This window comes from Phyllostomus hastatus, unplaced genomic scaffold (assembly GCF_019186645.2).
Source record: "Phyllostomus hastatus isolate PE091 unplaced genomic scaffold, TTU_PhHast_1.1 phas_contig_159, whole genome shotgun sequence".
In the NCBI taxonomy this organism is placed as follows: domain Eukaryota; kingdom Metazoa; phylum Chordata; class Mammalia; order Chiroptera; family Phyllostomidae; genus Phyllostomus; species Phyllostomus hastatus.
Genome location: NW_025333640.1, coordinates 385,652 through 509,610, shown reverse-complemented (window position 1 = coordinate 509,610; position 123,959 = coordinate 385,652). Strand labels below are relative to the sequence as shown.

The 123,959-nt window shown below is 51.8% G+C and overlaps 1 protein-coding gene and 1 non-coding gene across 2 annotated transcripts; one reads left to right on the top strand and one right to left on the bottom strand.

The window, feature by feature from the left end:
• Positions 1–2,303: 2,303 nt before the first annotated feature.
• Positions 2,304–62,615, bottom strand: MUC16 (mucin 16, cell surface associated). The gene is made up of 62 exons (XM_045831007.1): positions 61,789–62,615; positions 60,419–60,543; positions 60,272–60,339; positions 57,909–58,081; positions 56,024–56,059; positions 55,734–55,799; positions 54,981–55,111; positions 54,830–54,897; positions 52,738–52,910; positions 50,683–50,718; positions 48,003–48,038; positions 47,723–47,803; positions 45,641–45,765; positions 45,388–45,455; positions 43,684–43,856; positions 43,340–43,375; positions 43,045–43,110; positions 40,999–41,123; positions 40,838–40,905; positions 40,056–40,228; positions 39,583–39,618; positions 39,263–39,322; positions 37,998–38,122; positions 37,658–37,725; positions 36,882–37,054; positions 36,737–36,772; positions 36,447–36,503; positions 34,420–34,541; positions 34,018–34,085; positions 32,209–32,381; positions 31,817–31,852; positions 31,531–31,593; positions 29,843–29,967; positions 29,577–29,644; positions 26,470–26,642; positions 26,314–26,349; positions 26,067–26,191; positions 25,741–25,808; positions 24,896–25,068; positions 24,751–24,786; positions 24,181–24,216; positions 22,586–22,710; positions 22,427–22,494; positions 21,796–21,968; positions 21,470–21,505; positions 18,239–18,363; positions 18,076–18,143; positions 17,089–17,261; positions 15,669–15,704; positions 14,499–14,564; positions 13,441–13,562; positions 13,284–13,351; positions 12,937–13,109; positions 11,516–11,646; positions 11,109–11,176; positions 10,175–10,323; positions 8,991–9,154; positions 8,603–8,670; positions 6,363–6,529; positions 4,899–4,940; positions 4,625–4,704; positions 2,304–3,011 (listed from the first exon to the last, which is right to left on the bottom strand). The coding sequence occupies exons 1-62, from the start codon at positions 62,597–62,599 to the stop codon at positions 2,919–2,921; spliced, it is 6,690 nt and encodes a 2,229-aa protein (XP_045686963.1). The 5' UTR covers positions 62,600–62,615; the 3' UTR covers positions 2,304–2,918.
• Positions 7,454–7,580, top strand: LOC123814248. Its single transcript, XR_006784871.1, has one exon. It is a non-coding gene; the product is annotated as a small nucleolar RNA SNORA25 (small nucleolar RNA).
• Positions 62,616–123,959: the final 61,344 nt, after the last annotated feature.

Below are 123,959 nucleotides of genomic sequence, written 5' to 3'. Positions count from 1 at the left end.
CAAACATCACATCCTCACATGGATAATGTCCAAAAACAGGAAGAAAGGGCATTTCCTTTCCTGGGCTTCTTTTCATAAGGGATAAAAATCTGTTCCAGAGGCTCCCCAGAAGATTTTGCCTTTGATCCTATTGAATAAATTGGGTCCCCTACCTGCAAATGGGGCTGGGAACATGAGTGTCCATCAAAGGAGGCTGACTTTGCCATGCTAGCCCTTGTGTAGGGAGCCAGCAGGGTCAGCCACAGCCAATCTGGGGTCTTCCTCAGAAACAACAGAGATAGTTTACTTGTGCAGAATAAGGAGTGAAAGAGGGTGGGCCCACATCCCACACTCCTGCAGGAAGTTAGCTGAAGCCCCTCGTCTCCCACAGGTCAGAGGGCACCCAGCTCCCAACTTCACTAGGAGCCACCTGAGAGCCAGAAGCCGAGAGCCGTAAACCTGAGGATGGTGGAACCAGAGGACCAGACCCCCAGTCCAGAGCGGGCCTGGCAGTCAGACAGCAGCTCTGGGAGCAGAGCCCTGGATGAAAGGTTGTTTCCACACACTCAGGCCTGTTGCCAGGCTCACCGTCAGCGGGCAGTGACCTCAGCCTTGCTCCCAGGGCCTTGACTGCCCTGATGCTGCCACCTGGTCTTCAAATAGAACTCACTCCCTCACCTGCTGATGCTGGGCTTCCTGAGCTCACAGGTGTCTTTTCCCCAGGCCTGAGAGCACAGATGCCCAGTGGGGGTGTGGTGGGGGGAGGGCCCTGGGACACAGGTCCTGGCTCAGGACACTGGATCTCAGCCGAGTCATGTGCCCCCTTCACAGATGAGTAAACCAAGATTTGGAAAGGAGATGTGATTTCTTTTGATTTAGATTTAATGGAGAGTATTTTGGTTTTAAGTGAAAGGATCTAACTCAGGTTATCTGGAGTGAAAAACAGGAATTAATTAGAACATGGAGCTGCGAAGAACAGTTTCAGAAAAACAGCTAATGTGAGCTTCAGGCTCAGCTTGATCCAGGGCAGGGGAGAGGGGCAGAAATCTGTCTCCCATTAGTTCCATGCAATGACGGGTTAGGGCCCAGTGAGCTGGGGTGGAGTAAGCCCCTCATTGTCAGAGGTGTATGAACAAGAGCTGGGTGGGCACCCCTAAAGAAGATCATAAAGAGGACTTGACCTCCATGACTGAGATGCCAGGTCCTAAGTGGTAATAATGCCCATCTCTGAGGACACAGACAGGCCTTGGCTTGTCTGTGTCCTCTTAGAAAGCAGAGAAGAGAAAGAGGGCTTCCATTCCCCAGGGTCCCTATGGAGAACCCAAGAAGGGGCTCTGATTGGCTAACTCCACTCCTGGGCCAAGAAAGGGAAAAGAAGCCCCCTGGCCTTAGTGTTCCATTCCTGGGAATGGGGTGGGGGAGGCTTTGTGGGGGAGGGCAAAATGGTACCAGGAACTAAAGTTAGTTATTTTAATGGAATCTTTTCTTCTCTATTCTCCCATGTATTTATCTTGAATTGTAGTAGAATGTGTTTGTAATGTCTTATGTTTTTAAAACTAACTTTCACGCTAATTATTTTTTCTTTTCCTTGTAACCCCTGGTATGATTTTCTGGGTTCACATTTCTTCTTCCTGATGTACATTCTTTACTGGTTTTCTTGACAAAGCCCTAGGGGCGGTCCGCTTTGAGACCATCTGTATGTATGTAAAAATGTCTTTATATCTTTCTTCGATATAAATTGCAAGGCTAGGTGTTTAGTTTCTTAGTAATTATTTTTCCCTCATTATTTAATATTTCTTAACGTCCACATCTTTATGGGAATAAAGTGGGAATCCACCCTAAGGTTGGTGAGCATAACTCACCAACCTTAGGGTGGATTCAATGCATTCCCATAAAGATGTGGAGGTTGCAGAATGCAGAATGCATTGTCTCCACCCTACAATGCATTGTAGGGTGGAGACAATGCATTCTGAGCTTGTCAGTCATGTCGCTTAGCAGATGTGAAGTTGTCACAGTGATAGTTCTTATAATCTCCAGAAAGTATGTTCTCAGAGAATGACTGCTTAAGACTGACAGCAGAAGTTCACACCAAAAAAAAATGGAATGGTTGGCGTCACAGGGACTTTAATTTTTAGCCCGCGGGTGTCTTCAGCTGTGGACATCTGCAAGACGTGTTGAGGTCATGCAGTCTGTTTCTGCAAACCCAACGCGGGACTGCACCGTGGGCCTCGTGCCTGCAATGTTTTCAGCTGCTTATTGGGGAGTTTCTGCGATAGTGGTCCGGTTGCATTCTGTGCAGAGAAACATTAAAAAAGACTCTCTCATATTTCCCTCCTGAGTTTTATTCCTTTGTACACCCAAAGCAGACACGACCTTTCTAGAGCCGGGATTCTAGGCATTTCAGCTCCCAAGTCGCAGGGCTGAATGCAGAGTCATGTCTAATCCATTCCCTCCATCCCGGCCTATTTTCTGTCTGGGAGAACCCTGAGCAAAGAGGTGTCACTGAGGCAGGTTGGTCTGGAAGTCCTGGCGAATGTGAACTTCAGGGAAGGAAGTACTGCCAGGGGAGCCTGAGGCTGCCAGGGTTTTGGGGGTGGGGAAGGCAGAGGAACCGAGGTAGGTCTGGTGGCTGACACATGTCAGGGGAGGTGTTTTCCAGTTTCCTGAGAAGGGGAACCTCGCAGTGCAGAGCCTTCGATATCAGGCCATGGCGGTTTCTGCTCCAGTGTTCTCGGGGGGCGGGGGGGTCCAGTGATGTGAAAACACTCGACAGAATTTGCAGTTGCCTTTAGGACTTGAGGAGGAGGAAGGATTTTATCTTAGCATATTGTGACTCAGACGGGGGCCGGTTGCGAAGGGCCCAGAGACTGTGATGGGCCAGCGTGGCTGACTTCTGTCCAGCCATGCTCCTCCGGACCCTGGGCCTCAGGCAGATCTCATCACTGCAGCATCCTTGGGCCTGGGTGTGGCAGGTTCCAGGCATCCTTGCCGAGTCTCACGATCTCCCTCCTTCTTTGCCGGCACATGGTGACCTGTGAAGGTGAGGAGGGGACCTCAGAATGGACTGCTCACCTGCCCAAGTATGGGAGGCTGGCCAAAACCACAGGGACCAGATCCATCCCTCTCCTTTTTAAATTTAATTTTCTCCCTCAGTTCTCTTTTCCCCTTTCCCTTTTCCCCTCTTTTATTATTTTCTTTCTCTCCCCCTTCTCACTCTCATTTGTTCTACCATTTCTCCTCTACTAACCATTTATATTCCTCCCTCCCTGCTGCCTCCCTTCCTCATTTCTTCCTTCCCTGTCCCCATGCTGTAGCTTAATTGGGGTATAACTGACTTACAATAAACTGCATATATTTAAAGTGAATGATTTATTGTCTCCCAAAGTGTTTTCACGCCCCTCTGTAATTCCTCCTCACCTGCCATTTGCAGACACGTTCTTATTCCCAGGCAACCGCTGCACTGGCTTCTGTCCCTACAGATTCGCTAGTATTTTTTAAAATTAGGTTATAGATGGGATCATACAGTCTCTTCTTTACCTAGCTTCTTTCACTCAGCATAATTATTGTGAAATATATACATGCCATTGTGCATATTAATAATTCTTTCTTTTTATTGCTGGAAAACACTGCATTGTGGGGATATGTCATGGCTTGTGCATCTATCCACCTGTTGGTGGGCATCTGGGCTGTTTTCCTTCTGGGGCTGGTACAAACAAACCTCGTCTGGACATTGGTGTGTAAGCATCTACAGATGTGCATTTTTATTTCCCTTGGATTAATTCCTAGGGGTGAAATGGCATGGTAGGTGTATGTAACTTTTTAAAAAAACAACCAAGCTACTTTTCGCTTGTACTCTATGAGAGTTACAGCTGTTTCACGTACTCACCAAAATCTGTCATATTCATTCTTTATAATATTTTAGCCATTCTCCTATGTGGTGGTAACTCTACCCTAAGATGGACTTGTGACTTCAGTTCCTGTTCCCTAATGACTGATGCTGTTAGGAAAAGAAACAGGCAAGCCACACACAGACCAGGAAAAACATTTGCAAACATGTGTCCATCAGGGGACTTGTATTTATAACACAGCCACCCGCCCCACAACAGCAAGGGTGTGTTCCGAGAAATGTGTCGTTGGGGGATTGCCTGTAGAGCATGTCACTGCATAAAACAACACACGATGAAATCAAGCACAAGAGAAAATAATGCTATCAGGTGACCTAATAAGTCAGCACGAGGTGTATGAGGCTGCTGCCAACATAACATGAGATACTGTTCTACAGCACACTGTTTTTTATAACCACAACGAGTGCACTCTAAAATGATACGAAGAGTGGTATAGTAAATGCCTGACCAGTAATATAGTCCTTTATTTTCATTGTTAAGTATTATGTACTATATACAATTCATACTTTTATACAAGTGGAAATGCAGTAGGTTTGTTTGTACCAGCATCAGCACAAACACTTCAGTAATCTGTTTTGCCACTAGGTGGTAGGAAGTTTTCAGCTCCATCATAATCTTATCTGACCACCATCATGCATGTGGCCCATCATTGACACAAATATTGTTATGTGATACAGGACTGTATATAAAAAATGCTTACTACCCAATGGCAAGAAGACAAGCATTACTTCCTTGCTTACCAGGAAACAGCAGATCAGGCACGTGATGAGCACCAAGAGTCCCACCAGGCAGGTGAGGATGATGGCCCAGAAGGGGAGGTCTGGGGAGACAGTGCTGGGCTGAGCCACCTTCGCTCATTCCCACAGGGATCTTGCTCCCCCACCGTGCCTCAACAGTCCTTGACTTGGGCTGGCCAACTGTTGTTATCATGCAAATTCTCGAGTGCAAAGTTCTCTTGGATGAGGCACAGCATCAAGATACTTCCTCCCACCTCGGGGCTGTTGGGAGGCTTACCTGAATTCCCAGTCAGGGCGTCATGTCTGCTTGGAGCATACCCTGGCAGGAAATCAAGTGGAGCATGCATGTGAGTGTGTTTCACTCTTTTTAATAAAACCCTTCAAACACGGAGAAAAATAGAACAATATCATAAGCATCCATCACCCAGTTTTAGCAATGTATATTTCATACAATTAAAACAGTATTTCATCCAGTGCATAAATTAGTAACACTTGCCACTCTTGTCTCATCTCATGTTTTTACTGAAATAACAAAGCGGACATCATGATGTTTCACTCCATTTCAGTTTGTATCTCTAAAAAATGAGGACACTTTGCTGCATAACCCAAGGCAATTAGCACACTACAAGAGTGTGTTAAGTTAAATCAGATCCCTACCTCTGGGCAGGAGAACTTAAATTCAGCTGGACTTTCTTAGGATCATCAGGGAAGGATGGCTCATCCCAGGCAGCAAGGGGGCAAGCACGTGGGATCTCTCTAAATATGTAAATCCCCACTCACAATCTCTCTTCTCTGCCTAGAAACACATTCACCCCATTCTCCTTTATCGAGTTGTTTTATGCTCTTTTTCCAGGATTCACCTACAATATAATTTCCTCCAGGTAGCATTCTCTGATTACCACTCCCAGATGTGGACTGGTTTACATCATTGACAATTGCCTATTCTTGTTATTTTCAGCTACACCATAAACTCCATGAGGGTAGGGACACATTGCACCCCGTGGCCATGGGGGGAGGGTTGCAGGTTCCCTATTTCTACAGCTTCTCCCCAGCCAACTTCTTAAGATGTGTGGTCCAATACGGAGCTGTCACAAAGGGCTACTTAAATTACAATTAACTTTAATTAAATAAAATAAAAAATATGGTACCTCATAACATTACAAATCAGTAACAATAAAAACCAGTTGTGTTAGCCACATGTCAGACACTCAATAGCTCTATGTGGCTAATGTCCTGGGCAGCACATGTAGAGAACATTTCCATCACTGCAAGAAGTTCTATTAAGTGGTGATGAGCTACAGCAGTGCTAGGCAAACTGCAGCCTGTGGGCAAAGTGAGGCCCACTGCCTGTTTTTTTTTTTTTTTTTTATACAGCCCGTGAACCAGAAAACAGGTCCATCCCATCATACCTGTCAAGGCTAGTTCACACACAGTTTGCTGCTGAAAGCCCTCACTCACCATTGGTCAACTGGCTTTCAGTGCACAGATAAGGAAACGGAAGCCCAGAGTGGGAAAAGGGCTAGGCTGGGGCACGGGGCTGTCTAGATGAAGGCAAATGCCTCCCATGTCCCACTGGGTGTCCTTTCCTCTCCCTCAACAGTGGGCAAAGCCAGGGGGACTGTGCCTGCCAGACTGAGAGAGTTTGATGCTGACTCATCCCCAGGGCTCCAGATTCCCAGGAATGTACCCAGATGTGGAAGTTAGACCCCCCACTCCCATCCCAATAACCAGGAAGTCTTACCATCCACTAGGACACTGTTCCTGTCCAGGGTGAAGTTCTGCAGCTGGGTACCATTCTGGGTCAACTGCAGAAATTCCTCATAGATGGCAACTCTGTCCACCACCTGTGCCGACGGTGAGACGTGACACAGGGAGTCCACCCCAGTGTGGTTGCTGCTCGGGACAGACCTGGAAGTGCAGAAGGGATAAATGGGGAATCTGGAATCCTAGGTCCCCTGTCCTATGAGAACTTCCTGCAGTGATGTAAACATTTGTGCCTGTCTGTCCAGTATAGTTGTTATTAGCCACAAGTTGTTATTGTGCACTCAGAACTCGGCTGGTGTGTGTGAGCGAAGAACTCAATATTTCATGCCATGTAATTTATAAATAAGGAGCCTCAGGGAGAACATGTTTGAAATGTTGGAGTAAGGTCTTCTGAAAACCAATGAAAACAATAAAAACACAGTAAGGATGGTTGAAAGCAACTTTTCAAAAGTCCAGAAATGACCCAAAGGCTTGTAACTATTTGAGGAGCGTTTAGTTAAGGAAAACAGCTGAATCGTGATAGAGGGAGGAAGCACTGTGGCATCCTAACTTGCATTCTTCCCCTTCTGCTCTCACAGCGTGCTCAGTAACTTGAAATCCATCTGTCTTAGAACCATGGTAACTGTGAAACCAGCAGCCGGGGACCATAGTGGGTCTGAAGTTTTCCCAAAAGATGCATCCCAGTTTGTTTTCATTTGACTTGTCTGGCAACTCTTGGAGATATCCCCATTTTAATGGCTTGTCTTTATTTGACTTGGAGCTGGCTCAGCAAGGAAAGCCTATCCCCAGGGAACTTGCTGAAAACAATCAGTGATGGCTGTTTTTGCATTGTAGCTTCATGAGGGAGCAATATTAGCTGAGGCAGGCAGAAGGTGAACCAAAAACTGAAAAGACATGTTGGAGGGATGAGATGTTCATAGCAGGCTTTGAAAGTCTCCAGGGCATCTGAGAATGCCCAGAGGGCCTTGAGAGTGCAGGTCTGTGTGTACGTCCAGGAAAGACCTGAAAATGTCTCAATCACTCCTCTCTACCTGAAAAGTTGGCTTTATATATTTAAAAAATTGTTATAGGTCATTTCAAAGAGAGCATATGGGACCAAAACCAGGAGCTCTTAATGCTGTGACCTAAGATTGAAGTTCTCCATGGGATGTAATAGGCACTTAACAGTGCTATGTTATCTTGTGGAGATATAAAATAAAAAAATTTGGTTAATGTAATCCACCATAGTAGTAGAATAAAATACAAATACCACATTATCTTAATTCATACACACAAAAGAATTTCACAAAATAGGTCTCTTATGATTAAAAAAACCTGCTGAACAACTTGGAGATTTTAAAAAGAAACCTTCTCAACCTGATAAACAGTATTCAAGAAAACCCCACAGCTAATGTTGCAGTCAATGGTAAAAAACAGAAAGATTTTCCCCAAGACCAGGGACAAGACAATGCTGTCTGCCCTCATCTCATATGTTAATCACACTGTACCAGACATTTTAATGAGAACAATTAGGCAAAAAAAAGAAATTATAAAAAGCATCCAGATTGGAAAAGAAGATGTAAAACTGCTGACTTTTGCAGATGACATGATACTGTATGTGGAAAATTCTGAGAAAAAACACTTGCACACAATATGTGGGTGATATCTCAACAGGTGTATAAAAATTTAAAGTGCCACATGGGGTTAGTGACCACACCGCTGGACAACGTGATTAGACTGCTGGATTTTAAGTAATTTCATGATAGCTACCATCTTCTAAGGATTATAGATTCAGGAGCTGATCTCTCTCTTTTTAAAATACTTTATTTATTTATTCTGAGACAGAGGGGAAGGGTGGGAGAAAGAGAAGGAGAGAAACATCAATGTGTGGTTGCCTGTCACACACCCCCTACAGGGGACTTGGCCCACAACCCAGCCATGTGCCTTGACTGGGAATCAAACCAGTGACTCTTTGGTTCATAGGCCGGCACTCAATCCACTGACCTACACCAGCCAGGGCTCAGGAGGTGTTCACTTAAGACATGTATTCTACAATCCATGTCTCATGGACCCCAAAACCAGGCACCTCCATCTCTGCTGAGGTTTTTATATTCCTAGGGCGTTCTTGTGTAATAGCTAGGGGATACAGCATAGGGGTGCTCTTACCTAGAAACGACAGTGTATCCTTTATGTAAAAGAGAAGTTTATGGAGTCATTAGGTCCTGATCTGGAACTCACCTGAATGCTAGAACTTGACAGTCAGAAAAATAACTCTTGATGCTGCTGTTTTGGAAGAGATGGTTGAGCTGAAAGACAGGATAATGTTTCTTTCATCAGAATCCTAACCTGGGTGGCCTCAGAGAGTGTTCAGCCACTGAGCAAACTTTTTTCTTGGCTTGACAAAGACTAGTGCAGGTATGTGTACAAAAAAAAAAGCCTTGTCCCAGGGTATGACCCTGGTATGACCCTGGGACAGCTAGTGAACCTCTCTGTGCCTCTTTCTTCATTTGTAAAAAAGGAGTAAGAACCTGTATTCATGAAGTGTTATGAAAGTTACCAACTGACTACCTAGCATCCACAGGTCTGTCCCTACTTGGGAACAGAGTAGACACAACTCCATTCTCACCGCAGTCTCCATACTTCTCTTGTTCCGCTGGTGTTTGGTGGTGCCTGGCTGGGCTATATCCTGGACATACGGAAGGTTGGTGACAGTGAAATTCAGCTGGAAGTGCTGAGAGCTGGGACTGCTTATTGGTTTGTCTGTTGGCAGATGAACTGATGTCTCCACTTCTAGAATAAAAAGAAAGTATAAAATTCCCATATTTGGTAAAGGTTTTAACAAGAAGCCAGTCTACTTATTTTTGGTAACATGTCCTGAAGTGGGTGTTTATAGGTGGGCTATAGAAGACCCTCCACCCCCCCTGTCCACCTTGAATCTAATCATTTGTCTACCTCTCTGACCACCTTTCCATCAAGGATGGTGAGAGTTTACTAGGATGTCTGGGGGAGGAGACTGGGCCCCTCTGAGGCAGAGTTGGCAAGCGCAGGTGCTGACCACCCCATTAGGCATGTCGCACACCTTTGCTGACCTAGGTCCCTAATGTGTCTTACTGCCTCTGGTCCTCTTCCCCCTCCCAATCCATTCTCCATGCAGCACCCAGAGACAAGCTTTTCAAAGCAGAGCTCAGAGTGTGTTGTGCTCTTCCATAAACCATTCCAGTGCCCAAGAAAGTCCCCGACCGCCTCTTTAGCCTCAGCTGTCACCTCTCCCATGTCAAAGTGCATGCACCAGCCATGACAAACTTCTTACAGTTTCTGCAAATATACCATGCTCTTTATATCTTCTAGGTTAAAGAGACATGCAGCCCAATTATCTATCTCTTTCTGTAGGTTAGGTCCTGTTCTCCATCACATCTTAGTTTCTTCATCACTTCCTGATGAAAACATTCTAAGACAAGGATGTGTGTCCCTCCTTGAGGTTCCCACAGACTCTTGAAATCCCCTTATAGGAATTTTCACAGTGTATCATTAGTACCTATTTACTTGTATTAAATATTAGTTGAATGAATGAGTGAATGACTCACAAATAGAGGGCTTAAGAAGGCAACTCAGCATCCTCCACATTGGGAGGTGGAAAAACAAGCATTCCTTTGAAGGCAGTTGCTGCATGTTCTCTTCCTGTCTCCTGTCAGATGACCCACTGCCATGAACACTCACCCACCAGAGCCTACTTCCATTCCGCTGCTGCTGAAAAGAATCATCCGTCCTCCCAGCCCTATCTCCATGTGAAATCAGTCCCCCATCTTGCACCTGTCACTTGAATATCTGTCAGATGATAGGTGGCGCCCAGCCAGTGGGATGAAGCATTGAGGGTCCTGTCCAGAAAGACTTGCTTCACCATGCTGGGGTCTACACTGGAGGAGAACAGTTCCTGGATGGTGACGGACATGGAGCTCAACCTAGAGTCAGAGATCACGGGGACTCAGCCAGCATCCGACACTGGCAGTGTCCCTGAGTTCCTGCTTCACAGAGTCAAAGACTTAAGGGCAAACAGTGGAGATCATCTGCCTACTTCTTCCCTCAGGATAGAGAAGAGACCTTGACCAAAGACGGAAGGTTTTTAGGAGTTGAGGAAGTAATAATGATGAACATCTACTGAGCACCCCTAAGCAGTAACTTATACATTCCCTCACCATCGCTGTGGTAGAAGGTATTATCACAACTATCCCCATGTGAAACACCAAGAAACTGAAGTTTGGAAATATTCAAAGTTCAATATTCAGCTTCAGTACTCAAAACAATGTGTCCCATGATCCTCCTCTCCAGTGTAGATGTCCTAGTTCCTCGACCCATCCCCCACAGACCTGGGGGAAACCCAGCTTGGACAGTTGTTCACTTTGCTGAGCCTCAGTTTTCCCATCTGAACAATGGGGGCAATCATTGTATCCACCCATGGATGGAGGATTAAATGAGTTGATCGTGCATGACAGTGCTCAGCAGGGAGCCAGGCCATGGTAAATCTTATTATTGGGCTGATAGTGGTTGAAAGTGTACTGAAGAGGAGAAGGTGGTAGATGCTGAAGGTTGGTGGCCTCATGAAGCTAATCCTTTTCCCACCTATGGAAGGGGATGGTAGGATTAGCTGACAGGGATGTGGGGAGAATGGCACCATGTCAGTACTTTCAGATCAAAGATATGTCACAGACCACCAGCTCAGCCAATGCTTCCAATCTTCACAACTTACTTCAAGTCGGTAACCAAGCAGGAATGGAATGCACCTTGTAACTGGCTGCCTCTGTAAAGTTTGGTGACCTAGAATAAAGGGGAAGGAGAGTGGGTGAGACTGGGTGGAGGCAGCTGCTGGAGCCAGTGAAAGAACACAGGCTTTAGAGTGCAGGAGACCTGAGTTCAAATCCTGACTTTGCTCCCAACTCAGTGTGACTTTAGGCACACAACTCCCCTTTATGAGCCTCACTCTTCCCATCTGGGAAATGGGGAAGGCAGCCACGGCTCTGCCTATGGAAACTAAGAGAACTCAGAATCTAACTTGGGTAAAGTGAAGCATTGAAACAATCACTTAGTAGATGTAAGTTAGAGGAATGAGAGGGGCACCTGGGGAAAGGAGAGATGAAAGGGTGAGAGAGACCACACCTTGTCTTGGATGTCCCTCAGTAGGGCAGTGTACTTGGAGGACGTGGGGTCTGGGCTGCTGAGGTTCCAGTTGATGATGCGGAAATTTAGCTGGTACTCAGTCTGGGTAACTACACTCTGGGGTGCATAGCCTGGGCCATGAAAAAGAAGAGACAGGTGGAGATGCTCAGCTTTTAGCACAGAGGCATGGTATCCCTGAGGGCCCTGACTGGGTTCAGAATCAGCCAATGTCAGGCCCACACCCTAGGCACTGTGGGCGTTCCTAAATGGAAAGTCACCCAAGGAGGGGGGAGAATGGGAATTTTATAGGGATTCTCCTGAGCTGAGCTTCTATGCTTGAACTTATGCAGTGATTACTTTGTGGAATGCTTTTTCTACCCTCTTCTCTCCCTGGAAAATTTCTATTCATGCTCCAGAAGCCCAAAGATGGGGAGTTCCAGAAGAGCAGGGAGCCACCCATCTATCTTGTTCTTGTCATGCCCCAATGCCTAGCACAGGTCTGGGCACAAAATATTTTTCAGGAAGCTCTCGATTTGCTCCCCATCTCTGATCCCAGAGCAACCGGTTACATAGTGTTGCTGCAATTTTTGTGTCCCTAAGGAACCATTAGTTTACTTGACTGTGAGTTTTCAGTGACAGAAGTTGTGACTTTTACCCCCATATCCATCCAGGACATGGTTTGGGAAAGAATTCTCACACATATGCGTTTGCTCTGAATGAACCAGAACTGCAGCAGATGATGACAGATGAGGGGCTGAGACTCTCATATTTTAATTTGTTCCCTCATTCATTCACCCGTTGAGTACCACGGTGCACCAACATGTGAAGAACTGAGGATCCGGTACCTCAGTAGACAAAACCTAATTTTGTAGAGTTGGATAATGAAGCAAGTAATGGCAGTCAAGTGTGGTGAGCACTCGTGTGGAGCCTCTCTAGGGACTCTGGACCATGTACAACAGGGTTCCTCATCTTCAGAACTACTGCCTTTTGGAACTACATAATTCTTGGTGGTGGGGTTCTCCTGTATATTGAAGGATATTAGTGACATCCCAGCCTCTGTCCACTAGATGCCAGTAGCACCGTCTCCCAGGAGTGACAGTTAAAAGTGTCTTCAACATTGCCCAGTACCTCTGGGGCGGGGGGCAGAACTGCCCCTGGGTGAGAACAACTGCAACAGAGGAGCCTCACTTCAAAGAAGCCACGGCCCAAGAGTAATGTGTCTGTAATTCTGGTTTTGAATTAAAATTCATTACATTCATTTGGTTAAAAAATTCATGTTATTTACCTGGAATAATAGGAAAGACCCTCCCCATGGATGTTGGGGAGGTATCTCCCAGACAGAACTTGGACTGATTTCTTAAAGGAATAAAGCAAAGATATGTAACAATCACTGTAAATCCAAGTTCAGCATAAACACTCACCATTGATGAAGAGGCTGCCCGGGACCAGGGTGTAGGGGCCCAGCTGGGTGACTCCGTGGGTCAGCTGGCTGAGCTCCCAGTAAAGTTGATCTCTGTCAAGCTCATGGTCCAAGGGGTTAGGGCGGTAGGTACAAACAGCATCCATGCTGGTGGCTGCCCCACCCTTCTCAGGCCTGGGGAGAGAGGGATGTGGGGACTCTAGAGAGATTCTGAGAACTCTGAGTGTGGGGGCTCCAGATGGCTAGTAGCGGCATCTGGAGAAGCAAATGTGAGGTCAGTGGGAAGACGGAAAAGGGGGTGGTCACCAAAAGTGGCCATTACTGGCAAATGCTAGGAAAGAGTCTTGCCTGAGGGAGATCAGTCTGCAATCCACGCAGTAAGGGCCCAGACTGCTCTTCTTGAACAAGGATCTGAGCTGGAGAGGAAGGAAGAGGAAGATGAGCACGAGGGTGAGGGGCTGGGTGGGATTTATCCCACCAGGAGCTGCTGGGACTAGGGTCTCACCAGGTGCTGCAGGACCCTCTCAGTGGAGTTGAACATGGATGAACCGTTGCTCATGTCTGCTGAGTACTGGAGGTTGGAGATGGTGAAGTTGAGTGTGAGGGTCTCCAGGTTGTGCAACAGAGCTGTAAGAAGGGGAGGGGAGAGATGGCAGCCACTGAGACCTGGCCTGAGTCCCCAGTGAGTTCTGCAATCTGATAATCTGTTGTCATTTCTTCCAGGGCACCACCCACCCCACATCAATGTGGTCAAGTCCAAACTATTATATCCACTCAGTAATATGAGTATTGCTCCCCCCCCTCCAGGTCACACTGATTCCATATGCAGGATGATCCTCAATACATCACCTTTCTCCATCCCTGCCCTGGCCCCATTCTTACCTCTTCTCACCCAGACCAATACCCCAGCAGGCTCAGTGAACACCCTGTCTCAAAGACGTTCTTTACACTGAATACTAGAAAAAATTTTCTGAAATGGAAGTCTCACCATCATCACCACTTCTCCATATCATCCCTGATTCTCTGTGGCCTTCAACATTAGGTTCAGGCTTGTTGACCTTGCACTCAGGTTCCTTCCCAGTCTTGTTCTTGTCAGTCTTTCAGTTTCATTTATCCACCTACTCCATATTAAGCTTTATGCTTCAAGCAAACCAAATCCCTCCCAGTTCTCTACACTGTGCTGCTTGTGCCCATTGACCCTTTGCTCATGGAATCCCACCTGCCAGGGGATCCCTTCTCTGTGCCCTGTTTGCCTAGAGCTCTCCTGCTCTTCTTAAAGTTTCTGGGTAAAACTTTCACCAGAAAGCTCTTCCCACTCAAATTATGCAGAAGCCTCTTCCCCAAACACCCCCATTGTGTTATAATGGTCTGTTAATCCCCCAAACCTGGGGGCAGGAAGGCAGGCATTAAACTAAATTGTTGGTATAATCTTTGAGATCAGGATAATCCCCCTAAAACTATAAGTTTCACACCCTGGCTTTTCAGTTCCTGTGTGACAGTTGGCTGGTGGAGGATTGGAGCTGGCAAGCTTCTCTTAGAGAGGAAAAGGGGCCCCACAAATACCTGTGGTTGTTTCTGGTTGCACAGGGGATGACGAGGTGGGCAGGAATGTGGTGGCTGGCTCAGGAGCTGTGAAAATGGCTGTCATCAGGGAGGAATAGACCCGCCCCCCCCCAAAAAAGTGGATGAAGTCCCATCACACTCTCATGGGCTCCAGCAGAGGTCGTCCCAGGAAAACCACTCATGGGTGTATCATAAATGAGGATGAGCAAAGGAGTGATTGTATGAGTAGAGGAGTGAGCAAACCTGTGAATAAAATGAAGTCAAGAAAGTAAGAATGGGAGAATGAGAGAGAGATTGAACAAAGAAGACAGATAGATGGGTGGGCAGAAAATGGACAGACAAATGGGATACCTGGATGGACAGAGGAAGGATGAATAAATAAAGGGCCAAAGAGCAAGCAGGGAAAATGAAGACAAGTTGGAAAGATGGAAGGAAAAAAGGAGAGGGAAGGACAGACAGGTAAATGGCTAGAAGAATGGGTGGAGAGATGGCCAAAAAGGAGAGAAAATAAACACACAGAAGAAAAGTTGGAGAGTTGAATAGAAGGACAGCTAGAAGGCAAGCAGGTGAATAAGCAGAAGGATGGTTGTCTGGGTGGATGGATGGAGGGAAGGAGAGAAAGAGAGGAGAACGGATGGATGGAAGGGATGAAGGGAGGGGTAGGGAGAGAGGAGAGAAGAGAGGGAGGAAAAATGTGTTTGTGAGAAAGGTGCTGGGATAATGGAAGACTACATGGGTTAAAGGTTAAATGAAAGGACCACTGAGTGAGTGTGTGGGCGGTGGTGGTCTAACCACTGAGTAGCCACCGGAGTTCGCAGCTTGACGCTGAGGCCCCATGTGGGGCCCCTGTAAGGGATTTTGTTGTCGAGAAGCATGAACTCCAAGTGACTATCTGACCTCAACCCCTATCCCTGTGGGGAATGCTTGTTCAAATTTCTTCTCTGGGTTGGGTTCTTCCAACCCAAAAGGATGTGGGGAATTTAGAAAGCCAATATTGTGGATGCAGGTCTAAAAGAGGCCAAGGACTCAGCATTCTTCCTCCCACTCAGACCTTGGCCCCACTCAGAAGACCAGCCTGAGTTTGGGGCAAGCTCCGTTTGTCAGTGAGGAAAAAGCTGGGCTCAAAGACCCATGGAGGCTGAAATGGGCACTGGATGCAAAGATACGTACTTGTAGGAGGCTCATCTGGACCACGTTCATTATAACCTGGAAATAAACAAGTCCCGGGTAAGGGGAGGTGGCAGAACAATCCCAGATGTTCCATGCATCTGACCACGTGGGGCTCCTGCCTGGATTTCTTTCCCTACATGTACCAGGTGAGCTTCTAAGATGAGACTAAAATGTCATATCCACTCTAAAGCCTTTCCTGATCTTTCCATTAAAAAATGACCCTTTTCTACCCACCTATCCAGCATGCCCCCAACAAGAGACTCTCACACATTTGTGTTCATACATTTATCCCCCCACATATCCATATACTCAATCGCCTTCCCTCCCTCTCTCCCTCCCTCCCTCCCTATTCATTCTATCCCTCCAACCAGTGAATATTTATTGAGGCTTATTATGGCCCAAGTTCCATGACATTTGGGGAATACACACTGAACAAAACAGTCTCTGTCTCACTGGAGCTTACATGAGGACAGGTTGTGCTGGTAGCCTCTCTGTCCCTGGTGCCAGGTGCAAGGCCTGGCTTACAGTAGATGATTGGTAAGTGCTGAGTGAGTGAATAAAATGAAGCATATAAGTTGTTCAGTTTGCCGATGGGGGTGGGATTCCTAAAGTGGCCCCTGCAATGGCCAAGATAAAGGGAACAGATGTGAACTCAGAACATGAAGACCCTGACTGGCCACAGACCTACTGTGGGTGCATGCAGGTCCCCTCCTCCCTCTGTACCTGTTTCTCTCCTCGTTAAGGTGGGAGTCATAGAAGACCAGATGGTCTCCCTGACCACCTGATGGGGCCATGGGGACAAGAAAGTGTGGGTTGCTGAGTACCATCTCTGGGTTTTAGATGGAGAGGAGGGAAGCTGAGTTATTCCAATCAACCAACCACAGCCATACTCTGTTTCTCAGAACCCCAGATGAGGGTCACCCTTTAAATGCTGTTGCTTCCTGAATCCTAGGCTGACAGCCAGTATGTACGAAGCTTGGACTCCCTGGATGTTCAGAGGCCTGCTTTCCTTCCTGGCATAGGGTCTCACCCAGCAGAGAAGTCTATCCTTGGTCAAGGGTGGGAAGAAAGCAGGGAGGGGAGAGGGCTGCGGGATTTTCTTTCCCCAAGTGTCCCCTAGAAAGACCGGCACTAGATGTTGACAAATTGGGGATCGTGACCGGGTCGAGTGGCTCCACCCACTCTCACGCTACAACCACTTGCACAAATTACTTAACCTTTCTAGGCCTCAGCTTATCTGTAAAATAGCTTTAATCAAGGATCAGCTCTATAGGGTATGTGGTGGCGGGAGGAAGAAGAGTCCATGTGGAGTAGAGATTCACACCTGAGTTTGTCTCAACTTTTCCCCTGGAGGACTGCTAAATGGGAGCCCTCTGGAGTCAGGGGGTGGCCCCAGTGGAGGGGGCTGAGAGCTGCTAACCATTGAGGTAGAGGCTGTCCTTATCCAGAGAGTAGGGGCCCAGCCGAGTGATGCCGTGGGTCTGCCAGCTCAGCTCATGGAACACCTGCTCAGCAGGCAGACCTGGGCCGCTGGGGAACTGGCGGTAGGTGCAGAGAAAGTCCACCCTTGTCTTGGCGCCATTCTCCACAGACCTGGGGGAGAAGAGGTTGACCTTTGGGGGATGCAGTTCACTGGGCACCTCTCCACCTGTGGGCACTGCCCACCTCAGACCCTGTGTTTCAGCCTTGGAGAGCCTTTCGCAGTTTCTCCACCAGGCCTCGCTCTGCCACCCCAGGACTTTGCACCTGCAGTGACTTCTGTCTCGAAGTCTCTTCCCCTCTCTCCTTCCCTGGGACACAGCTCAGAAGTCACCTGCACAGAGAGGCCACCCTGTCCCCCTGGGTAAACCTCCTTCCCCACCACTCTCTACTTTTGCTTTGCATCACTTATCCCATTTGAGAGCACTTTACTTCAGTGTTTACTCCCCTGAGTCCTGTCTGCTCCTCCACTAGACGAGGGCAGCGGCAGTGCCTGTCTCGTCACTGTGCTATTTGCCCCCGGCCTCAGAGATGCTGCCCCATCGTGCCAATTGGATGAAAATATGAATTGAGAAGTTCTTTGTTAATACCAACAGAACAAAATCTGACCAAGAGACATGAGAATAATTGCCCAATGGATGCAGACTTTTTGCTTGGGGTGATGAAAAGTTTTGGAACTAGATGGTGATGATGGGTGTACAACATTGTGCATGTAACTGATGTCACTGAATTGTGTACTTAAAAATTGTGTACTTAAAAGGATAATTTTGTGTCTATATGTGTTTTATCACAGTATTAAAAAAATAATAATGTTACTTTTATAAATGGAGGCAGAAAAGGACTGTCCAAGAACAGCCTGCCGCAACCAGGGGCGTCCCCCACAGTCAGAAGTTCTCTGGTGGTGGGCTACGGGGGTGTGCACTCTCACCTTAGCGAGGTGACCCTGCAACCTGCATATCGGGAACCAAGGCTGCTTCTCCAGAACAACCGGCTGAGCTGGAGAGGAAGGAGAGGGCCAGTGTGGGTCAGAGGCAGGCACCAGACTCTGGGACAGGTCATGGAGAGGTGGGAGGGGTAAGCAGGCCTCTCACCAGATGCTGCATGAGGGTGTTTGTGATGTTGAACTTGAGGGAGCCTGGATGGCCCATGTCTGCTGAGTAGTGCAGGTTGTTGATGGTGAAATTCAGCGTGAAAGGCTCCTCATTGATCTCTGTAGCTACGGTGGGTGCAGAGAGAGCCAGTGCTCACAGGGAGGTTGGGGGGCCCAATGTCTATTTCAGAGTGGGAACTCATAGGGCCCATGTGCTCCTCTTGGTAAGCCTGCAGGTCACTTGTCAGTGGGGACAACTCTAGCAGTGAGTAAGAGCAGGCTTAATGATTTGGGGGCATTGAGAGGGGCTATTTCCACCCAGAAGCAGGAGGGGAGGGACTTGTGAAAACACGGTGGCTTTGTGCAATAGTTTCCTAGGAGAGAAGTCTTTAACTTGTTGTGCAGATGAGGAACTGATGACCCCTGATATTTTTATTCATATTTTCTCTGTTCCCCATCTTTATCTTTGTCTCTCTGTGCCTCAATCTCTCTTCCTTTTGATACAGGTAGATATATAGATATCTAAATCTATATATGTCTCTATAGGAATTGTTGGCTTCTTAAATCACTGCATAGAAGATTGGCATACCTGGTTGTAAGGGCAGAAGACTGATTTATTTATCTCTTTCTATATATCTGTATCTATATCTATATCTCTCTATCTCTCTATCTTCCCTCCTGCCATTACAACCAGGTATGTGAACCTTCTGTACATTGATTTTAAAAGGTTAAAAATCCTAGCAGCTATAACCAACCTTTCTGCATTTCAATCTACTAATCTGTAAGATGAGATAAAAATGATTCCTACTTCAAAGGTTGTTATAAGGTTTTAACAAGTTAATTTTTGTAATGTACTTAAACACAGTGCTGAGCACAGAATGAACACTATGTGAGCATTCATTACATAAAATTAATAAGCAAATACTTTCTTACTATGTTGGAGCTTTTTACATGGATAAATATAAGCTGGGTACTAGAGTTACCCACATTAAATAAAGGAGGAAACCAAACTACGGAAATGGTCGTCTGCCCAGGGTCACATGGCTAGGAGGAGGGAGAGTTTGGTTTGGACCCCAGTCCTTGCTTGTGACCACCCCTGTTGTGCTGTTGCTCAGACTCGTGCAGCTGGTACAATGTTCAATAGTTAGGATGACCTGTGTAGACCCCGATAGAAGTAGAATAAATGAATGTATGATGCAGGTGAGACCAGCAGGCCCATGGCTTGACTCTTGAACAGTAAGTGATACAGGGCAGAATGTTTATTTAAGACAAAACTCTGGCGGGGGGAGCTTACTTCCCCTCTCCTCCCTCCCTCTACTCTGTCCATCACTCCTTCCAAGGCTCCTTCTGTCCATACTTCCTTCTACCTTTCAATCCATCTTCCTTTCTATCCACCTATAGATCCTCCCTTCCTTCTCTCCTTCCTTCCCTCTTTTTATTCCTTCCTTGCTTCCTCCTTTCCCTCCTTCCTTTCTTCCATCTTTACTTTCATCCATCCATCTTCTTCCTCCTTCCATTTCTTCCCTTCTTCTACCATCTAAACCATCTATCCATCCATCCATCCTTCCTTCCTACCTCACTGCTTCTCTTTATTAGTTCTTCCCATTTACACCTTCTTTTGTGTACCCTTCTGTCCACCCTTCCTCCTACCCCCTTCCTTCCATCTACTCATCTTTCCTTGCAGCCTCCCTCCATCTTCTCCTTTATTCCTTCTATGAATCCCCCTTTCATTCCTCCCATCCCTGTTTTCTCCCTCCCGTCTATTTTATACATCTTTCCTCCCTCATTCCTCTTTTTTCTTCCAGCCATCTTTTCTTCCTTCCATCTGCACATCCATCTTCTCTCCTTCCCTTCTTGCATTCTTCACCTCTTCCTTCCTTCCATCCATCCATTTTGCGTTCCCTCCACGTGCATTGAATTGTTCCTATAATGCTCCAGGAACTACTCCACGGACTGGATAGTGAGGAACAAAACACAGTCAATGGAGCTGACTTTAACTTATTTTTCATAATATAATTTAGGAAGAGATGGTTGTTACTGGACCTCAGAAGTCCAGAGCCCTGTCATGGTTTGGAAAAAGTGGAGGAGGCCAGTGATGGACCCAAGGACAGTTTGACAAAACACACCCCTAATGAGAGGGCAATTAATTCTCAAAAACCTACAGTCTTTTTATTGTAGTGCTTCAGAAGCAAAGGGAGTTTGGCTGGTAAACTGAAACACTGTACACGTGCACCCAAAGTGAGCATGCTTTGGGGAATAAGTTCACTCATGGTAGAGAGCTAGAGTATAAGTTTTGGAGCTACAGGAACTCTGGGTTCTATTATTTATTTGCTGTGTGGGCTGGCAGCCTCTCTTAGCCTGACTTTTCTCATCTGTAAATGGAGCTCAGTCACATGGTTGTAATGAGAATTAAAGGAGAGTGTATATGTTTTGGAGTGAATTGTGTCTTCTGCTGAAATTCATAGGTTGTAACCCTAACTACTGCCTCTGTAGGTGACTGGACTGTAACTGAAATAGGGCGTTTAAAGAGGTAATTAAGTTAAAATGAGGCCACTGGTGGAGGGGGGTGATTATCCAATCTAACTGATGTCCTTATAAGGAGAGGAAATTAGGACACACAGTAAGATACCAGGAAGGTGTGTACAGAGGGACGATCAGTTGAAAAGGTGGCAAGAGGGAAGCCATGGGCAAATCAAGGAGACAGGTCTCTGAAGCAACCAACCCTGCCCGCAATTTGATCTTGGATGTCCAGCCTCCAGGACTGTGAAATATAATTTCTGTTGTTTGAGCCACCCAGTCTATAGTATTTTGTTATAGCAGCCTGAGATGACTAATACAGTATGTAACTTAGATGGTGCCTGGAAGATAGTATGTTGAAATAAATGTTTACTGAAAATTAAAAAAAATGGGTGTAACACTAAAGTCAAGAAACTCTAATAACGATAAAGAAAGATATGAATAAAAGGATAAGAAAACAGTACCAAAGGCAGGGTTTTAGAAAAATTTAAATGAAAAACCGCATGAGGGTCAGAACGCAGTGGGGAAACATATCAGTGTCTGAGATGTCCTCACCCTGGACTGGAACTCTCCACCAGAACCCCGAGAGAAGAAGGGATGAGTTAGGGGCCCTTCCAGGTGTCTCCCTCACCAAGGACAGAAGGTGAAGAAGAGCAACTGCTCCCAATATTAAATGGGGAATGAGACCCAGGAATTCGGGGCCAGGGATACTCACTGGTGGGAGTCAAGGCTGTGGCTCCAAAGGTGTAACCTGCAGAGAGAAGGCAAGAGGAGCTGGGCGAGAGTTCAGGTGAACATAAAAGATTAAGGGGAAGGGGTTTTTGTGATAAAAGCAGAGGGAGGAGGCGGTGGAGAAATATCCAAGGAGGGGGCAACCTGGCAATGAGACTGCAGGTGGCTGGACCCCGTGATCACTTCATCCCAAGGAAGGCTGACCCAGGCCAGAGGAGAAACGGATGGACCAAAGCTTGCTTTAGAGAAACAGAGGCAACACAAAACCCCAACTGGGAAAGAGATCAGAGCTGCAGCTAAGCCCCTCACCATTCACGTGAAGGCTGTCCTTGTCCAGCATGAAGGAGCCCAGCCGGGTGACACCATGGGTCTGGTGGCTCAGCTCCCAATACAACTGCTCTCTGTCCAGCCTGGGGCCCGCAAGATCAGAGTGGTAGGTGCAGACGATGTCCACTCCAGTGGCTGCTCCATGTTTCTCAAGCCTGGGGAAAGCAGGATATGGGGATGTGGGATACTGAAGGGGGTCGTTCTGGGTGTGGAAAACAAGAAAGTGGAAGGGAGTACCCTGAGAGAATGCTCCAGGGGCAGCTCTGAAGCCGTGTGGGGGCTCTCCTAAATGTCTCTTGCCTGAGACAACCCAGTCACAATTAGGGACAGAAAACATCTTAATTAGAATTTGCAGACAGGATACAATAGTCCTTCCAATAGGAGAGCCTTCGCTTAAAACATAATGTTCTCTAAATTACATAAACTATAAACATGATGCCTCTTTTCTAAGCCTTGAGTGTTCTCAACACCTTTGGGAATGAAGATGGTGTAAAGGCGTCATGGAGGGTGCTGGGCGCCAGCGGTACCAGGGATGTACCTGAGAACTGAGCCCTGCTGGCCAGTGCATGAGGGTCCATCTGACCTGATAAGTCACTCTATCTGGAGGTCTCACCTGAGCGAGGCCAGTCTGCAGTGAGAGTAGAGGGGGCCAACACGGGTGTTACGGAATAAGAGCCGCAGCTGGAACAAAGAAAGGAGTGGTGAGCAAAAGGGCTAAGGGGCTGTGGGTGGGCACTAGGTGGGGATGACACCAGGCATGGGGGGCACTCACCTGGTGCTGCAGGATCCTCTCAGTGGAATTGAACTTCAAGGAAGCTGGGTGCCCCATGTCCTCTGTGTAGTGCATATTGGTGATGGTGAAGTTTAGGGTGAAGAACAGCAGGGTGGGGCCAGTGGCTACCATGGGGGAGAAAGAGAAATTGGTTCAGCTGGGAACAGAGTAAAGACTGAGTGTCTGGGGCTCTAGCTGTGGGGTGCCAGTACAGCTATGGGCTGCAGGAGCTGAAAGAGAGAACATTATGGAACTCTCAAGACATTGGGAGCCATCACTCATTCATTCAGCAAGCATCTATTGAGGGTTTACTGTGTGAGCGGCTTTGTGCTGGACTCTGTGGCTCAAAGACAAATAGGCCATGGTTTCCACTGTTGTGACCAGAGCATTATGATGTAGGGAAGCAGAGGAGGTGCAATTCAATGAGAGTCAGCCCATCCATGACCAGGGAGAGCTTCCCAAAGGAAACATCGTTTCTTGTGTCACCAAAAACACAAGTAATAGGTGACAGGAGCTCCACAGGAAGACAGAGCAGCTGTACTCAAGAACCTTGAAGTGCTTGCACTACAGCCTTGGGGAAGTATAGATGTGAGACTGGAGGGAGCCTCTGAGCCCAGGAAGGGGGGCTGTGACTATGCAGCTCAGGAGTATGGGTGCAATTTGCAGAGCAGGTGGTCATCCAAAGATGGTCAGCAAGACGGGAATTATCTGGACAGAGGTGCATCGGGAGACACATTGCGGCCACTGTATGGAGCTCAGAGTAGAGGCACCTGCAGTCGTCCTGGCAAAACTCTCCAGTGGCCTGAATGAAGGCTGAGTGGTGCTCATGCAGAGAAAAGAAGGACTTGTGGGCCATTCCAAAAGGAGAGGAGGTGATCTGGGGATGGGTGGAGGTGAGCGAGAGGGTAGGTCAAAGTCAGTGCCTGTGCCCCTGCCTTTGGTGATGAGGAGCAAGAGTAAGTTTGGGAAAAGATGATGATTTTAGGGTCAGAGACCAAGGGGTCAGATGATGTCTAGGAGGTGGGTAGACCCAGGGCCAGGAGAGGCTGTGTGGTGTGGGCTGGGCTCAGGATTTGGATTCTGAGCAGCTGGGCCCTGAGTAGCTAGGGGGTCCCTGAAACTCATGGAAATGAATGTGTTCCCCTTGGGAAGGTGAGTGAGAAATGAGAGAAGTGATCTAGTATGAGTGATTTTGTAGAGATGACTTTGGTGCCAGTAGGAGCCCTCCTACCTGGGGGCCTGCTGGAGGGGGACAGAGCCAGGGAAATGAGGTGTATGGACATCACAGGAACTGAGGGGGAAAAGCAGGAATAACATCCAAAGTGCATTGTAACCTTAGGGGAATGGTGGCGTTAGTGGTGTTTCTAGTTATAAAAACGTGCCCCTGTCTCTATGCAGCATTAATCCTGGAGTCGGTTGTGTGGGGAATGAGGAGGACGGGTGATGTTTAACCACATTTCTATGCATGACCTCCGAACTCATTCTGACCAGATGGGGGGCATGTGTAACAGGTGGGAAGGGTTGGCTGGTGGAGCAGCTCCTGTTTTTAGGGACAGGGCAGTGGCCACAAGTACACAGAAATCTGAAATACTCACTTTTGGGGGTGGTAGCTGAGACCAAATGGGTGAGACCTGTAAGGAGGGGGAGAGATGGTGAGAAAGAAAGACAGGAGAATTCTTCAGTAAAAAGGCAAACTGGCTATTGGAGAGATGGCGGCTGGACTCAGAGCTAGGACTCATCAAAAGAAAGAGAGCTCATCTGGAAGACACAAAGACCCTCCCCACCCCAGAGAGGCAAAAGCGTCCTCAGGTCTCTCTGAAATGTGAGGCTCCAATGAGAGCCTGAACTTAGGCTGGAAACCTGCTGTCCCAGAGCCACTCAGTGGGGAGGAGGCTGGCTCCCACACAGCCCCTCACGGCTGCTGCAGACACGTGCACCACAGAACTGGGGAGTAAACACCCCAAGTGCTTGGGTGGGAACCTCATCGTTCTGGAGATGAGGCACGGAGCAGGCGCCCACTTCCGGGCTCTGTGGATACTGGTCCCGTTTACCCCAGACTGGAGGTGAGGTGGGGGTGAAGGGTGGAGGCAGTGGGCTCCTGGTCTCTGTTCCTAAGGGCTGGGACTTACAGGCTTGAGGAGACTCTTGAACCTCAGAATACTCACTCCTGGGGGTGCTGGTCTGGGTCTGGTGGGTGTAACCTGCAAAGGTGGAGAAACACTGTGAGGGGGAGGAGGGATTAGGGAAAAGGGCAATGGAAAGGGAGAATGTCAGACAAGCTGAGGTTCAACAAAGATGGCAGCCCTTCACCATTGACATAGAAACTGTCCTGGTCCAGGGTGTAGGGGCCCAGCTGGGTGAAACCACGAGTCAGCCGGCTCAGCTCCCCATAGAGGCGCTCATCGTCCAGCCTGGAACCCCCAGGGCCAGGGCGGTGTGTGCAGACGACATCCACTCCAGTGGCTGTCCCATCCTTCCTGGGCCTGGGGAGGGAGGTTAAGAGGGATGACAAAAAATGAAGTGAGTGTCTAGGAGGGATCCTGAATTCCTGGGGGCAGGACAGGAAGAGGCCGTAGAAACGAAGAGGCTGTCAGAGAGCTGAGAAGCCAGACTCAGTGTTTCTGAGCTCACCGACTCTGGCCATCCTCACACTGTGAGCAGAATCAATGGGTGGGGAAATTATGAAATGGCAAGGCAGAAACTGTCAGTGGGTGAGAGGATTATTAGTAAATTGCAAGGCAGAAACCTGCATCTATCAGGCATGGAGATGGGAAAGCTCATACTTGAGACCTGTAGGGAGATGGAATCTGGGATTAGAGCAAGGGGAAAGGACACAACTATCTTGAGAAAAATGCTGGAAACAGAATTAAAAACCTAAAGGAAGTGCCCTCGCTGATCAAATGGATGGAGGAGGAAATTCAGAAAGGTGGCCAGGCTGGGGGCTCAGTCTTGCTGATGGGTTCTGCAGAATCTGGGGACCATTGTGGGGATGAGGGGAGGGAGGTACAGTCAGAAGAGGCATTGGTCCAGAGCAAACACCTCCCGAATTCCACCTCTCCAAAGGACATGGGCAGGGAGGGCAGGAAGGAAACGGAACAAACTCCTCAGATCTGGAAGCTCCTGAGGCTGCTCTGGTTGGCTATTCAAGGTCTCACCTGAGGAGGGTCAGCCTGCAGCCTGAGAAGAGTGTGCCCACACTAGTATTCTTGAACAAGTGCTTGAGCTGTGGGTGAGGACAAGGGAAGTAAATAGATGGGCTGAGGGGCAGGGGCAAGATGGTCATGTATGGTTGGGACAAGAGGGACCTGGGCAGGGCTAGCACTGACGGACAGGGCAGGAGAGGGAGGTGGTCATTGGTGGGCAGGAGGGAGTGCAGGTAGGTGGCTTCAATGAGCAGGACAGGGTGGGGTGGGTGGGGCTGGCATCAGTACTCTGGGCAGAGGGTAGGTGGGCAGGTCCGGCATCATGGCATGGCTCTCACCAGACGCTGCAGGAACTTCTCCGTGGTGTTGAATTTCAAGGAGCCTGGAGGCCACATGTCCTCCACATAGTGCAGGTTGGTGATGGTGAAGTTGAGGGTGAATGGCACAGGGGGTGGTCCTGTGGCTGCAGTTGGAGAGGGAGAGGAGTGCCCACCCTGAGTCAGGCCTGGGATGGATACGGGGACAGGGCCTGTTGCTCTCACCTCTGGTGTATTAGGGGGCTTCCGAAAGCCACTCAGTACTCACCACTGGGGGTGGTTTCTGAAGTCTTGTGCGTGTAGCCTGCAGAGAGAGAGAGAGCAAGAGAGAGAGAAGGTGCTGGCTGTTTGGGAGGAATTAAAGAGGCATCCAGGGGGAGAATGAGGGCTCAGCAGCACAGCAAAGGAGGGTACCACTGCTCACCATTGACACAGAGACTGTCCTGGTCCAGGGTGTAGGGACCCAACTTGGTGACACTTTGGGTCAGCTGGCTTAGCTCCCAGTACAGCCGCTCTCTGTCTAGTCCAGGGCCTGAGGGGTCAGGGCGGTGGTTGCAAGCGATGTCCACGCTGGTGGCTGCTCCATCTCGCTCAGGCCTGTGGAGGATGAGACATGGGCAGAGACAACAAGGATCCATCTGCGAAAGGTCTTTGAGAGTGCTGTGCAGCTCTTGTCAACAGGACCTGGGATGCTGGGTCACCCACCATTGAGTGAATTTGATCCAAATTGCAAAAACATTTCCATAAGAGCCCATCCCCTGAGTCCGGGACTCCCCTCACTGGCCTCCCTGCCCTCTATGATCCACTCTATGCACAGAATCCAATTCTCACTCCAAATGGCAGTCTGTCCTTGCTAGACATTTGCTGAATACTTTCCACTCCCTACTGCCTGCGCGTGACTCCCCAGTGTCCCAGCACCCAGGCCTGCCTTGCTACTTCTCTGCCTTCCTCCTTGCAGGTGAGCATTTCTGCTCTGCACATCCTCCCCCCCCTTAGACTCTGCTTTCCCCACACGATAGCGCTTCTCCCTGCAACACGCTTCTGGGCCCAGAGCTGTGGCTCCTGCCATCACTCACTGCTCTCCAAGGATGAGGTTCCACCTCAGGTTTTTGACCTCCTATACTTCCCTCATCTCTCAGCACTTCAGTGGTGTCACTGGGCCTCCGTTTCTCATTTATGAAATGGTCTAACCATGGTATCCAGGTATATCATGTGAGGACTAAACATGTTGATATTACTCTGTGCTTAGAATAATGTAATTAATATATATACACATGTTTGCATACGTATATAATGCATGCTTCTTGATGGCAGAATCAATGCCTTGGCCCCCATCAAGTTTTTGGAGCAGAGCACTGAGCCTGGTACACATGAGGGGCTAAGAAATGTTGTGGATGAAAAGAAAATTTGTGGAACTGCAGGTCAGAGAAGTGGAGAGGACGTGTTCACTGTGGGTGCATCAGCAACCCAGGCTGGGCTCCAAGGAAGATGACTTCACTCCTTCCCTATCTGTTGGCCCCTTCAGGGAGAAAATCCTTTCTTGAATTCTATTTTTGAAAGTCTGGAGAGTTATTTTGGGGATATGGCCACTGAGACTAACCCCTCCAAAAGATGTCAAAATGGAGAGGGCCACTTAAGCTCTAAAACCCCCATCGCTGGATGACCTCGGGCCAAGTCCCACCCCTCCGCACTGGAAGGGAGCTGGGGATCAAAGGCAGAGATGATGTGAATGAGGCTGAATGGCTGGTTCTTCACAAAGAAATCAGGCAAAGCAAGCTTAGCGAGAAAAGGCCTGGGCTCTCAGGAGACTGGGCTTGAATCCCGTCCCACTGTTTGGCCTCTCTGGGCTCCCAGGAGAGTTCCTGAAGTCTCTGATGTTTCATCTGTAAAATGGTGATATTACTAATGATGTTCAAAGGGTTCTGGGAGATGATGTATGGAAATCATTTAAATGTAGCCCTCGATTTGCACTCCCAGGGGACATTTGGCAACGTCTGCAGATTTTCGGGGGTTGGGATACTACAGGCATCTAGTGGGTAGAGGCCAAGATGCTACTGAGCATCCTGCAAGGCAGAGGACAGCCACTTAGGACAAGAACTACTTGACTCAAAATGTCAATAGTGACCACACATGAAGAACCCCAGTATCTGATGCATACTAAGTGCTTGCTCTGTGTTAGCTTTCAGAAATATTTATATTTAGGGGTGACATCAGCAGCATGGCAGCATAAGTAGACCCCCAGGTTTCTCCCCTTGAAGTTACAAGTTGGGTTGTTATAATTCAACAAAAGATTCCCTGCTCAAAGCACACACACGTCTGGAACATGGCACACTACAACGACGGAAGGTGGGCATATCTGAGCAAACAGTGGAGATAGGGCGGGGAGGGGAGAGAACAGAGACAGAAGCCACACACAGTCTGGTGCTCCCCGAGGCTTCAGCAGACACAAAAGCTGGTAGGGGTCGGGGTGTAACCGACAGGGGCAAATCAGAGGGGCAGAGACAACAACTGGGTCTGGGTGGCTGACACACACTGAAGCTGGGCCCAGGGCCAGGGGCACAGAAGCTGTGTAAAAAGTCACAGTGTGCCCTGAGTGGTGTGGCTATGTTGATTGGGCATTATCTGGTGAAGTGAGGGGTCTCTGGTTTGATTCCTGGTGAGAACACATGCTTGGGTTGCAGGTTCAGTCCCCAGCTGGGGCACACAGGAGAGGCAGCTGATTGATGTTTCACTCTCATATTGATGTTTCGCTCCCTCTCTTTCTCCCTCCCCTCCCCTCTCTCTAAAAATAAATCAATGAAATATTTTTTTAAAGTTGCAGTGTGCCACAGACCACCAGAAGGAAACAAAGGACTCTCATATGTGGGAATCACCCACCCCACTCCCTGTGGCCCACAGGCAGTAAAATCCTCCCTCAGCAGGTCACAGAGAACTGAAAAATCTAAATAGACCAATCAACAGTAAGGAAACTGAAACAGTCCTAGACACAGACAACAGAATGGTGGTCACCAGAAGTGAAGGGGGTCGAGAGGCGAGGTTGAAGAGGGCAAAGGGGTCAAATATGCAGTGATGGAAGGCAACTAGACTTCGGGTGGTGAGCACTCGATGCAGTATACAGATGATACATGACAGACTTGTATACTTGAAACAGGTAAGTTTGATTATTAACCCATGTCACCTCAATGAATTAAATTAAAAAAAATAAATAAATGCAGTGTGTGTTGAGGGCATGTAGGCTGTAGGTTTATTCTTTGTGAAGGATCAGGGATACATCTTTTATGACAGCTTTGGTGCATACTTTCAGGTTATTATGTTTTATCATTTTGTTCCTATCAAGTATTACATGTGCAATTTGAGGCTCTTGAGGATGGGAAGGTCCAGAGTAGGGACCAGGGGCCAGAATGGAAGGGATCGTGGCTGCTGCATGTGGGGAGCTGGAAAGGGCTGAGGCTGAAGGGAGAGCCCAGCTCTAGAGGACTGTAGATAAGAAAGCCTCCATGTGCCTCACTGGGACATCTCAGGTGGTCTTACCTGAGCAAGGTAAGTCTGCAGCTGGAGTAGAGCAGGCTGACACTGGTGTTCTTAAACAAGGCTCTGAGCTGTTGAAGGAGGAAGTGGAGGTGAGTAGAAGGACCAGTAGGGAAGGGCAGGGGCAGGGCTGGGATGAGGTGGGGGGCTGGTATCAACTGGGAGGCAGAAACACATGCATGGGGCATACGGGAGGCGGGCTGACCGATAGAAGTGGGCATGAAGGGCATCGGTGGGCAGTGCAGGAGTGAGGTGGGCAGGAGTCTCACCAGGTACTGCAGGATCTTCTCTATTTTGTTGAACTTCACTGAGCCCGGAAACTCCATGTCCTTCATGTAGTGCAGGTTGGTGATGGTGAAGTTAAGGGTGAGTGGCACCAGGGCAGGGCCAGAGACTGCAATGAGGTTGAGAGAGAGAACGTCACACCCTGAATCCCTGTCTGAGCTAAATTTAGGGGTCAGGGGCAGTAGGGTGTGGGCGTGAGTCTGGTACTCACATCTACTGCAAGAGCTCAGAATGACTCTTCCCAGAATAGGAAGCTTTATGCTGAATGACACCAATAATAGTAATAGTAACAACAACAACAACAGCAGCAGCAATAAAAACAGCAGCAATAATAACAGCTGGTTTGGTAAGAGCTTACTCTATGCCATCCTGTGCTAAACACGTTCCATCCAGTGTCTTATACGATCCTGACACACCCTTGGGGTACATCCTGCTACTTACCCCCCAAACTGACAGACAATTAAGGTGCTCTCCCAAGGCCACACAGCTATTTTAGGGCAGCAGCTCAGGCTCTAGAGTTTGAAAACCTTAAAATTGAGTCCTGAGTATGTGCTGGCTATGTGGCCTCAGAAAAACACTGATTCCTTGAAGAACCAGTCCATGCCTCTCTGAAATGGACAAATGGCAGTGTCCAGCTGCAAGAGTTGAAGACCATATACATGAGGGTCCCCTTTATGTGGCAATCGGTGAATGCTGCTCTTTTACTTTGTTGTTGTTATTATTATTTATGCCTCCTTTCTCTGTTGACCCCTTTAGTCTCTGCCCTTTGGGAACTAGTCCTGGATTTGCTCTGGACTTTTTCTATTTGATTCTAGCAGAGGGTGGAGTTTCAGGAATTGTTACAGAATGCACTGCTGGATCTGATCTCACCAACTGATGCCCCACCCCCAATCCTCACACTCTGGGTCTCCTGGCAGGTCACTTGGGGTAGACAATAAAAATGACCAGCAACTCTTCACCTCCTGACACCCACGTGCTTGCCATGTGGTGCCGCAGCCCCTTCCGCCAAGAGATGGGAGCCTATTGCTCCAGCTCCTGACTCTGGCTTGGCCATGACTTGCTTTGACAATGAGATGAGAGAAATGTGATGCAAGCAGAGGCCTGAAAGGCACTCGTGTGCTGAGGCTTGCCCTCTCCTGCTGCTGGGAACCCTAGGGCCCCCTGTGAACCCGACAGAGCTAGTCTGTTGGATGATGTGAGGCCACATGAAAGAGAACGAGGGCACACCACCCATCAGCCAGGCATGCTCCAGAGTCACCTAGCTAACCTGCAGGTGGCTGCAGTCACACGAGGAAGCCTAGTGCAGACCACTCACACTGCAGAGCTGATCTATATACTCCTGAGCAGCAGTAAATGATTGCTTTAATACAGTGGATTTGGTGCTCATTTGTTATATAGTAGAAGCTAACTGATACAAAACCTTAACGAAAGCAAAGGGTGTATTAACAGGAGCCACACCTTCAATCTGGAATTGAAAACCTGAAGTCACAGAGCTCTCCAAACACAGGGATGGAGGTGCACTGGTCTGTGATGAGGGTGTGGCTCCCCAAATTTATCCTCCCCATACTGTCCCCTAGCCTTGACCTGCCCAAGCATAGTGTCTTGGCTTCTCATTGAGAAGTGTACCAGCTTACACGTGGGAAGGTAGTAGACATGGAGAGAAGGCTCTTACCTGTAGAACTGGAGGACATTAGAGCTGATGAGTTTCCCAGGGAGGGTGTGGAAATCACAGAAACTGAGGAGGGAGCATCAGAAATGAGAATGATGCAGCTTCACCTCAGAGGTACCAGAGATATTTTGACCTTGATGCCCAAACTGAGTTGCAGAAGTTGGGGGGCTGTAACAAGGGCCCTAAGGCTTCCTTCTTCCCATTGAGGCTTTAGCCATAGGGAGGAGGGACGAGCTGCCCCCACCTATCACTGTGGGGCCATGGGACCACCTAAGGCTTGAACACTTACCACTGGGAATGGAGGTCGGAGCTGGTCTGGTGTAACCTGCAGAGTGGATACAAGTGAAGAGAAGATTTTAAAGGTTGTTAAGAATGGGATGAAGGGGGCAGGCCACTGGTGGGAGAGCAGAGGTCATCAAGAATTTGTGTCCCTACAGACAGAGATTTGTGATAACCTTTCTCCGCCCTTCTGCCCCTCTCTGTGTGTGATGTGTGCACACAGTGGTGCACACATCACACACAGTGGTGGAGAATGTAGGAATGTAGACCTCACAGGAGAGGAAGAGTGAGGACGGAGAGATCTAGAAGCAGACACGGGTGTATCCTCTGGCCGGAGCTCAGAGCATCAATAGAAGAATCCACCTGCTGCTGCAGAGGGCCACGTCACCAGGAGATGCTCACCATTGACGTAGAGATGATCCCTGTCCAGGACGTAGGGACCAAGCCGGGTGACACCGTGGGTCTGGTGGCTCAGCTCCCAGTAGAGCTGTTCCCTGTCCAGGGCGAGGCCTGCAGGGTCAGGACGGTGGGTACAAATGGCGTCAACTCCAGTGGCTGCTCCACCCTTTTCAGGCCTGGAGAGAGGACATGGATATGGGGACAGGGCTGAGACATCTGGTAGCACATTCTTTTCTCAGCCCTCTTATATGTGAATGCCGGCTTCTCTGCTCTCCTGGTCCAGGCTGAGCCACTCACAAGACGAGGGGCATCTCTGAGCCACAAAGGACCAGAGTGGATGAGTCAGATGACCATCAGTTCAACTGTAGCTCTTTCAAATAATGCACATGGCTTCTCTCACCAGTCCTCACATCTCTGCAGCGTGGAGGATGCTGTGATGACTTGGCTGGAATGCCATGGGATTTGGAAATGATTGATATAAAACATGCAGCCCTCCTGTCCCGTACATTAGAAGTGCTCATTATTAATTAATTGTTTAATTAAACAAATATTTACAAAGCACCCACAGTCCTTAGGGAAACTGGATAGCAAGCAGCTCTGGACAGAAACTCATCAGCTCACAGAAGGCTGCTCCAATCCAAGTTTTTTTTCTTTTCTTTTATTGATTCCAGAGAAAGGGAAAGGGAAGGAGAAAGAGAGGGAAAGAAGTATCAATGTGAGAGAGAAACATCAATCAGTTGCCTCTTGCACACACTTCGACTGGGACTGAACCCGCAACCTGGGTATGTGCCCTGACCAGGAATTGAACCCATGACCTTTTGGCTTGTGGGACAATGTCCAACCCACTGAGCCACACAGGCCAGGGCCCAACACAAGTTTTGCACCTAACATCTGATCATAAGACATTGCATAGCAGAGATGCCCACCCACTGCCCACCTTTTTGTGTTACCATTTCTCTGAGCATCAGGAAAAACTAGGCCTGAAGGGGTAACCTGGGAGGTCTAGCAGGTTGCACTGCCAGAGAGCATTATCAGGGAGAAACAGGGTCCCCTTGCACCTCAGCAGGATCGAGGTGACCTGGAGGTGAGACGCTTTCATCTCTGGTTTCCTAGAAACTTGACAAAGGTGCAATGTCGGCTGCACTGCCTGGCGATGCTGCTGGTAGTGAAAATGACTGCTGATAGATGACCTGCATCTTTTCTGGGGGGATCTTAAATGGACAGACATCAGTACCCAGCAGGAAGTTGTAGTTTTGGGCTCCCGTAGGTGTGGGGTGACACTGTTAACTGGGCAGAACTATTACAAGGTTTACTGGCCCCCCTGTGGCACATGGGACATCTAAGCCAGGGTGACTCCAGGGCCTGTCCATTGGTGTTTCGTTTCTTTGCACGTGGGCTGTCACCTGGAATGCCAAAAGAATAGCCCTTCAACTGCCAAGAGCTTTCATGCAAAAAAGAAATGCCCACTGCTGCCCTGCTGGCATGCTGTTTGCTGTCCATGCTCTTCTAAGCAGAAGGGCAGTCGTGTATGTCGTGTTCAGATCTTGCAGATCTGGCTGTCTGCTTGGATGATCTCGAGTGGGCAGGGCCCAGCACCAGCACTAGGGCTGGGAGGGGCTGGAGGCAAGCACGGTGCCCAGCTGTGCTAACTCTCAGCATTGTGCAAGCATAGGGTTAGCACCTGAAGGGGAGCATCTCTTTAAATTGTGTGCTCTAGGCACCTGGCTCTCCTTAGCTCAGTCTAGGCCCTGGCCAGACCAACCAGCCAACACCCACTATACCTCCAAAGGCAAGACAAAGAGGAGGTCTCACCGTAGTGTGGCCAGTCTGCAGCCAGTGTAGAGTGACCCGATGCTGCTGTTGGTGAACAAGGGCTTGAGCTGAGGAGGAAAGAGTGGGTGGATACAAAATAAGTATAAAATGAATCATCATACAAAACACAATATTTTAAAAGAAAACAATAGCTCTCTAACCTCCTCATACCACATTTATTTCTCAAAAGGACCTTGTGGGATAAGCAGTTTCATTGTCTCAGTTTTACAATATGAGACAATATGAGGAAACAGTATCACAAGACTAATCACTACTCCAAATTCACATCGCTTGTACTTGAAGCTCAAACTGCCTACCTCCCTAGCCCTCATAGTCTCCAAAACTGTAGCAACGAGAGGTGGGTCGGAGTTTGGGAAGACAAATGGGTAGCAGGGCTCTCACCAGATATTGTAGAAGTGACTCGGTGGAGTTGAACTTCGCAGAGCCTGGCTGCATGTCTTCTGTGTGGTGCAGGTTGGTGATGGTGAAGTTGAGGGTGAAGGGCACCAGGGCAGGGCCAGGAGCTGCAGTGGGGAGAGGGAGGAGAGGCCACACCCTGTGTCAGTGTTGGGCCAGATGTGGGGCAAAGGGTCATTGGAACAACCTCTGCCTGCTCCAGAGACCCCATCAGCCTGATGTGAGAGGGAGGGTCCCATGCCCAGAGCTTTATATGGGTATCATTTCCTGTTTGTCTCTGAGGCTGGAGATGGATGGGGTGGGGGTGCAGGCAGCAGTGCATTCTATTTTAATGGGTCCCAACTTTGGCCACATAGAGAAAGTGGAGATGATGGGGCCAGTATGCTCCGTTACTGACCCAAAAGTGGTGCCTGTATATCAGCCTCTAGGTCATGTATTTTCTCAGAGCAGGCTGGGATCCATTAGCTCCAATGTTTACATGTCCAGTTGTTTTAAGCGTAGCCCAGACAAGCACATTTAAGCCATTTCGAGCCTGCCTGCTTGGCAGATCCTGCGAAACTGCACCCAGCACCTGATGACCATGAACATGATAAGCCCGGTGCCTGTAACCCTCCTAAGCTGCTGCTGCCCTTCAGAGTTGGTGAACCCAGGGATTCCCCGCTGGGCAGCCAAGTGACATCCCCTCGGCTCAGAGCCTCCTCCCCAATCCCCCCGTCCCCTGTGTGCTCCCTGGCCTTTCTCTCCTCAGGAGTGATCCCCATGCCATAACCTTGTTCAAGGTAAAGAGCTATAGTTTTGGTAGTATTTATATATTTCTGAACCACTCAACATATGTAAAAACTTCTGTTTTATTAGATTCCTATTTTTTTATGCCGCTGACAAGGTTTTTGAGTGTTGAGCCCCGGCCCCAGTTTTTGCATCAGCCCCGTGATTTCCACGGTGTGACTTGGCAGAGCACAGGCTGGGGACACCTGCGTCAGGTTAGAGCCGAATGATGTGCAGCAAACAGAACGCCAACAGCTGGGCCAGAGGCACAGGGGCTTCTGGAACCACTGTTTCAGTTTGTCAGTTCTCGCTGTAAAAAGTTGGGGGATGGGACACACACACACAAAACACTCATGAAACTCTGGAGAAACAACCTCATGGTCCCCAGACTTCAATAAACTACACATTCCTCAATGTGCTGCTAAAATGAAACAACTGTATGCGTTGGCTATAGCCAGAGAGACTACACAGTTCACTATAAGTGAACAATGCGGGGTTTAGGGGTGCTGACCCCCTGCACTCAAAAACTGCATGTAACTTTTGAACCCCCCAAAACTGAAGTTGGCCCTTGGTATCTGGAGGGATTGGTCCCAGGACCCCGTGAGGCCACCCAAACCCACGGATGCACAGGTCCCCGCATGAAACAGTGTAGGTCAGCTGACACACGGAGTTGGCCCCCCACATCTGTGGGCTCTCAGCCGCGGAGGAAAAACAGTGCAGGTACTTCCTGAAAAAAGTTCACGGGTAAGTGGACTTGTGCAGTTCAAACTCGTGTTGCTCGAGGGTCAACCATATATGTTTGCAAGGAAAAGATTCAAAAAGGCATTATAAGAAGAATAAAGTCATATCTATTCAATGTATTCAGAAAAGACATTACTCAAAACAAGCTGTTGGTTAATTAGGTAAACTGAGGAATGGGTCTTTACTGATCCGGCTTTGGTGAAGTGGCCACTGGGCAACTCTATTCTCAGTGGGAGGTTCTGCTTTCCATTCTTCCAAGGTTTGTGGGGTGATTTAGAATTAGGGGTTTACCTACAGTTTCAGAAACAGGTTACAGGGAGTGGCTTAGGACTGGGGGTGGGGCTGGTGTTCAAGAAATCTGCAGGGGCCTGGGTAGCCCTGCCACACTCTCAGAGTCAGCCTTGGTCTCTCTGGAGTGACACCACCTCCTCCGCCCCTCCTCCATGTCCTGTGACTAGAGCCCAATGGGAGTGACTGGGAGCGTCTTCAGAGAAGAGAAGGCCTACCTGTGGGCCTGGGGGAAGGCGTCGGGATCCCTGCGGACACTGTGGCCACCATGGACGCTGGAGAGAAAAAAAGCCACAAGCTTGGGGTGGGGAACCATCCCATCACCTTGGAGATTCCAGAGAGGAGGTGGCCATGCCTGGGAATTTCTTGGGTGCTGGTCCCTGTTCACTGGAGGCTGGGGATGGAGTAGGGGTGAGGAGGCGTGGAGGCAGTGGGCTCCTGGTCTCTCCCATCCCTAAAGGCTGAGACTCATAGGGTTGTAGAGACTTCTAAACCTCAGAATACTCACTGCTGGGGGTGGTTGTCCGAGTCTGGTGGGTGTAACCTGCACGGGTGAAGAATGATAAGGTGAGGAGGGGAAAGATGAAGGAGAAGGAAAAATGAAGGAGAATGTGAGCCCTGCTGAGATGCAAGGAAACACGGTGGCCCCTCACCATTGACGTAGAGGCTGTCCTGGTCCAGGGTGTAGGGACCCAACTTGGTGGCACTTTGGGTCAGCCGGCTCAGCTCCCAGTACAGCCGCTCGCTGTCCAGCCTGGGGCCCCCAGGGTCAGAGCGGTGTGTGCAGACGACATCCACTCCAGTGGCTGTCCCATCCCTCCTGGGCCTGGGGGGGATGGTTAAGGGGGATGACAAAAAAAATGAAGTGAGTTCCTAGGAAGAGGTCCTAATATCCCTGGGGGCAGGACAGGAAGGGCCATGAAAATGAGGAGACTGTCAGAGAGCTGAGGAGTCAGACAGATTCTCTGAGCTCACCGACTTCTGGCCAGCCTGGGCCTTTGAGCAGGCTCAGTGGGTGAGAGAATTAGTATTAAACTGCAAGGCAGAAACCTACATCTTCAAGGCATAGGGGCAAGAGAGCTCATACTTGAGATGTGTAGATTGGGATTTGGGATTAAAGCAAGTGAAACAGACATATTTGGCTTGAGAAAATCCTGGGGACAGAACGGAAAACCTAAAGGAAATGCTGCGATGGTCAAAGGGAGGGAGGAGGGAATTAGGAAGGATGATTAGGTTAGGGGTCCAATCCTGCTGACGGGATCTGCAGAATCTGGGGACAGCTGATGGGGAGGTGCCATCAGAAGAGGCACTGATCCTGAAATCCATCTCTGGTGGGGACCTGGACAAGGAGGGCAGGAAGCAATGGGACCAATCTCTTCAGGCCTAGGAGCACATGAGGCTGCCCTGACTAGCTATTCCAAGGTCTTACCTTAGCATGGTCAGTCTGCAGCCCATATAGAGGGGGCCCACACTGCTTTTCTTGAATAAGGTTCTGAGCTGTAGAGGAAAGAGAGGGAAGTGAGTGGATGGGGCAGGGCAGAAGTGTGACGAATACGGCTGGCATCAGTGGGTGGGGCTTGTAGCTATGGAGACAAAGGTGAGGTGGGTGGAATCTTCTTCCCCAGGTGTGACTCCGGTAGGTGGGCAGGACTTGCATTGGTGGTTGGGGCAAGAGTGGGGTGAACCAGGGTCAGCTTCCACAGGTGTGGCAGGGATTAGGTGAGCCAGCCTCAGGGCTGGGGCAGGTGTGAAATGGGCGAAGCTCTCACCAGGCCCTGCAGAACTCTCTCCGTGGTGTTGAACTTCCAGGAACCAAGGCGACCCATGTCCTCCTCATAGTGCAAGTTAGTGACAGTGAAGTTGAGAGTGAATGGCACCAGGGCAGGGACAGTGGCTGCAGTGGAGGAGGGAGAGATGCCCAATGAGCCCACCCCAAGCTCAGTGAGCAGTGGGGAGGGGTATCCTGTCCCGACACCAGACGCTTGACAGGGAGGAGATCCCGACAGCAGCAGGAGCTGAGGGGCACTGAGGACAAGCAGGACTAGCTGCACTTGGAAGTGAGCTCACCCTAAAGCAGAAAGCAAACACCAGGCACCCTCCACTTCGCTAACATTCCAGGCAGATAGCTTCTTTTCCTGAGGGCTTTTCTTTTTTCTTTTTTTTAAAAATTTCACCCAAGTTGCTTCTATGAGATCTACTTACTTATTGATTTGAAATTTTATTTGAAAAAGCACATTGTGTTTTTATAGGTAAGGGCCTGTTTCAAGTGCTTTACTTACATTTTAACTCATTTAAGCCTTGAGCCAGGAAGATAGTAATCTTCATTTTACAGAGGTAAAAACTAAGCCCAAGGGAGGTTGAATAACTTGCCCCACGTCACACAATCTCTAAATGGCAGGCGCTGAGGTCCCAGAGCCTGTGCTCCTAACGCCCCCACCGGGGACCACAGGCAGATCCCACCTACAGTGGCCGCTTTTCTGGCCTGAGAGACCCGGGGTCTGAATGCCTTCAGGAGGTCCTAACTGTCGAGTACAATAGTTCTGAGTAACACAGAGGTAAGGACAGCTCATCTAGGACCCGCACTAGGGGCCGTGGGTCTTATCAAAGCCTACCATGAACCAGTGGGAACCCAGGAGTAGAAAGTCAGCCCTCACTGCAACCAGAATCTGCCCAAATCCCTGACTAGGACCTGTAAGAGAGCACTTCTAGGCACACACAGAGCTCAGGCGGTTCCCTGGTTTCCTGGGAATGAGAACTAAAGAGCCTAGAGAATGAAGCCCCCGCCCCCACACGCACCTGCAGAATTCACCCAAGGCCATTCTGATCTTAATTCAATACCCATTTATACCCTCAAGTCCTCATTGTCTGTCTTTGGTGCTTTTGAAAGCCAATCAAAGACTAGGCCCCTTCCCATTCCGTTTGCTTCTGCATTACCAGGGCCTTCTGTGCAGTGAGTGCTAAATGAATACTTATTGAGTGAATGAAGAAATGGGCATGGCTCTTCACTGGGAAGTTACACAGAGGAAGCCCCTACCGATGGAGACGGGAACTGGGGTCCCTGAAGTTGCTGGGAGGATGGTGGAGGTCACAGCAGCTGGAAGGAAAACACAGTGAGTCAAATATGGTGGGTGAGGGCTTCTCCTGCCAAACAGGGCCCATCATGGCACCATCAGACCTTCCCCCTGTTTGTGCTCAAGCCTGTGCCTGGCTTCTCTTTTCTGAGCAGGACAGTGAAGGTGTGGAAAATCTGAAGTTTTCTGACTTCTTCTTTCCCTAGAGAAGTGTGGCAAGGACAGCAGAGAGGAGGGATGGGCCCTCAGGCAAAGCAACAATGGGACCCAAATGACTACTCACCGCTGGGGGTGGAGGTCAGGGCCTGGTGGGTGTAACCTGCAGAGAGAGAGGGAGAGAAGGTGAGGAGTTGTAGGGATGGGGGTTGGGAGAAAATGTCAAGAACCTGAGACCCATTGAGTTCTATGAGTCTATTTAAGCAGTAGTTTTGGAGCACCCTCAAAATGAAGGTCCTATAGACAAACCCCCAAGAATGTCACTAGAGCTCAGGGAAGAATTTCTCTATCAGGACATCTGTCACCTTCATCCCTCTGCCATCTGTACCCAAGCCCCTCCTCTGAGTGTCTGGTCTCTCAACACATCCCTGGAAAATCTGTGAATGTGTGTCTCTTCCTGAGGGAAACAACTGAAGCTGTAGGCCGGTTTGGGACGAGCTGATACCCTCCCCACACCCCAGAGGACAAGAGGTCCAGAATGTGCGCCATGAGCCCGGGGCACACAGCCTGCAAGGGGCCCCCACGGCGGCACAGCCTCACCATTGACGTGAAGGCTGTCCCTGTCCAGCGTGAAGGGGCCCAGCCGGGTGACACCGTGGGTCTCATGGCTCAGCTCCCTGTACAGCTGCTCTCTCTCCAGCCCTGTGCTCGTGAGCTCAGAGTGGTAGGTGCAGACGGCGTCCACTCTGGTGGCTGACCCGTCCTTCACAGGCCTGGGGACGGGGGAGGAACACAGGCATGAGAACATGTGTGGGACTGATGATGGGGGAGACTGCAAGGATGAAATGTCTAGAAAAGCCACAAAGCTGAAATAATTTCCCTAGAAGGCAAAAAACAAAAAGGCAAAATATCTAGAATTTATGAATAATCAACATAAGAAGATGGATTAAAACTCAAGTTGGCACAAAGTTTGTTCATCTTCCACGTGCCAGCCTCCTGCCACCCTACTCTCAGATTAGGGTGAAGAATATTCAGGTGAGGGTAGCCCCCAGATCTTGCATCGCCTTTGAGCCCCTTAAATGTGGTTTAAGAAATGGGCATGCCACAAGGACTGTTCATTTTTGCTTTTTAAGTATCCCTCAGTACAGTATAATTTTGGAAATCACGAAGCTCGAACTGCTGGGAGATGTCCTACACCTTGGTTAGGACCTGTCGGAAGACAAAACAGAAGCCTGAGAAACAGGAACTGGGAGGAGGCCCAGTAGACGCAGCATCACAGGTAGCCAGAGCTGCCATGTTGGGCAGGCGAGGAACATAGGGTGGAGCACAGAAACGGAATCTGGGAAGCATGAGATGTGAGCATCCAGTCCTGAGCCTCTCACCTGAGTGAGGTCAGTCTGCAGCTGGAATACAGTGGGCCGATGCTGGTGTTCTTGAACAAAGAACCAAGCTAGGGAGAAATAAGAGGGAGGTGAGCAGGAGAAGGGGAGGTGGCAAGGCAGTGGTGAGGAGTGGTGGGCAGCAGGCAGCTTGGGGCTCTTACAATGGGCTTCAGGACCTCTTCCGTCATGTTTAACTTTGCAGATCCTGGACGCCCCATGTCTGGCACGTACGGCAGGTTTGTGATGGTAAAGTTGAGGGTAAATGGCACCAGGGTAGGGCTTGTTGCTGCAACAGGAAGGCAGATGAGAGGACCCATCCTGAACCTGCTAGGACTGTCCAGCTCAGCCTGCAGACTCTGGGCCCTCACACATAGGGGCTCTGGTTTCTCCACCAGAGGGCTCCACCCAGCTTGGTTCTTAATCCAAAGCAGGCAGAGTACACCACGTAAGTCACACCCAGTGCTCTTGGTATTTGGAATTGGTTCTTCTCCTGGGAGCTCTGATTTGGAGCTTGCTAATGTGACGCCAAAACTTTATTGGCCTGGTTATGTGACCAGACTCATACCACTGGTTCCTAGTTATAATTTTAGTTCATTCCATTCATTCACTGAACATGTATTTATTGAGCACCAGCTATGCAGGAGGCATCACATCACATATATGTGCCATCCCCATGGGGCACACGTGTTTCTAGTTAGGAAAATAGAATTTATCTCAGGTATTTCAATAGAGGGAATCTAATACAAAAATACAGAGAGAGATGAACAAAATCAAGAATCCCTCAGCCCCATAGGGCTGTCTGGGAAAGGGGACGAGAGAGTGGCGTACCAGAGATTGCTGAGGCCACGAGGGGACGCAGCCCCTGATGGAGATGCTGCATGAAGCAGAGAGAGGGAGGAAGAGAGGCACCTTGGCTCTTCTCCGGCCCTGCCCACCACTGTTCTACTGATGCCCCCCATTGGCCGAACCTCAGGGGCAGCGAGTTAGCAAGTGTGAGCAGGCCTGGATCAGACAGGCATTCTCAGTTGTGACCCAGCTGAGCCTGAGCTGAGAACTTCCAGCTCACCGATGCCTCCCAGAAAAACCAAAGCCACTCACACCTCATCTAAGGACCTAATTTCCTCGAATTCTGCCCCAGAACCCTGTGACGATGCTGCTGACAGAGTAGTGACTGCTTGGGGTGTTTTGTCGATAAGCATTCTGAAGCGGCCTTGGGTTCAGGAAGAATGGGCGCTATCATCATTTAGTGATGTTGGCCACGGACGGGGGGCGGGGGCACGGGCACTGACGCCACACGTTCGTACTGGGTGGGAACTTTCAGGGCCTGGGTAGAGTCCCTGGAAATTAGAGCCAGGGAAGGAAAGGAGTGTGTGCACACATCACAGGGAATCATACTTCATGCCTTCCCTTCCTGGGAAAATCCACACATCGCCTGTAGACCTACTATGTGCACGCCACTGCAGTAGACACTAAGGAGCACAAAGGAGTAAGACAGAGTTGCTTCATACAGCAGGTTTACTTAATGCTGAGGTCAACAGAAATAAACATAATGTTCAAATACAGAGAAAATGCAAGCGTGTGCAATATACTTATTTTTAAAAATAAGCAACAGGATTTAAAGTGAGTGATAAATAGAAGGTTTCTATGTCTTCCTTGCCTATAATGGTAGAAAGTTTTTAAAGGCATATTAAATAACACTAGGAAGGTGCTGAGCATAGCACCTGGCCCATATTCAGCAGTCAATAACGTCACATGTCATCCATCACCTTTCGGTCACCACGTCATCACTGCCACCATCACCATCTCTACCATCCCCACCATTATACCATTATCACCATCATCATCAGTGCCTTTGTCACCATCGCTAACATTGCCATAATTACCACTGCCTCATCATCACCATCAGTGTCACCATCAGCCTTACCACCATCCCCACCACCACCATCATCATTATCATCATCACCATCATCACAATATACACTTTATATCACAGAATATAAGCTCTATGAAGGCAGGGATTTTTAAAAAATTTCCTGTTCCCTGATGTATCCCCAGGACCCAGCATGGAGTAGCTGCTCAATAAAGTTTGTTGACTGACTCATTATTAGATTCACTCTGACTTTCTGTCTTTATTTGAGTGGATAATGTCAGAGACGGTAACACCCACCAGGCATTCTCTAGCAGACGTGTCATGCACCGGCACTTACCTGGGGGTCTGGAGAATGAAGATGGGGTCCCCAAGGTCCCTAGGTCGACCATGGAGGTCCCAGGAGCTGCAGAAAAGCCCTTGTCAGTGAAAGCAGAAAGGCACCCCCATGGGAGAAACGCAGCAGGAGGTATTATTATTATTATTATTATTATTATTATTACTGGACTCGCTGCACTTGGACGAGCGAGGATTCCCTCTGCAGCTGGGGAAGAGGGGAAGTAGGTAACCTGTGCCCTCCCAGGAGCTCCCTCCCTGTGGAGCAGGGGGGCACTGGGACATTGGTGTGTACTCACTGCTGGTGAAGAGTGTGGGGCTCCAAGGAGTGAAACCTGTAGCAAGAGTGAGGGAGGCTCGTGGGTAAGGGTTAAGGGAGAGGTGGGGGACCCAATATGGTTAGGGCCACCCTGGTTCAAGGAGGATGGTTCATGGAGCAGGCAGAGGTTGTTGGGGACTCTCCATCAGCACCCTCAGACCAGGAGAGGAGGCCCTCGGGGAGAAGTGAGTCCAAGATGAAGAACAAGCCATGAGGTCCATGTAGTGCACATGGCCGAGCCCCGAAGGGCCAGAAGAGAAAATATCAAGTCAGAGGGCACAGGCTGCCCAGTGAGCAGGAAGAGAACACACGGCAGCTGCTCACCATTGACCCAGAGACTGTCCCTGTCCAGCACGTAGGGTCCCAGCGCAGTGATGCCACGGGTCAGCTGTCTCAGCTCCCAGTACAGTCGCTCTCTGTCTAGCCCAGGGCCTTCGGGGTCGTGACGGTGAGTGCAGATGACGTCCACTCTGGTGGCTGTCTCTTCCTTCTCGGGGCTGGGTGAAGAGCTCCACATGGTTGGTCCAACTATCTCTGCACCATTCATCCTTCCCTCCCTCTTTCTGCCAGCCCCTGAGGCAGGAGCCGGGGGCACTCTGGCTAGCAAGGAATCTGCTGCCTCAGGAAGATGACCTCCACAAACAAATAACTGGGAAGCCACCGGACTCCGGGCCCCTGCGGGCCCAGGAGAGAGGCTCCTGAGAGCACTCGGTGTGTGACGGACAGAGAGGGCGAACTCTCCGGGGAGAAGCCAAATGAAGCAGGATGGCCAAGTCCTGACACAGGTCCTGGCGGACACAAGGTGCTTCGAGCCAGGCTGTGGTGGGTGGCAGTGGCCCCAGGACAGATGACCATTGCAAGGCCAGTGAGTACCACTTTCCTTCAGGGAGCTGGGGTTTTCAAATGGTGGGATCAGAAAGCTGGAGTCACCCTCTCTAGATCGTAAGGACCAGCAGGGCTGGGACAGTTTGAAAGCAACTCAAGGTACTAGAGGGCTGGAGATAGATCTGAAAGCGTGCCTTGTCCAGCCTAAGGCCTTCCTGCATCAGCCCGAGTCTCCAGAGAGAAAGGGGCTGCCCTGCCCCAGGGCCACAGGCGGAGTGCCTCCCACAGTAACCACCGCCACCTTCTGAAGACTAAGTGTGCTCTGTATCATCGCGTGCTTGAATCCTCAAAGCTTTCCTGTGGGCTGTGTGGCTCGATTCCCACAGTTTCTATTATACCCATTAGAGTATATGTTATATATTATGCAACACAACTGTATATAATATAGGTATAATAAACATTTGCATTTAATTACATGGTAATATATATTTACTTATAGTTTATTTATTATTATATGTCATACATATATAATTATATAGTTTATCTGTTATACCTATATCTAATGTATATACATTATATATACTAAGTAATATAAATTATAATTTTGATCATGTATATCAGGTATTACACCAGTGTTAACCTATTTCCAGCCCAGGCCCGAGTGTCCAGATGCCCTTTCTAACCCCTCCCAGGGGACAGTGTCCCCCTGAAGTCCCAGCTGTCCCTGGGCAGAGCAGGCTCCCTTCCGCTGAGCCTGACCCACTTAGCAAAGGGCTTTCTCTCGGGAACACTAGCTTTCCTCCCCCTCTTAGGTTCCCTGGGCGATTTCCTTCAGGGAGGTTGTCAGATTGGTGTTTTCCACACCCTGCAAGGTCAGGATGTGGGCAGAGGAGACAGTGCTACTTCAGGGCTACGTGTTTGGATCTGCAGCCCAAAACGCTGGGATTTCTCTGTGAGACAGGCACAAGCTACTTCACCCCTCTGAGCCTCTGTTTCACCTTCCGCTCCTGCTGCACACAGCTGTTGCAATGACTGAGGAGATTAAATACAAAGTAACAGCACAGTGCCCTGGGTCTTAGTAATTTCTAGATGCTGTTGTTGTATTTTCAATGCTTAGTATCTGTGGGCAGTTGTTCAAAGTCATGGAACCCAAAGGTTGGGGTCCATCCCCCAGGTGGGCTGTGTTCCTGGGAAGGGTCTCACCTGAGGGAGGCTAGTCTGCAGCCTGCATAGAGTAACCTCAGACTGCTATTCTTGAACACAGACTTGAGCTACGAGAGAGGAGAGGGGAGGTGAGAAGGAACCATTGAGGGAGGCCAGGAGGAGCTGGGGCTTTTGTGGGGTGAATAGGGAAGAGATGGTGAGGGTAGGGACATAAGTGGGTGGGTGGGGATGACACTAGAGGACAGGAGGGGGAGAAGTGGGTGGGGCTGGCATCGGTGGGCAGGCCTCTCACCAGACGCTGCAGGACCCTCTCTGTGGCGTTGAATTTCCTGGAGCCCCGGTGCTGCATGCCCTCCTCATAGTGTAGGTTGATGATGGTGAAGTTGAGGGTGAACGGCACCAGCAAAGAGGCTGCTGCTGCAGCAGGAGGGAGGAAAAAGGAGGCCACACCTGAGTCCGACCTGGGCCAGACTCTCAGACAACTTCTGGGGGTAGAGATACAGCCTCCGGGTCTGAGGAGGCAGGGGTTTAAAGCAGGCAGGTAAGCTACATTAGGACCTAAGACCGAAGCCTGTCTAATGAGAAAAGCAAGACACCGTTAAATGCAGTAGCATGCACATCCATTAGAATGGCTGTTTTGTCTTAAAAAAGGAAAATAATACGTGTTGCTGAGAATGTGGAGAAATTGGGGCACTCATGCATTGCTGGTGGAAACGCTGGTGGAGCTTCTGTGGGAATCAGCTCCTCAGACCATTAAACACAGGATTGCCACAGATCCCGCGATTTCACTCCAGGTTGACACCCAAAAGCGCTGAACACAGGGATGCAGATACTTGAACACAAGTGTTCGTAGCTGTCGAACACAATGGCCAGAAGGCGAGGACAGCTCAAGTGTCCATCAGCTAGTGACAAGTAAACACGTGTGGTCTGTCCGTGCGATGGACTGGCTGGCGTTCAGCTGTGGAAAGGAGTGAACGTCAGACACATGGCGCACTGTGCGTGGGTCTTGGAAATGTTCTGCTAAGTGAAATAAGCCAGACACAAAGGACACTTCTGTACAAGTCTCCTTACTTATGGTAACTGGAACAGGCCAATTCATGGAGACAGAAAATAGAACAGAGGTTACCAGGGCTGGGGGAGGGGCATGGGAGTCAGCGTTTAATGAGGACAGGGTTTCAGCCTGAGATGTTGAGAAGTCCTGGACGTGGGTGATGGTGATGGTCGCGCAGCACTGTGAATGTACCCTCCAAAATGGTTACAATGGCAAATTCCATGTTGGTTTCAAATCCTCTCTTAGCCCCTCCCAGCATGAGCCCAGGGCACGTCCCTCAACCTGTGTGTGCCTCCACTCCTTTCACTGTAAAATGAGGAGAACACACCTGGTAAGAAAATTGTGGAAGTTAAATAAGGGCATTTCATTAAGTGAAAAAAGTCAGTCACCAAAGGTCACATGTTGCATGATTCCACAGATACAACTTTCTCAAAACGACAAAATCATAAATACGGTTTGTGATTAGTGGTTTCCGGGGGCTGGGCTGGGCGGGGGTGACCTACACAGAGGAGCACCAAGGAGATTTGTGTGGTGAAGAAACAGTTCCGTGTCCTGACTGTGGGGGTGGGTACAAACATCCACACATGTGATGAAACGGCGTAGAACTACACGCATAGGCACACACATTAGTACATGTAATAGTGAAATCTGAAATCTGAGCTCTGTGGGTTTTGATTAACACTGGCCATTCATTTCCTGGCTTCGACACTGGACTGTAGTCATGGAAGGTGTTAATCATGCAGGAGAAACTGGGTGAAGAGCATGGGAATCTCTGCACTATTTTTCTGCAACTTCCTGTGAATCTACATTTATATCAAAATGAAAAGTCAGGAATAAAAAGTAGTGAATGTCGAACAACATGGTTCTTTTTTCATAGTTGCTATTGATTGTAACTGCATGTTTAATTTCAGTCTCTCTCAACTCACTGCAAACTGGGCGAGCGGGGGTCTGCACCCGACTCAACATCATGTCCCTTCCACCCAGCACAGAGCACGTGCCCCGTGATGTTTGCTGAACTAAACATTCTGGAGCTCCCAGTGCTAGGTGCTGTTACACACACTTCCATTTAACCTTCACAACGACCTTACAACGTATTATTCCCACTTGTCAGGTGAGGAAACTGAGGCACCGAGAGGGTAAGTAAATTGTCCAAGATCAACAGCTGGAGAGATGAGGAGGGCACAGTCTCTGCTCTTAAGGAGTTTGGAACAGAGCAGAGGGTGCCCCTAGCAGCTCCAGTTCCCTAAACAGCAGCTTTGCTCTGCAATTCCCAGTTCCCAGCTTTGGGGCTTCCTAGGGGCAGCTGGGAGGGGAGTCACCTACCTGTGGAGCTGGAGAAGGGGGCGGGCACCAGCGAGGTCCTTGGGAAGAGCATGGAGGTCACAGTGGCTGAAGAGAAATGGTCTGGAGTAAGAATAGGGATGTGAGCGTGGCACGAATGACTCTGTGCATCGTCCCTGTCCAGCCCAGGCCGCTGGTGTTCAGGAAGTGACTGAGACAGCCAGGTCGTCTGGCTGCCTCTCCCGCCAAGGCCCTGGGGTAGGGGATCAGCTGCTGTCCCTGGGGCCTGGAGTGCCTGGCCATCAGCGCCCTAAGTACTCACCACTGGGGGTGGAGGCTGAGGTCCTATGGGTATAACCTGAAATGAGAACAGGAGACAGCACTGGATACAAGCAGGGAGGGATGTCCAAGACACAGACTGAGGGCCACAAGCCCTTATCCCACATGGAGGCTTCAAGTCTACACAGTTCAAGAATAAAGATTCAGGGACAAGTACATCTTGTTTCTAAAGGGCTGCGAAACCAAAGACCTAGTCTCTGCCTTCACAGGCTTGCAGTTTATTTGGGAAAATACCTACACCACCCTTTTGTGAACATGGGCTTGCTAACTACTCCTCAGGGTTTAGGGGGATTTTGAGATTGGCAAGGAGCTAGATAAAGAGACACACTCTTGAATTTCTGTTAGCATCAGCCAGAAGGATATTGTCATTTCTCCGTCTGCAGAAAGGTTTTTGTGCCTTGGGCAAGTGTACAAATCATTTCTCTGGAATGCACAGATGCCAAGGAAAGAGAAGGATTTGCACACTCGGGGGTCTATGGGGGTTCTTGAGTCATCAAAGGAGGTTGCTCAGGCAGAAGACCACACATAGGAGGGGTCGCGTGGCAAATGGGAGAGTCCATGTGCCCTCTGGGGAACAAAGGAACAAACACTGCATAATTCTAGTCACTGTTACATGAGGTCCCTAGAGAAGTCAATTCATGGACACAGAATGTAGAATGGTAGTAGCCAGGGCCTGAGGGGAAAGGAAAATGGAGATTAAGTTTTAAAATGGTTTTGAGTTTCAGTTTTGCAAGATTAAAAGGTTCTGGAGGTTAGTTACATGACAATGTGAATATACTTAACACTATTGATCTATATACACTGAAACAGCGTAGTTCTATGCCATTTCATCACATTGACCTATTAAAATGGCAAATTTATATTATGTATGTAATTACTACAATTTAAAAATTTTAAACCAGTTGCATATATATATGCGCGCACACACACACACACACACACGCACACACAGAGTTTACTCCTTTTAAAAACTCTTCTCTAATAGATTTATTGAAGGCAGGTCCCCATCGTGGAGCTATGTGTGAGTGAGTGGGGATAGGTAGATAAAGTTAAGATAGAAATCCCATATTTCTGACAAAATGGAACTAGGAAACGGAGCTTGTGTGGTCCAGAGAGGAGGGAGCTTATTGCCTGCTAAAACAAACAAAAATAATAATAAATTCCCAAGAGGATAACAGCACCCAGAGTACACACAAGCATAATTTATAATATCTAGAATACCATCCGAAATTTGACTCAAAAGAACCAGTAAAAAATCTACCCAATCAATGAGGGGAAGACAAGTAACAGATGCAAGCGCCAAGGTGATCCAGGTGTTGGAATTAGCAGGTGCAGACTTTAATGCAGCTGTTAGAACTATGCTACATGAGGTAAAGGTAAACACACTTGAAATAAGTGTACAGATAGACATTCTCAGCAGAGGAAGGGAAACTATTAAAAAAGAACCATATGGAAGTTGTAGAACTGAAACACACAGTATCTGAGATTAAAAAAAACCAATTGATTGGCAGGATAGACATGATAGAAGAAAGGGTGATTTTTAAAGATATATTAACAGAAATTATCAAATCTGAAGAACAAAGAGAAAAAGTGATTTAAAAAATGAACAGAGCCACCCTGACTGGTGTGGATCAGTTAGTTGGGTGTCATCCCACAAAGCAAAAGCTCGCCGGTTCAATTCCCAGTCAGGGCACATACCTGGGTTGCAGTTAGTCCCTGGACGGGGTACATCCAAGAGGCGACCAATTGCTGTTTCTCTCTCACATTAATGTTTCTCTCCCTCTCTTTCTCCCTCCCTTCCCCTCTGTCTAAAATAAATCCTTTTTTAAAAAAATGAACAGAGCCGTAGGAACTTGTGGGACACTATCCTTTCATTGGATAAGCAGAACAAGAGAAAGAGATTGGTGTGGGAAAAAAGGTGAAGAAATAGTGGCTGAAACTTCCACACATTTCTGGAAAACTTACATTTTCAGATTCAGAAGCTTAGAAAATTCCAAACAGTATAAACTCAAAAAGAAAAAAGAAAGAAAGAAACTAAAACCAAACAACAACAAAAACACCACATCCAGACACTGTATCTAAGGTGGTCGGGGAAGGTCTTTCAGAGAAGGTGATGGTGGACCTGAGATTCGAAAGGCAATAAGGTGCCAGAAAGAGCTGATCTTCAGCAAGGGCTAGTAGCATCAGGGCCAGACGACGGTCAGGACACTAGAAGAACAGACAGGTATCTGATGTGGCCAACGTTTACACAGTGATGGAGAGAATGAGAGGGTAGGCTGAGGCTGCATGGTTCGCAGGGACCAGGCTACGCAGAGGTAAGGTTCTGTAGACCTCAAAGAGCAGGGTCCGCCCTGTAGAGCTGAGAATGGGTGATAGAGACATGAAAGGTTCTGGAGAGAATGTGGAAGTTACTGGAGCTGAGGGAAAAAAAACATGGGAGAAAAAATTGAGTCCTATCCTGAAGGAATGAGGGGCGGAAGCTGTTCATTGGCATTTGGGCTTCTGTCTTGACTCAGAGCAAGACCTTGGGTGGGTGAGAGGCTGCTGTGAGTATGGGGCTGGACACTTCGGAGGGGACACAAGTAGCTCCTCTCCTGAAGAATGCATTCTGGGGAGTAGGGATCTGCTGTGCTCTAATCAACGTTTCAGTTTTGAATACTCACTGCTTGTGGCAGGGGTCCAGCTGCCATGGTTATAACCTGCAGGAAGGGAGAAAGAGTGAAGAAGTCCTGCTGGATGGGTAAGATTTAAGGAAGACATAGATGGTAGACGTAGAAATAAAATACATTAACAAACTTTCTGAGGTTTGTAAATGAACAATAACATCTACATTTCACTTGGTGGCCTTGTCCTTTGAAAATAATGATGAACATCATCACCATTATTATCGCCAAAATAAAAACACAATAACAGCTGCCCATATTTATTGGGAATGTACTGTGCACCAGAAATAATGCTGCACACATTACCAGGGCAATGGGGCAAATTTATGAACTACTGTGTGTTCCAAGCCCTATCTGTCTTCTTTCAATCCATTAAGATGATTTCATCTGTGTTCTCTCAGCTTCTCTTTCTTCATAATATTTTATGATAGTATAATTTTATTTTTCTAGCTTAGTTTCTGTTTTTTTGGTGATGGATAACAGACAAAATTGCAGCAGCTAAAGAGAGTGGTGTGTGAAGGTAAAGTGTAGCGAGATGGAGGAAGGGGAAAGCACATGTGCTGGGAGATACTGGGGAAGCTTGGGAGATGGGGCGGGGTAGTGAAAAAGAGGAGACTTTTTCTCTAGAAGGAGGGCAGGTGGATGGTGTAAAACCTGGAGCATGAAAGAAATGGGGAAAATGGAATTTTTTTGTGAGTATTCCTCGAGGTCATGGATTGCATCTCCTTTGATGCTCTGTGAGAGAGGTGAGTAAAGACTGGACCCAGAGGAGCCCTGGGATTTTCTTGGGTCATTGTTGAATAGTCTCATTTAATTTTCAAGACGATCCTCTCTGGTTTGTATGTTTATTCTATAAACAGGACATTGGCACCTAGAGAGGTCACACGACTTGCTCAGCATCACACAAAACAGACATCTGTCACTCACCAAGTCCCATACTATTAACCATTGCTTTAAGTCAGTCCCAGTCCTGGAGTTAACTCTTCTATGGACACAGAGCAGGGTGCGCTGTTGTCAGTACAAATATGTTTCAAGCCACGTATAAAAGGAATTACTAAGCTGATATACAGGGTAAATAACTAATCAAGCACTAGGTGTAGAATGTTAGACCAGGGTCATTAACGCCCCTTCCTGTTCTGAGATTTGACTTCTCTGTGTGAATGGTCTGCAGTGTGGCCTTGTGGTTAGGAACTTGGAGTTTAGATTCAATATTGGGTTCGAATCTATGACTGGATTATTTTGGGCAAATGACCTCCTGTCTGAATGCATGATGTCTCTCTAAAAATGTGTATTGTAACTCACAGGGTTTAGAGTTGGATTAATAGGTGATAATACAAATGAAGATCTTGTCACCATTCCTGGCACATTAAGAACCTTTGGTGAGAACTGACCACTATTATAGTTATTCTCAGTGTTAGCATTGCTGTTAGGGGCATTGAGGCCAACCTTCATGGTGTGCTCGCTAAGTGTGGTATTATTCCATGGACAGTTTCATGAGTGTCATTTTGGCCAGCCCATGGAAACGCAGAAAATGGCTGTAAGTTGTCACGATGGAGAGAGTGAGGTCGAGTGAGGGCTGGACTGGGCACTGCTGCCCCCTGGGGAAGGCGTAGCTGCAAGGCCTGCATCACCCACTTCTGTCTCTCAGCGTGATCCTGTTGGGCTCTGACAGGAGGAGAAAATATATCTTTCCAGGTGATAAAAAAAGGAAAGAAAATCGACTTCCTGTGGTGTGTGAAGCACTAAAAAATGAGGCCCCAAGGAAATGCTTGTACCAGAACTGTGAATCTCCATATAGTAATTTCTCAACCTCAACATTGTTGACATTTTGGTCTAGATGTTTCCTGATGGGGGGCTGCCTGGCACGTGGTGGGATCTTTAGCAGCGCCCTTAGCGTCTACCCACCAGATGTCATTAGCATTCCTCCAGTCATCACGTAAAAATATCTCTGGGCATTGCCCAATGTGCCCTGCCAGCGGAATCACCTCCAGTTGAGAACTACTGGTGTAGAGATAGGGGACCACAGGAGACTCCAGCTGCAGTACAGATGCTCACCATTGACATAGAGACTGTCGCTGTCCAGGGTGTAGGTGCCCAGCAGGGTGACACCATGGGTCAGCCAACTCAGCTCCCGGTACAACTCTTCTGTGTCCAGCCCAGGGCCTATGGGGTCGGGATGGTAGGTGCAGATGATGTCCACTCCAGTTGTTTCCCCATCCTTCTCAGTCCTGGGGTGGTGGTGGGGTTAGGGAAATAGGGACATTCAAAGATATGGGAGAGTCATATACTTTACTCAACTCTTTCCTTCAGATTGACCTATCCCCCCAAGTTATATGATATTCCTCGTTATTGGGTCTTGACTGGTTTCTTGGGCATGGTCTTTTTTGGGTGCTATTCATCTAAGCACCTTCCCACCCGTAAAGTGGCTGATCTGCGAGGCTTCATCTGCAGGCAACTTCTACTCTCTTGCCTCTCTTTCTTCTGGGGTCATTGTTTTATCTACCAGTTTTATTACCATGAGGTCTTATCTCATTTTGTCTGGCCAAGACCTCTCCCCTGAGCTCCAACAGCTTTAGGATGTCCTTCAGACCTCTTGGATTCCAAATACATCGAATTAAGCTTATCATCATCTCTCCTAAAAGCACACAACCTGCTCATCCTCCCATGTTTCCATATCCACGACAGAGACAGAGATGTAAGAGGCTTCCTGAACCTTCTGCCATCTTTTCTGCCCCCATCCAAGCAATATCCAGGTCTAGCCCAACATGGCACTGGTCTCACCTCCTGTCCCATCATCACTTCAAATTTTTCCAACTCTACCAGTGTTCAACTTAGAATAAATGATGTCATGTCAGGGTTCTTCTTACAACTCCATGTTTCCCCACGGTTCTGAATAAGTATAACTGATACTATGGGACACCTACTAGTTGCTCCATTTTTACATTTGCTGTCTTTTTTTAACCTTTACAGCAACTCTGTGAGATCAATGCTGATACGATTCCCACTTCATAAGTGAGGAAACAAATTCATAGACATGTTAAAGAACTTCCAGAACCTCACAGGGCTTGAAACAGAATGTGACTTCATGCATCTGGACATGGAGACCATTAGTGCTCAGCCTTTTGCTGTGCAGAATACTATGAAAACTCCTTCATGTGCCTTTAACCCCAGCTCCAACCTGAAGGCTTGATGTTATCCACCTCTCAAAACTCATCACGTAATTTACCTGTCACTCACTCAGTCACACTCCTGTGCACCCATCTGTCTGCTTGGCCACTACCCCAGTCAATCTACTCCCTCCCTCCTCTTTTCTCCCTTCCTTTCTCCCTTCCTTTCTCCCTTCCTTCCTTCCTTCCTTCCTTCCTTCCTTCCTTCCTTCCTTCCTTCCTTCCTCTCTTTTTTCTTTTATTCAATTGCTATTTTCCTTCACTGTACTCTTCAATTTCACCGAATTTCTCTCATGCAGCAGGATATTTCTCACATCGGCCCCATTACTTAAGCTACACTACCCCTTGAAATACCTTTGCCAATATTTCTTCCATTTGACTGTCAAAATGAACCTCAGGCACCACCCTCCTCAGACAGCCTCCACTCTACTCCCCAGGCTGAGCTAAAACTCCCTTCCTTGGGCTCCTATGGCTCCCGTGTGATGCTTTATCATTGCACTAACCCCATTTATATGATTTGTGTGTGTGTTGTTTAAGTTTATGTATTTAGTTTTTAATGTTTTTATTGTTGACACTATTACAGGGGTCCCCCATTTTCCCCCATATGGTGGATGTGGGCACCTTGAGGAAAGAGCCCGTGACTGGTTCTCTCAGTGCCCAAAGCATCTGTCACAGGGTGTTACCTGAAGGTGTCTCCTTTCATGTTTGCTTAAGGAGTCAGTGCTGCACCTTCTGATCACTGAGCACGAATGCCCTGTGGATCTGCTTATGCAAATAATTGAAGACCTTTGACAGGCACCTCTTTCAGGAAGCCCCCCTCTGATGCGCTCAGTCAGAAGCAATGCCTTCCAAATCTGAATCCCTGCAAGGCCCTCATCATTTATGATTCTTGCTTTGTAGTTGTCATGTTCAGGTTCTCACCTTCCAGTGAGCTTGCCCGTGACAATGCCCTTCATATGTGTTAGGAAGGACAGTCTTACCTGAGCTGGGCCAGTCTGCAACCAGAATACAGAGGGCCAATGCTGGTGTTCTTGAACAAAGGACCAAGCTGGAGAGGAGGAGAGGGAGGTAAGCTGAAGATGCTGGGTGGGACAAGGAGGAAGACCAGGGTAGGCATTGATGGGCTCTTACCAGGCGATTCAAAACCCTCTCTGTGGAGTTGAACTTTGCAGAGCCTGGGTGCCTCATGTCTGGGGTGTAGACCATATTGGTGATGGTGAAATTGAGGGTGAAAGGCACTGGGGCTGGGCCCACATCTGCAGCTGGAGGGAAGGAGAGAGGAAACCCATCACAATCTTAGGCCTGAGTTGTGTATGGGTGAAGTGTTTTCTCTCAGTCTACAGTGTCCAGTAGTTGAGGCCTGAGATATCCTATTGGGGTGCCCTCCCTCCTCAGCCAGCCGAGGGGGAGGCGGACCTTCATGCTAGATGTGTGACATCAGCTCCAAAGGGAACCTCAGCCCTAACATCCAAGAGTGTTCAAAGGCTGACAAGTTGTGGGCATTGGTGGGAAGAGGAGGTGCCGAGATTTTTTGTGCTCAGCCTTGGGCCACAAAGACTTGAGCAGTCTAAAAATCTAAATCATAGTGATTGCCACGAAGGAAATGGTGTTCTGAGCAAGAGCACACTGAGCTGAGATTAGAGGACAAGGAGGAACCAGACACACTGAGTTCCAAGAACAAGTAAGTGCAAAAGCCCTGAGGATGGAAGGATGTTTGGGCCCTGCAGGAAAAGAATGAGGCTGCTGTGGCCAGAGGTTAGGGAGCGAGGGAGAGAATGGGACAGTTGCTCTGGGTGGGCATCACAGTCCAGATTGTGCAGAAATTCATCAGCCACAGAATGATGAGAGGTGAAGTCCAATGGAACTCAGAGGTTTGATTCCTACCTGTAGAGCTGGGGGTGGGGCTCTCAGATGCTGGGGGTCCTGGAGAGAATGTGGAGGTCACCAGGGCTGAAAGAAAATACAGTATGAATAAAAATTGTTGAGCCCTATCATGAAGCAATGAGAGGGTACAGCTGTTCAGGGAACTTGCATCTTTCATCTGAAGCTTCTGGTGGGCTGCAGCTACTCAGGGGTTGACAACCTGGAGGATGGGGCACAGTTTCCTTTTGGGGACTAGGTTTGGGGAGGAAGGGTCCCAGAGACATAAGGACATCCAGGCCCTCGTTACTCACTGCTAGTGGTGGGGATCCAGTACCGATGGTTGTAACCTGCAGAGAGGCACAGAGGAAGAGTGAGAGGGAGGGAGGAGGTAAAGAAGGGTGTGAGGGGTAGAAATAGAAACACAAGCACACAACCCCGTCCCCCCGAGTACTTTCTCTGAGGCACATCAGTCAATAATGACAGTGCTCTTTATGAGTTAACTGACTCACTACTCTGCTAATGATAATTTCATTCTCGTTACCATTAACCACAGAGGCAATAATGATCTTGTGGGGGTTACTAAGTGCCTGGAAGAACAGCAACCTTATCAAATGAATAACAGGGACAACAATTTTATATGAGTGTTTCCAGCCTTATTTGTGTTCTCTTTATCTATTAACTATAGTTTTGTCTTTGAGTTTTTCCCACTACCCAACTCTCCAAAGACAGCCTGATCTGTGATGATGTAGTTCTCAGACTTCTGTAAGGTTGAATCAAGATAATAAAAGAGAAGGACAGAGATGGGGAAAGAGAGAGTGGGGGAGAGAGAGAGCAAGAAAGAGAGAGGAGGCTTGTGGAAAGAAGAGAGACTGGATATCATTCAGAGACTAGAAAGTTGAAAAATAAGAAGAAAAAGAGGATTTTGATAAGTATGGTTCTGGATCATGAACTGGATCCTCTTTGATGCTTGGAAGTAATGCAAGCAAAACTTTGACTTATTTTATATTTGATGATCTGATTGGGTTTTTTAAAATGGAACTTACCTCTGAGACTGGGCCAAGTAGAGCCATGTGACTTATTTGGGTTATTCAGGTTTTATCTTATTGGGCTCTCACAATAATCTTAGCTGGCTTTTCTTTAAAAAAAAAAATCCCATCTGGAAAGGACATCGGAGCTTATAGAGGTCTCACAGCCCAGGGCTGTGCAGTGAGATAAAGGCAGGGCCAGGGCTCAACTGAATCAAGATCTGTAATTCACCGAAGCCCACACGGGTGATGACTGCTTCTAAGTAAACTCCAAGGACTCATGAAATCCAATACAAGTTTTAATCCAGGTGATAAGAAAATGTCTACGGTGATATAATGGGGACAAAATTAGTCAAGCTTTAGATTAAATTTTTATATTAGAGGCCCATTGGTCTGCCTCTCTGTTCTGAGGTTTGAGGCTTGTTCTTGCCAGGTTGGTCTGCAGTGTAGCCTAGAAGTTAGGGGGCCTGGGTTTCAGAGCCAGTTTAAGGTTTGATTCCTGACACTACTGCTTACATTAATTATCTGATCTTGAGAAAGTGGATTCCCCTCCCTGAGCCTTGTTTTCTCCTCTGTAAGATACACATGATACCTTTAAGAGTTAGAATCGGGCAGGGTTAGTAATACACAGTGCATGTAGCATTCTGGATCATAGGAACCCCTCAGTAAACACTAGCTTTTAGTGTTGATGTTATTGTAGGTGTTTTTGTAGGTGTTGCTGCTAAGAGTGTGTCTGCAAAGGAATTTATTGCTAGATGCACTACTAACACTTTGCCATTTGTGTGTCAGGCGGGGTGCAGTTCCAGCTGGCCCTTGGAGAATGAGGGAGGGCATGAGCTGTCCGAAGGAGGTGAAAGGAGCAGACTGGTCACTGCACTGGGAACCCACGGGCTCTTGAGTTGACTGCTGTGGGCTTGCTCTACCCTCTTCCTTCCTTGCTCTCTGCCTGCTCCATTTGGGCTTCTATGAATGGTAACTGGGGTGAAGAAGACTAAAGGCAACTTTTATTTCCAGACCTTAAAAGGTGCCTTTTAGCTGTTACAAAGGGAGATACCTGAGCCCCCATGGGAATTCTGGGAGTGCAGAGAAACCTGGGTACATAGGGAGATGCACTTCAAGGAGACCCCATCTGGGAGCAGGAGGAGATCCCGCCTGCAGCAGCGAGCCTCACCACTGACGAAGAGACTATTCCTGTCCAGGGTATAGGGGCCCAGCCGAGTGATGCCATGGGTCTGCTGGCTCAGCTCCCAGTACAGCCGCTCTCTGTCCAGCCCGGAGCTGGTGGGACCCAGGTGGTGGGTGCAGACCGCATCCACTGTGGTGCTTGTTCCCTCTTTTTCAGACCTGGGGAAGAAGGGACATGGGAATCGAGACATGTGGGCAGTGAGTACACTGGACCATGCTCTCCTTCAGTGGTGCCCCTGCGTGTTCACATCAGCACTCTTCCCTGGGCTTCATATGCTTTCTGAAGCACATCTTTTTCTCTCTGATGGGAGGATCCAGACCCCCCACGTCCTTAAATGCAGAGTTTTACAGGTTACTACAGGTAGGAGTAGATAATGTTCTTCTAGTCCTCATTATCTTTTTATTAATTGGTTGAAGCTCATTGTTCCAACTACCAGCCCCCAGGCACTCCCTGTTCATTTGAGAAGGTAAATGCAGATGGTGTCACTTTAGTAGTAGCTTAGTCCTGGTTGGGTCATGGGGTTGGAGGTGTGGGGCCCCCAGGAGAAAAACCCTGAGGATCCTGGCACCAGGCAGCATGTGGAAGCGAAAGCAAGAGGACTGGAGACCTTGGGGTAGGCATGTGATTGCCCCTGGGGCCAGTTGTGACACTGAGCAATAACCATCACTGAACCTGAGAGGTGGGACTTTCATCTCAAGGTTGCAGATCTCAAGGTGGCAGATCTCAAGGCTGAGGTCAGCCCTTTGGGAATACGTTTTGAGCAGGCAGACAAGTTCGGAGGAAAACGAGGAAAATGAGTTAAGAAGCAACTAGGTCAACTGGTTCAAAAATTACTTTGTCCCGAATTTAAGCTGACCCTCAAGTGCTCCACTCAAAGTGGAGGCTTTACAGGTAGGAGAAGGAACCTCTTCTGCCTTTGCCTGTGTTCAGGCAACCTTGTCAGAGCTCAGGTCCATTTGAAAGTTTTAAGATTGCAGTGTACCCTGCTGGTCCTCAACTTTTGATTTGTTTCTCCCTTTGCTTCAGTAAGACTTTCTTTGGGAAATCTCGCCCTCTTTCAGGGGAATAAACTGCAGCATGCACAGTTTGTCTCCAGTAGCGTAGATGTGAGCTGGGACTGGGACAGTGTCAAGGACTCTGGGAACCCAGTTGGTAACCAGGCTACACCAGCTGGAACTATGAGACCCCATTAGTGGACCCCTCATAATGGGGCAGGCATTGTGATGAAGGATGAACAGCTCCAAGAGTAAGGCATTGTTATTATCACCATTTTATAGATACTGTGAATGGAGATCAGACAGGTTATGTGACTTGTCCGAAGTCACACAACTAGCAAATGGAAGAGCAGGGCACTTTGAACTCAGGCACTTTGGATCCACAATGTTGCACTGCCTCTCAGCAAAGGCCCAAGTAGCTGTGATGGACCAGGGTATGGAGGGCCAAGAGAAAAGAGAAGTAGGATATCTTAGGTGTTGGGAACTTCCCTGCTGGTTTCAGAAGCTGTAATGCCCCATGGCTAAGGCTGAGTAAAGGACCTTGGGACCATAAGCCACTTAGGAGAAAAAGCTTATCTTCCTTGTAGGGGTACCACCTCTGCCCCCTTTCTCTTCACCCTGCTTTTCCCCCAGCGGATGACTGGTTAGCCAATGACGGGTAAGATTTCTCAAAAGAGGGACGACCTAACACAGGCATGGTCTTGAAGGCACCCTCAGGGAGGGACTTGAGGGCTATAGAAAAAGGGGGCGATGGACTCTTGTCCCTCGACTTTGACATAGCCTGAGTCCTCATTCTGTCTGCAAGAAATCTCCTGGTCTCTTGGCTGCCTTACTTCCCCTGCCCAACTTAAGCCTGAAACAATGCCTTAAGCCTAAAACAATGCCAGAGGTGGGTGCAGCTCTGTGTTGGAAAGGGTGGGTTCCCTAGGGCAATCAGGTCTAAGAAAGAATGCATAAAATCCTATGAAACATACTATGCTAATACCCTCAATTTAAATGATAAGGGTCTAAGCAGGAAGTGAGTTTGTTCCCCAAAGTTTTATGGCCCTTTAACTATCTGACCCTGACTCAGAATAAGCTCTGAGTTCTTTGAATTTATCTATTATTTAATCATTTTTGCCTGACAATGATTGATGAGCTTTACATATACACCCTGTATTCCTATGCAAATTGAACCCAGTAAAAGCTTGTCAAGGCAAGGGCTGAGGTGCTCTCCCCTTGAGAGAGAAGCTGAGCTGTCCCTTTTCCTCCACAGGATTCAGTAGTCTGTGTGAATTTGTCTCGTTTCATCCATAATGCCACAGACCCCAGGAGCCAGGATCTGCCCCACTTAGGTGCTTTAGAGGGTCTCACCTGAGCGAGGCCAGTCTGCAGCCAGCATAGAGGGGACCAATGCTGCTATTCTTGAACAAGGGCCCCAGCTGGGAAGGAATGAGAGGGAGATGAGCAGGAGGGACCAAGACGGCAGGGTGTGGTGGGGTGCTAGTGGGGTGCTCTCACCAGTTGCTGCAGGTATCTCTCGGTGGCATTGAATATCTCAGAGCCCAAGTTTCCCATGTCCTCCCTGTAGCGCAGGTTGGTGATGGTGAAGTTGACAATAAAAGGCATCAGCAAAGGAATGGTGGCTGCAGTGAAGGGGGAGAGTAAAGTGAGGCCAGTCTGAGTCAGGCCTGGGACACAGGTGGGAGGGAGGCTCTGAGGACGTGCCTTCCTTCACTCCAGTGCCGAGTGGGGCCTGGCCTGGGCTGTCCTCCTTGAGACACCTCATGATCAGTCACTGTCCAAGACCCCCTCACACAGGGTGACCAACCATCCCAGTGTCCCCTGGACCATGTGGGTTTCTGGATGCAGACTCTCAGTTTAGAAGTGCGACTGTCCTGGGGAAACTCAGAGGCATTGGTCAGCCTATGCTTACTTCTCCTCGTCTCTTACCATTTCAGCACAAGTCAGCACCTGCATCTCTGTGTCCGAGGGAGATTATCAAGCCCGGCAGTGACGGGTGGGAACTGGAGGGTTAAATGCCCAGCTGTCTCACCCTCACACGGGATGCCTCTAAGTTGTGTGTGGTATGCATCCCCCTTCCAGCCTTCAGGACAGGTGTCTGTTGTTGAACCTGCCCCGTTTGCGGTGCTTTGTCATGGCAGCTCCGGCAAACCAATACAGCGGGTGACCCAACCATTCCTCTTTAATGTAACAGGCCCCGCTAATGTCATCAATAGGCTCTGCGACTTTAAGTGAAGCAACACATAACAAAACCAATTTCACAATAGGCTAATTGATATGGAGAAGAGTTAAGTTCATATAATATATCACCACTGTTATAACAAAAATTGGTGTTATTTGAGCTGTATACACCCCAAAGAATTGAAACAGGGACTCAGATGGATACTTGTATATCCGTGTCCATAGCAGCATTAGTCACTATAGTCAAGAGTGGAAAAAGCCTGGTTTCCCATCAGCAGATGAATGAACAGATAAAATGTGGTCTCCACACAATGGAATATTATTTATCCATCAACAGGAATGAAGTTCTGGTACATGCTAGAGCACAGAGGAATCATGAAAACATCATGCTGACTAAGATAAGCAAGATACAAAAGGACAGAGATATTGTACAATTTCTCTCATGTGAGATATCTGTAACAGGGAAATTCATGGAGACAGTGAGCAGACTGGAGGCTACCAGGGACTGGGGGTGGGGTAGGGAAAGGAGAGCCATTGCCTGATGGATACACAGGTCCTGTCTGGGTGATAAAATGTTACAGGAATAGACAGTGGTGATAGTCACACATAATTAATGCCACCGAATTGTATATGCAAAAGGTTAAACTATATATGATAGGTAGACAGAAGAAGAAAGTTATTCTTACTTGTTCCTGAAGTCACACTTGCATAGGCTGACACAGACATCTCAGGTGTGGTCACAGGGACAAAGGAACTTTCGGACAGTGTACTCAAAGTGGCTGTCGTCTTGGCCATGGTGGGGCCTGAACCTGTAACAGCTAATTTAGGGGACTCAAGACTTGTAGTTTTCAGGGTGGTGGTTGGACTTGATCCTTCGTGACTGGTTTTAGGTGTAATCAAGGTCACAGGGCTGAGTGTCACAGTCTGGGAAAACTCTGGGAGTCCAACTGGGGTGGCAGGGGGAGAGGTTTGTGTGGTCCAGGAAGTTACAGTATAAGGCTCACCGGTGGTTGCAGGGCTGCTGGCAGGCTCCAGAACACCCGGGAAAGTACGCAGAGCTGGAATGCCTGTGCCGGCCTCCGATGCAGGGCTCATGGCTGGGAAACTGGTGGCCTCTGATGAACCATGGAAAAGAGTTGAGGCTGAAACAGCTGTACTGTGGTCTGTCTCATGATGGGTGGAAAGGGAGGCTGTACCCACAGGAACAAGGAGTGAGGCCGTTGCAGCCGGATCGACCCTGCTGGCCTCATTCACAAGTGTGGTGAAGAGCGAGGACACTGCTTTTGGGGGACCGAGGGAAACGGTCTCTGTTGGAACGAACCCACTAACCTCCCATCCACAGCGGGTGGATGGTGAGGCTGAGATATCTGGTAAATGAGGAAAAATAGTGGAAGCAGGAAAACTTGTGTTTCTTCCTGCAGAGGGGTGGGTGAGCAAGCAGGCTGTATTGCCTGGTTCACAAGGAGAAGGAGTTGGAGTAGCCATGCTGGAATCCATCTCAGCAATACTGCCCTGTGAGGCCACCTTCCTTGGTACACTAGATGACTCTATGACCATGGCAAAGTCAGAAATGAGTTCTGTCCCAGAGGCACTGGAAATTGACGGTGTACGTTCTGACTCACCTAGAAAAAGACTGGAGGTTGTATGATGAAATGATGGGCTGGTATCGGCGAAATGGGTGACCACGGAAACAAATGCATGTGGCTCATGAAGAGACACTGTCAGAGTTGGGACAGCTGACGTTGATTCAATGTCAAACGGGGTGGCCTGTGAGGCTGTGGTATCCAGATGAAGCTGGGAAGTGGTCCAAGTTGCAGCTGTGGTGCCAGTCTCCACGCTAGAACCAGTGCCCTGGGAAGTCACGACCCCTGGAGACACAGTTTCCACAGTCCTCCCTGAAAGAGTTGAAACGGCTTGTGCACCAGCACTAGTGGCCGTCCAGGGTGCAGGGCCTGGTTCACTGGTGGACACACTGGGCGTGCCTTTGGGAGAAAACGGGCTGGTGTCTGAAGATTGGGTGACCAAAGAGACGCTTGCAACTGGATCCTCAGGAGAGGCAGTCAGAGTTGGAACAGCCGAACTGGCTTCTGCGGTGTCTGGCTCGTGTGGGACATGGGTCAGAGTTGGAGCGGTGGCACTGGCCTCTGCCCCAGAACTGGGGGACAAGGGAGCCCCCTACTCCTGACACAGCCGGGAGCCCGTCCTAGTTGGCACGGCTGAAACAGTCTGTGCTGCGGGATGGGTCACGCCTGAGGCTCTGGTGGCCTGTTCGTGGGGAGAGAGAGTCCGGGGTGGAGTGACCGCACTGGCATCCGTGCCAGAACTAGGAACCTGTGAGGCCACCAGACCGGGTGCCCCAGAGGATACAGGTGTATCTGGACCAGCTGGACTGGCGTCTGTTCCGAGACTGGGGGGCCGCCCGTTGGGGCGGTGCTGTCCCAGTGACTATGGGAAGCACTGGTAGCTGCCCTGTGGACAGTGGAGCTGGACTCTGCGGGGACGGCTGACGGAGGAGGTGTCTGGATCTGATTCATCAGTGGAAATAGTCCGAGTCCAAAACGTTGTACCGGCCTGTGTCCCAGCACGAGTGACTGGGGAGGTGGCCATGGAGAGTACATCGCGCGGGACTGTCACTGTTGGAAGGGCTGAAGTGGCGTCTGCCCCAGGACTGGTGGCTGTGGGAGGTGTGGTGTGTGATTCACTGTGGGCAACTGTGGGAGGTATTTGGGACACAAGAAGGCCGGGCTCTGAAGGACGGGTGACCATAGACCCTGCTGTGTCTGGCTCACGAGGGGACACAGTCAGAGTTGGGACAGCTGACCTTGCTTCCGTGTCAAACGGGGTGGCCCGTGAGGCCGTGGTCTCCAGATGAAGCTGGGAAGTGGTCCAAGTTGCAGCAGTGGTGCCCGTGTCCACGCCAGAACGAGTGGCCTGTGACGTCACCACCCCTGGTGCCACAGTTTCGACAGTCCTACCGGGAAGAGCTGAACTGGCTTCTGCCCCAGGACCAGGGGGCCCTGGAGGGTGCACCGTCTGATTCACTGTGGGAGACACTGGAAGTGCTCTTGGGAAGAACTGTGCTGGACTCCGCAGGATGGGGGGACCAAGGAGACTGTTGTATCTGCTTCGTGCAGGGACTCGGTCCGAGTTGAGAAAGCCGTTTCCGCTTCTGTTCCAGAGCTAGTGGCCAGGGAGGTGGCCGTGCTGGGTACATCAAGCGGGACAGTCGTCGTTGGAGGGGCTGAACTGGCTTCTGCCCCAGGACCGGTGGCTGTTGAAGATGTGACGTCTGATTCAGTGTGGGGAAAAATTCGGCGTCTTTCTGGAAACCGAGGCGCGGGTCTCTGGTGAATGGGCCCGTGGGGCTGTTGTGTCTGGCCCGCGAGGAGAGGCAGTCCCAGCTGGAACCATGGAACTGGCTTCTGCTGCGGGATGGGTGCCCCATGAGGCTGCTGTCTCTGGTCCGGGTGGGGAATCAGTCAGAGTTGGAGAAGTTGTCCCGGCCTCTGCCCCAGGAGTGCTTACCTGTGACAGGCCCACCCCCCGATACACCAGGGGAAAAGGCCAAAGTGGAAATGACTGGACTGGTCTGTGCCCCAGGACGGGTAACCGAGGAGACTGTTGTGTCTGGCTCACGGGGGGACAACGTCAGAGTTGGGTCAGCTGACCTGGCTTCCGTTTCCAAATGGGTGGCCCGGGAGGCTGTGGTCTCCAGATGAACTTGGTCACTGGTCAAAGTTGAAGCGCTTGTGGTGGTCTCTGCCCCAGAACCAGTGGCCTGTGAGGTCACCACCCCCGGTACAAGCGTTTCGGCAGTCCTCCCTGGGAGAGTCGAAACGGCTTGTGCACCAGCACTAGTGGCCGTCCAGGGTGCAGGGCCTGGTTCACTGGTGGACACACTGGGGCGTGCCTTTGGGAGAAAACGGGCTGGTGTCTGAAGATTGGGTGACCAAAGAGACGCTTGCAACTGGATCCTCAGGAGAGGCAGTCAGAGTTGGAACAGCCGAACTGGCTTCTGCGGTGTCTGGCTCGTGTGGGACATGGGTCAGAGTTGGAGCGGTGGCACTGGCCTCTGCCCCAGAACTGGGGACAAGGGAGCCCCCTACTCCTGACACAGCCGGGAGCCCGTCCTAGCTGGCACGGCTGAAACAGTCTGTGCTGCGGGATGGGTCACGCCTGAGGCTCTGGTGGCCTGTTCGTGGGGAGAGAGAGTCCGGGGTGGAGTGACCGCACTGGCATCCGTGCCAGAACTAGGAACCTGTGAGGCCACCAGACCGGGTGCCCCAGAGGATACAGGTGTATCTGGACCAGCTGGACTGGCGTCTGTTCCGAGACTGGGGGCCGCCGTTGGGACGGTGCTGTCCCAGTGACTATGGGAAGCACTGGTAGCTGCCCTGTGGACAGTGGAGCTGGACTCTGCGGGGACGGCTGACGGAGGAGGTGTCTGGATCTGATTCATCAGTGGAAATAGTCCGAGTCCAAAACGTTGTACCGGCCTGTGTCCCAGCACGAGTGACTGGGGAGGTGGCCATGGAGAGTACATCGCGCGGGACTGTCACTGTTGGAAGGGCTGAAGTGGCGTCTGCCCCAGGACTGGTGGCTGTGGGAGGTGTGGTGTGTGATTCACTGTGGGCAACTGTGGGAGGTATTTGGGACACAAGAAGGCCGGGCTCTGAAGGACGGGTGACCATAGACCCTGCTGTGTCTGGCTCACGAGGGGACACAGTCAGAGTTGGGACAGCTGACCTTGCTTCCGTGTCAAAGCGGGGTGGCCCGTGAGGCCGTGGTCTCCAGATGAAGCTGGGAAGTGGTCCAAGTTGCAGCAGTGGTGCCCGTGTCCACGCCAGAGCGAGTGGCCTGTGGCGTCACCACCCCTGGTGCCACAGTTTCGACAGTCCTACCGGGAAGAGCTGAACTGGCTTCTGCCCCAGGACCAGGGGCCCTGGAGGGTGCACCGTCTGATTCACTGTGGGAGACACTGGAAGTGCTCTTGGGAAGAACTGTGCTGGACTCCGCAGGATGGGGGACCAAGGAGACTGTTGTATCTGCTTCGTGCAGGGACTCGGTCCGAGTTGAGAAAGCCGTTTCCGCTTCTGTTCCAGAGCTAGTGGCCAGGGAGGTGGCCGTGCTGGGTACATCAAGCGGGACAGTCGTCGTTGGAGGGGCTGAACTGGCTTCTGCCCCAGGACCGGTGGCTGTTGAAGATGTGACGTCTGATTCAGTGTGGGAAAAAATTCGGCGTCTTTCTGGAAACCGAGGCGCGGGTCTCTGGTGAATGGGCCCGTGGGGCTGTTGTGTCTGGCCCGTGAGGAGAGGCAGTCCCAGCTGGAACCATGGAACTGGCTTCTGCTGCGGGATGGGTGCCCCATGAGGCTGCTGTCTCTGGTCCGGGTGGGGAATCAGTCAGAGTTGGAGAAGTTGTCCCGGCCTCTGCCCCAGGAGTGCTTACCTGTGACAGGCCCACCCCCGATACACCAGGGAAAAGGCCAAAGTGGAAATGACTGGACTGGTCTGTGCCCCAGGGACGGGTAACCGAGGAGACTGTTGTGTCTGGCTCACGGGGGGACAACGTCAGAGTTGGGTCAGCTGACCTGGCTTCCGTTTCCAAATGGGTGGCCCGGGAGGCTGTGGTCTCCAGATGAACTTGGTCACTGGTCAAAGTTGAAGCGCTTGTGGTGGTCTCTGCCCCAGAACCAGTGGCCTGTGAGGTCACCACCCCGGTACAAGCGTTTCGGCAGTCCTCCCTGGGAGAGTCGAAAGCGGCTTGTGCACCAGCACTAGTGGCCGTCCAGGGTGCAGGGCCTGGTTCACTGGTGGACACACTGGGCGTGCCTTTGGGAGAAAAGCGGGCTGGTGTCTGAAGATTGGGTGACCAAAGAGACGCTTGCAACTGGATCCTCAGGAGAGGCAGTCAGAGTTGGAACAGCCGAACTGGCTTCTGCGGTGTCTGGCTCGTGTGGGACATGGGTCAGAGTTGGAGCGGTGGCACTGGCCTCTGCCCCAGAACTGGGGACAAGGGAGCCCCCTACTCCTGACACAGCCGGGAGCCCGTCCCTAGTTGGCACGGCTGAAACAGTCTGTGCTGCGGGGATGGAGTCACGCCTGAGGCTCTGGTGGCCTGTTCGTGGGGAGAGAGAGTCCGGGGTGGAGTGACCGCACTGGCATCCGTGCCAGAACTAGGAACCTGTGAGGCCACCAGACCGGGTGCCCCAGAGGATACAGGTGTATCTGGACCAGCTGGACTGGCGTCTGTTCCGAGACTGGGGGCCGCCGTTGGGACGGTGCTGTCCCAGTGACTATGGGAAGCACTGGTAGCTGCCCTGTGGACAGTGGAGCTGGACTCTGCGGGACGGCTGACGGAGGAGGTGTCTGGATCTGATTCATCAGTGGAAATAGTCCGAGTCCAAAACGTTGTACCGGCCTGTGTCCCAGCACGAGTGACTGGGGAGGTGGCCATGGAGAGTACATCGCGCGGGACTGTCACTGTTGGAAGGGCTGAAGTGGCGTCTGCCCCAGGACTGGTGGCTGTGGGAGGTGTGGTGTGTGATTCACTGTGGGCAACTGTGGGAGGTATTTGGGACACAAGAAGGCCGGGCTCTGAAGGACGGGTGACCATAGACCCTGCTGTGTCTGGCTCACGAGGGGACACAGTCAGAGTTGGGACAGCTGACCTTGCTTCCGTGTCAAACGGGGTGGCCCGTGAGGCCGTGGTCTCCAGATGAAGCTGGGAAGTGGTCCAAGTTGCAGCAGTGGTGCCCGTGTCCACGCCAGAGCGAGTGGCCTGTGGCGTCACCACCCCTGGTGCCACAGTTTCGACAGTCCTACCGGGAAGAGCTGAACTGGCTTCTGCCCCAGGACCAGGGGCCCTGGAGGGTGCACCGTCTGATTCACTGTGGGAGACACTGGAAGTGCTCTTGGGAAGAACTGTGCTGGACTCCGCAGGATGGGGGGACCAAGGAGACTGTTGTATGTGCTTCGTGCAGGGACTCGGTCCGAGTTGAGAAAGCCGTTTCGGCTTCTGTTCCAGAGCTAGTGGCCAGGGAGGTGGCCGTGCTGGGTACATCAAGCGGGACAGTCGTCGTTGGAGGGGCTGAACTGGCTTCTGCCCCCAGGACCGGTGGCTGTTGAAGATGTGACGTCTGATTCAGTGTGGGAAAAAATTCGGCGTCTTTCTGGAAACCGAGGCGCGGGTCTCTGGTGAATGGGCCCGTGGGGCTGTTGTGTCTGGCCCGTGAGGAGAGGCAGTCCCAGCTGGAACCATGGAACTGGCTTCTGCTGCGGGATGGGTGCCCCATGAGGCTGCTGTCTCTGGTCCGGGTGGGGAATCAGTCAGAGTTGGAGAAGTTGTCCCGGCCTCTGCCCCAGGAGTGCTTACCTGTGACAGGCCCACCCCCGATACACCAGGGGAAAAGGCCAAAGTGGAAATGACTGGACTGGTCTGTGCCCCAGGGACGGGTAACCGAGGAGACTGTTGTGTCTGGCTCACGGGGGGGACAACGTCAGAGTTGGGTCAGCTGACCTGGCTTCCGTTTCCAAATGGGTGGCCCGGGAGGCTGTGGTCTCCAGATGAACTTGGTCACTGGTCAAAGTTGAAGCGCTTGTGGTGGTCTCTGCCCCCAGAACCAGTGGCCTGTGAGGTCACCACCCCCGGTACAAGCGTTTCGGCAGTCCTCCCTGGGAGAGTCGAAACGGCTTGTGCACCAGCACTAGTGGCCGTCCAGGGTGCAGGGCCTGGTTCACTGGTGGACACACTGGGCGTGCCTTTGGGAGAAAACGGGCTGGTGTCTGAAGATTGGGTGACCAAAGAGACGCTTGCAACTGGATCCTCAGGAGAGGCAGTCAGAGTTGGAACAGCCGAACTGGCTTCTGCGGTGTCTGGCTCGTGTGGGACATGGGTCAGAGTTGGAGCGGTGGCACTGGCCTCTGCCCCAGAACTGGGGACAAGGGAGCCCCCCTACTCCTGACACAGCCGGGGAGCCCGTCCCTAGTTGGCACGGCTGAAACAGTCTGTGCTGCGGGATGGAGTCACGCCTGAGGCTCTGGTGGCCTGTTCGTGGGGAGAGAGAGTCCGGGGTGGAGTGACCGCACTGGCATCCGTGCCAGAACTAGGAACCTGTGAGGCCACCAGACCGGGTGCCCCAGAGGATACAGGTGTATCTGGACCAGCTGGACTGGCGTCTGTTCCGAGACTGGGGGGGCCGCCCGTTGGGGCGGTGCTGTCCCAGTGACTATGGGAAGCACTGGTAGCTGCCCTGTGGACAGTGGAGCTGGACTCTGCGGGGACGGCTGACGGAGGAGGTGTCTGGATCTGATTCATCAGTGGAAATAGTCCGAGTCCAAAACGTTGTACCGGCCTGTGTCCCAGCACGAGTGACTGGGGAGGTGGCCATGGAGAGTACATCGCGCGGGACTGTCACTGTTGGAAGGGCTGAAGTGGCGTCTGCCCCAGGACTGGTGGCTGTGGGAGGTGTGGTGTGTGATTCACTGTGGGCAACTGTGGGAGGTATTTGGGACACAAGAAGGCCGGGCTCTGAAGGACGGGCGACCATAGACCCTGCTGTGTCTGGCTCACGAGGGGACACAGTCAGAGTTGGGACAGCTGACCTTGCTTCCGTGTCAAACGGGGTGGCCCGTGAGGCCGTGGTCTCCAGATGAAGCTGGGAAGTGGTCCAAGTTGCAGCAGTGGTGCCCGTGTCCACGCCAGAGCGAGTGGCCTGTGGCGTCACCACCCCTGGTGCCACAGTTTCGACAGTCCTACCGGGAAGAGCTGAACTGGCTTCTGCCCCAGGACCAGGGGCCCTGGAGGGTGCACCGTCTGATTCACTGTGGGAGACACTGGAAGTGCTCTTGGGAAGAACTGTGCTGGACTCCGCAGGATGGGGGACCAAGGAGACTGTTGTATGTGCTTCGTGCAGGGACTCGGTCCGAGTTGAGAAAGCCGTTTCGGCTTCTGTTCCAGAGCTAGTGGCCAGGGAGGTGGCCGTGCTGGGTACATCAAGCGGGACAGTCGTCGTTGGAGGGGCTGAACTGGCTTCTGCCCCAGGACCGGTGGCTGTTGAAGATGTGACGTCTGATTCAGTGTGGGAAAAAATTCGGCGTCTTTCTGGAAACCGAGGCGCGGGTCTCTGGTGAATGGGCCCGTGGGGCTGTTGTGTCTGGCCCGCGAGGAGAGGCAGTCCCAGCTGGAACCATGGAACTGGCTTCTGCTGCGGGATGGGTGCCCCCATGAGGCTGCTGTCTCTGGTCCGGGTGGGGAATCAGTCAGAGTTGGAGAAGTTGTCCCGGCCTCTGCCCCAGGAGTGCTTACCTGTGACAGGCCCACCCCCGATACACCAGGGGAAAAGGCCAAAGTGGAAATGACTGGACTGGTCTGTGCCCCAGGACGGGTAACCGAGGAGACTGTTGTGTCTGGCTCACGGGGGGAGACAACGTCAGAGTTGGGTCAGCTGACCTGGCTTCCGTTTCCAAATGGGTGGCCCGGGAGGCTGTGGTCTCCAGATGAACTTGGTCACTGGTCAAAGTTGAAGCGCTTGTGGTGGTCTCTGCCCCCAGAACCAGTGGCCTGTGAGGTCACCACCCCCGGTACAAGCGTTTCGGCAGTCCTCCCTGGGAGAGTCGAAACGGCTTGTGCACCAGCACTAGTGGCCGTCCAGGGTGCAGGGCCTGGTTCACTGGTGGACACACTGGGCGTGCCTTTGGGAGAAAACGGGCTGGTGTCTGAAGATTGGGTGACCAAAGAGACGCTTGCAACTGGATCCTCAGGAGAGGCAGTCAGAGTTGGAACAGCCGAACTGGCTTCTGCGGTGTCTGGCTCGTGTGGGACATGGGTCAGAGTTGGAGCGGTGGCACTGGCCTCTGCCCCAGAACTGGGGACAAGGGAGCCCCCTACTCCTGACACAGCCGGGGAGCCCGTCCTAGCTGGCACGGCTGAAACAGTCTGTGCTGCGGGATGGGTCACGCCTGAGGCTCTGGTGGCCTGTTCGTGGGGAGAGAGAGTCCGGGGTGGAGTGACCGCACTGGCATCCGTGCCAGAACTAGGAACCTGTGAGGCCACCAGACCGGGTGCCCCAGAGGATACAGGTGTATCTGGACCAGCTGGACTGGCGTCTGTTCCGAGACTGGGGGGCCGGCCGTTGGGACGGTGCTGTCCCAGTGACTATGGGAAGCACTGGTAGCTGCCCTGTGGACAGTGGAGCTGGACTCTGCGGGACGGCTGACGGAGGAGGTGTCTGGATCTGATTCATCAGTGGAAATAGTCCGAGTCCAAAACGTTGTACCGGCCTGTGTCCCAGCACGAGTGACTGGGGAGGTGGCCATGGAGAGTACATCGCGCGGGACTGTCACTGTTGGAAGGGCTGAAGTGGCGTCTGCCCCAGGACTGGTGGCTGTGGGAGGTGTGGTGTGTGATTCACTGTGGGCAACTGTGGGAGGTATTTGGGACACAAGAAGGCCGGGCTCTGAAGGACGGGTGACCATAGACCCTGCTGTGTCTGGCTCACGAGGGGACACAGTCAGAGTTGGGACAGCTGACCTTGCTTCCGTGTCAAAGCGGGGTGGCCCGTGAGGCCGTGGTCTCCAGATGAAGCTGGGAAGTGGTCCAAGTTGCAGCAGTGGTGCCCGTGTCCACGCCAGAGCGAGTGGCCTGTGGCGTCACCACCCCTGGTGCCACAGTTTCGACAGTCCTACCGGGAAGAGCTGAACTGGCTTCTGCCCCAGGACCAGGGGCCCTGGAGGGTGCACCGTCTGATTCACTGTGGGAGACACTGGAAGTGCTCTTGGGAAGAACTGTGCTGGACTCCGCAGGATGGGGGGACCAAGGAGACTGTTGTATCTGCTTCGTGCAGGGACTCGGTCCGAGTTGAGAAAGCCGTTTCCGCTTCTGTTCCAGAGCTAGTGGCCAGGGAGGTGGCCGTGCTGGGTACATCAAGCGGGACAGTCGTCGTTGGAGGGGCTGAACTGGCTTCTGCCCCAGGACCGGTGGCTGTTGAAGATGTGACGTCTGATTCAGTGTGGGAAAAAATTCGGCGTCTTTCTGGAAACCGGGCGCGGGTCTCTGGTGAATGGGCCCGTGGGGCTGTTGTGTCTGGCCCGCGAGGAGAGGCAGTCCCAGCTGGAACCATGGAACTGGCTTCTGCTGCGGGATGGGTGCCCCCATGAGGCTGCTGTCTCTGGTCCGGGTGGGGAATCAGTCAGAGTTGGAGAAGTTGTCCCGGCCTCTGCCCCAGGAGTGCTTACCTGTGACAGGCCCACCCCCGATACACCAGGGGAAAAGGCCAAAGTGGAAATGACTGGACTGGTCTGTGCCCCAGGGACGGGTAACCGAGGAGACTGTTGTGTCTGGCTCACGGGGGGGACAACGTCAGAGTTGGGTCAGCTGACCTGGCTTCCGTTTCCAAATGGGTGGCCCGGGAGGCTGTGGTCTCCAGATGAACTTGGTCACTGGTCAAAGTTGAAGCGCTTGTGGTGGTCTCTGCCCCCAGAACCAGTGGCCTGTGAGGTCACCACCCCCGGTACAAGCGTTTCGGCAGTCCTCCCTGGGAGAGTCGAAACGGCTTGTGCACCAGCACTAGTGGCCGTCCAGGGTGCAGGGCCTGGTTCACTGGTGGACACACTGGGCGTGCCTTTGGGAGAAAACGGGCTGGTGTCTGAAGATTGGGTGACCAAAGAGACGCTTGCAACTGGATCCTCAGGAGAGGCAGTCAGAGTTGGAACAGCCGAACTGGCTTCTGCGGTGTCTGGCTCGTGTGGGACATGGGTCAGAGTTGGAGCGGTGGCACTGGCCTCTGCCCCAGAACTGGGGACAAGGGAGCCCCCTACTCCTGACACAGCCGGGGAGCCCGTCCTAGTTGGCACGGCTGAAACAGTCTGTGCTGCGGGATGGGTCACGCCTGAGGCTCTGGTGGCCTGTTCGTGGGGGAGAGAGAGTCCGGGGGTGGAGTGACCGCACTGGCATCCGTGCCAGAACTAGGAACCTGTGAGGCCACCAGACCGGGTGCCCCAGAGGATACAGGTGTATCTGGACCAGCTGGACTGGCGTCTGTTCCGAGACTGGGGGGCCGCCCGTTGGGGCGGTGCTGTCCCAGTGACTATGGGAAGCACTGGTAGCTGCCCTGTGGACAGTGGAGCTGGACTCTGCGGGACGGCTGACGGAGGAGGTGTCTGGATCTGATTCATCAGTGGAAATAGTCCGAGTCCAAAACGTTGTACCGGCCTGTGTCCCAGCACGAGTGACTGGGGAGGTGGCCATGGAGAGTACATCGCGCGGGACTGTCACTGTTGGAAGGGCTGAAGTGGCGTCTGCCCCAGGACTGGTGGCTGTGGGAGGTGTGGTGTGTGATTCACTGTGGGCAACTGTGGGAGGTATTTGGGACACAAGAAGGCCGGGCTCTGAAGGACGGGCGACCATAGACCCTGCTGTGTCTGGCTCACGAGGGGACACAGTCAGAGTTGGGACAGCTGACCTTGCTTCCGTGTCAAACGGGGTGGCCCGTGAGGCCGTGGTCTCCAGATGAAGCTGGGAAGTGGTCCAAGTTGCAGCAGTGGTGCCCGTGTCCACGCCAGAGCGAGTGGCCTGTGGCGTCACCACCCCTGGTGCCACAGTTTCGACAGTCCTACCGGGAAGAGCTGAACTGGCTTCTGCCCCAGGACCAGGGGGCCCTGGAGGGTGCACCGTCTGATTCACTGTGGGAGACACTGGAAGTGCTCTTGGGAAGAACTGTGCTGGACTCCGCAGGATGGGGGGGACCAAGGAGACTGTTGTATCTGCTTCGTGCAGGGACTCGGTCCGAGTTGAGAAAGCCGTTTCGGCTTCTGTTCCAGAGCTAGTGGCCAGGGAGGTGGCCGTGCTGGGTACATCAAGCGGGACAGTCGTCGTTGGAGGGGCTGAACTGGCTTCTGCCCCAGGACCGGTGGCTGTTGAAGATGTGACGTCTGATTCAGTGTGGGAAAAAATTCGGCGTCTTTCTGGAAACCGGGCGCGGGTCTCTGGTGAATGGGCCCGTGGGGCTGTTGTGTCTGGCCCGCGAGGAGAGGCAGTCCCAGCTGGAACCATGGAACTGGCTTCTGCTGCGGGATGGGTGCCCCATGAGGCTGCTGTCTCTGGTCCGGGTGGGGAATCAGTCAGAGTTGGAGAAGTTGTCCCGGCCTCTGCCCCAGGAGTGCTTACCTGTGACAGGCCCACCCCCGATACACCAGGGGAAAAGGCCAAAGTGGAAATGACTGGACTGGTCTGTGCCCCAGGGACGGGTAACCGAGGAGACTGTTGTGTCTGGCTCACGGGGGGGACAACGTCAGAGTTGGGTCAGCTGACCTGGCTTCCGTTTCCAAATGGGTGGCCCGGGAGGCTGTGGTCTCCAGATGAACTTGGTCACTGGTCAAAGTTGAAGCGCTTGTGGTGGTCTCTGCCCCCAGAACCAGTGGCCTGTGAGGTCACCACCCCCGGTACAAGCGTTTTCGGCAGTCCTCCCTGGGAGAGTCGAAGCGGCTTGTGCACCAGCACTAGTGGCCGTCCAGGGTGCAGGGCCTGGTTCACTGGTGGACACACTGGGCGTGCCTTTGGGAGAAAAGCGGGCTGGTGTCTGAAGATTGGGTGACCAAAGAGACGCTTGCAACTGGATCCTCAGGAGAGGCAGTCAGAGTTGGAACAGCCGAACTGGCTTCTGCGGTGTCTGGCTCGTGTGGGACATGGGTCAGAGTTGGAGCGGTGGCACTGGCCTCTGCCCCAGAACTGGGGACAAGGGAGCCCCCTACTCCTGACACAGCCGGGGAGCCCGTCCTAGTTGGCACGGCTGAAACAGTCTGTGCTGCGGGATGGGTCACGCCTGAGGCTCTGGTGGCCTGTTCGTGGGGAGAGAGAGTCCGGGGTGGAGTGACCGCACTGGCATCCGTGCCAGAACTAGGAACCTGTGAGGCCACCAGACCGGGTGCCCCAGAGGATACAGGTGTATCTGGACCAGCTGGACTGGCGTCTGTTCCGAGACTGGGGGGGCCGGCCGTTGGGACGGTGCTGTCCCAGTGACTATGGGAAGCACTGGTAGCTGCCCTGTGGACAGTGGAGCTGGACTCTGCGGGACGGCTGACGGAGGAGGTGTCTGGATCTGATTCATCAGTGGAAATAGTCCGAGTCCAAAACGTTGTACCGGCCTGTGTCCCAGCACGAGTGACTGGGGAGGTGGCCATGGAGAGTACATCGCGCGGGACTGTCACTGTTGGAAGGGCTGAAGTGGCGTCTGCCCCAGGACTGGTGGCTGTGGGAGGTGTGGTGTGTGATTCACTGTGGGCAACTGTGGGAGGTATTTGGGACACAAGAAGGCCGGGCTCTGAAGGGACGGGCGACCATAGACCCTGCTGTGTCTGGCTCACGAGGGGACACAGTCAGAGTTGGGACAGCTGACCTTGCTTCCGTGTCAAACGGGGTGGCCCGTGAGGCCGTGGTCTCCAGATGAAGCTGGGAAGTGGTCCAAGTTGCAGCAGTGGTGCCCGTGTCCACGCCAGAGCGAGTGGCCTGTGGCGTCACCACCCCTGGTGCCACAGTTTCGACAGTCCCTACCGGGAAGAGCTGAACTGGCTTCTGCCCCAGGACCAGGGGGCCCTGGAGGGTGCACCGTCTGATTCACTGTGGGAGACACTGGAAGTGCTCTTGGGAAGAACTGTGCTGGACTCCGCAGGATGGGGGGACCAAGGAGACTGTTGTATGTGCTTCGTGCAGGGACTCGGTCCGAGTTGAGAAAGCCGTTTCGGCTTCTGTTCCAGAGCTAGTGGCCAGGGAGGTGGCCGTGCTGGGTACATCAAGCGGGACAGTCGTCGTTGGAGGGGCTGAACTGGCTTCTGCCCCAGGACCGGTGGCTGTTGAAGATGTGACGTCTGATTCAGTGTGGGAAAAATTCGGCGTCTTTCTGGAAACCGGCGCGGGTCTCTGGTGAATGGGCCCGTGGGGCTGTTGTGTCTGGCCCGTGAGGAGAGGCAGTCCCAGCTGGAACCATGGAACTGGCTTCTGCTGCGGGATGGGTGCCCCATGAGGCTGCTGTCTCTGGTCGGGTGGGGGAATCAGTCAGAGTTGGAGAAGTTGTCCCGGCCTCTGCCCCAGGAGTGCTTACCTGTGACAGGCCCACCCCCGATACACCAGGGGAAAAAGGCCAAAGTGGAAATGACTGGACTGGTCTGTGCCCCAGGGACGGGTAACCGAGGAGACTGTTGTGTCTGGCTCACGGGGGGGACAACGTCAGAGTTGGGTCAGCTGACCTGGCTTCCGTTTCCAAATGGGTGGCCCGGGAGGCTGTGGTCTCCAGATGAACTTGGTCACTGGTCAAAGTTGAAGCGCTTGTGGTGGTCTCTGCCCCCAGAACCAGTGGCCTGTGAGGTCACCACCCCCGGTACAAGCGTTTCGGCAGTCCTCCCTGGGAGAGTCGAAACGGCTTGTGCACCAGCACTAGTGGCCGTCCAGGGTGCAGGGCCTGGTTCACTGGTGGACACACTGGGCGTGCCTTTGGGAGAAAAGCGGGCTGGTGTCTGAAGATTGGGTGACCAAAGAGACGCTTGCAACTGGATCCTCAGGAGAGGCAGTCAGAGTTGGAACAGCCGAACTGGCTTCTGCGGTGTCTGGCTCGTGTGGGACATGGGTCAGAGTTGGAGCGGTGGCACTGGCCTCTGCCCCAGAACTGGGGACAAGGGAGCCCCCTACTCCTGACACAGCCGGGGAGCCCGTCCTAGTTGGCACGGCTGAAACAGTCTGTGCTGCGGGATGGGTCACGCCTGAGGCTCTGGTGGCCTGTTCGTGGGGAGAGAGAGTCCGGGGTGGAGTGACCGCACTGGCATCCGTGCCAGAACTAGGAACCTGTGAGGCCACCAGACCGGGTGCCCCAGAGGATACAGGTGTATCTGGACCAGCTGGACTGGCGTCTGTTCCGAGACTGGGGGGCCGCCCGTTGGGGCGGTGCTGTCCCAGTGACTATAGGGAAGCACTGGTAGCTGCCCTGTGGACAGTGGAGCTGGACTCTGCGGGACGGCTGACGGAGGAGGTGTCTGGATCTGATTCATCAGTGGAAATAGTCCGAGTCCAAAACGTTGTACCGGCCTGTGTCCCAGCACGAGTGACTGGGGAGGTGGCCATGGAGAGTACATCGCGCGGGACTGTCACTGTTGGAAGGGCTGAAGTGGCGTCTGCCCCAGGACTGGTGGCTGTGGGAGGTGTGGTGTGTGATTCACTGTGGGCAACTGTGGGAGGTATTTGGGACACAAGAAGGCCGGGCTCTGAAGGACGGGCGACCATAGACCCTGCTGTGTCTGGCTCACGAGGGGACACAGTCAGAGTTGGGACAGCTGACCTTGCTTCCGTGTCAAACGGGGTGGCCCGTGAGGCCGTGGTCTCCAGATGAAGCTGGGAAGTGGTCCAAGTTGCAGCAGTGGTGCCCGTGTCCACGCCAGAGCGAGTGGCCTGTGGCGTCACCACCCCTGGTGCCACAGTTTCGACAGTCCTACCGGGAAGAGCTGAACTGGCTTCTGCCCCAGGACCAGGGGCCCTGGAGGGTGCACCGTCTGATTCACTGTGGGAGACACTGGAAGTGCTCTTGGGAAGAACTGTGCTGGACTCCGCAGGATGGGGGGACCAAGGAGACTGTTGTATGTGCTTCGTGCAGGGACTCGGTCCGAGTTGAGAAAGCCGTTTCGGCTTCTGTTCCAGAGCTAGTGGCCAGGGAGGTGGCCGTGCTGGGTACATCAAGCGGGACAGTCGTCGTTGGAGGGGCTGAACTGGCTTCTGCCCCAGGACCGGTGGCTGTTGAAGATGTGACGTCTGATTCAGTGTGGGAAAAATTCGGCGTCTTTCTGGAAACCGAGGCGCGGGTCTCTGGTGAATGGGCCCGTGGGGCTGTTGTGTCTGGCCCGTGAGGAGAGGCAGTCCCAGCTGGAACCATGGAACTGGCTTCTGCTGCGGGATGGGTGCCCCATGAGGCTGCTGTCTCTGGTCCGGGTGGGGAATCAGTCAGAGTTGGAGAAGTTGTCCCGGCCTCTGCCCCAGGAGTGCTTACCTGTGACAGGCCCACCCCCGATACACCAGGGGAAAAGGCCAAAGTGGAAATGACTGGACTGGTCTGTGCCCCAGGGACGGGTAACCGAGGAGACTGTTGTGTCTGGCTCACGGGGGGGACAACGTCAGAGTTGGGTCAGCTGACCTGGCTTCCGTTTCCAAATGGGTGGCCCGGGAGGCTGTGGTCTCCAGATGAACTTGGTCACTGGTCAAAGTTGAAGCGCTTGTGGTGGTCTCTGCCCCCAGAACCAGTGGCCTGTGAGGTCACCACCCCCGGTACAAGCGTTTCGGCAGTCCTCCCTGGGAGAGTCGAAACGGCTTGTGCACCAGCACTAGTGGCCGTCCAGGGTGCAGGGCCTGGTTCACTGGTGGACACACTGGGCGTGCCTTTGGGAGAAAAGCGGGCTGGTGTCTGAAGATTGGGTGACCAAAGAGACGCTTGCAACTGGATCCTCAGGAGAGGCAGTCAGAGTTGGAACAGCCGAACTGGCTTCTGCGGTGTCTGGCTCGTGTGGGACATGGGTCAGAGTTGGAGGCGGTGGCACTGGCCTCTGCCCCAGAACTGGGGACAAGGGAGCCCCCTACTCCTGACACAGCCGGGGAGCCCGTCCCTAGTTGGCACGGCTGAAACAGTCTGTGCTGCGGGGATGGAGTCACGCCTGAGGCTCTGGTGGCCTGTTCGTGGGGAGAGAGAGTCCGGGGTGGAGTGACCGCACTGGCATCCGTGCCAGAACTAGGAACCTGTGAGGCCACCAGACCGGGTGCCCCAGAGGATACAGGTGTATCTGGACCAGCTGGACTGGCGTCTGTTCCGAGACTGGGGGGGCCGCCCGTTGGGGCGGTGCTGTCCCAGTGACTATAGGGAAGCACTGGTAGCTGCCCTGTGGACAGTGGAGCTGGACTCTGCGGGACGGCTGACGGAGGAGGTGTCTGGATCTGATTCATCAGTGGAAATAGTCCGAGTCCAAAACGTTGTACCGGCCTGTGTCCCAGCACGAGTGACTGGGGAGGTGGCCATGGAGAGTACATCGCGCGGGACTGTCACTGTTGGAAGGGCTGAAGTGGCGTCTGCCCCAGGACTGGTGGCTGTGGGAGGTGTGGTGTGTGATTCACTGTGGGCAACTGTGGGAGGTATTTGGGACACAAGAAGGCCGGGCTCTGAAGGGACGGGCGACCATAGACCCTGCTGTGTCTGGCTCACGAGGGGACACAGTCAGAGTTGGGACAGCTGACCTTGCTTCCGTGTCAAAGCGGGGTGGCCCGTGAGGCCGTGGTCTCCAGATGAAGCTGGGAAGTGGTCCAAGTTGCAGCAGTGGTGCCCGTGTCCACGCCAGAGCGAGTGGCCTGTGGCGTCACCACCCCTGGTGCCACAGTTTCGACAGTCCTACCGGGAAGAGCTGAACTGGCTTCTGCCCCAGGACCAGGGGCCCTGGAGGGTGCACCGTCTGATTCACTGTGGGAGACACTGGAAGTGCTCTTGGGAAGAACTGTGCTGGACTCCGCAGGATGGGGGGACCAAGGAGACTGTTGTATGTGCTTCGTGCAGGGACTCGGTCCGAGTTGAGAAAGCCGTTTCGGCTTCTGTTCCAGAGCTAGTGGCCAGGGAGGTGGCCGTGCTGGGTACATCAAGCGGGACAGTCGTCGTTGGAGGGGCTGAACTGGCTTCTGCCCCAGGACCGGTGGCTGTTGAAGATGTGACGTCTGATTCAGTGTGGGAAAAATTCGGCGTCTTTCTGGAAACCGAGGCGCGGGTCTCTGGTGAATGGGCCCGTGGGGGCTGTTGTGTCTGGCCCGTGAGGAGAGGCAGTCCCAGCTGGAACCATGGAACTGGCTTCTGCTGCGGGATGGGTGCCCCATGAGGCTGCTGTCTCTGGTCCGGGTGGGGAATCAGTCAGAGTTGGAGAAGTTGTCCCGGCCTCTGCCCCAGGAGTGCTTACCTGTGACAGGCCCACCCCCGATACACCAGGGGAAAAGGCCAAAGTGGAAATGACTGGACTGGTCTGTGCCCCAGGGACGGGTAACCGAGGAGACTGTTGTGTCTGGCTCACGGGGGGGACAACGTCAGAGTTGGGTCAGCTGACCTGGCTTCCGTTTCCAAATGGGTGGCCCGGGAGGCTGTGGTCTCCAGATGAACTTGGTCACTGGTCAAAGTTGAAGCGCTTGTGGTGGTCTCTGCCCCCAGAACCAGTGGCCTGTGAGGTCACCACCCCGGTACAAGCGTTTCGGCAGTCCTCCCTGGGAGAGTCGAAACGGCTTGTGCACCAGCACTAGTGGCCGTCCAGGGTGCAGGGCCTGGTTCACTGGTGGACACACTGGGCGTGCCTTTGGGAGAAAACGGGCTGGTGTCTGAAGATTGGGTGACCAAAGAGACGCTTGCAACTGGATCCTCAGGAGAGGCAGTCAGAGTTGGAACAGCCGAACTGGCTTCTGCGGTGTCTGGCTCGTGTGGGACATGGGTCAGAGTTGGAGCGGTGGCACTGGCCTCTGCCCCAGAACTGGGGACAAGGGAGCCCCCTACTCCTGACACAGCCGGGGAGCCCGTCCTAGTTGGCACGGCTGAAACAGTCTGTGCTGCGGGATGGGTCACGCCTGAGGCTCTGGTGGCCTGTTCGTGGGGAGAGAGAGTCCGGGGTGGAGTGACCGCACTGGCATCCGTGCCAGAACTAGGAACCTGTGAGGCCACCAGACCGGGTGCCCCAGAGGATACAGGTGTATCTGGACCAGCTGGACTGGCGTCTGTTCCGAGACTGGGGGGCCGCCCGTTGGGGCGGTGCTGTCCCAGTGACTATAGGGAAGCACTGGTAGCTGCCCTGTGGACAGTGGAGCTGGACTCTGCGGGGACGGCTGACGGAGGAGGTGTCTGGATCTGATTCATCAGTGGAAATAGTCCGAGTCCAAAACGTTGTACCGGCCTGTGTCCCAGCACGAGTGACTGGGGAGGTGGCCATGGAGAGTACATCGCGCGGGACTGTCACTGTTGGAAGGGCTGAAGTGGCGTCTGCCCCAGGACTGGTGGCTGTGGGAGGTGTGGTGTGTGATTCACTGTGGGCAACTGTGGGAGGTATTTGGGACACAAGAAGGCCGGGCTCTGAAGGACGGGCGACCATAGACCCTGCTGTGTCTGGCTCACGAGGGGACACAGTCAGAGTTGGGACAGCTGACCTTGCTTCCGTGTCAAAGCGGGGTGGCCCGTGAGGCCGTGGTCTCCAGATGAAGCTGGGAAGTGGTCCAAGTTGCAGCAGTGGTGCCCGTGTCCACGCCAGAGCGAGTGGCCTGTGACGTCACCACCCCTGGTGCCACAGTTTCGACAGTCCTACCGGGAAGAGCTGAACTGGCTTCTGCCCCAGGACCAGGGGCCCTGGAGGGTGCACCGTCTGATTCACTGTGGGAGACACTGGAAGTGCTCTTGGGAAGAACTGTGCTGGACTCCGCAGGATGGGGGGACCAAGGAGACTGTTGTATGTGCTTCGTGCAGGGACTCGGTCCGAGTTGAGAAAGCCGTTTCGGCTTCTGTTCCAGAGCTAGTGGCCAGGGAGGTGGCCGTGCTGGGTACATCAAGCGGGACAGTCGTCGTTGGAGGGGCTGAACTGGCTTCTGCCCCAGGACCGGTGGCTGTTGAAGATGTGACGTCTGATTCAGTGTGGGAAAAATTCGGCGTCTTTCTGGAAACCGAGGCGCGGGTCTCTGGTGAATGGGCCCGTGGGGCTGTTGTGTCTGGCCCGTGAGGAGAGGCAGTCCCAGCTGGAACCATGGAACTGGCTTCTGCTGCGGGATGGGTGCCCCATGAGGCTGCTGTCTCTGGTCCGGGTGGGGAATCAGTCAGAGTTGGAGAAGTTGTCCCGGCCTCTGCCCCAGGAGTGCTTACCTGTGACAGGCCCACCCCCGATACACCAGGGGAAAAGGCCAAAGTGGAAATGACTGGACTGGTCTGTGCCCCAGGACGGGTAACCGAGGAGACTGTTGTGTCTGGCTCACGGGGGGACAACGTCAGAGTTGGGTCAGCTGACCTGGCTTCCGTTTCCAAATGGGTGGCCCGGGAGGCTGTGGTCTCCAGATGAACTTGGTCACTGGTCAAAGTTGAAGCGCTTGTGGTGGTCTCTGCCCCAGAACCAGTGGCCTGTGAGGTCACCACCCCGGTACAAGCGTTTGGCAGTCCTCCCTGGGAGAGTCGAAAGCGGCTTGTGCACCAGCACTAGTGGCCGTCCAGGGTGCAGGGCCTGGTTCACTGGTGGACACACTGGGGCGTGCCTTTGGGAGAAAACGGGCTGGTGTCTGAAGATTGGGTGACCAAAGAGACGCTTGCAACTGGATCCTCAGGAGAGGCAGTCAGAGTTGGAACAGCCGAACTGGCTTCTGCGGTGTCTGGCTCGTGTGGGACATGGGTCAGAGTTGGAGCGGTGGCACTGGCCTCTGCCCCAGAACTGGGGACAAGGGAGCCCCCCTACTCCTGACACAGCCGGGGAGCCCGTCCCTAGTTGGCACGGCTGAAACAGTCTGTGCTGCGGGATGGAGTCACGCCTGAGGCTCTGGTGGCCTGTTCGTGGGGAGAGAGAGTCCGGGGGTGGAGTGACCGCACTGGCATCCGTGCCAGAACTAGGAACCTGTGAGGCCACCAGACCGGGTGCCCCAGAGGATACAGGTGTATCTGGACCAGCTGGACTGGCGTCTGTTCCGAGACTGGGGGGGCCGCCGTTGGGACGGTGCTGTCCCAGTGACTATGGGAAGCACTGGTAGCTGCCCTGTGGACAGTGGAGCTGGACTCTGCGGGACGGCTGACGGAGGAGGTGTCTGGATCTGATTCATCAGTGGAAATAGTCCGAGTCCAAAACGTTGTACCGGCCTGTGTCCCAGCACGAGTGACTGGGGAGGTGGCCATGGAGAGTACATCGCGCGGGACTGTCACTGTTGGAAGGGCTGAAGTGGCGTCTGCCCCAGGACTGGTGGCTGTGGGAGGTGTGGTGTGTGATTCACTGTGGGCAACTGTGGGAGGTATTTGGGACACAAGAAGGCCGGGCTCTGAAGGACGGGCGACCATAGACCCTGCTGTGTCTGGCTCACGAGGGGACACAGTCAGAGTTGGGACAGCTGACCTTGCTTCCGTGTCAAACGGGGTGGCCCGTGAGGCCGTGGTCTCCAGATGAAGCTGGGAAGTGGTCCAAGTTGCAGCAGTGGTGCCCGTGTCCACGCCAGAACGAGTGGCCTGTGACGTCACCACCCCTGGTGCCACAGTTTCGACAGTCCTACCGGGAAGAGCTGAACTGGCTTCTGCCCCAGGACCAGGGGCCCTGGAGGGTGCACCGTCTGATTCACTGTGGGAGACACTGGAAGTGCTCTTGGGAAGAACTGTGCTGGACTCCGCAGGATGGGGGGACCAAGGAGACTGTTGTATGTGCTTCGTGCAGGGACTCGGTCCGAGTTGAGAAAGCCGTTTCGGCTTCTGTTCCAGAGCTAGTGGCCAGGGAGGTGGCCGTGCTGGGTACATCAAGCGGGACAGTCGTCGTTGGAGGGGCTGAACTGGCTTCTGCCCCAGGACCGGTGGCTGTTGAAGATGTGACGTCTGATTCAGTGTGGGAAACTGTGAGAGGTGTTTTCCAAAAAATAAGGCCAGGCTCTGAAGGACGGGTGATCATAGATACTGTTGTATCTCTTGACCAGGCTTTGGTTTCCAATTGGGGTGTCCGCAACCTCATATTCTGGGAAGGAATATGGGAGTTTGTCGAAGTAGGAGGAGTTAGGGTGTTTTCTGCTCCAGATCTAGTGTCCAGGTCAGTTCCCACCGGTGGTACATGTCCTGAGCCAGTGGTAGCTGGAGTGGGTGAAATTTCCTGTGCTGTGACCCATGAGTCTGTTGTGTCTGGTTCTTTTGCAGAGTCAGTTAGAATTGTAGTGAAGACATTTGTGTTAGTCTCAGGCTTGGTTACCATTGAGTTCTCCACTCCCAGTGCAGTAGGAGAGACAGTCCAAGTTGAAACAATGAAACTGACTTCCTGTGCTGAATGGGTAACCATTGCAGGTGTGCTGTGTGATTTCCCATGGGAATTATTCAGGGTTTTCCTGGACACAGTTGAGCTGGCCTCCACAGGATGAGTGGTCCATGAGGTTTTCGCCTGTGGCTCCCCAAAGGAAACACCCAGAGTTCGAACCAGTGTGCCTGTCTCTGGCCCTGAAGCAACCACCAGTGTTGCTGATCTTCCACTGAACATGGATGGGGTTGTCCTGGACACTGCTGTGCTGCTGGTCTCTGTTCCTGATCTGGTGGGCCAGGAGGTTCTCCTCTCTAGATCACTGGCGGAAGCCTCTGCGGTTGTGATGACCACTCCTGTTGTGCTTGTGTGGGCCATCTTACCTGGTGTCCTGAGGGCAGTCAGCATTTTCAAAGTGGGAACAGACACTCTGGTGGTTGAGGTTGTTCTGGTAGTGGTCTCTGCCCTCTCTTTCCCTCCTGTGGGTAGTCCTGTGAATTGTGGAATGGACACACAATTTGGACAGAATGATTACCACTCACTGCACACGCAAGAGCTTTTTTTTTCTTTCAAATGAGGAAAGGAGAGAAATGTTTCCACCCAAAACGTACCTGAAATGCTTCTGGAATGGGGAAAGGAATTGTGGTCAGTATTCCCCTACCTTCCCTGTATGGTGTTGGGCTCTAACTCCCAATCTGACCACTTCCTGCTCTCAAACGTTTTCTGTACTCTCCATCCTCCGAGTCTTTCTTCAAGCAGTTTCCTCTGCTTGACATGACGATCTGTCATCAGCTTCCTTACTTTCTGTTCTACTTCAAACTCCAGGTGAAATGAACCTTTACAAATTCATGTCAAAATTCATTTCTCTCTTCTCATCTCCTTATCATACTGTGTGAACCTGCACTGCTCCACACCTTACAGTCTCCTTAGTAATAGTTGTTAATGCTTGCCTGCTTGGCATATAGCAAATGCTTGAGAATTATTTGTTAATTAGTGAATTAATTAATGATTAACATGTGGATGGAGAGAGAGAGAGAGATCAGTCTCTGACTTGAGAGAGATCATTTATCTTCGTATTTCAGAGCTTGGATTCTGGAATAAGATAGTCCCACAGCGAGATTCTGGCTCTTCCACTAAATAGATGCATTACCAAATCTTGCTAGATCTTCAGTTTCTCATCTACAAAGTAAGGCTAAGTATAGTGGCCATCTCAGAGTGTTAATAAAAGAGCACCAAGAACAGGGCCTTCTGACTCACAATAAGACATTATTACTACTACCACTGTCATTACCTACTATTACTACCATTACCAACACCACTGCCATTAGCAATCATTACTGCTATTACTACTACTGTTGTTAATATTGTTACTACTACCACTGCTGCTACCTACCATTCCCGCTGTCACTGCTATTATTGCCACCTATTACTATTGTTATTACTACTATTGTTATGACTACTAAAGTTATTGCTATTGTTACTATTACAACTACTATTGCTTCTTTTACTACTACTTCTACTTCTTGTACTTCTACTACAAAATACCAGGGACTACAGCAGCTGTCCAAGGTGACTAGAAGTCAGCCTGTGAGGAAGAGTAAAGCGTCATCGGCTGAGACAACAACGACTGACCAGGACTTCAGAAAGTGGTTCCCAGGAAGGAAGAGGAACTACCTGGAGGCTCCTTAGTAGCGACCACAAAGCCTATGGGAGCCTGGTGCAGGGAGAAAGGCAAAACTAAGGGGATTTTGACTGCTGGTGAGGCTACATTGCTGTGTTGCTGAGAATACCCTGAAAAATGTATTTCTGAGAGTAGACATTCTCAAGTGATTCGCATGTGTTTGATGGTGGTAGTGGAGATGATGATGATGAGCAATTGTAAAGCACCGGGCACCCTTCCTCTCTTTGATCATAACCAGAACAGTGAGTGGATACGCTATTATTCTTTTACAGAAGAGAAAAACAGGACCTCTGCGATCATAATTTGCCAAGATCACATAACCAGTGACTGACAGCGTGGAAATCTGAACTCGTAGTTTTGTCTGCATCCTAAACCTGTGTTCTAACCATTGTTCATATTAATTTCATAATTAAATTTCAGGATCCTGTGGGGTCCAAAATGGGAAGACAGGACATAAGGGAAAAATGTCAGTGCAGGGAGGGGACTCTCCCCAAGAATTCTCTGACTCGGTAGCTCTCAGCCTGGGGTGATGTGGATTGTCATCACTGTGCACGTGGAGGGTGCTACAGGCACTAGTGAGTGAGGCCAGGGATACTGTTAAACAGCCTACAGTACATGAACAACCTCCCACAACAAATAACTATCTAGATTCTTACTTGTCAACTGCGTTGAGTGTGGAGAAACTTGAGAAGCACTTGTCACTGTTTCCAAGTCCATGTTCTGGATTATTCTGGTATCCATAATGGGTGACAAGGATGTCCTGACTGACTGGGTCCAAGTTTCCAGACCACTGACCATAACCACGGGTCCAGCAGCAGAGCTTATCTTTGCCTCACGGGTGGCATCTGCTGTGTGTGGAGGGGTTGGTGAGGAATTAATCCCATGGGGGGCTGGGCCAGTCGAAGAGCCAGTGGTAGTGAAGGTTGTGAAGGGGAATGATGTTGAAGCTGATGAAGGCAGGGTCCTTGCAATGGTGGACATAGACGTATCCCCAAGGACTGGTTCTGTTCTACAAAATGGACCAGATGAGCAGGCAAGGGAGCTGACACCTGGAACTACTGATGTCGCAAAGAAAGTTGTGGGTTCTGACAAAGAGGGTGTCAATGTGTCACCTGGCAAGGTCTCAGCTGAGGACAGAATGTCTGTGGCACCAGGTCGGGGACTCTTCACAAGATGAGTAGACTGAGGAGGTGAAGGCATCAGAGTGGGTAGAGCTGAGATGAAGTCCATGGCTTTGCCTGTCACCTTCAGTCCAGAAGTTGGATGCAAAAGTGGCACTGTTTCAAATGATGTTGGTGGAAGGGGCACAGACATTGCTGACGTGGCAAGAGTGGTCTCCTCCAAAGATGGGGCAGTATCCGTTGGATATGTGATGCTGGATGACTCCGAGTAGACTGGGACAGAGGAGTGGAGTTCATGTCCAGAACTGCTGGTCCCCACATTTGTAATGTCTGTGTTTTGGGAAAAGTGAGTTGTCCCTGCATCTGTGGAGGACATTTCAGAAACAACCAGTATCATCTCATTTGAGGGGCTGTGCAAATTGGGAGAAAAACTGGTTCCAGATTCAGAGCTTCGAGATGCCATGTCTGTGGTCCTCACCAGGAGAGGACTGGAAAAAGAGGTCCCTGGACTGAGAGAGGTTGGGCTAAACCCTGGTAATATGGAGGGAAGAGGTGAAGGTGAGTTCATGGCAGGTAGTGACGTAAGGAATGAAGGGGAACTGATTTCATCCATGAAGGAGGTGCTTGTTCCTGACAAATCATCTGGAACTCTGTTCGTAATAGTAGTCAAACCTGAGTGCGATACACTTGGAGTCACAACTGAGTCAGTCCCTGCCCAAGAGGACATTTTGGATGAACTCAAGGAAGATGTGTCCGGTGACACAGGCCCAGAGTGACATGTTAGCCTGGTAAGGGACACTCCTGAAGGTCCTGTCATGATGGGGGAGGTAGAGAGCCTGGGCATTCCTGTGGCCATGTCTGGTGTCGTGGTGGAATGAGCAGAGCCAGCAAAGGGTGTCTTGACAGAGGAGATTTCTTCTGTCCTGGAGACATCGGTGCCACCCTCATTGGGCACGCTGGAAAAGATTGATTCCGTGGCTGAGCTCACCAGCTGGGAGGTGCTGGTCCCCATCAGCTTGGGGACCAAGGAGGATGCCGGCTCTGTCTCGAGCCTTGGAGTTTCAGAAGAGCCAGGCATTGATGTGGAAATAGTGGTTTCCCTTAGGATGGAAGAGGTAATCCCTGGAAAGGTGACTTTGGGTTGCCCTGAATCAGCTGGCTCAGAGGAATGTGTTTCATGTCCAGAACTGGTGGCCCCCACATTGGTCACAGCTGTGTTTTGGGAGAGGTGAACCACCTCTGACTCAGTGGGAGCTTGGAGAGTGGCCAGTGTCTCAACGGTGGTGTCGCTCAAATTTTCAGGGGAACGGGCTCCAGCACCCAAGCTTGGGTCCACCATGTCTGTTGTCTTCACCTGGCCAGGGGTCCAAAGAGTGTTGAATGGAGAAGGAGAGGAGGGCCCAGTTTCTGCTGTTGTAAGAGACACAGGCAAAGGTGAGGTCGGGGCAGGAATAGATTCGAGGACAGAAGAGCTGCTTCGTTCCACAAAGGAAGGCCCTGTCCTTGACACATCCTCAGGACCTCTGCTCATGAGATTCGTCACTTCTGAGTGTGTAGAACTTTGAGTTTTAGCCGAGAGACTCCATGTCCCAGAGATCCTTGTTGATGTGTCCAATGGCTCTGTGTCCTGTGACATAGCTCCAGGGTGACCTGTGTATGTCGTGAGTGGCACTTCTGCAGGTTGTGTCATAATGGGGGAGGGAGAATTTCTGGGACTTCTTGTGGGGTTTTCTGGTGTGCTTGTTGAATGAGCTCGGTCAGAAGGGGATGTCTCTACAGGGGACAGTTGGGCTAAGGTGGATAAGTTTTCATTGGATCCTAAGGTGAATTCTGGTGATCTCGTGGTTTCTACATCAGTGGAATCTCTTGTAGATGTTGAAGAGGCAGGTGTAGTAAGGAAGTCCCTGGGGGACACATCAGGCCTAAATGTGGGAAGTGCATTATTTACATTGGTCTGTGTACTTGGTTTATCAGAAAAAGTCATGGAAATTGGGAGCACAGTTATTTCAGGCCTTTTGGGGGTCAAGTGCATACCTGAAATCTCAGGTAATAAGATGCTCACTCTATGGTCATCAGAAAACATTGCAGTGGGAATAGACATTGTGTCCTCTGGACTTAATGTGTTCAGTCTTGTGCTGACCACAGTGATTTCATCTGGATATAAGGACTGTAGGGGGGTAAATCTGGTTCCAGCTGGAGCTGGTGAGGAATGGGTAGAGCCTGTTACAGTGGACGATGCTAAGGAAGAAAGTGTCCTCCCTGCAGAACTCGCCTCGGGCATACCAGTGGCATGTACGTGAGCAGCTGTGTCTGTGACAGTCCCTGAGGAGGTCCCCACTGCTGGGGTGCTGTCTGTGGTCCAGACCCTTCTTTCCAGGCTAGGCATTCTAGTGGAACCCGACCTTGCTCCCCTGTGGCTGGAGGTGGTGACCTCCAGAGCGAGGCCTCCACTCTTGCCTGTTAGTCCTACAAGAAATGATGTCACGGAAAGGGCCCTGGGTGGAGACGTAGTGTCACTGGTCTCCAATCCTGAAGCGGGCTCAGACTCGGGCCCCCGTACAGGGGAGGCAGCAGCTGGAGAGGAGCCGGCTGCCTCTCGTGCCACACCCATGAGGCTGGCAGTGGCCGCGCTGTCTGGCCCCTCAGATGTCCAAGGTCCTGCAGGAGTGACGTGGGCTGTGGGGACGATGACAGCTGTGTCTGTGTCCACAGAGGCGGCACTCAGTGCCAGGTCCCTTCCAGATGTTTGCTCTGACCGTGGGACAGCAGATGAACAAGCCTCACCCACAGGGCCCCCTGCCTGCTGTCCGCTGGTCATTGCCTTCTCACTGGGGGCGGTGGGAGGACTGAGAGCGGTGCTGACCCAAGTTATAGCTCCAAGTTCCGATTTATCTGTCACCGGGCTTGTGGTCTCCTGGGGGACTGGAATGAAGCTCGTTGCAGAGTCTTGAAGGCTGGTGGAAGGTGTGCCCAGTGGAATGTCTGTGTCCACCGTGGCGCCCCAAGTGGAGCCAAGCCACGTGGACAAGTCCCTTTTGGCTGGAGTCAGAACTGGGCTGACGCCCTGAACATCCTCTGAGGGACCTGAAGGAGGAGACTCTGAGAGCAGGGAGGGCACTCTTCCTCTGGAAGGGCTGGCCCCTTCTGGTGTCCCAGAGTACGCGCTGACCCAAGCCTCAGATGGATTTGGGGAGTGAGAGATCCTCTTTGTAGTCACTGCCATTTCCATAGAGGATTCTGCTGGCACCGAGGTTCCTGTGGGCAGGTGAGGGAGTCTGGAGCTGCCACCCCCTGTGGCTGTGGACTGAAGGGTGGCTGGTCCTGCTGAGGCCCCCGCAGGAACGGTCTCTGTTAGTGTTTCCCCAAAAGGAGGTGGCACAGTGGCCCTGATCCCGTGGCTGCTGCTGGGCTCCTGTGAGCTTGGCTGTATGGTGCTGTCAGGTGGCCCCCGGCTTCTGGTGGGCAGGCCTGTGACTGAAACAGCTCTTCAGTTACAAAGTGTGCGAGGAGGTGGAAAAGGGGGTTCTTCTGGGTGTGCTTCTCCTTCCTCTCTTCTTACAACTCAGGTGGACACACCCTCTGCCCGTAGTCTGCCGCTTCAGACGGCAGGAACCATATCCCCCACGACGGTGTCTCGTGGCAGGTGCATGAGTGTGGTCTGTGACTGGGCTGCTGAGCCGATTTTGGCACCGTGTGGACCTCTGCACCACATCTTGTGGCTTAGGGGAGGGCGAAGGCTCTGCCCAGGAGCAGGGGGGCGGGGCAGGGCACTATCCCTTCCTGTACTCAATGCATTTTAGTCTGATGTCTGCCTTTTCCTCTAAAACTCCCACTGAAAACTCTGAGTCCAACTGAAAGGTAGCTCGGTGGCTTGCTTCTAACGGGTTAGGGGAAAGTGTAGACCCAGACAAGCTTATTTCCTGTACACTTGCCCATTCTTTCACCTCTCTCCTCCGGGAAGGACAGAACCATTTCACTTACAGACAGAAGGACATGCCAAGTCACTGCTCTGAGGAGTCAGGACCGATGTGCTCACCAACCTAAGCACCTCAGGGGGACAGAGTCAACTTTCTGATGCGTCACGTCCTCCGAGATGGCGACTCCTTCCCCTATGGGGCGGTTCCCAAACCAGCAGTCATTCCTAACCAGTTCTTACTATGCTAGCCTCAGGCCTTTTTCAGTAAGAACCACCTGCTACTAAAAATCTCCTGGACACAATTGGCCTCTTGTGTTCTTGGAAATACGTAGGTGCCCTACTGAAGAAATGGGGTGGCGAGACCAATACTTTTAGGAGAAAGCCAGCTGGTACCAAGTTCTCAGACTGTTTCTAGCAAAAGGACAGTTTACCAGAGAACAAACAACAAGGCTCCCAGGGAGACAAACGTCAGTGTCAGCCGTCATACCTGCAGAGTGAGCTGCTGCCATAGGTGTCGAGGGGTCACTTTTCGGCCACGAGGAACTTTCATACATGGGGAGGTTGGCCGTGGACGCCACCGCCCCAGCAGCGCCTGTGGGAGAGACAGGAGGACTGGATGGGTGCCGACACGTTTAGAAGGAAGGCTCATGGGGAAAATCCTATGTGCACACTTCGGAAACAAAGACCTTCAACCGGGGGCACCCAGGAAAGCTTAGGGCCCCGGGTTCACCCTGGCTTGGTTCTCATCTGGGAGAAGTTTCAACGGCTAGATGCGGAATGGCGGTGTTCTGTCAAGCGCAGCACGCTGCTTCCAGGTGCGCGCCCCAAAGATCTGAGGGCGGGGACTCCGATGGGTGTTTGGGCACTGACGTTCACAGCAGCATTACTCACGGAAGACAAAAGCCAGGGAAAACTCAAATATCTACCTGTTTAAATAAACAAAATGGAGCACCTACCTAAAATGCAGCATTGTTCAGCCTTTGCAAAGAATGAAATTCTGACACATGTTACAGTGTGGATGAGCCTTGAAAGCATTATGCAAAGCAACGTAATCCAGGCACAAAAGGGTGAATATCGTGTGATTTCACTTATAGGAGGCACCCAGAAGAGTCAAGTTCACAGAGACAGAACGGTGACTCCAGGCGCTGGGGAAGGACACCACCAGGAGTCAGCGTCTCGTGGGGACAGAGTTCCCATCGGGGATGATGAGAACAAGCATATAGTGGGTGGTGGAGACGATGGTGCAACCAAGTGAGTGTGCTTAAAGCCACTGAATTGCATGTTTACACATGTTAGGTTATGTTACCACAACAGATAAGGTTGTGTGTGTGTGTGTGTGTGTGTGTGTGTGTGTGTTTTTGTGTGTGGTTCGTGTGTGGTTCATCAGGAAAGGCTACGAAGCACAAAATGGATGGGCCATCCTGCGACTATAGCTCCATGTGGGTGACTTCTACAGTGAACTGGAAACCACACCCAGGGAGCTGCAGGGGCCACCCCGGCCAGGGGGATATCCCCCTGCAACCAGAATCCTGAAGCAAAGCAAGTAAGAAACCTTGTGGATAAAAAGAGAAAGATTCCTCATCATCTTCAATGACCAATCAAGGCAAAACACCTCCATTTCCAAGAAGGCAGAGGCAGCAGGTCCTGATTCACAAACGAGGGGAAGCTGTCACGGTCAGGAGCACAGGCCCCCCTACCCCAGAAGTCTCACCTCGGTTGTCTGAGGCCTCTGACCGTGGGGAGGCTGATGTCCAGGGAGGCTCTCTCTCGGACTCAGAAGAGGTCGATGCTCCCGACAGGGTTTTGGCCAGGCCGGTCTTCACTCCTGGGTTGGTGTGCTCTGCCCCGGGGCTCCCTGAGGAGGAAGAAGTCTCAGAAGTGTGGCTTGTCTGTGGCCGAATACTGGTCAATGCTTCTGAAGAGGTCCAGGTTGGGGCTGTGGGATCCAGGGAAGAGGCCTTGGGCCCTGCTCGGGTGGGCAGGTCAGAGGGAGTGGGACTGTGGCTCACGGTGGGGGACGTGTGAACAGAGGGGTTCATCTCCCCTTCAGCTGATAAGCTGGACCACGAGGTGGCTGAGCTTGTCCCTGCACCCTCCCCAGTGCCCACAGAGGACAGGGTCCCGGGGCGGGATGGGAGCGATCTTGTGCCTGCAAGTCCAGAGGCCAGAGAGGAAGCTGACCCTTCCTCAGGGGACGTTTCCCTGTCCTTAGGAAAGAATAAGGTATAGCCTATGGTTCCCCCCGTTGTGGGAGCGATGGCTGATGGAGCTGTCATCTCAGGGGGCCCAGAGGCGGTGGAAGAAGAGGATGCTGGCCCGACCCTCCTTCTGGTCACGGATGATTCTGCCCAAGGGCCGCTGTGCCTTCCAGGAGCGGCCGCCTCAGCGAAAGCCGGGGCCCCAGCAGCGCTTGGGGTCAAAGGCAGAGATGAATCCCATTTGGCAGCCAAGCTTGTTCCCAGACCAGCTGTGGTTTCTCCGTGGTCAGCTGTCTGAGTGACCGCACTGCTGGCCTCCGCAGCGCTCACGGTGGCAGTGAGACTCTGAGCCTCTGCAGACCACTCTGGGGGTGGGCTTGTCTCACCGTGAGATGTGGGGCTGACTGGCACCGTGGCCTCCGACAGCGTGGGTCTTCCCCTGGGTGCCCTCAGGCTCACTGGCCAAGCGGTCAGCACAGCTGGAGATGCGGGATCAGCAGACGGGAGAGTAGGGAGGGGGAGTGGAGGCGGACTCTTCCTGGCCCCTGGGCTGGGGGGGCCTGGGCGCCTGGACGCAGGCACCTCGGTGCCACCTCTTGTCCCCTCGGTTGTGGTGTCTGTGGTGTCCGAGGACGAGTAAATCGACGAGATGAACCGACCTGGTTCAGGGCTCAGGGCAAATTCTTGGGAGGTTGTGGCTGGATGGGGAATTAAGTCTACAGTTGTGCCCCAGAATCCGAGCTCTTCCAGGTGCTGGTCCAAGGTGCTGGACTCTGTATTTTGGAGGGTGCTGGTATCCACTCCTGGCTTTGAAAGTTTATGAGGAGGTATGGACACAGGTGAGAAAGTATCAAATGTTGTCTTGGATGAACTCGGACTTGAGACATCAGGGTCAGTTTGGAGAAGTTCCTCGGTGGAGCTGGCGCTCAGCCGTGTTGCCGCGGGGAGGGATGTAGTGAGGGCCCCCAGCAGAAGCGTGACTGAGTTGTGCCCGCGGGTACTGAGGGCCAAGGGCTCACCTGGGCCCCCAGAGGCCCGCCAGGACGTGCTGCTCCCAGTGGCAGAGGGAGTGGCAGCTTCTACAGAGGCTGGTCCTGCGGCTGACCGTGTCCCCCGTGCGGAAGGTTCTTCTGCCCCGTTTGTGCCACCGGCTGGCGTGGAGCGTGCTGCTGTGGCAGGGCTTGCAGGATAGGGCCTCTCCGGGGTTTTCCAGCTTCCAGCAGGAGTAGCGGGGCTGCGGGGCTCGGGTCTTGCCGGGCTGTCTGTGGTTCTGAGCTCCTTCACTGCGTGGGGGAAAGACGGGGGAGCTGAACTGGGGACCCCGCGACCTCCGGCGCTGGTGTACGTGGTGGAGGCCCGGGCACCCCCGGGGCCCGTCTCTCCCCAAACTGACGTCTCCGGTTGGGACCCAGAAGAGGAAGAAACTTCATCTGTCTCCATCTTCACCCAGGACACAGGGGTGGTGGTCTGCACTGACGGGGAGGGGCCGCGGGTGCGAGACCCAGCCGCGGCTGCGGGGAGGCCGGCGGGGCGGGGGCGCCCTGAGGCGGTGTGCGCTCCGAGGCCGAGGCTGGGTGTGACGGCCGGCTCCGGGGAGGCGCTGAGGGAAGAGCGCCTGCTCGCCGACCCCTCCGCGGGTGGGGCGGGAGACCGGGTCCCCGGCGGGGCGACCGTGGCGCTGCTCCCTCTGTCGGCGCCGGCTGGGATGTCAGTCAGTGACCGGGAAGGTGTGGAAGGTGGGTTGGGCGTGTCCCACGTACTCGTTTCACCGGTTTCCGCGGCCGTGCCCGGGGCGACGCTCGGGGCTGAAACTGGGGCGGGCGTGGTGACTTCGGCAGCGGGAGCCGGAGGGGGCGTGGACAGGATGCAGGGCGGGCTGCTCCCAGCAGAGCCGGGCTCAGGAGGCGGGGGGACCGCAGCCCTCTGCAAAGCTGGAGGCTGGCTAGCTCCGCCGGCAGAAACCATAGTCTCTCCAGGGGCCCCACGATAGGGAGCTTTGGAAGACGTGCCAGCCGGTTGGCTCCCCCTTTCTGGAGGGTGGGAGCCCGCCGCACCCACGGACTGAGAGGGAGGCACGGAGAGTGGGACCCTTCCACTGGCGGGGGTGAAATCTGTGGATGGCTCCGATGCGGATGTGGCTCCACCGGGCCGGTGGGTGGTCCCCAACCTTCTTCCACTGTCATAGCGCCTCGTGGCTGTTACACTGGTGGAAATTATAAAGGGAGCAGTGGCTGGGCCACTCGCAGCATCTGTCGTGAGCAGGGCCATGGATGGTTCCCCACGAGAAGTTCTCCCCGTGGAGTGGATTGCAGGGGAGGTGAGTGGAGTGACCCCCACGGAGGCAGAGAGAGCAGTGGCAGGGGCCGGAACAGCGGCTGGTGCTGAAGGCGACCCTGTCTCAAATTTGGGACTAGCCCCTGTCCGAGTTGTGTTTCCAGGTGCGGTGGCATAATTCAGCGTGCCTGGGCTGGTCTGTGACACCGCTGCTGTGGGTGATTTAGGAAGAGCTGTGCTGGCTGAGTTTGCCACGGGGCGGGGTGAGGACGACAGAGCTGAAAGGGAAGGCCAGGAGTCCACGGCGGGGAAGGCCCGGGTGGGGGCAGAGGTGATGGTCAGCATGGTCTTTCCTCCGGAAGCAGGTGTCTCGGGAGGAGAAAGAGATGGGTTCAAGGTTCCCCTTGAAGTCCCTTCAGGAATAAATAGATGGGTGCTGGTGTCTACTGAGGTGGAGGGGACAGATGAAGAAAATGGCATTCTCCTTCCAGAAAAACCAGTGTGGCTGAGGGTCCTCGGACCACCCGACCGTTCAGAAGCCAAAGTCCTGGCTGCAGGGCTGCTGGGTGTGCCTCTGGTCTCCGAGGAACTGCTGAGGGTGTGGGTGCTGCCTGCCGCCCCTGCCCCTGGTGGAGATGGACGGACCGGAGGGGCAGCTATACTTGTGACTCTCCCAGCACCTGTTGCTGCCGTGCTTAGTGTCATGGGCAAAGGGACCACTGAGCTGGGCTCAGCTCCCCCTGTGGTCTCAGGGGTGGCTGTGGTCCTGGAGGAGGCGACTCTCTGCACTGAGAGTGTGCTGGACCCTGACACTTCGTCCCCAGGAGCAGAAGCAGGTGACCGTGGAGGCGTGCCGGTGCCCGTCGTCATATGCACTGCGGAGCTGGTCTCAGGAGAGGAGAGGGCACGTCTGGTGTCTGGTGCTGTTGGGTCCTGGCTGGTTGCACCCCAGGCACGTGGAGCCCCTGAGGGTGAAGTGTCAAGTAGGGAAGAGGAAGCCGCCCTGAGCAATGGGTTTATGTTTCCTGGAGCAGGTGCATCAGCAGTCGTGGTCTCTGATGAAATCGTGGGCATTGGGACCTTTGTCTCGGAAACCGTCCAATCCGTGTTTGTCTCCGTGGAAGCTGGGATTGCTGTAGGAAGGTGTTTTGTGTCCTGGCTGCTCTCTGTTCTGCTCTCTGCCTTCGTTGAGATATCACTGAGAGAGGCGTGCGCATCGGGGACCTGGCCACTGACGGTCTCTGCAGTGCGTGCGCCTATAGACGCTTCTCTGGCGAGAGCAGCTTCTGTGGAACTGGTCCTTAGACTGGTCCTTATAGAACTAAATCCTGGAACCATGCTTTTAGTAGAGGAGTTCTCAGGAGGAGTTGCATTTGCCTGTGGACTCAGTGATGGGCTGGTTTGTTGCTCTGAATTTGCAATTTCTCTAGATGTTGAGTCAGCAAGGGCAGAGGACATCATCTCCGAAGACTGGGTGGTTCTTCCTTGAACCCAAAGTGCAGCTGTGGCCTTTGCCAAAGAAGTGAGGGGTGGGACAGTTTCTTTCACCGAAGTTTCACCTACAGACATATCCTGTGGCAAACGGGCTCCTGTGGGTCCAGAATCCAGCTCCAGTGTGGTTGCCTCGCTGCTGCCCCCTGTTGGCAAGGACTGGGTAGGAGCGGTTGACCCAGGGAGGCCTGTGGGTTCAAGCAGGAATGGGTCAACATTTGCCCTTCAGGGGGTGGGTGTAAGAATAGTGCCCTGGGGGAGGTGGCTGCTGCAGAGCTACCGGCTCCCTGCAGTTTCCTGCTGCAGCAGCTCTGAGCTTCTGCTGGACACACCTGTGTCCAAAGCACCATGTATAGGGGAGGCTGGGGAAACTGGGCAGCTCTTCTGACCCAGGAGACACAATTTGGACAAGAGATAGAGAAGGATGTTGCAACCACAGAAGTCTTCTTGAATGAAATTTGACCACCCAGTTCCCTCCTGCAAAACTTGAAATGGAGCCTCACAGGATGAAATTCCTTAGTCTATCATGTTCTTAGGGGTCCATTTCCCTGTCTGACTCTCTCTAACGTGGTGGTTCTCAACCAGCTATGACTGCCCCCCACCCTACCTCATTCTGAAATATTTAAGATTCTCTATACCATTTTGGTGTCACAATTAGTGGTGTTCTACTGCCATCTAGTGGTGAGATTCCAGGACACTGCTTAACAAATCCTTAACACACAGGACAACCCCTTGGCAAAGCCCCAAAAGTCAATCAATGGCATGGAGGTTAAGACACCCTGCTCCAGCCTGACCTCCCACAGCATCCTTCCACGTGTCTTCTGTAAGCCATGGCTACATTCGTGCGGGTCCCCAGCCAAACAGATCGTTATTTTGTGCTCATCTTTCCTTTCTGCCTGAAACTATCCCTGTAACATTTCACAAATTAACACCTGTTTATCACATTGTATTCCTTCCTTTGTCTTTGCTGAATTTTCTAAGTGTCCTACAATGAGCATACATTACTTCCCATGTCTTCTTTTTTCTTTCTTCTAAAGACAGAATTAATACCAGCTCATTTAAGAACATTGGAAGTTTCAGCAAAGTCTGAGAAGGAAAGCAAAGGCCCCCACTCTTTTTTTTTCTCTAAAGTTAATTTTAAAAATATACAGCTCAAGCATCTCCTCCTCTGGAAGTCTTTGACGCTGAGATACTGGGATTTATTAAAAGTACGTTTCGGTCTCGGTCCCATTTCTGGCTCAGACCTCCTGGAACCCCTGGAATTTCCTAAGAGAGGGATCCAGGTGTCTTTTGCTATGTTAAAGCCTTGACTTTTGGAAAGCCTCCAGGACATCACAGGCTGAGGGCTGGTGCCACCCGCCTCCAAGGACCAACCATGTGATTAGAGAGACGGAACTTTCAGGGGAGGGGTCAGGGGCTGGAGGCTGAATCAGATGCCAGTGGTCAATGATGTCATCAATCGTAACCAAGTAATGCGGCCTCTATAAAAACATGACAGAAAAAGAGTGTCCAGAATGGTTCCAGGTTGGGGCCGGGCAGAGTGCTGGAGGACGGCCGTGCCTGGAAGGCAGGGTCTGCTCGGCCTGTCCCGTGCCCGTCCCTGGGCACGCCTTCCATCGGCTGCTCCTGACTTATCTCCTTTTACAATAAGCCAGTGTGCTAGTAAGTAAACATCTCTCTGGGTTCTGTGAGCCGCTCTAGCAAATTAATTGAACCCAAGGGAACCCCTGATTATGGCGAGTCGGTCAGAAGTCCAGGAAAAAAGCTGGACTTGTTATTGGCATCCCGAGTTGGAGGGGTCGTTAGAACCTCCTGCTGTAGCCAGGTGCTCGGAAGCACAGGTACCAGCCTGGGCTTGTGCCTGGCACCTGAAGTGTGTGTTGTGGGGCTGGGAGGTTGACGGGGAGGGAACCAGTCTTGTAGAACTGAGCCCTCCACCTGCGGAACCTTGAAGCTGTCTCTGGGCGAATATTGTCAGAACTGAGCTGAATTCTCAGACACCCTCCTTGTGTCCCAGAATTGCTGGGTGTTGCGTGGGGAGCTCCTGGCACCTGCACACTGGATCCAGGAAGCTAACAGTGAAGCCCTTTCCGATCCTGTGTTCTCTCTGAGCGCCGGCGTGCTAGTCACTTTAACCTGATTTCGCGTGCTGTGTCTCCATTCTTTGGTGGCATTGTAATAGACCAGAAGCTTCTAAAGGATAAGCATATATCCTTTAGATATATATTTATTAGATGATAGATATATCTTTGGAATCTGTATCTCTCGTACATAATGCAGTGTCTTGTATCCAATTGTTGCATGAATGAATCCAACTCTTTAACAGCACAACTCCAGCATGAGTATACAGTAAATGAAACGAAGGTAAAGCCCAACCCTGACCGGTGTGGCTCAGCTGGTTGGGCGTCCTCTCACAAAGCGAAAGGTCGCTGGTTCGATTCCTGGTCAGAGCACATGCCTGGGTTGTGGGTTCGGTCCCCGGCTGGAGCACGAATAAGAGGAAACCAGTTGATGTTTTTCTCCTTTTCTTCCTCCCTCCCTTCCTCTCTCTTTAAAAATAAAGTCTTCTTTTTAAGTAAAATTCATTGATTCATCCCTATGTGTTGAGTGTCTACTGTTCACAAGAACATTATGCTGAACTAAGGATAACATCAGCTTCTTGAGACGTCTGGAGACAATCCGTTCTGCAGAAAGCTGGCACCTCCAGAGGGCAGGGATGATGAAGATAACGAGGGATGAAGAAATTGTCTGGGGTCTCCGTGCCAGATCCTCTGTTTACATACACTGCCTCACTGAGTCCCCATAGCAACCCCCTGAGGTTCTTACCATTCAGTGAATTAATCTGCACAAATAGTGTGTGACACATAGTAACGCACCCGACCCAGGCTCTCCACCACCGTGTCATTACTCCTTCTCAGGACACAGAATGCAGAGTCATATGGAAGAGATTTATTTTTATGTATCCACAGTCCAGAAGCCTCTCCAGTACCTGGGTGTCGCCAGCTAGCCCTAACCCCCTTTCAACTGCGATGCCTGAGCTTTGTACGGTGGTCTCCACTGGAGGCCAAGCAAAATGCAGAATCAGCCACCCCAGGTGCAGAGGGCACTATCATATATTATGTCAGCTAACTCTGAACTGAGAAGTCTTTCTGAGAAAGTTCTGGTAAAAAAAAAAAGTCTAAAGCTGAGATTACATGCTGGCCTTCTGCCCTCCAACTGGCAAGGAGCGAACTCCCAAAACAGAGTCAAGATCGGAATGGGAAGAGCAGAGACAGGCAGGGACGGAGGGCTGATTCTGTCGGGCCACCACCCCATAAGCAATCAGAGAGGTGGATGCCATTTTGGGGGCTGGAGCACAGAGAAGGTCCCCCTGGTATGTTTCAGAAACCAGAAACCAATGTGAATGCCCCCGAGGCCCTGACAGGTGCACGGCCAGAGGGACGACACTGGAACCAGCATCCCCAAGGGGCTGCTGCCCAGGGTGCCCAGGACTGAGAGCTCACCTGCGGAAAGGGTGCACTGGCAGAGGAAGGACAGATGTTTCTCGGCGTCCTGGCCTCCACCCACCAGATATCGGCAGCCCCTGTCTTCCCAGAAGCGACAACTGAAAATACCTCCAGGCACTGCCAGCTGCACTCGAGAGCTGCTGTTTAGGAGGCGTCGTCTAATTTAAATTGGATTTTACAGGTACTCAATCACACATTTTCCCCCACATCATAGGGTCGAAGCTGGAGGCCCAGAGCGCTGACCTCACTTGCCCAGGACGAGGCAGAGGTGGGGTTTGAGCCCAGGCTGTTCTGGCACCAGTGTCTGCGCTGCTCACTGCGAGGTCTCTGTGGTCAGAACACAGGGAACAGACAAGACTCCCCGGACAGGGGAGACCCGTCACTCACACGGGAGCACATCGTGGAGGGCAGGAGAAGAGCTCAGGTGGGGCTCAGGCCTCAGACTACCCCCTCTGGCTGGTGTCGGGGCCTCCTGAGTGGGGTCTGGGCAGCCGTGTCCCAGCACCGGGAACCCTGACTGTATGTTGACTGGGCTGATGCCTGGGTGCAGGGTAGAGGCCACTGACACAATTGCATCCCAGACACCGTGCAGATGTAGAGAAAAAGGGGGAAGCAGCCAGGGGGGTGAAAGGGAGAGGAATAAGGGCAGCTGTCTCTCTCCTGCCTGCTCTTAAGGAAGCCAATATCTGTAAGGCAGGGGAGACAGAAACCTCAGGTCCAAGTCATTTCCTGGAGACCCACTGTCTCCCCTTCCTAAAATCAGGCCAGTTGCCTCCTCTGCAGGACAGGGGACAAAATGCACAGTGGGAGCAATCTGGGAAAAGTGGACTCAGCTGGATTTGAACCCCAGCTCTGTTGCTTGCTTGCTGTGTGACCTGAGGTAGGTCACTGTACCTCTCTGAGCCTTGTCTCTTCACGTGTCCAATGGGGATGACAACACAGAGCTGTTGTGAGGACGCAGTGAAATGATGCGTATGAAGCCGTTAGCACCATGCAGGGCAGGAGGGTGGGACTTACTAACTGCTGGCCTTGATCAGTACCTACCCACAGAGGTGGTGAGTGATCCTGGAAATGACGAACTGTGTCTTGACTGTCTGCTGGCTCCAGATGCCGCGTGGTCTGAGGACTGGGCAGAGACGCCTGCATTCCATGGCGCCCCTGTGGAGGAAGGACCGAGGTTGGCGATCTCAGCGCGGGGCAGCAGGGAGGCAGGTCGTTTCCTCCAGACCTGGTCCTTCTGTTTCCACAGGGCTTTCTGTGGAGCCTCCCCCACAGACCGCTGCAGTCTTCCATCCATTCATTCATTCTAGACCCCGCACCCCAGGGTCATCCGACAGAGCACCGGGCCAGCCACCGTTCTAAGCTGTGGGACAGAGTGGGGAACAAGACAGGTCCTTGCTCCCAAGATTAATTAATTACCGATGGCTGTACTGCCACATCTCTCCCCAGCTCAGGAAAAGCAACTTTCTGGTTTCGTGGCTGCTGTGGATGTCCACCCCCCAGGTCAGCCTTCCTCTCCACCCCAAGGGCCTATTTGCCCAAAGGCCTCCTGAGTGAGCGGACGGCAGCCCGTGCCCCAGGCCCAGGGCCACACTCCCCCTGGCTGAGGCCTCCATCCTGGAGCCCGAGGTCCCGGGGGCAGTTGCCGTTCAGATTTGCGTTTGGTTCCTAAGCAGCTAAGGGGGATGACTTAGCACCCAAGTGTGTTCCAGGTTCAAGTCCCACTTTCCCATTGGTTCTTTTGTGGCCTCGGGAGGCCGCTTGATCTTCAGTTTCAGGTTTCCCACGTGGTAGTAATGAAAGTACCTAAGTACTGTGAACATACAAGTATATAGGATATTACAGAAGTGAGCCAATAAAACTGTCTAACAACAGAAACGGGTTCGTGGGCCCAGAGAACAGACTGACGGTTGCGGATGTGAGGGGCTGCAGGGGCGGGTGGCAAAGGTGGAGGGATGAGGAGGACAAGTGGGCAGTTACAGATCGGTCGCAGGGGTGTAAAGTGCAGCAGAGGGAGTGAGTCACTAATGTTGTGACGACTCTGGATGCCGCCCGGTGGGCACTGAACTTATGGGGTGGGGGGAGGGGCATGGGGAGGGGGGGCAGGGATCACTTCGTGAATTACATAAACATCTAACCATCATGCTGTGCTCCTAAAATGAATGTTGATCATCAACAGTAACTGAAAAATAAAAAAAAACACTAAAACAATATGGAATGTCAACTCTGATTGAAAAATAATAAAAATAAATAAATCATAGAAATGAAAACATCTAACAGCTTTTTTAGAGAAATTAGGTAAGCAATGCACTTCAAACTCTTCCCTCTTAATGAATGATAGATGATCGTCACTATTTTTATCATCAGTACAGTTCTTCTACCTCTGCTGTTTGGGAGTGGGGGTGGGGGAGGTACTTCTCCCGCCTTGGCCTTGAGAGCCACCCAGCTCCCTCCCCACCCCAGGGGGCCTCATCATCAGGCCAGTGGCAGGCTGAAGGGTAGGCAGAGACAGGATGAGTGCTGTGGAGAGGGCAGACACTGGACAAAGAAGCTGGCTGTGGTCACAGAGGATGTCCCCCAGGCAGAGAAGCTGCCCCGGGGTGGGGTCAGAGAGGAAGTCCCTGCGGCCCCTCCTCAGGGCAGCCCCATGGACCCTGCCCAGTGGGGTGGGGAGGGCCGCAGAGGATGGGGGCAAGGCTGGGTGCTTCTACGGGCGCTCAGGAGAGCTGAGGGTCGGTTTGTCCGGACTCTGGGAGGAGGCTCCCGCTGCCGGAGAAGATGCCCACCTGTCTTCACACCTGGCGGTCCTGGCAGCCTGAGAAGCCTAGGTGTTTGCTTTGGACAGGGCAGGGGGCAGCATGCCCTGAGGCTCTCAGGAGGAGGTAGACCAGCAGTTCTCACCAAGTGGGATTTCTGCCTCCCTCACTCATGCAACACATACTTACTGCATGTCCACTCTGCGCCAGGTACTAGGACAGGCCGCAGAAGCAGTGACAGGTGTAGAATAACTACAGGAGAGGGACCAGGATAGAGGGTGACTGACTTTGCTTGGTGTGGACTTTCTCAATTTTAGCAATGAAAGTTTCAGAGCCCATGAACTCCCTCCATCTCAGGCCACCCAGGAGGGTAGGCGACCATCCTGTGACCTGTGCTCCCTGCCTGGCATCTGCCTCCCACAGCTCAGGGCCTATGGTGAAGTAAGACCCCATGAACAGCTGGGCGCTGGGAGCGGGGAGCAGGAGGTGAGGAAGCGGGCTGGTGTCCATGCTCGGAAGACAGACTTACCTGGTCAGTGACAGCAGAAGCAAACTGTGTGGGGAGCCAGACGAGCTGGGTTTGAAGCCCCGTTCTACCCTGGTCACCCGGGGAACCTTCCTCCCTGAGCTTCAGTCCCTGGCCTGAGAGATGCAGGTACTCATCTGGACCCTGAACCTGTCCTCAGGAGTGGGCGGGCCCTCTGCGAGCCACCTGTCTGCCCTTGGGTCTCCAGAAAGGCACCCACTGGGGGGCAGCCCTGGGAGCGTCAAGTGACCAGAGGGACAAGCTGGGCGTGAAGAAGCCCAGGCTGTCCCACCCGCCTGGACCCATCGCCTTCCTTTTGAGGAGACCTGTGAGTCACTGGGAAGAAAGGTGACTCTGTTTCTTCAGGCTGAGGGGGAATCTGAACGAATCTTTCCTCTCTTCCAGGAGACGAGTCACAAGTGGTGGGACAGGAACTGAGATTCCGGCCTGAGCAGGTCGGACCCAGAGGCCTGCCTCTCAGCTCCAGACGCCCTCCACTCACCCGTGGACGCCCACCGGGCCCCTCCCTCAGCAACCTCCTTCTCTGGGCCACAGGCCTGTCTGGCCAGGCCCAGGCTGGGGTGATGGCCACTGCCCAGGGACCTAGCAAGGCACTCAGCAAAGCAAAATGAGATCTTTGCACACGCTATGCTGTCCTAGCCCTGGGGCCCTGATGGGAGGGGAAGTGGTACCCCCGCGCCAGGAAACTGCCAGGGGAGGAGAAATCTTCATTGACCCTTAGCCTCTTCCCAGGCAGAAGGTAAAGGTTGGGGCTTAGAAAACATCCAGAAACTGGGATTTGGATCCTCGCTGTGTGACTTGAACAAAAGGCTTAACCTCTCTGGGCCTGTTTCCTTTTCCATAGAAAACAGAAAACCAAGTCAGGGGTGCCTCGTTCTTGACTGCACAGGCTCGACCGAGATAAAGCAGGTGGCGCTCTGGCCCATGCAGGTGCACAGCACAAACTGGTGGACACTGACACCGCTGGGATCCTGGAATGTCTCCGCCCAGGGGGTGCGGGGGGGAACAGGACAGTGGGCAGACAGGGAAGCAGACAGACGAGGCCCAGGCTGAAGTGAGAAGTCAGTGAGAAATGGGGTTCCTCCATCCCTGTAGCTTTTTAAAAACTGCTCTTTGGGGTGATGGAAATTCAGAGAGGTTCGGTGTCTGGCTCAAAAACACACAGCTGGTTGGCACTGGATTTAGATTTCCTTTTATCTCTGCCCGGGCAGGAAAGGAGCCTTTGCCAGCACTTGAACTGAAAGTCCTGGCCTGTGCCTGGCCTGACTGCAGGGGCCTCCTGTCCCGAGAGAGAGGCTCTCCTGGTGCCTGCTGTGCTGGGGGGGGCGGGGTCTGCCCAGTGCGGGCTGCCGCCCTCCTGGGGTGGGGGCTGGGGCGGGAGTCTGCCCGGTTCACACAGCCCCTGAATCAGACCCTGGGGGAGCCTTGGGACGAAAGCAGTTCAATGATCTCTCTTTGTGGCAACGTGCTTGGAGATACACAGGCAACACACCCCATCAGAAGTGGTGGGATTGTCCTGTAAAACCCGCCCGCCATTGTGTGGACACCTCACAATGGTGTCCAACCACAAAGCTCCCCCCGGGCCAAAGCCCAGCCTTGGTGACTCAGGGCTGGGGGGCTGGGGTGCCTCCCCACCTGCCTGGCCGGGGCTGGGGAAGGGGGTGATGGAGCCTGTCAGCCCGGCTGTCCCCCAGGCTGCCTGCGTCCAGGGCCTCCATCAGCTCAGGATGCAGAAGCCCCTCCCCTCTCCCCTTCGGGCCCTGTTGGCCTCTGTTTCCCAACTAAGCATTAGAGACAGTCCTTTCTCCAGGAGGAGCCACGGGACAGATATTTAAGCGCCCAGCACACCATGGATGCCCCTTCCATAAGCCTCAGGTTATCTTGGACCAGACCACATGAGTCTGGCCGGGGAGTCCTGACTTCTTGCCCATGGAGGCAGCCCTAGTAAAGCCCTGTGGTGGGGGTGGGGGTGGGGGGTTCTGGGCAGCCCAGGGGCCACACACAGGGGATCCTGCACCTTCTCTCTGTAGGGCAGAGAGACTGGTCCTTCCCCCTAATCCCACCATGGACCTCCACCTTTCCCTGAGGCTAATGAGCTTTCTCTGGGCTTTCTTGGGCAAGGCCCAAGCTGACCCCCATAATGACCAAGAGGCCAGCAAAGTCCCTCTTGGGATCTAAGAACAGACACCCGTGACCCTCAGAGGCTGCCTTCCTGCTTGTTCCCCTCCCGTCAGCAACCTTTCCAGATGCACTCCTGTCACTCCGACCTCCAGACCTTTGCCACTCACTTCTCCCCACCAGGGGCGCCCTTCCCTTTACCACTGAGTGTGCCACCCCAACCCCACCCTGCCATTTAGGCAAACTCTCTCCTCTCCACTCCCCTAAGATGGCAAAGCTCCTGCTCAGTTTCGTATCCCCAAGTGTCTGGGCACCCCCCTGCCTCGTCTGTCAGCCTGGAGCCCTTGGAAATCTGGAGCCATCACTTGCTCATTTCCCACCTGAGAGCTGGGCACAGGTGCTGGGAGCAGAGGTGTTAATTTAAAAAAAATCCCACAGGGAATGAGTGAGTGTGTGACTGAGCCAGGGAATGGAGGAATGCCTAGACACTTTCACTCTGATCTCGGCAGGTATTTGACCCATAAACAGCAGTTTTTGTGGGCTTGCTCGAGTCAGTCCAGGAAACAGCCTCTCCTGGCCGGCTGTGGAGCGAGCCCAGGCCAGAGTGAAAGTCCCCCTGGCTGCCCCGCAGGGGCTTATGGAAGCGCCAGGCGCCAGGCACCTCTCACCTCTCTTCGGCAATCTGTCTGGCTCCTCCACTGGCCCCAGCCTGTCCTGCTTACCTGGCCTGAAGGTGAAGAGGAGACTCACGACCAGAGCCATCAGGTGCCCCGGCCGGTGGGGAGGGGGGTGTGCAGGGCCCTCCCAGCCCATGTCCTGCCTGGCCACCCTGGCTGTGCTCCGCACCCCTGGAGAAGTCCCTGCGACTGAACGCTGCCCAGCCCGGGCCCCAGCTCCTGGGAGGGCGGTGAGGACACGCCTTGCTGAGCTGCCCAGGATGGGCAGGGCCACCTGGGGGGAAGCAGCAGTGCCACTGCTGCTGGCAGAGGTCAGCCGGAATCATTCCGTGCCCGCAGTGACTCACACCTGCAGGCAGGTGCCCTCCTGAGATGGGCCGCAGGGGGCCCCCACCCACCAGACAAAGCCTGGTTCCTGAGTGTGTGGCTGAACCACGAGACCCCTGTGGATCTGCCAGGGCTTCAGGAAGGACAGGGCCCTGGACATCAACCTGTCCCTTTCTTGGAAGCCCCTGGCTTCCACCTGGGACACCTTCCTGCCCAGGGGCTGGAGCTGGGTGGACCCACCCTGGGGGAGGCATGGCCAGCTCTGAGGGTGCCGGAATGCGTGGGAGTGGGGAGGAGGCTGCATTCCCCTGTGAGAACTCCCGGCTGCCAGGGGAGCGAGGGCCAGGTCTGCAGTGCTTTTCGAGAACCCCCAGAGCCAGCCTGTCCCCCTCTGTGCCCCTCACAGCCTGCATGAGTGCTGCGGCCCCTCACTGCTTGAGCCCTTCAGCTGCCCCTCGCCAGGGCCAGAGAGCAGCCCGAGGGGCAGCCCTGGGGTGCCGGGAGGGAGTTTGGGGTTCTGCCCCCTCCCCCTCAACTCCACAGCCCCCACAGGGTTTCTTATCGCCCTGGACCTGGGCCTCACGACAGCCGCCCCTGAAACAGCTCCCCCCTTGCCATCTGCCCAGCACGGGGCGGTCCTCCTCGGGCTTCACATGCTCAGTGGCCCCCGTTCTCCCTGATCCAGGCACACAAGAGACCCCCACCCCTCAAGCCTCTAAACAGCCCAACAGACAGGAGTTTATCTTCCTGCTGAAGGGAAGGCACGTGTGGGAGCCCGGTGCTCAGGGGGCGGCAGTGGACCCCCCATGGGGCCTCACACCGCTCCTGGACTTTGTACCCAGGGCCAGACTCCATGGACCTGTGGCCAGGGCGAGCTTGCCAGAAACACGCAGGCTCTTCGGTGTCCTCTGCCACCTCCTCCTTCCTCTCCGCTTGCCCTGGCCTCGTTCGCTCACTCAGGACAGACACAGCCCGACCCAGGTGGGCTCATGAACCAGTGCAGGGGGGCCAGCTGGGGTGGTGGAAACATAGAGATGGGTGCGAGACACCAGACCCACACTGGGAAGGGGCAGGTAATCAGGGGATGCTTCCTGGGGGAGATGCCACACACGCCGAGGCCTGAAGGGTATGCTATACTGGGCCAGGGGAGGTAGGAAGAGGAAATGAGAGGGTTCTGGGGAAAAGACACAGCAGTAGCAAAGGCAGAAGCTGCAGAAAGGAAGAAATTAAATCTGGCCTTTGTTCAATCCCACCCCCCACCCCCAGTTCTCCACCAAGACATGCCCTCCCTTCAGGTAGCAAATGATCACTGGGAAACCAGGTACTGGGTCCTGCAGAAGATCACTGTTCCTCGCTTCACAGAGGGGGACAGTTTCCCACAGAAACACACCAGGACCTGCAAGATCAGTGGCACAGCGGAGACCAGACCCCTGGCCCCTCGAATGCCTGACTCTTCCCATTTAAGCAGCCCACCTCTGCTCTAGGATGAGACAACTAGCCCCGTCAGTCTGCGAGGCCTCGGGTGGAGGGGCCGCCCGGCTCTTAGGAAGGACACACAGGGATGAACAGGTTTAGGTTCATGATGGGCCATCACAGCTACTGTTTTCTGGACGCCTGCGATGTGCCAGGCATGGTTTCCCGTCACCACCACGACGCCTGAGCAGCTCTGTGAGGTGGCCGCTCTGCGTTGCCGCTGCGTGGGAGAGAGTGACAAGACTCAGTGATTTGCTCTCACAACAGCAAGCAGACGTAGGACTTGAGCCCAGTTTGGACCTAGAAGACTGTTTCTCATCCAGGTGATTTTCCCCGCAGAAGACATTTTGCAATGTCCAGAGTCATTTTTGGTGTCATGAGTGGGAGGGGCTATGGATGGCAAGGAGTGGTGGAGGACAGTGAATACTTTACAGCGCACAGGACAGACCCCCGCCAACAAGAGGTTATCTGGCTCCAAATGTCAGCAGTTCACTCATAACCGGCCCTGACCTAGGGCCGTGCTGTTGCCCAATGGTAACCCCTGTGCTAATGTCCGTATTCTGTGCCTGCAACATCCATCCTCACGTGGCCACCCAGCCCTTGAAATGTGACTGGCGTCACCGAGGAACTGAATTTTTTATTTTGTTTAATCTTAGTTGAAAAAAAAAAAACAATATGAGTGCCCTATGCTCATTGCAGCATTATTTACAATGTCCAAGACATGGAAGCAACCTCAGTGTCAATTGATGGATGGATAGAGAAAATAATGGAATATTATTCAGCCATAAAAAGGAGCTTGCTATTTGCTACATCACGGATGGACATTGAGGATATTTTAAAAAAATATTTCATTTATTTTAGAGAGGGGAAGGGAGGGAGAAAGAGAGGGAGAAAAACAGTGGTGTGCGAGAGATACATCGATAGATCAGTTGCCTCTTGCATGCCTTAAATGGGGACCTGGTCCACGATACAGGCATGTGCCCTAACTGGGAATCGAACCAGTGACCTTTGGCTTTGCAGGTCAGTGCTCAATCCACTGAGCCACACAAGCCAGGGCTGGACCTTGAGGGTATTATGCTACGTTCGATAAGTCAGACAGAGAAGGACAATTACCGTATGATCTTACTTATGTGTGGAATAGAAAAAAACCCAAAAACCCAAGCTCATAGGTACAGAGAACAGAATGGCGGTCGCTGGAGTCAGGGGGTGGGAGTGGAAGAAATGAGTGAAGGCTTTGAAAGGTACAACTTCCAGCTACAAAGTCAGCAAGCCAAGGAGATGTAGCGTCCAGCACAGTGGGGAGAAAACCTGCTCCTCTGGGCAGTTGTCAGCAGCAGTGTAGGTGGGCGACGACCAGAACGGGCTTGCGAATACCCTTTTTTTTTTACTGGAATTTTATAAAATCTAAATACAGATCAAGTAGTTCCAATGAAAAATTGAGTGTCCAAATGGAAATGTGCTCTCAAGTTTAAAAGGTGCACTGGATTTAGAGGAAATGCCATGGAGAGTGGAAACCATCTCCTTAGTGACTTTAACACTGGTTACTTGTTGAAAAAACAAGTATTTGGATACACTGGGCTAAGTAAGGCATATGACTGCAATGCACTGTACCCATACCTTTTCACACTGGAAAAGCCACAGTCACATACGTACTTGGGTTCTTCCTATTGTACGAGACTGGCATGGAATCTGAGCGCTCCCCATGATATGAAATCTTAATTATTTAAGATAACATGATTATTTAATTATTTGATCTCAATTTTTACTATAAATACCCTCCCCTCCGCACTGTCTGTCCCAGCTTGGCAATGATGGGGTCGGGATGAGATCCATATTCCCTCTTGGCCCCTGATGGTGCTTGGCCCCTCTATGTCAGCAGGACCCCTGGGGGAACTGCGGAAGATGGGGTGGGTCGCAGGGTGCTACCCTCTCCAGGTCACCTGCACTTTGGTGAGTGCGTGGAGAGAAGGCTGCACTGGGGAAGGGGTGGAGAAACCTCTGGCTCCTGTGGTGCACAGACTGGAGGGGGGCCTGCGCCAGCCTTGTCTGTCAGATGGCCTGATGGGGGCAAAGGGAGAGACCAGGGCTGCTGAGCTGGGCCGGCTGAGCAAGACAGAGGGCTGGGCACTGCCTGGGCCGGTCAGAAAAGTGGAGGAGAAACCCACTGCACCAGCGGGAAAGCAGGGTTTTGGGGACAAGGGAGAGGCCTCATGCAAACAAAAGGCAGAAGACGCCCAAGAGAAAGGAGCTTCCATGTAGGAGAACGGAAGAGGCCAGGTTATCAGCATCAGACGTCCAGAGGGAAAGAGGCCAGTGTGGGAGGTAGCCTGGGTTCAAATCCCCACCGGCCCCAGCCCTGGTGTGATAGCAATAATGACAATAATGTGCACTGATCACCGCTACATGCTGAGCGTCAAGGCCAAGGGAGCTGGCAGTTAAACTGCAGCAGCAGCAGGAGGCATTTATTCAACGTTTTCTCTGAGCTTCACCCTTTGCAGACCCGATAGCTCATTCAGTTCTCAGGGTATTTCCATGAGGTGATTTATTCATCAACCCATTTCACAGAGAAAGAAACTGAGACACAAGACCACGCAGGGAGGTACTGTATACTTCCATTTATAAGAAGTTCAAGAACAGGTGAGACTAACGGATGAGGATGAAAGTCAGAAAAATGTTCTGGGGGTGGGGTCACTGTTTGGAAAGAGGCCTGAGGAGACTGCTGGAGCAGCAGCTTTCAACAGCCAGGGGCCATCACAGTCCCCAGAGGACACGTGGCCTGTTGGCTGTCGAAACTGACGGGAGTTCTCAGAGACATAGAAATGGCCGACAAGCCTAGAGAAAGATGCTCCACATCGCTGACCATGGGGGAAACGCCAATCAAATTCTCAATGAGATAGCACCTCACATGGGTCAGAATGGCCACCATCAAAGAGACAAGAAACAGCAGGGGCTGGAGAGGACGTGGGGACGGAGAGCCCCTGCGCCCTGTTGCTGGGATGCAGACTGGCGCGGCCACTGCGGAAGGCAGTGTGAATGCCTCTCCCAACACTTACAATGGAACTGCTGTACGATCCCGCAGTTCCACTCCTGGGTGTTTGTTGAAAGAAGCAAAATCACTATCTCAAAGTGGTATCTGCACCTCCGAGTTCATCACAGCACAGCTCACAAGGGCAGAGACACGGAAACCGCCTTCAGAGCCCAGCAAGGAGTGAACGGGGAGAGAGAGAGTGTGATATACGTGCACATGAATACAAAAAGGAAGGAACTCTTGCCATTTGTGACAACAAGGATGGCCCTGAGGGCGTTGTGTTAAGTGAAATAAGTCAAACAGAGAAAGACAAATACTGGGTGGGATCACTTACGTCTGAAATCTAACACGTGCATTACCGGTAGACAGGTGTTTGCCAGAGGTCGGGAGTGGAGGTGGGGAAATGGGTGAAGCTTGACAAAAGCTTAAAACTTTCAGAAAAAAAAAAACAACTGAGAGCGGAGGGTGCTCCTGGCACCCGTGGGTGGTAGCCAGGGCCCACACTCGCATCACACCTGCCAAGCACAGACAGCCCCCGGCCCCAAATGGCCACACCAGGGAGGCTGAGAAACCCTGTCCCAGAAGGAGGGAATGTTCTGTGCTTTGAACTGTGGGAAGTTACACAGACGTAAAAATTCACTGAGTCATATGTTTACCATGAGGACATTTTGTGCACTTCACTGGGTGGACGTTATGCATCAACAGAAAATATTTAAGAGTTAACTTAAACATTTCAAAAATGCAACTGGCCGAGGGTGGTGTTGAGCCGAGGCCGGTCTGAATAGTATCTTTTCACCCACACGACGACACCGCCCTGCTCACAGGGCTCCCTGCATCCCCTCTCGCTCTGACCCAAGTCATTCTCTGCAGTTCCCATGCCGCCCGCACGCCACACTTAGGGCAAAGCCGAAATCCCTTACCTTGACCTTCACAGCCCTTAGGTCCGGCCCCAGCCACCTCCTGGTCTTCTCTTCCTTCTACTCTCCTGTCTCTGCTCTGCTGCACTGGTCTCCTTGCTGGAAGCACACGTGAAGACTGCCGACCTTGGGGCCTTTGCACAAGCCTTTTCCTCTGCATGGAATTCTACACGGCTGGCTCCTTCCTGTCCCTCAACCCTCTAATCAAGTGTCACCACCTTAAGAGGTCTATCCTTACCACCCCTCAAATGGCCCTGCCTTCCCCATGGCGTCACCTCAATACCCTATTTATGTCCTCCTTAGCACAGGCCAATTTTCTGCATTTCTAATTATTTTAGGATCCTTATGTTCACTTATCTATTGTCTCCAGTTCCCCTGGTGAGCAGGGGCTGGGTCCCTCTTAGGGTGAAGCTCGGCCCCTTGTGCTGTTATGCCCCTAGTATTTTTGACAGCTAGAGCTAAATAATTCAGTTCTTAGTTAGGCCTTAGTCAGGCATGTTAACCTGTCTCTCTGCTCAACTGCGTTTGTTCTCATAAACGAAGTCTTAAGTGGTTGCCGTGGTGTCTCTCTGTCAAGCTGGAAGAGATAACCTCAGGGTCTCCAAGAGAATTTATGAGTTTGTTTTGAAGAGAGAAAGAATGTCTCCAAGGCAACCAGACCAACAGCTGACTCCCTGGAGTGCGATGAGAAAGTGTGTTACCTGTGCCCCAGTTTCCTGGGACCCTCAGCCCCTGCCCTCCTCCCTGCTGCACGCAGACTCCCTACTTTTGCTTTTTGACGGGCAGGGGTGAGAAATCTTCCTCTCCTGTCCTCTTGCTTTGGCCAAGTCAGATAAACGTTTCTCTCTCTCCAGGCACGGTGCCCCAGTGTTTTGGCTTTCCCTGCACAGTGGGCACATGAACCTCAATCCTGAGAGGTGATTCTGCAACACCAGTCCTGGCAACAGCCTGCACGGATGGCGCACAGTAGGCCCTCATGAATTTGCTGAATAAAAATTATAAATTCCTCAGATTTCCTTGGCGGGGTTAAGAAGGAAATCCTAGTCTACTTAATTTAGCCATACGAGGGTGTGGCGGCTTTAAGCACCGACCTTCTGTGGGCATGCTCTGGGAAACACTATCCATCCTCGGAAACTTCCATGTAATGTTTGACTCTCTGCTAACCACTCTACCTTAGTGCAGTCCCTCATCTTCTCTGGCTTTTCAAATACCATTTTCACTCATCCTCTGCCTCTAGCTCCACCCTGAGTTTGCCCCCACCCAGCCAACAGAGTGACCTTTCAAAAATGCAAAACCAGCCATGCCCCTCCCCTGGCCTGAATTCTTCAGTGCTTTCTCATCCCCTTCAGGGTCAAGGTCAAATGCTCCAGCCTGTCTCCGAAGGCCCACCCTGATTTGGGACCTGCTCCCCCCATTCACCTAATCGCCATGTCCGCATCAACCAGTGCGTCAGCCATGTCAAAACACCCACCCTTCGCCCCAGGGTTTGACATGGCCTCTCCCCTCCGAGCCTTTGCCTGGCTGTTCCCTCTGCCATGACTGCCCTCCCTCGATTCATGCATTCTTCCAAAGACTTTGCTGACGTGCCCAGTGATTCATGGGGCCCCACCACCTCACGCAGACAGAATGCAGACTCCCCTCCCTGTGTCCAGAGCACCCTGTAACCTTCTACGTGAGAGAACCTGATCATATGCTCACAAGTCTGTGTTTTTGTTTCTCGACACCCTGGATACGTGAATACCACCTAGGGTACCTGATGCATAGTAGGTGTGCACCCAAAAAATAGTTTGCCGACTGACTCATTCATTTATTGACTAATCACTAGGCCCCAAGCCCTGGGGACGAAGAGATGAATGCGATGAACATGGTTGAAAATCAAATAGGATTTTACCCTCTGCTTTCTCTGCCCCTCTGGTGCCTCGTCCTCTCTCTGGCCTTGGTAGTTCTCTGTGCGTGGTACAAAGATGGAGCCTGCGCCGACTCCTTCTGAAACCCAGACACAGCTGGGTGATTCTGGAGGATGGGTGGATAGGAGGATTTAAGGTCTGCTGGGCATGAATAGTCCTGAACTGTGGGGGGTTGCTCTGGGCACTATAGGGGGTTTGTTAGCATCCTCAACTTCTACCCACAAGATGCCAGTAGTACCCCCACCTCCCCGCACCCCACACCCAGTGGTGACAACCGAAGTGTCTCCAGGTGCTGCCACCTGTCCTCTGGCTGCAAAACCACTCTTCACTGAGAACTACTGGTTTATATCAATACCAAAGAATCTGACCCAAAGACAAATCCAGTTATCAGAAAGAGAAGTGATTGCAAGTGTAGCCCAGAGGTTAAAAGCTTATGGTTCTCATGAAAAGAAAAAAGCATTGACCTATATGCTTCAGATTTATAGACTTTATTGGATCTGAATTGTATTTTCATACAAAAGCAAAAAAAGAGGCATATAAGAAGAGGTCAAACTGACAGTCACCAGAGGGCCGGTGGTGTGGGACAGGTGAAAACAACACCAGGATGCGTCTGCATGGTGACAGGTGATCACTGGACTTCACGCAGTGATCACACTTGTGAGGAGTGTAAACGTCAGATCACTGCAATGTACACCTGCAACTAGGGTAACTGTATAGCAGCTACGCTTGAATAAAAATCTTTAAAGAAAGGAAAAAGGAGGGATGATATTCTATATCTTTCTGGGGTGATTCTCATAGTCTGTATTTTGATAGGGGTTTGGGTTTCACCACTATAAGCATTTGTCCAGAGTTAGCAAATTATACTTGATATCTGTGCATTTCATACAATGTAAACTTGATCTCAAAAGATAAACATTTTGAACAGATATTGAACTACGGTGAATTCTCCACATGGCAAACAATTTAGGGGGGATGGTGCTGATTAGGCAACTTCTTTGGAATACGTAAAAAATAAGATGATTAGATATGGTGGATTTAAGGATGGAGGGATGGATGAGTGGAAGGGAGGATGAATGCATGGGTGAGTGATGGACAGATGATGGGATGGGTGAACGGGTTGGCGGGAGGGTTAGTGGATGGGGGATGGGGGATGGATGGACAGATGTGTGACAGAGCAGGTATGGCAAAGTGTGAATGCAGAATCCAGGTGTTGGGTGTCGGGTACATGGGAGTTTATTGCAACATTCTTTCAACTTTGCTGTATGTTTGAAAATTTTATAACAAGTTATTGGAAAATGATACTTTGGGCTATATGCTTACATTTCTGCATGATGTTGTATATACATTCTTATTTCTTAAAAATTGGAAAAATATATAGTCTATATATCTTTGGGGTCAGGTTCACCTCTGACCTGGTTGTGCCTTTTTTTTTGTTCTGAACCTACCTTCTCTCCCATCAGCCTAGGGTGGTGATTTATTGAGTCGGAGTTAAGGCACAAGCTCTGGAGTCAGACACAGGACTCAAATCAAATCTCCACCCTGCACAGGTGTGCAGTTTTCGATATGACCTCACTTTCTGTGCATCTCAAACAGGACAAGGACAGCACTTACTTTGCAATGCTGCTTTTGAGGCTGGAACGAGAAGCCTCATACCATGTAGCAAAGCCTGTGCAGACGAGAGGTGGCACTAAGCATGCTTATTTGGGAGCACTGCGAGACGACCACCTTCTGCCGTCACCCTGGGGAGCCTTTGAGAGACTTCAGAGAAGCAGAAGGGGGTGGAGGCCCGGCCAAGGAAATAGGTTCTTATAATTATATGCAATTTCCAAGTCTATTCATTTTACTTTCCCCAGATGAAGCAGCCTGAGAAATAGGGATTCAGAGGCACGTCTGCTCGTCCTCACTTGCAAATCTTGACAATAGGATTACGATGCCTTCTAGGACTCACCATGGGTTCTCCAGCCCTCAGCTCAATGCTCTGTTATACATAATAAGTCACTGTATCCATATTCTGAATTACATGAAGGTGGAGGCTGAGATGATGGAGGTGGTGGTGTGGATGACTCTGAGGGCAGAAGTCTCGAGTCATAGGTTGAATTGTGTTCCCCAAAAGATGTGAAAGTCCTAGCCCCTGATACCTGTGCATGGGACATTTATTTGGAAATAGGATCTTCACAGAGGATCAGGATAAAATGAGGTCATTAGGATGGGTCCTAATCCAATTTGACTGGGCCCGTAAAGGGGGGAAGTTTGGACACAGAGACAGACGTGCCTGGGGAGAGCACCCTGCGAAGATGGAGGCTGATGCACCCACAAGCCGAAGAAAGTCGAGGGCTGCCTGCAAACTGTCAGAAGCCAGAAGAGGGCCATGGAGTAGACACTCCCTCTCCCGAAGCTCTCAGAAGGAGCCAGCCCTATCCACACATTAACAATGAGCTTCCAGACTCCAGAACTGTGAGATAACATACTTCTGTCATCAGAGCCACCCAGTTTGTGGTACTTTGTTACAGCGGCCTTGGGAAACTCATACACCTCCAAATAGCAACAAGGAAGTCAGCAGTGGGACTAGAGGGGAGGAGAGGGTGATTCAGTTCAAACTGACAGGTGTTTGCCAGGTGCTGTGCCAGGTATGAAGGTGTAGCAGTGAAAAAGAGCCACAGTCCCCACCCATGGGGGCTTAGAGTGATGGAAAGAAGCAGGTAGTAAATAAGGAATAGCTCACATGTTACTGTGGCGGCAGGTGACTTACAAGGTGAGGATCAGACAAAGGGAGGGCAGAGCAGCCTTTGAGAGAGAAGTTTTATTCAAGGGGATAGAGTCCCAGAGAGAATCTGGAGAGAGAGGTGGCAGGGTTTGGAAGGCGGTGGACCCAGGTGTGGTTGGCAGAATAATGGCCTCCCAACGTTGTCAAGTCCTAACCCCCCGAGCCTGCGAATGTGGCTTTACATGGCAAAAGGGACATTGCAGATGCTGCCATTGGAGCCCACTGACCTGAGCTCTCCCTCACTGGGGTTCTGCAGCCCACGAGGTGCAGGGCCTGATCAAGTTTACCTCTCTGAGCCTTGGCTTCAGACCTGAGGACATGTGGGGAGCAAAGGAGGAAACCGTTGAGAAGAGACAGTCTTGTGGGTGATTAGAAGGACCCAGGAGGCCCTGCAGAAGTTCATGAGGGTGCTGGGCCATCCTTACTGCAGCAACCACACCTAGCACTTTTCAGCACTTCTGACTTACCAGGTCCTTTCTTCTGAGGCTCACAGAGTTTCAATGACTTGCCCAAGGTTCCATAGCCATAACTAGGATTTGAACCTGTGACCCCTACAACTTAGACCACACACTTTCTCTGGCTTCTCAGGCCCTGCAAGGGTTGACTTCGGATTCATATTATGTCCCTCTCCTCTGTCTCTCTCCACTTCAGTCACCCTGGCCATTTTTCAAATTCTCACTCATTGTCCAGCCTCCCACCATCCCTCACAGGGCTTTGCACAGGCTACTCTCTCCATTTGGAGAATTCCTCCTGCTGTGTACCTGTCCAATTCAGCCTGAGGATGACAGGACTCGGGTGCCCCCTTCCTGATCCAGCACTGGAAACACCTCCTTGGTACTGACCCCTTCTCTGTACGTCTCGTTGCAATGCTGAACTGCACACAAACTTTATGGTGGTCTGGTTAGTATCACCTCCCCCACCAGAATCTAAGCTCCATGAAGGCCCACCTGGGTCTGCCTTCCTCCCCATCAGATCCCACACCCCATACAGTGCTTGGGCACAAAGTAGTGCTCAGTAAATAGTAACTGCATATGTGTACATGTAAAGACACTTCTGTGACGCTCACCAGGCATCACACAAGTGCTTTAATGGTACACACTTAATGGCGGAGAGACAAGTCCATTAAGAAGGCACTAACCCAACAGCAGCCAAGAGCCCCATGCAACCACCTGAAGTGTGGCCAGTACAACAACAATAACAAAGATCCCGAATTTTTTATTTTATTTATTTTTACTTTATTTGTCTATAGTGAGAAAATAGCTGTTAAGAAGGGCTCCTCATGGCTGATTTGGCTCAAATTTATAAGCAGCCTAGCAGCCATTGCTTAACAGGGGCCTCTCAGGCAGTGTGTGCTTTAGGAAGAAGCCTGCCCTGAAGTGTGCTTGGCTCCTTCCCTCAACCACCTGCCTGCGCTGTGTTCCTGCCAGCCACACCAGTGCTTTTTGGTGTGGAACGCTGAAATCATGTTTCAACCAGTAGGACTGAGACTTTCCCCATCCTGTCAGAATTGTGCAGCCATATCCTAGTTAGCATCTTCACCAACCAAACTGGCTCCATTCTGACCAATCAGAAGGGTGCTTTTTGGACCAATCAAACTGAGAATTGGAGTCCTCATTTGCATGAGAACAGACCAATCAGAGACCAGAGGCAGGAAATTGAGTCAAATCCTCAGTGGCTCTGGGATGCACTTCCAGTTTCCCCAGCTGGAACTGGAGCACCAAAGCTGTCTAGCCAGACCAGAGTGGAGTAGCAGGAGCAGAGCAGAGCAAGCTGTCTCACAGAGGGGATGCCACGCAACAGCGAGGTCGCCTCACCCCAGGGCCTTCTCCCCGCTGTGCTGAGCCCTACCTGAACTGTAACACTGAGTTGTTTCACAGCCCTGCTTGAGCTGTTTTCACTCAATAAACCCTAACTGAGCTGCTTTCACTGAACAACATCTCCCCCATGACTGCACACCCCAAATTAGGGACTCCTGCTGGCACTGAACTGGCTCCAAAGGCCACCAGTTAACACATTTAAATTTGAAAATTGTCCCTCAATTCAGTTATTAGAAAACTTTTAAGTTTGTTTGGGACAGCTTGGGTACATAATCTACTCTTTTAACAGTAAGATCAAGTATTTCCAACAAAAAAGTGGCTAGTCCAAATTGAGATGTACTGTGAGTGTAAAATATGCACTTGATTTTGAAGACTTGGGACAAAAAAAAGAATGTCAAGTGCCTCACTAACCTCACTACTAGTGAGGTCTTATCAAGTTGAAATAATAATATTAATCACAATAGCAAGATTATTGATATCAATATCAATAATAAAAAATAACATTTACCAAGTTGAAAGATAACATTTTGGATAAATTGAGTAAAATAAAATATATGTTAAAGTTAATTTCACTGTGTGTTCTGGCTAGTGTAACAAAATATCACAGACTAGGTGGCTTTTAAACAACAGAAATTTTTTCCTCACAGTCCTAGAGGCTGAAAGTGTGAGGCCCTCTTCCAGCTCACAGATTTCTTGGCTCCTAACATTGTGGGAGGGGCCAGGGAGCTCTGGGGAGCCTCTTCCATCAGGGTGTTGATCTCATTAAGGCTGAGTCCTGATGACCTATCGGCTCCCAAAGGTCCCTCCCCTACTGCTATCGTCTTGGACACTGGGATTTCAACTAAGAATTCAGGGGCTTGAGGAACACAGATATCCAGACCATAGCACCGTTTGGTTTTTAAAATATGGCTTTTAGAAAAAACTTAAAGTTACACATGTACATCCCATAATACTTCCACTGGGCAGTGCTGTACTAAAATTACCCTCATTTTATAGAGGCGCAAACTGAGGCACAGAGAGGTTGAGTAACAAGCCCAGTGAAACACAGCCGGTGAGTAGCAGAGTCAGAGTCTGAATCCAGAACATGTGGCTCCAAAGCCAATGCACTTAGCCACTGTCACGGCCCCAACATCCCTCATACGTTAGTAGGGGAAGTCTGTGGGAGGGCGGTACCTGGAGATTAGCAGGCCCCACCCGCATCCCGGAGGGAACCCTTCTGCACTGAGATTGTCTGCACTGGGCCGAAAAGCCAGGAGTTCAGTCACACGGCTGTCCCTCCACTACAGACTCCCACATAGGGCGGATCTGCATCTTCCACCTCACACACCAAGAGGGAAATATTTTTAAGCATCAAGTTGAGGAAAAAGTGAGGTGTGGAACAGAACACAATTGTGTTTCTGGATGATTGGGTTTAAAGTAAACAAAACTTTCTTCCTTTTTCTCTTTGAGTGTGACTGGCCCCAGGGAGAGAGCCGAGGCCACCACCCTGCTTCCAGGGACACCTGTCCCATGCAGAAGGGTCCTCAGCTGGTCAGAGTCTCTGGGACTCAAGCCATTTCCTGAGACTTCAGGGGCCAGCTGCTCAGAAAAAATACAGAAAAGGAATGTCAACTCTTTCCTTTGACTCTAGAGAGTTTCTACTTAAAGCCACGCCCACCTGTCAGGAAAGCCAGAGTGACCTTCAGTCAGAGATATTTACCCCACATCTGTACCACACACCCAGATGCAGTCATTCACAGATCCTCACCCCCCACTGGTGTGCTCCCCTGGGGAAACAGACTCAGAAACGTACACCACTGGGATCTTCACTGACACCTTCCACCCATGCCTACTCACTTAGAAACCTTCCACCATTGTCACTGGTCTCACCAAGTGCATCCTTTTCAGGAAAATTCACAACCAGAAGCAGACCTGCAGGCCTCCTGTGCAATTGTGAAATCTACCCCAGGGGCCACAAGTCACCCCACACCTGTTACAGAGTAACAGAGCCCAGAAGGGATGGGTGAAAAGGTGGAGGAGAATAAGAAGACAGACTTCCAGGTATAAAACAAAGAAGCCATGAGGATGCACAATACAGCACACGGCATTCAGTCAATAATACCTTAATAACTTCGGTGGTGGATGCGTACGAGATTATCATGGTGATCACATCATACAGTATGTGGCACACTCGAAACTAATGCAATATTGCATGTCAACTATAATTTAAAAATGAATTCAAGGTGGTCCATAGACATATGAAAAGATGCTGATCCTCATTAATCATCAGAGAAAGGCAAATTAAAACCATAACGAGATATCATCTCTCATCTGTCAGAATGGCTCTCGTCCATAAATCAATAAGCAACACAAGTTGGCCAGGACGTGGAGGACATGCAGCCGCTGTGGAAAACCGTGTGGGGTTTCTTAAAAAATAAAAAGTAGAAAAATGCTATGACTCAGTAACCTCACTTCTGGGTATTTATCTGAAAAAATCCAAACCACTAAATGGAAAAGAGATATGCACCCCTATGTTCATGGCAGCATTCTTTACAATTGCCAAGCTATGGAAGCAGCCCAAGTGCCCATTAATAAAGGACTGGATAAAGAAGCTATAGCACATACATACAACAAACTATTAGTTAGCCATAAAAAAGAAGGAAGTCTTACCATTTGTGACAGTATGGATAGTCCTAGAGGGTATTAACGTAAGTGAAATAAGTCAGAGAAAGACATATACCATGCAATTTCACTTGTATGTGGAATCTAAAGAACAAACTAAAGGAACAAACAAAACAAGAAACAGACTCATAGATCCAGAGAACAAACTGATGGCTGCCAGATGAGTTGAGAGTTGAGTGGAAAAGGTAAAGGATTAAAAAGTACTGATTGGTAGTTACAGAATAATCCTGGGGCTGGTGTGGCTCAGTGGATTGAGCACCAGACTGAGAAACAAATGGTGGTTGGTTCGATTCCCAGTCAGGGCACATGCCTGGGTTGCAGACCAGGTTTCCAATAAAGGGGTGTGTGAGAGGCAACCACACATTGATGTTTCTCCCCCTCTCTTTCTCCCTCCCTTCCTCTCTCTCTAACAGTAAATAAATAAAATATTTTTTAAAATATCATGAGATTGGAAAGGGAATTACAGTCAATAATACTGTAATAATTATGTATGGTGCCAGGTGGCTAGAATTATCAGGAGGATCACTTTATAAATTCTATAAATGTCTTACCGCTATGCTGTGCACCTGAAACTAATGCAAAATAGTACTGAATGTCAACTGTAATTGAAAAATTAAAAAATTAAATATTGAAAATTATTCTCAGAATAGGTGGTATATATAATGGAATATTATTCAGGCATAAAAAGAAGAAAATGCTGCTCTTTGTGATAACACGGATGGACTTCAGGACCTTATGCTAAGTGAAGTAACTCAGACAGAGAAGGCAAATATTAAATGCCTTGCCTGTATGTGGAATCTTAAAAACAAACTCACAGGTACAGAAAAGAGGTTGGTGCTAGCCAGAAGCTGGGGATGGGGAGTGGGCAAAGTGGGTGAAAGGGGTCAAAAGATACGAACTCCGGGGAGGACTGGGGGATGGGGGTGGGGATGGGAGTAAAAGACAGAAAACTGTACTGAAACAACAATTAAAATAAAAAAAATAAAATGAAGAAAAGAAGATACAAACTCCTAGTAATAAAAGAAATAAGTCCTGGGGATGTATAGTTAACAATACTCTTTTGTATGGTTGAAAGTTGCTAAGAGACTAAACTTAAAAGTTCTTATCCAAAGAAAAAAAACAATTTATAACTATGTGTGATTAAGGGTGTTAACTAGACATTACGGTAATCATTTTGTGATATATTGAGATATCAAGTCATTATGTTGTACACTGGAAACTCACATAATTATACGTCAATTATATGTCAAGTTTTAAAAATGTAAAAATAAACAAGTTCTTACTCTGGAATGTGTTCATGTTCACCCCCTCGGCCTAAACACACTTCCCCAGCAGATCCTCAGCACTGACGCCCACAGCGGCCTGGACACAGCCCACCCAAGCGCAGCACCAGGAGCCGACCCCTACCTGCTGGAAGACTCACAGGCCAACGACAGCACCTCTTGCCAACCGACCCACTCGCAAAGACACACAGGGAGCTGCATGTGGACACACACCAGCTCACGAGCACGCCCGTGACCAGCCCCACCTGCCCACAGGGCTGTCCAGACCCGTGACTTCCAGCCCTCCTCATCTCACAACCCACAGAAACCAATCACTGAAATTCTGTGGCACACCGAAAAATGCGGTTTTTGCCAATCTGGCTAAGAAAATTGGTATAACTTTGATTCATTCACACAGGACAGCTATTGTTGTGTTGGCTGGTGTCATTTATTTTTAGTTCGATCATCTCAAGGAACAGAGGATGGGCATTGCATGTTTTAAAAATTCTTGTGGCCGGCTGGTTGGTAATCGCTGATCTGGACCTTACTGAGGAAACAAGTACATGTAAGACCAAGGGCGTGGACAGACAGGCAGACCGAGTTCTGACACTGCTCAAGCCCTAGCCAGAGACTGTTTATCCATCCCCCTAACAGACACGTATTGAATGCCTGCTGTGTGCCAGGCACTGTGTGAAACATTTAGGATTCATCAGTGAACAAAACGAAGATTCCTGTACTGGGAAGCAGAGAGCACCCGCAGCACCTCGTCCCGGAGAGTAAGAAAGTGCTCAGAGATGGACGGGCACGCGTCGTCGGACCAAAGAGTCAGCCCGAGAGAGCCCCCACTTAGCCTAAATAATGTGGTTATCAACAACACTCCATTCGATGCAATAAGGATTAATAGTTTATGCTGATATAAATAAATAATGAATAAATTACTAACTGAGGGGAAGAAAAAGCTGTGCTTACAGTAGAATGCCAAGTAATAAATGCGGAAGGAATGGTAGTGCTACAGAACCCGGACAGGAATGACCGATTCGGCAGGAACCACCAGGGCGTCCATCTGACTGGACTGCGGGGTGCCTGGGTATTTGAGCAAATATTACTCTGGGTGTTTCTGTGAGGGTGTTTTTGGATGAGATTTCCATTTGAAATGGTAGGCCAAGTAAAGCAGATTGTTCTCTCTCACGTGCATAGGCCTCATCCGGTCAGTTGAAGGCCTGAGTAGAATAAAAAGGCTGACCCGTCCCCAGCAAAGAGAGCCGTCCTCCTGCCTTACCCAGTGGAAAGGTTGGCTTTCCACTGGGACATCTGCTTTTCTCTGCTGTGGCACTTGAAATGAAACATTGGCTCTTTCTGGGTCTCAATCCTTCTGACTTTCCTGCTGGAACTACGCCAGAGCTCTCCTGAGTGTCCAGCTTGCTGACCCA

Excerpts from the sequence above, each read along its gene's own strand:
- MUC16 (XM_045831007.1), bottom strand. The coding sequence starts at position 62,599 with ATGGATTCCAGCATGGCTACTCCAACTCCTTCTCCTTGTGAACCAGGC. Across the intron at positions 56,060-57,908 it reads GAATAGTCTCTTCGTCAGTG|GTTACAACCATCGGTACTGG; the intron begins GTGAGGCTCGCT and ends GCCTCTCTGCAG. Across the intron at positions 40,906-40,998 it reads AAGAGGTCCTGAAGCCCATT|CTTGGTTCTTTGTTCAAGAA; the intron begins GTAAGAGCCCCA and ends ATTTCTCCCTAG.